This window comes from Talpa occidentalis, unplaced genomic scaffold (assembly GCF_014898055.3).
Source record: "Talpa occidentalis isolate TD23 unplaced genomic scaffold, MPIMG_talOcc4v2.1 talOcc4.3, whole genome shotgun sequence".
NCBI lineage: Eukaryota > Metazoa > Chordata > Mammalia > Eulipotyphla > Talpidae > Talpa > Talpa occidentalis.
In genome coordinates, this window is record NW_023603184.1 from 115314391 (window position 1) to 115440711 (window position 126321).

Below are 126321 nucleotides of genomic sequence, written 5' to 3' on the forward strand. Positions count from 1 at the left end.
TTTTTTTTTTTTTTTTTTTGTGCTTACAAGAACTGGGGTACAGGCCAGAGGTGTAGGGGGTGAGAGGACTCACCAGAGACAGAGTGGGGAACAAAACAGGCAGATGGACTAAAATACCCTGCTAAGGGGAGCAGCGGGCGACAAAGGAGAGGTCCGCTGTGCCATGTGGTAGCCAGGGATCGAACAAACTCATGCTGCAGAAGCCTCAGACAGCCTCACAGTGCTGTGCTTAACACCCTTGCACCACCAGGGAGGCCCTCCTATTCTATCCTTATGGCAAATTATATGTAATGCTTCCAGAATTTGCTCATTTTCTTTATCTGTAGTTTTCTTTCTTTATATCATGAATTCAATTCTGACATGTGTGCTCATAGTATCTAGAGCAGTTCTGATATTTGGAATTTTAAAACTCAGATTATAGATATCCTTTTTTTATAATGATTGATAGTGGGAATAAATATTGGTCAATTTTCTTCTATAGTTTATATACACTCTGGTTATCAGTCATAGGAAATAATTACACTTCTCTGTGTATTCAGATTCACAAGATATAGAATGCAAATCCAAATCTAAAATGTCAGTTCACAAACTAATAGTTTCTTTCAATGATATTTATAAGCAAATAATAAATATACATATTTGAGTAAAAATTAAAAAATTACAAACAAAAACAATATTTGTAAACAATTCTGTCATATCTATTCCTCAACTTATCAAAGAATGCAAAGTTTCATAAATACTGTTCCCTCATAAGAGTTATGTTTTCTGTTTCTAAAATGAGTGCTCATAAAGCAATACTCTATGATCACAATTCTAAAAAAATAATTACTCATGAATTTTTCCAAAAGGGGAGGATGAAAATAAGAAATCTCTTTATTCCAGACTTTTATCCTTACCTCCTAGTTTCACAATAAAGTAAGTCACTGAATAGAATGGTAACAATTTGGTCTAAAATCTCTACTGGTAAATATCTCTCAAAGGATATTCAGCAGTCAGTAGCATTATCTGGTGACCCAAAGACAGCAAATTTAGTTACTTTAATCTAGGCAGGAAAAAAGTGATAAGCTGTTATTATACAAAGATTTAGATTCTATCTAAATTTTTGGAGGAAACCATCCTCCAACAAAGCCCTTTCATCTCATTTATTTTTACCTATTAAATACGATTTCTAGAATAAAGGATGTGACGTGCATGTGGCCAGCTAAAAAGTATAATACACACTGGAGGGATTACTTGCATGTCATGTTTCTTAAAATCTCAAATGGATAACATACATGCTGTTAGAGCAAGTCAATTTTTTTCTTGACTTAGAATTCTGATTTGACATAACTCTGACCTTGCTACATTTCAAAAATTGCTCTTACCAGAAAAGATAAGCTTATATTTCACAAGGAACCAAAAAAATAGCTTCTGCTATCCTGATCCTGTACAACATGAGGCGAGAACTTAGCACAATCTTGCAAGATTTTCCTTTCCACCAGCCAACAAAAGTGCATTCTTTCTCCACAAAATATTTTATTTTGGCTTTTGATAATAAACATAGTACAGGTTTTGATAATAAACACAGTATAGATTTTATACGGTGTTATAAGACTATCCTGGTATTACAATCTCTCAGAAGAGCAGGTAGACATCAAATACAAGAAAAGAAAGTCTTCATGAATAATATAATTCTACAATCTGATTATACAAAAATAAAAAAACAACCAATGTTGAAATACTACCTTTAGGGATTTTTTGAAAAACAAAAATCAAATCTTCATTTTTAATCGTGGTACTTTTATTGCAGCTTCTCCAACTTCTTTTGATATATCTACTCCAAGAGGACATCTGAAACAGCCAGATGAATCATGTTATTCAAATATTTGCTCATAATTTGTCACTAATTCTGCAGACTATTTGCTAAGAATTGTGACAAACTATATATTTAATACATACATAGTGGGACCGCAAACCAAAATATTGGGTAAAGCATGGAGTTTCATAAAGAGATCTAAACTTGGAGATTTTTAAAACCATTTTGAGGTGTAATTGACTCATAAAAAGCTGTACATAGTTAATGTATACAATTCCATGAGTTTGGGGATGGAGATGACTTTTAAAGAAATAGTTCTATTATTCTAAAATATTGTAAATTTAAAATTAAAAAATTTTAATGTAATAGAAAAATAACAAAAGATGCCTTATAATTCTCCACAAAGTTAAAAAGGTAAAGACATTTTTCCACTAACTTAGTCAAACCTGTACCCACTCATACTTTAGAAATTTTCCAAGTTTCCATTGGCTATTCTGAGATCTCAAAAGTCAGCTTGCTTGTTTTCTTTTTTTAAAGATTTATTTATTTATACAAACACTGGGTACAGTCAGAAGCACAGGAGGGTGAGAGAATTCACCAGAGCCAGAGTGGGGAGTAGGGCAGGCAGACTAACAAGGTACACTGCTGAGGGGAGCAGCGGGTGGCAGGAGAGGTCTGCGCGCCATGTGGGACCCTCGCCGGTGGCCAGGGATCGAGCCAGCGCTGCAAAGGCTGTGGGCAGCTTCGCAACCCAGCGCTTAACCGCTGCGCCACCAGGGAGGCCCCCAGCTTGCTTGTTTTCTACCTTACTTTGCCACTGCTGACAGAAATCTTAGATTCTACCTTTTTTCTCTGTTCTTTCTCACTAATTTTAGTATAGGATTTCTGCCTATTTTTCTTTTTAAAGAGTATCGCCCACAGAAAGGCTTCAACTGGACCACAACCTAAAAACAACCTTATCTCCAGCCTCAACACTGCCATAAGAAAGCACCACTGGGATCAGTATATTATACCCAAGACTAGGCATCAACATAGGGATTCCTTATGCCACTACTTACTAAACTCAGTTAATTTAGGATTAGTCTTAATAGACTGCAACTCATGTACTATACAGTTATGGATTATGAAGCTCAGATGTTTTAAAACATCAGATGTAACAATTTACAAAACAGAATTATGTTAGATTATAAAACATGTCCTTTACTGTTTTTAATATTGCAGAATTTACTTAGATCAAAACTTGACAGCAAATTGAAAAACTGTGTTAATCCTGAGAATACAATTTAAGAGAGGAAATAAGGCTAGAAGAAAACAGCTATCTTTTGACTATTTCTCAGCTGTCTGTGGACTATTTCTCAGCTGTCTCATAATCTAGACTCACACCTGAATGCTGCTTGCACAGATGATGTTGACATCACAAAAGTCCAGGTCACAGACTTGGACCACTTGGTCCCAAAAGAGAGAACTTTTCATGCTTACCCATTGTCTGTTTCTAACCTAAAATTTGTCCAACGTTTATAATTTGATACTGTAGGAAAAATATTTTTTATATTGTACCTACCTTCTAAATTCAGGAATGGAATTTTCTTTTAAAGACTTATTTATTATGCACATAAGAGCTGGGGTACAGGCCAGAGATGCGGGGGGTGAGAGGATTCACCAGAGACAGAGTGGGGAACAGAATAGGCAGACTGACTGAAATACACTGCTGAGGGGAGCAGCAGGCAAGTCAGGAGATGTCTGCTGTGCCATGTGGGTTGCTCCCTGGCCCCCTGGGGATTGAACTCACACTGCAGAGGCTATGGATTGTCCCATAGTGTGGTGCTTAACCCTTTGAGCCACCAGGGAGGGCCACAGGAATGGAATTAGTGTAATTTTTTCCAAGTGTCACTAGAAAGTCAATGAAAACCTCATACATAAAAGCAAAATCCAAGTTTGAATTTTATAATGCATCCTGCATAAAGAGAAATAAATGGTACCACATACTTTGGTTCATAGCGAATGCCCTCTGTGTCATGTAAAATGCCCAAGCCAGCACGCAATCTTTCGACACCATTCCTTAAAAAACAACCATTAAAATAAAATAAATAGCTGACCATAAAGGAAGATTTATTATGATGAAATGGTAATTAATATTAACAGTTATGAGTAAAGCACATATAATCTGTGGCTTACCATGCAATCATAATGCCATTGTCTGTGCACAGTCTGGGAGGAGGACACAATAAAGTGCACTGTGTTGCATCTGTTATAATTTCCAGAGCTTTTCGAATATATAAGTTACTTGCAACACCTCCTGATACAACCTGAAAACATTGGGAAGACCAAAATTAATATTATATATGAATCTAAGCTAAGCTGTTAGCTGAACCTGGGGATAATATTAGCATTATATAATAATAAAATATTATATTTTGATAGGTGGGTAATGGGAAAATTATATGTATATATCATAAAAATTTGGAGAAGAAAAAAAATGAACAATTCCAAAGTATAAGCATACAATCACTACTGCCATTTTTGTACATCATCTTTGAACCTTTCTCTAATTACAATATTTCAGACCCTGCAATTTTCACTTATTTTTTTTTTATTTTACTATGTAATTCTTAAAACTATCACATTTAATATTCACGTAACATTCCACCTTGTGGTCTACCATGGTTTAATTATTTTCTTACTTTATAATTTTGAAAAGAATCAAGTTTAAGATACTGATAAACAGGAAATTTTTCAAGGAAGTATATTTAAAAGGATTTCATAAAAGGAAGATACATTTGAAGGAAATCAGCCTATTTTCTAAAAATTGATAGAAGTGACTGTATTTCATTTCTTGTTGTAAGCCCACTTTTAAATTCAGTGAGAAGATATAGCCTTAGGACTTCTTTGCTGCATAGGCTGTACTGATGTCCCATAAAGTTGCCATACCTGTACATGAAAAAGCTGTTAAGTTTTTATTCTGCATAATCTCATATTGTCAGGGCTAGCATACAGCATAAAAATATTTTTACTCTATACTCAGTTAGGCACTCAAAAGTAACATACCATAAAGTGTTAACCACTACTCTAAGATGAGATGACAAAACTTACCAGTACTGCATTACTCTGAGATAACAAGCCTCTCTGCTTGCAAAACAGAACAGCACGATGTGTTCTTTTGGCAATGTGACATGCTGTTGTGTGCTGAACTGCAGCAGCAATGTCTGCAGCTGAAGACAGTATATGTCCCTTCTCAATACCTGTAGAAGTGACCAGGTATTATTAGGCAAACTCCAAAATTACTTACTTGTCAACTTTACTAATTAGAAATATACCTTCCTCTTTTTCCTTTTGTGTTATTATCTTATCAATAACATGTTGAAGTCCAGTAAAAGAGAAATCACAGTTTTTAGCACGTTGCATAGGAGGTCTGAGATCAAAATGCAGTTTATTTCCTTGTTTAGCCAAATGTTCTATGGCCTTCCCACCACTCATGGTGGAGCACTCTGGATGTTTTATTAAAGAAAGTCTTCTTGCTACCTATTTAAAAACAACAGATTTTTTAATGAATCATAAAATTGCAATTTGAAATCAAGATACAAAAGAAATTTTACCAAAATAAGATTGAAAAAAAACCTGAATGACTAAACCATGCTATACTTTTTACAAATGTGGACTATACCCAGTAGTCACTAAATACAGACAACATTGCTTATTCGGACAACCTGGTCAATAGTGACTAATCACTGCCTTGCTATCTACTTTTACTCTTCTACTGGAGAAATAGTATAGGTTTGAAGTTAACAATGACTGCCTAATGATGAACTTGGACAAGAACTATTCTAACCATTTCAGATTGTAACAGCAATGTTTTATACATGGCAATAAGACCTATAAGATTCTAAAACAGAAAACAATCCCCTTGTCAGTACAGTCAGCAATTGTGAGGTTTAATCATAGCATTGTTTGACTTTTAGGTCCTTATGTTAATCTTTATATATCTTCTATTTCACATTTTACAGTTCTTTACACTTTACAAAGTACGCTTACATATATTAAGTTGACCTAACACATAACTGCATCTACAAATTATCTGAGCTTTTATAACCTGATGTAAACCTCTTACTTTTTTGGAACGAGTAAAATGGAATCTTTTTTAAAACTATTATGATCTGGGCCTCCCCGGTGGTGCAGTGGTTGAGCGCTGGGTTGCGAAGCTGCCCGCAGCCTCTGCGGTGCCGGTTAGATCCCTGGCTGCTCCCCGGCCACAGGAGGAGGGTCCCCCATGGCGTGCAGACCTCTCCTGCCACTTGCTGCTCCCCTCAGCAGTGTACTTCTGTCCTTCTGCCTGCTCTGCTCCCTGCTCTGGCTCTGGTGAATTCTCTCACCCTCCCACGCTTCTGACTGTACCCAGTGCTTATATAAATAAATAAATAAATCTTTTAAAAAAAAATTATGTTCTTTTTCTTACTATGAAACAGATACCTTAATTAGAATGTAGAGATTAATTCTTAAATAATTACCTTGTCAAGCATGTCACCTGGTGCTATGTCCAAAGACTTTCCAAGAAGCAGAAAATCTGAAACTCCTCTAACTAATGCCAATAGACAATGACCTCCAGAAATCAAAAGAACTAAAAAGGGAAATTCTACTTTATTGGTCAACCTAATAGTAAGGGCATGAGCCTCCATGTGATGAATGGGAATGAAGGGCTTTTTCAACTGGTTTACCAGCTGTAAGCTAAATGATAACCCCACTCCCAAGCTTAAAGCAAGTCCTGGTTTTATGGTAGTTGCAATTGCTGAGAGTTCACTTGGACAGACTTTACTGGCAGAGAGAGCTTCTTGCACTATTCGTTGAATATTTTCTCTGTGAAGCTGTTGAGCTACTGGAGGAACAATCCCACCTGTTCTGAAAGAAAGAGAGCTTTTTATGTTAAGATTGTAAAAACTGAGGGAAAAAACTCTTATGACTAAAGTCACATTTTCAAAATAATCACTATATAGCTAAAAGTGTTAATAAGTAAATTATTTTCAAATATGTATACCTTATGCTGTAACACACTAAAAGAACAGAATGCAGTGATTAAGGGTGTAGTGGCTTGAGTTTTCAAAACTGTGCACAATAAACTCCTATGGATTTGTTTGAGGATGAATGAAATCACCAAATAATCTTGAGAAGAATTCTACGAAAGCAGTGTTAAAGAAAAGAGAGGATAAAATTGGATTTTAGGATAATTAATTTCTCTGTTGATAGGAAGATTTTTAAAAAGAGGTTCCTGTGAAAGTATTTGTGCAATGGGATTACAACATAAACTGTGTAATTAATCATGGGAATGCAAAGAAAGGGACAGAGTCTTGAAAACTGTAGTAACTAATTGGACATAAAGGGAAGCGAGAACAAGATATCCAAGATGATTCAGATACTTATTTGGAATGACTAGGAGAAAAGAACTACAGAAATATGAAGATAGTTTTATGGAAGATGAGTTTAGTTTTTAAACACACTGCTCTTGAGGTTGTGGCAAGACAGTGGACAGCATACATTCCTGAAATAAAGTGCTCAAAGTTGGTAATTTTGATTTTTGGTCTACATAAGACAAGCAGTGAATGACCATTCCAAATGTCAAGTAAAGAATAAGCAGCAAATTCGTCAGCATATGACCGATATGCTGTATAAGCAGAACAATAAAATATAGGGTCTGCAAAATTCACTTCTATTCCCTCTTCCCACCAAAATCTTTAAACATTTGATATTGCTCGGCAGGAAAACAGAAAGGACTTCAGAACTGAGGTGTGGTAATAGTTACTGTTTGCACCACTTATTTGATATTCACTTTATGCTGCCTTGCACTGTTTACTTTCCTTATAGGTCTCTAAATCACGTCTCAGTGATTAGATTAAGTTTCTTAAAAACAAGAACATACATTTGAGTATTTCATCAAGCCTTATTAACACCTACCACAGTCCCTTTCACATAGTATGTTACCATCAGATGTGTATTTGGTTTCTTGACATTTTATTTCTAATATTCCCCATCATCCTATAAGGCATGTTATCCTTCCCATTTTACCAATGTGAAACTGTATCAGAGAAGATAAGAAACTTGGCTAAAGTCAGAGCTAATACTAACTGCCTAATTTGTGATTCAAATATAGTTTTGATTCCAAAATACCAGGCTTTTTCACTGTTCAGAAGTAAACTGAGGGCTGGAAGGAATATTTGATCTTTGGAATATTTTAATGTATTTTGAGTTAGCTGCCAATTTAAAAATTCTGGAGATATTACAGTAAATATTTGGATTTCCAATTTTTTGAAAATTCTGATACCCAGTAACACATGGCTTAATTATCTGCCGCTATCTTACTTAGTTTGGAGCTGAGTAGTGACCTCATCCAGATATTTTCCACCTTATATCCAGCCCACTTATTTATGTAACCTGTCTGGAGGTCCTCTACAAACATCTGAGTTAATAAATGTTACACCATTGTATGCTTTAATACGACAGTTTATCACTTATTTAGGTACCAACACAAGTTATGTATATGAACATACATAATTTCAAGCTAGAGAGAGGAGGGCTACGTACTCCTAGGACTTCAGCTGAGACCATGAAACATACAGGTGGAGAAAGAGAAAAGGCATTACTGAAGGAAAAACATGGAAAAATATGAGCATGGTTTCTTTTTGGCAACAGGATTGGCTAAGGTTGGGACCCTACTGTGGAGCACCTTAAAAGTCAGGCTGACGGGTTTAATGTTAGAAGATTTTGCATAAAAGAAATCAGTCCCTAAAATTTAATTTTTACACATAACAAATATAAAGGAATTATATCACTTTGCTTTTTCCAAAAAAAGTATAAACTACTAACATAATGTCTACTTACTTTAAGTGAACTTCTGTTTGGGAATGTATTGCTTCTCCCAATACATTTCCAGTTTCATCCACCACAGCAGCTGCTGTATCATCACAACTGGTTTCAATTCCCAATACTAGTCTATGAAGAAATTGTTTTCCAGGATGAAAATTAAAACTTCTTAAAAATTCATAAATTTTTCTTTTTGAGGGTTTGGAAAAAAGTCCTGCTGTCGTATTCAATATTAGCATATTGACTCAACAGATAATTCCTAAAAAAGAATTATAGAAACGAATGTGTCATTTGGAATTGATATTAGCCACAGATGCATTCAATTAAGCTTGGTTTATTTTTTATTGGTTTCATAAGATTATAGTAAGATTAAGTCTGTAAAAGCTCAATTTTTTTAAAGGCGATAGCAACCTGATAACAGAAATAACAGTATGAATGAAAAAAATAATACCCTGTAAGGGAAGGTAAACAAGTAAATAGATAGAAACTACTTTACTAGTACTTTATTTTCACTTTGTTCTTACATATTCATTATTCTTTACAAACATCTACAGTGCAGTAGTTGTATGAATAGTGGTCTGTAGTTTATGAGACATTAAATAAACATTAGACAACACGTGGCTTTTAAAAATTAATAAAAGCAAAATGGAATAGATTATTTACTGGAATCATCTTTCAAAATAAAATTTAATCATTTGTTTCAAAAACAAGCGTTCAAAAAGACAAGATTTAGTCCTCTAGTTCAGTTGTCATAAAGCTCATTTTATCATGCCGCGCCTAAAAAGACTACAACCTATTATCTATTTTATCCATTAATTACAATCTTTTGAATGAAATCCATTTTTGTCACAGGTTGACCAAAACATAGATCTTCCCAAACCCTTTGCCCCAAGACAACAACAGTCCATCACAAAACACCCTAGTATTTTCACATTGCCAAGTATATAATTTCATGTCCCTTGTTCTCTAGAACGACCTAGATGTTTAAGTAGGTCCTTTTCCCCTACCACACTAATGGACTAAATAGGGAAAGACGCGAATACATATCTGACGTTCTATTATTCTACCCGGGCTGCGGGTATCCAGAGATTAAAGACGAGGGATCTGTTGGCAAAGCGCAGCTCGGAAAGACACACCCCCAAGGAATTGCATTTGGAGCCACTAAATACAGGGTACAACGGCTTGCGCGAAGCACTTCTCTGTCGAATCAAGAAGCTCTCAAGTGAACCCAGCGCCAGCACTGGTCTGTCCTCCTAAGGCGCGGAGAGGAAATTGCAACCGCTCTCCCAGACGCGCAAAAACGGCGATGGGAACAGGGGTGAGCAATTTCACCCTCCGTCCTAGTGAACGAAAATTGCCAGTAAGCCTCACCTTTCCCTTGCAAAGACAGTCGACCGCCCTTTCTCGGGCACAAGAAAGTGTGAAACTGGCGCTCGGAAGTGACGTCATCAGTACGGTGCCACCCTCCCGTAGGCAACGTCTGCTGTTACTGCCCTACCAGGCGTCGCTCTGAACGCAGAAAAAAACACAATAAACAAAGACCAGAAAGGACGGGACTGGCGCTCGGAAGTGATGTCATCAACACGGCGCCGTCGTCGAGGTGCCTTGCGTCCGCTGTTACTACCCTGGAGATGAATCACATAGTAAATGTAAAGGCTAAGACTGCCTTGGCCGGAGATGCTGTGTGTGGGCCTGTTCAGTTCTCCCAGATTTGTGATTAACGAGCCCTCTACAAGATGGCGCGGCTAGTGACTGAGTACGTCTCACTACACAGCGTTCTAAACAGCACGCTGTAGCAAAGGATTTTATTGGTTGCCTTTGGCTGGACTTTGGACAGTACTAAGAAAAGGACGGGATAGATTGTCATTCCGAGGAATTATCTCCAAATCTAAAGGTTAGGACCAGAGATACCTAATGTTTTCAGAAACATAGGGTGGAAACTAAGAACGCCCCCAAGGTCTTGAACTTTGTTGCGAGATAACCTAACCGCTTCCGGTCAATCTAAATTTTTACTCCTCTTTTTCATTTGGAGTGAAAGGGGTGGGACTGAGTGTTCTGTGTGTGTGTGTGTGTTTTAAAAAGGCAGTTGTAAATAGTCTTCATACCTTAAGAGATAATACGCTATTTTCGTAATGCAGTATATGCTTTGCTTCCTATGTAGGCAAACTTCATTATTGTAAGTATTCCTTGCACTTCCTTTAGTCTCCCCCCTCTCCTGTCCAGCCCCTCCAACTTTTATTGATATGTGAACTTGTTACCATTTGTTTGAATAGATTTACCCCCAAAAGCTTTCTTCCCCGTTTGGCTTTAAAAGAGCTCCTGATAGGGTTAGGATGCCATTCATGGGCGTTCTCAACAAAATGTGGCATATTGTAACTAAACGTTGATTGGATGTTCCAACTTAATGTAAATATGCTCATTTTGTTTCTGTTATTGCCTGATTTTCCATTTGCAAACTGTAGAGGAAAATTATATCTAGAATAATTTTCACAATACTCATTCTCTAGTTATGCCTCTCCAAATAGAATTTTATTTTTAGTTAGCATATACTTACTGAGTTCTTTCCTTTGTGCTAAAAACTGTTTGGAGTAAAAGGTGAAGTCCCTTTCCAGTCCTCAAGCTAAGTCTTAAAAATAGGCCATTACAATACAGCATTATGGAAATTGAGAGAGGGCTGAGCATTGAGAGGGAAGTTGCTTGGGAAAGGCAAATTGCTTGCCACAGATGCATCTAAGGTCTGGTAAGACCTTGTGATTAATGGGTTTCAACTTCTGCTTCTTTAGAGTCTTGAAATTTGTCACACACTCAAATTGCTAAGGAACTGCTATGTAAAAGTCATTATACCAATGTATTAAGAGAAATGCAATGGAGGTAGAATAGTTACCAAATCCATACATTTCAGATACTCTTCAGAGTTTGGATTCTGCTAAAATAATTTTTCCTTTCTCCTTTTTAAATTTCTTTGCTGGTAAATATCTATTTTAATGCAGAACATTCTTTCATTAATCATAATATTGTTAATCAGGCCTCATGTTTGGAAGATACTTTGCTTTTATTTCACTTGCTAACCCATTATGCTTTGTTTTTTCTTAATGTAGTAAAATATATGTAACAATACTTAGCATTTTAACCCTTTTTAAGTATGTACAGTTCATTAGCATTAAGTACATTCATGTTGTGCAACCATCACTACTATTCATCTGTTTTTCTTCTCCCTCCAGCTGAATATTTGAATCCATTAAACACTAACTCTCAATTTCTCTTTCCCCACCCTCTGGCAAGCCACCAATCTTTGTTTTGACTAATTTGACTAGTCTAGGTATCTTACAGTATCATACAATATTTGTCCCTTAGGGACTGGCTTATTTCACTTACCATTGTATGTCTTCAAGGTTCATCTAATGTAGCACAGGTCAGATTTTCCTTCCTTTTAAAGCTGAATGTGACTTTGTGTATACCACATTCTGTTTATCCTTTCAGATCTGTTGGACAATGTGTTGCTTCTACCTTTTGACTATTATGAATCATGCTGATATGAACAAATATTTTTTCATGTCCCTACTTTCATTTATTTAGGAAATACCCGGAAGTAGCATTGCTTGATCATATGGCAATTGTTTAAATTTTTGAGGCACAGCAACACTCAAGATGATCTTATTTTTCAAATATGGGGTCTATGGGTGTTTTTGGCAAGGGAGGAAGATGATGTATCTCTGTGTTGATCTCATATAGTCCCTTTGATAAGTGCCATGGAATATGGCTTCATAGTTCATAGGAGGGACAAATGTTTCAAAGTAAGATCACTGTGTCAGATGTTCAGGAAGTAAGTGTTATGTTGTTTATTTCCTGGGAGATAACCAATAATCACCTGCTTTCTCTGTTCCTACATAAAAAAATAATAACATGAAGAAATACTGCATTCTTATGCTTGGCAATATGGTCAACATTTTTGAAAATCTGGAAGTTTTGCAGAAAAGCATCAAAATCTTGCAACTACGTAATTGGAAAGTCTGAAAATTTATATATAAAATACCATTATATTTTATATTTAAAAGAGAGTTCTTTTTATAGTGTTAATGTAATTTCTTTAATATGGTTCTTGTATTTGAGAAGAATATTTTTATTAACAGAAGTAGTTATAGTGCAAGGACAGAGTGAAAAGTTTGGCTTATTTGCTAAACATAAAATTATACAGAACTTCAGAGCTCCAGGTTGAGTCACTTCCGTAACTACCACTTGTTTATAAGGGTCAAGAAACAGAATAAATTTACATTACTATGCTGAACATAAAATCCACATGTATTTTTACTAAACTATTTTTTAATTATGAGCTATTTCATATTATCAGTGTGAAGAATTATATTGTCAACTTTGGTCCACACAACACAATTTAAGAGATGAAACCTCAGCCAATACAGTTGGAACTGTGTATTGTAACCCAAAATCCAGAAGACATTATAAAAGATTTTGTAACCCAAAATCCAGGAGACATAATAAAGGAAATATAATAGTTCATGAAAAGATTAAATTTGATCTAGACAAGCCAATAGGCAAAAATTTAACAAGCTGGGGCTTTACAGTTAATATTAGAAACATTAACCATTGGTTTAATAAATACATGGACGTTTCTTCTCATTATCTCACATTCAATACATTAGTTTTGTGAGCTGTACTTGCAAAGTATACCCCTAATCTGACCCCTTCATTATCCTCTAGTCCAAATGTCTCTTAACTGTAGTAGCTTCCCAACTATTCTTCCTGCTTTTTATTCCCTTGTAGTTTATTCTCAGTATTAAGTTTTAGAAACAAATCAGATACCTTTAATTTCCTGCATAAAACTTTCCAATGGCTTTGTCAAGCTTAGAGTAAAATCTGTTCCTTGGTCCATTAAACCCTACGTGATCTGGCCCCCGTGCCTGCTTCTCCTACCCTCATTTGCTACCATTCTCATCTTCCTTTTGTTTTTTACTCCTTTTTAGCCCTAGTGGCTATGTTGTTTTTCTCCAAACATGCCACTCTCCTTTCTGTCCTAGAGCCTTAAACTGGCATTATCCTTTTTGGGAAGTCTTTTTCCCCAAACTTTTTTCTTGCTCCTTTATATTAGTAAGATCTATTTCCAAATGTCACCTAAGTTAGGATCTTCAGGAAAAGAACTTTCTGACCAGGCTCACCTGCATTTATCTCTACATGAAATATATATTTGCTTACACATTTCTTTTTTTTTTAAAAAGATTTATTTACTTATGCATACAAGAGGTGGGGTACAAGAGGTGTGGGGGTAGTGAGAGGATTCACCAGTGACAGAGTGGGGAATAGAACAGGCAGATTGACTGAAACACACTGCTGAGGGGAGCAGCAGGTGAGTCAGGAGAGGTCTGCTGCGCCATGTGGGTAGCTCCCTGGCGGGCGAGCGAACTCATGCTGCAGTGGCTGCGGATTGCTTCATAGGTTGCATCTTAACCCCTTGTACCACCAGGGAGGCCCTGCTTATTCATTTATTTTCTGTTCTTCAACTTGAATGTACCCACCTAAAGGAAAGGATTTGGTTTGTCTTGTTTACAAACTACCTGTAATACCTAAAACAATATCTGTAACAGAGTAGGCCTTCAAATATCTGTTGAATAAATACTTTTAAAACATTTAAAGTTAAAAGTAGGGGAAATGGGCCTCCCTGGTGGCGCAGCGGTTGAGCGCTGGGTTGCGAAGCTGCCTGCAGCCTCTGCAGCGCTGGTTCGATCCCCAGCCACCAGGGAGGGTCCCACATGGCGCACAGACCTCTCCTGCCACCCGCTGCTCCCCTCAGCAGTGTACTTCATTAGTCTGCCTGTTCTGCTCTCCGCTCTGGCTTTGGTGAATTCTCTCACCCTCCCGAGCTTCTGACTGTACCCAGTGCTTGTATAAATAAATAAATCTTTAAAAAAAAAAAAAAGTAGGGGAAAATAGCAGACCTGAATCAGAGGCAAATTTCCATCTCTAAATCTGTATTAAAATATATGTGTGTGTATGTATCTATATCTATCTATCTATCTATATAAAAGCCTTTTGAGGGGCTTCCATGGTGGCACAGGGGTTAAACTCACAGCACTATCCAGCTATTGCCAGCCGATACCCTTAGCCATGGACCTCTCCCATTTCATCCACTGCTCCACTTAGCAGTGTATTTCAGTGGATCTGCCTGTTCTGCTCCCCACTCTGTCTCTGGTGAATCCCCTCACCACCACCCCCAAATCCACCCCCCACCTCTGGCATATACTCCAGTTCTTGTATGCATAAATAAATAAAAAAAATCTTTAAAAAAATAAGCCTTGGCGATAAAGCAAATGAAGAAAAGCAGAGAAAAATTTTAGCCACCTTAGTTTTACAAATTCAGTTGCTTAAAAAAAAACTTGCAAAGTGTTATTTTGATGACTGAATTTAGAGAGCTTTTACAATAAACTTAGACCAAAGAAAAATTTTATTCAAGTATAGATTACTGGTTATTTAAAAATACATGGAAAAGACAAACATACAAAGGTATTATCATACAACTGATTTCTAAATGAATGCTTTTGAAATACAAAACACTGATCAGTACCCCAAAGGTCAGTTTATTGAAACAAGTTGATTTTTAAGTTGGTCTATAACTCTTTTCTCTCAATTTTGTTTACAGACATAACTAGGCTTTTCTGTTTCATCCCATATTAGAACTTTGCTTTTTTGATATGTTTACTTCTCAAAGTAGTATACAGATTATTTCTTGCAATTATTGTCATCAATTATAAGAAGCTTCTTGAAGTAATAAGAATTCCATATGGTTGCTACTTTGGAAATGGTTACCATTTTGAGTTATCTACACTAAGACTCATGTATTGAAAATGGGCAAAATATGGAGGCCGGGAACAAGAATACTAAGAAAAAACAATGTTATCTTTTACTGCAGGTTTGCAAAAAAAGACTTCATTATTTACTTTGGTGTTATTGCTGGAAAAGCAATTTCTGCCAGACCACAGGTTGGCTATATATAGTTGCCCGTTTTATATTTCTTTTTCTATGAATGGCAGACTTTAACAATTATATTGCTCAACCAACTTTTAAAGAGATCTTTAAATTATTATACAATTTAACTGTGAAATAAATTATTTTCTTAATTGGTTTAGTTGCCATGTATCTGTAAAGGCAGAAAAACCCCACTTTGTTCCAAAATTAGAAGGCTAAGAGGCTATTTGTAGTATGCCTATTTTCTATTATCAGTCATAAAGGTAGATTTTCCTCAATTCAGTAACTTACTTAATGTAAAAATGACCTCATCTCTCAACACACAATGTTGAGCCATCAAGCCTAAAAGCACACTCATAAGGTAGGAATTGGCTTGTATAAAACAAGAGGGCATATACCCTCTTATATAACACAAGTGGATATGTATGGTAATACAAAAAAATCTATAATAAACTTGTGAAGAGATGATTTTGGTTTATATGCAAGTCTGCTTAAAGTGACCATGACTTAATGATTGGAAATTTTCTCCTCCTAACATAATATCCATTCAACTATAAGCTAAATTGGTCCTAATATCTTACAAATCTCTTACTTCCTTGGAATTATCTATTACATCCTCACTTTACAGTCATTTAACTTATAAGCTGGGCCTGCCCAGCAAGGATACATATAAAGCCTCGCTTCAGAAATATACTCGATGCATTAAATAGAGGCATCTTTTAGTAAAAATCTGCACTTCAAAACAGCATATGAAGAACTGGCAACTGGTCCTCCAATGTAAATACTTCATTTTCACATTATCATAGTGGTCAGTTTACTAACCACTTCTTCCTTACAGGAAAATCAGTAGTTTGAATATATTTTTGTTCAGTTTTAAAACATCTCAATACTTATTAATTCCAAAGATCCGAACACCATGTAGCTGTGGCATTTTGGGAATTAGCACACTCAGGAGAGAAGCTGTGTTTAGGATGAAGTGAGTTGGATCATATTTCGTATAGAAACTTGCCAGAAAATATCTGTAGAAATAAAAGTTAAGAAAAGATATAATATCTAAAAATGAAATTACTGATAATTTAAAAAATTTAAAATGACTGAATTAGAGAGCTTTTACAATAATCTTACACCAAAGAAAAATTTCATCAAAGTATAGATTACTAGTTATTTAAAAGTACACGTGAAAAGACAAACATAAAAAGAGATTATCATACATCTGATTTTTAAGTGCAATACTTTTGAAATACAAAAAGGCAACTGAAACACATACCTAAAAGCAAAATCATTTTTTTTTTTTTTTTTTTTTTAAAATAGAGGCATGTTTTTTTTATTTATTTATTTGTTTGTTTGTTTTGTTTATACATGCACTGGGTACAGTCAGAAGCGCAGGAGGGTGAGAGAATTCACCAGAGCCAGAGCAGGGAGCAGAGCAGGCAGAAGGACCGAAGTACACCGCTGAGGGGAGCAGCGGGCGGCAGGAGAGGTCTGCGCGCCATGTGGGACCCTCCTCCGGTGGCCAGGGAGCAGCCGGGGATCGAACCGGCGCCGCAGAGGCCGCGGGCAGCTTCGCAACCCAGCGCTCAACCGCTGCGCCACCTGGGAGGCCCCAGCAAAATCATTTTTGAGCACTAAAACAACAGAAAGCGTTTTAGTTTTGGGTTCTAAAATAACTATTTGTGATTTTACAATATATTTAATGGAGGCTTATATGCCTGCTTTGCATTTTTCTGTATATGTTAAATGCGTTTAATAGCACACATTTGCTACTTAGCATCCTTTACACAGGTTTTCAAGCGGGTGTAGTTTTGTATTTATGTATATGTTTCTAAAGATTAAGATCCAAAGTATCCATCTTATTCTCAGAGTTTTGTGACCTATGAAAAGGTTAAGAACCACTGTTCTAAAGAGTTGGAAAACAGTTTTAGTGCAATAGTACAACTTAGTATCTTTGAATGAAAACAAGTACCTAATTGCACTTTAATGTTCTCATTTCCATATTGTAGTTAAACAGGCCTAAAACCAGTTTAGCTGGAAGCTTGAAAGACATGGTTGTAAAATTCTAATTGTTTTGCTATAACTGAATGCATGTGTATATTCAAAGAATCAAACATCAAAGTCTTAACCATCTTTAAGACCATAAATCATTGAGTCAGAATGCCTACCTTTACCCAAGAGTACAACAGAGTGCCCACACATCACTTGGCTACTATAGCAGTATCCTAATATAGAAGACTAAAACATTGGTATCTTATTTGATCTTAACTAAGAAGTTAGTGTGTATATGGATGCTTGTCTAATGAATACTTTTAGAGTGAAAAAGGAATGTATTTTAATAATTTTACCTGTAAGTACTAGCACTAGTTTCTAATAAGTAGAGATAAATATCTTGTATAGTATGATTAAAAAAGAACATCTATTTCCAGGTATGACCAAAGGCATTACAGACAGCTCTATACATTATTTTCAGAACCATCTAGATTGAGAAATATTCTTTCCTATGTCACAAAAAAAATTTTTTTTGAAGGATAAACCATCAATTACTCAATTTATACTTTAAATTCTTCCTGCTTTCATATACTTAAGGACTGGTTTTATATTTCCTTCACTGAACAAAATAGGATGCCATTTGCATTTAGTAAGCTCATTTGATTCCCATCATCACTACAGGTTAATTCATAAACTAGTATGATAGAAATAAAAAGTCTTCTTGGAATGGCTTCTCCTTATACCTTAAGCATGTTTCTCTTAAGTCTTTAGTGAAAACTAATTGTGTATGTAGATTATATATAAATAACTTGACCCTTAAAAACCAAAACAATCCTCTAAGGGTATGTGAAACCCAGGTGGAAATCAGTGGATAGTGTTTATTTACCAAAGGATATACTGGAAAGAAACCTGTATCAGCAGCTACAAGTTTAGGGCTTAATCTGGTCTTTTGACTTTAACTACCTCCAAGATCTGATGTTCGTGCATTTTAGTCTGTTTCTTTTATCTAAAAATCTGGGATAATAGTGCATGTCTCACCTACCTGACCAAAAATGTAAAAGCACTCTGAAAACTATCAATGCTATATAGATCACTTTAATGTTATTTCTTCAGTTATGTAAGGAATTTAATCCAGTATATTTGAAATCATACCTTTGGGTCAAAAGTATATTTTTAGAAATATGGTCGTAGTACACAGGTTGTTGTTGAACTTTTTTGTGCCAGCTATTACTGAAAATTCAGTATGTATCAGGCTTTTACGATATTTTAAAGAGAACATTTTTTTTTTTTTAAATAGAGGCATTTTATTTATTTGTTTGTTTGTTTGTTTGTTTATACATACACTGGGTACAGTCAGAAGCGCGGGAGGGTGAGAGAATTCACCAGAGCCAGAGCGGGGAGCAGAGCAGGCAGAAGGACTGAAGTACACTGCTGAGGGGAGCAGCGGGCGGCAGGAGAGGTCTGCGCGCCATGTGGGACCCTCCTCAGGTGGCCGGGGAGCAGCCCGGGATTGAACCAGTGCTGCAGAGGTCGCAGGCAGCTTTGCAACCCAGTGCTCAACCGCTGCGCCACCGGGGAGGCCCTTTTATGATATTTTATAATACAGTGCTCAAAATTTTATAGATGAGGAAACTGAGGCTCTCAAGGAAATGGCCAAAAGTCAGAGCCAGAAAGTGGTAAAATTAAAATATAAATTTAGGGCTGTTTGAAAAACTATTATTCTTGTTATTATATTTATCTATGTTAAACCATACCAATCATTTGTCTTTTGACATTAATTTTATATGGAGCAACAATTAAAAATTTCCTCAAACTGTTATAAAGAAAACTACTACTTTATGATCAGTTTATTCTTTTCATTTGAAAATACCTTCTCCTAAATGTGTATCAAAAACCTGTCCTCCCTTACATCCCAGTTTAAAGATTATAAATACCTTCAAATGCCTTTCCCGCTTATCCAGACTACACTGATTCTATCATGAATATATTATACACAAGCTGTATGGCATAGAGTATTTGAATAAGATGTGAAACATACATGATTAAGACAAATGTCAAACAATATGCAAGCAACTGTACTGAGTGTGGGAATCAAAGCAATCTGTGTACTTACAAATTCTTTGCAGAAATAAAACAGTTATAACAGAAAAATAATACAAAGTGGCAAAAATGAGGGATATATAACAATATATATAAAAGTTAAAAGCAGAGCATTAACATTGAAGGCTAAGTGCTGAGGCAAATACCTCACTGAAAAGGCAGAATTTGTCTTAAAAAAGGAGCAAGACACAATTAAGAAAGGAGAAGGCATTTCAGGTAGGAGAAATAGTTTGAATAAAGGCATAGAAATATATTAACATTCAGGACATGCTAAAGAGCTTGACTGGATGGGAGTTGGATGGGAATTAAATATTTATATAAAGAAAAAATGAGGTAAGAACCATTTTATGGAAAGCCCTGAACATCGGGTAATGGGAGCAAATTATGATACTAGATACAGGTTAGGTGCTTTATCTCATTTATTACTTAAAGCATGAGATTAAGTTAGATACCATTGATTAGAATTTTACTTATAAGTCAACCAAGCTGAGTGATACAGATCTGTACTACAGTGAAAGCTTAACTTCTATTTCCTCGAAACCATACTCTCTCCCCTAAGGAGTTTGAACACCCAAATGAAGACTAGTCAATGAAATTTTTCTGAGATCATCTAGAGCCTCTCCTGTCAAGCCCGCTGCTCTCCCATATGTGGGTTAGCTCTCTGGCCAGGGATTGAACTCCAGCTACAGCAGTGATAGCCACTAGGGAGGCCCCTAATCTAGAGCCTTTAAGAAGACTAATGTAATAGTGGAATTTAGAATATGATTATGAGTTAAATTTTCTTATAAGCAGCTTGAGGATCAGAACTAGAATATATACATAATATATATTAGAATATATCAATATTTGACTTGTATATCTTAAAATGTCTAGGCATACAGTTGAGCATATAATGTCTCCATATGTATTATCTGAAATGAAAACTGGTTATTACTAGTTATTATTTTGTTAACAATTTTGCTGTGTTTTATATTCTATCTGAGGTAGCTATTTAGTGATAAAAGAGGTTTTCAACAAAATAGTGGTTTTTTTTTAAAGATATATTTATTTATTTATACAAGCACTTGGGGTATAGGCCAGAGGCACGGGAGGGTAAGAGAATCCACCAGAGACAGAGTGGGGAGCAGAACAGGCAGATTTATTGAAATACACTGCTGAGGGGAGCAGTGGGCGAGACAGGAGAGGTCTGCTGTGCCATGTGGGAATCTCCCTGGCCAGCTGGGAATCGAACCGCCCCTGCAGAGGCTGCGGACAGCTTCATAGCACTGTGCTCAACCCACTGCGCCACCAGGGAGGCCCAAAATAGTGTTTTTAATTCAAATTAATTCTAACAAAGGATAATTTTATCCAACTCTCCTTACATCTAAAAATTTCTGCCACTTACAGAATTATTGGAGAAATTGTTAAAAACTTCCGTGAAGATGTGAACTGGACTCCATAGTCCAGTTGTTCCCAATGAGTTAGGAGTCGTGCTTTACCCTGGTCAGGAGTTTCAAATGGTGTTCCTTTTACTGCATGCAAAAATACAAACATACCCTGGAAAATAAGCAAAAGGGTATAAATCAACAGCAAATGCAAAATTAGTCAATATGCATTAAGATAGTACCAGAATGAGTTTTATTTCACTTAACAGCTCAAGTTTTAAACTTTCACATTATTATGAATGGCTAGTCAGTTTCTTCTTAGTAAAGTAAAAGTTTGACCAAAAGTTACCTGTTTTCATCTCTTATTAAATTGCAAATTAATAAATAATAATATAAGGTAGTTTAATATCATTAAAGTTAGATTTTTAACACCTTTCCTATTAGGAAATAGGTTTATCGTTTTCAACTCATATATGAAAATTTTTTTCAGAGGCTTATAATAAATCTGATAATACTTTTAAAATAAAATATACATTGGTAAATAAAAACAAAGTAATAATAAAATCTCTGTATCAAGGGAAAATGGCTTTGAAAACATTTATTATTAAGAGTATCACTCAATAGTTCCTTCAAAGCAACAACGATGGTTTGATATAATACATACAACCAACTCACTTTGCTACTTAAGTCACCATTGGGAGTTCTCCAACCTAACTGCAGGTGACTTTCTTTTTCTCCTTTTCATAACAAACCTATCCTTTTAAGATGTAGAAATAAATAAATAAATAAATCACCACTGTACCTCAATAGTGTTTCTTTTGAAGTTAGTTTTTAAAAAATCAAAGCAAAAAATGTTACTAAAAATCATTCTGATCTGTGATATGCTTAAGTATCTAATAATTTTGTGACAATCAGGAAAAAGACAATGTATACTAGAATTAGTTTCCTTGTGATTACAGTGCCTATTTAGATTGACAGGTAGGACATATTATAGAATTACTGTTTGAGGCACTGGTAACAGAATAAAGTCTTAAGTATTATCATTAGTTTTCCCCACATGAAGTCATGATGTAATGTCATTTTTTTCCCACTTCAACTTTTAATAAATATGTGAGGAAACAGAAATACTGGTGACTTGAAATTTTATGTTATTGTGGTAGGTTAAGAGAGTCCTTCTTTTCAAAGCTTAGTCTACTTCATAGTTAATCCCATTAGGCAATTCAAAAGTTGTCAGGCTACAATAACATCTAAGCTACAGAGGAATGAATTCCTGTTCACTAAAATAAGACAACCCCCTCCCAAGTTTTAAAATAATTCATTCTTCTAGGAGATGATAAGGGAAAACAAAAGATATGCATAAACAACTAGAATGTAGGGCAGAAACTGCTATCAAAGGCACAATCAGAGTACTCAGGAAATGCAGAGGAGGGAAGGGTTTCTTGCTGAGGCAAAAGCCTTTCTTGTGAGCTACCCATTCTTGAAGGTTCAGTTCAAATGACAACTCCTTAGTGAAATACTTCTTGTAATAATTAACCCATCTATATGCGTGTATAAAATTTTATTGAAAAAATTTTTTTACCGTAACACAATATATTATGTTGGAGTTGTTTGCATAATATTTGTTTTCCCATTAGCCTGAAAGCCTCATGAACAAAGGCTGGTATACTGCAAGTACTAGATATTAAGCAAAGATGACATTAAGTCGAGGAATATATTCTGTAAGCACAAGGAAATTATTTTCAGATAGGCTTTAAAGGAGACTATGAAACAGAAATTGTATGTTTTCAAATTCAAAGAAGTATGGGACCCAAAAAAGATTGAGAAACCCTACTTTAGATCATTTATGAGTCAGAATGTAACAATTCTCTTGCCATTTTCTTCAAGACATGTTTTGAAGTGTTTAGAATATAACATACAGTTTATTTTATATATTCTTTTCAGTGAAAATGATGAAAATTCTCATTAATTTTAAAAGCTAGGCTAAGAATTTTCTCTAGGAGTGAACTACAGCTTTGAAAAAGAATAATTACTATAAATTTCTACCATATGGTTCAGAAAGGCAAAGACAGTAATTTTCTACCAGGGATAACAATTATGTCTGTTTTCCCATATTTTAAAGTGTTCAGTATGTATTTCACACTTTTAATTGGCTTAAGGTAGTCTAGCTTCAAAAGAAACAGATTTGGAGTCATGTAATTGCTACATCTATGGCTGGTTAGTTTGGTGTGCTCTAAGTCCGAAGTTTGCTTCCCTACATATTGTCCATTACCTATCCATTCTCCCTGGGAATATATTGTACCTGAAACTTAGCCAACCAACTTAAAAATACAGGAGATGAGTTGTAAAGCGCATTTAATACAAGTGCTGGTGGAGAAGAAAAATTGTATGACAATACAACTTGCGAACATTTAAATAGGTCTTTAGAGATCTAAAAACAAGAGATAAATGGCGAATTATAAAACTGTAATAAATACAAAAAGAATGCAGCATGAGAGTTTTAGAACTTCCCAGAATAGGTGAACCCTAAGTTGAATTTTGCTTGACAATAGGAGTAAGCTAGGTGAGCAGATAGGAGAGAGGTACATTAAAATAGTGTAAGACGTGCCTAAACAAAGTAAAAAAAGGTGAGAGCAAGATGATTTACATTATTGTTAGAGCATAATTTCATGTATGGATATGAACTGAGATATGAATGAGTTCCTTTCTTGTCTCTGCAATGTTACCAACTAGTTTTGTAGGCAACACAAGGAATTTGGGATTTTACTGTGAATGCAAGGGGAACAATTAAAGACTTAAGAGTGTGACCTGCACAGATTTAAAAAAAAATATCACATGTTGGAGTGGAGAAGAGTAGAACAGAGGAACATCAAGAACCATTTGGTGTATTGGAGTAATACACCTGAGGAAAATGAGGGTATGAATTACTGCAATGCTAATGGTGATCACTTTGACAGGCAATAAAAAGTCAGGGTTTTATCTAAATGAATTAGAATATAAAAGGAAAGAAAGTTACCCTAAAACTAAGGTAACCTTATGTCCTCATTCACATGGATGGGCCTAATTTACACCTATTTCTTAGAGTAGTTATTACTAGAGTTCCCCTTATTCTCAAAAATAGCCTCAGTTTAAAAAATGATACATTATATTATTCACTTTACATTTGATATTCAGCTATCTGGTGTGGTTTACTGAGCAGACAGTGGTGTCATTAGACTAAGAAAAAAGAGGAACAGATGGTGGTTGGTAAGGAACAGATCAAGAATAAGACGAATTCAATCAATACTTGTTTAAGGTACAAGGTAGTCTGGTTACATAAAGGTAGACGTCATTATTCTATAGGTAGAAACTAAAAATGTGGAGAGATTCAATAACTTAGGCAGATTAGAACATAAGGGATGAAGAAAACTGCCTTGGAAACAGCATTATTTAAGAGAGGAGAGGAGAAGGAAGACTGTGCAAGAGGAAATAGAAAAGGAAAGATCAGAAATAAATCTAGGAAAAAATGACCCCATGGAAGCCAAAGGAAAAGAGTTTATGAAAGGAATATGATTAGTGTCAAGTATTTCAGAGAAGTCATTATTTAAAAAGTGTCTGCCCTACCAAAGTCTATCACATAAAATGGACTAAATGGACATTTACTTATTTCTACCATCATCATCATTCTCTCCTCATCAACTTTAAATACTCCCAGAAGACAAATTATATTAACTAAAAAATCTTTTTTTCATATATTTTCTACCTTAATGTTCTAAGTTCTTTAATTCTTTAAATAAATATATAATCTGAATTCAATTAAAATTCTTCATTCTATTTTATAGACTGTAAAGACAACAAAAGTCACCATCAGGATTTTTTTTTAAACAGACAATTTCCAGGGCTGCTTAGTAAGATCAATAGAGTCAATCAAACCTCTGAAACTTAGAACTACCATATAATATAGGAGAACAATAACCAACACAAAGAAACTAAGGCATTGTAAGAGCCTGAATTATATAAGATATGATTAAGTTCAAAATTTCTGTACTGAAGCAAGAAAGTAAACAATTTAGAAAGGCTTAGCCAGGATTGAAATAAAAAAGTTCATCAAGTCTCCAATTAACAACAGCAAAATGTAATTAATTCCGAAGCATTTTGGCTAACCAATATATAATAGCAGCTTGCCTTACAATGTCTTGAAATTTTTGCTAAAATGACCTCCTATTTTCTACATTTTATAAAAACAATGGAAAAAATTTTTTTTTAATTTTAAGATTTTTTTAATTCATTTATGCATACAAGAATTGGGGGGTAGGTCAGAGGAGCAAGGGGTGTGTGTGAGAGGATTCACCAGGGATAAGAGTGGGGAGCAGAACAGGTGGATCTACTGAAATACACTGCTGAGGGGAGCAGTGTGGCAAGACAGGAGAGGTCTGCTGCACCCTGTGGGTCAGCAACATGGCCAGAAATTAGTCCCAGCGGCTGGTAATAGCTTGACAGTGCTGAGACTTAAACCCCTTTGCCACTAGGGAGGCCCGAGAAGACAAAAATCTTACTTAGAAAAAAGGTCAAATGTTTACATAAAGTGTAAGAGAAAAAAATACAATTTTATCCCAGATTAGAATTCTTCAAAAGTACATATATATGAACAAAACTGTATACTTTGAATGGGTGAATTTTATATTCTGTGAATCACACCTTGATAACGTTGTTATAAAACAAAGTCATGTGGTTTTCTTCCATGTGCTATGCTTCCTCAAAGTATAAAACTTAAACCTTTAAAAATTATCTTTAAATTACAGACAACATAAAATGTACCATCTTCACCATTTTTAAGTGCATAGTTCAGGGTATTAAGAACGTTGACATTGTTATGCAACTATCACCACAATCCATCTCCAGAGCTCTTGAAAACTAAAACTGTACCCATTAAATAATAACTTCCCATTTCTTCCTCTCCCAGTCCCTGACAACCACTTAACCTTAAATTTTTAAGTGTTTAGTATAAGGTGAAATTCTTACCAGATTATGTATAACATTTGTTAAGGTCCAAGCAACAGGAACACTGAAGAAGGGAATACTCAGTAAGACAATATGAAGCAAGCCAACTCCCAAAGCATATGTCAGCCACATACCCCGGCTGTTCATAACACGGGTATTTGGATTCACCTCACTGTGGGCAACTCCAACATTCATGTTTGCTGTACAGGAAAGCAATAAGATCAATCAATACTGGTATAACTAGAAACTTTACATAGTGCTAACTCTGACATGAGAAAATAAGTGTTACTAGGATTATTTTTTTGCCCAGTTGTTCTGAAATAGAATATACACACCTTCCAAAGTATGCTGCTTGCAGAGGCTGAGGAGTACAGTAAAGAATTCTTAACATCCGACTTTATGGTAAAACAAACAAGAATTATTTTTATGGTTCTCATTGAAAATATAAACAGTAAAATTCCTTTCCTAAAGCTTTGCTTCTAGTATGTTGATTTTCCTAAGTGAAATAATGGGCAGGAAAACCTACACTTTCTTGTATTATGAGAACACAGGAAAAACCCAGGAACTAAACTTACCAGTAGAATACGCTAATATTTAAAAAAACAAAAACAAAAACAAAAACAGAGCTGACCCAGCTAGCCTGTTCTGAGAGCCAGACTCTTACACTTAATAATGCAATGTTGGTTTCATAAAAAGTGGTCAGAGTTCAAATGACTCCTTGAATACTGAACGTGGGAAAAAATTCTGTTGACATATAAGGTGGCAATTTTAGGTGGTTTAAGATTAAGATTTGTTTCACAATACCACGATACAATTAGGTTAAAACAAAGTCGTTCTTTTGTTTATTTTAGTTCTGATCAAATCCCTAAAACTTTAGTTTTTTGTTTTTTTTTTTTTTAATTTTCCCTTTCCCTTCAAAAGAAACACCAAAGGAAGTACCGGTAACAGTTCCTAGTTATTTTAATGATGATGTCTGCTTGGATCTAAGAATCCCTTAAAAGAAAACTGTCCTGAAGAAGAGCTACCATTTGGGTAGAAACCGATCAGAGGGGCTGGGGAGGGCAGAGGTGGGGCGCTCGAGTGTATTTGGAACAGCTCTGATTTTAACATATATAAGCCTTTTCTCTTCAGGATTTGGCGAGAGGATCTTCTCATAACCCCACTTAACAAGTGTTGCTGGTATACAAAGTCTCCTTTTCCCTCCAAAAAAATCTACGGAATACGCATCAAGGTTCGCAGTGATTAAAGTTAGTTTACACTAAGATAAAGCAAAAGTCTCAAATTTACCTGTAAATATTTCTTCTGATGTAAACAGCCACCTTTTATCAAGTTATTTTTCTATGCCACACTATATTTAGAACATGCCGCATCACTCCAGACAGTCGGCCCACATTTCACGGAATGGGGGGAAAAAATTACTCGAATGAGCCTTAAAATTGACATCTGCGCTGGAAGGCAAAGCTGGTGTGGTACAACTGACCTTCCCCAGGTTCAGAACATCTTTCCAAGGAGGACTGGCAAACAACAGCGAAGAGCTTCTCGGGGTGGGCCCTCGCGGACGCCAGGAGGGCGGTAACCCGAACGCACCCCCTTGGGCAGCCACCCCAGCACCCCGAGCCCCCGGCCAATGGAAAGAAGCTCGGCACAAACCACTGCTTCCACCGCCCTCGGCGCGCCCCCCACCTGCCCCTTCCTTCTTGGAGGTGCACATCCAGTCAGTGCCAGCAGCCGACGAGGAGCACTGGGGAGCGAGTCTCGGGGGCACTTGGCCAGCACTGTCAGGCAGGCGCCGCGGACTCAGCCTGCGCCCACACTTCCCCCGCAGGCGGACCGTGGCCCGCCAGCAGATCCCTACCACCGAAGGGCGCAGCTCAGCCCCCGCGGCCGTTCGCGCCCACTCACCCGCCGCCCGGCTCCCGGCGGCCGGCACAGAGCAGGACCCGTGCGGCAGCGACCGCGTCTCCGTCAGCCCGAACGCCAGTGGGGCGCCTCCGGCCGCCCGGCTCGCGGAAGCTTTCGGTGCCGAGCGAGCCGCCGCGGGATTGGCTGAGGTCAGAGCCAATCCCACGTTCCCCCCGCGGGGCGGGACTAAGCGCGGCGCGCCGGGTGCCGCCCCACTGCGCGCGCGCGAGCTGAGGGCGAGTCGCGATTCTGCCCGCTCGGGTCTGGGCTCCCGCGGGACGCCGGCTCTTCCGCTAGTGGATGGATGGTAATTACCTGCCTCGCGCGAACGTGAAGGTAGTGTCGTGTGGCTAACGGGCATAAATTCATGCTATGTTCTCGTAGGCCCCACGGCTCACTGTCCTCTCCACGCGGCCGCGTCGGGCCACAGCTCCGCCCGCCGCCCCGGGCGCCCACCTGAGAGGCGGGAAGCGGGAGCTGCTCGCCCGCCCGCCGGCGCGCACACGTGGGGAGGCGTCTCCGAGCGCCTCGGGGCTGCCCGGCGTCTGCTTTGACCTTCCCTAAACAGATCGTGTTGGTCCTTTGTGGTAGCCCCGTCGCCCCACTTGCTGCTGCTGGGTGCAGGCTTAAGGTTATTTGTCAGGGAGAACCTTTACGCTGGACCCCCGAGAGCGGTCACTCAACCTGTTTCTGAGACTGGCGTCTTGGAATGTGTGTGTTGTAGCATCCAGCCGGTTGGGGCGAGCAAATTCTATTCATTTAACTACGATTTTTACTGGTATCGTTTGAGTTTATCCACACTCTGAAGACGCACAGCTGTATTATTTGCTGAGGAAATGTGGATACCAAAAATGAATATTACTTGAAAACAGAGGAAGAGTCAGTGATTTGGGATCACCTTTGACACCATTGAAATCTCAACTTGGCAGCTCTCAGTTTGTGACTTGTATTGCTTAAGTAACTTTAAATAACATGTTGAAATTGATGTAAGTGTTAGCTATATGTCTGTATATTTTGCATTTCTGTTAGATTATGAAAACAGTTGCGTTAGATTTAATTATGTTCTTTAAATAAATTTCTTTGTGTTCTCCCAAAAGTCTATTAGTTCTCTTCTTTCTGCTTATTTAGGTGCACCGTTGTCCTGAACTGACTTTCCTGGTCATCAGCGATCTTAAGGAGTATTTGATTTTCTTTTCGGCAAATATGGAAGACTGATTCCTTGCCTTCCCAAACCTTCTGTGCTGTGACTTGTAAGCCTGACTTAAACCCACTTTTCAAGAGGCCATTGGTATACAGACAGTATGGTGCTTGTTATGGTCTAGAGGTGACGCCAAAGATATGTGATTAATATAAAATCTTGACCCTCAAAGAACTCTGAGCCAGGAGGAATGACAACCAACAGTTAGTGTAATCTGTGATGAGTTTTGGGTTAGAAATAAGAAAAGGGTGTTATGAGAATATAGAGGAAAGAATGCCTTATCTCTCGAGTTGGAGCAGGAAGGTTGAAACAGAGAAGACAGGCATTCCCTGACCTGATACTTATAAATCTGGAAGGATGGTAAAAAGTTATGGTGGAGAGAGGAAACCTTGTGTGCTAAGGAAGAGACACTGTCACATTAAAGAGACAATTGATAGAGTTTAGCTGACTTGAGCTTTTAAGGAAAGTTTGGACTTTACTTGGTTAGCAGTTGGAAATTATAAAATTTTAAGTAAGGTAGAAATAACATGATGAAATTTAAATTATAGAGAGAAACCTATAGAAGGTTGAAACACAAGACAATATCAGTTTATTATTTAATGCATTAGTTCAGCAGAGCAATATTGAGGGATTTAACAAAGGCAGTAATAGGTATGGAGAGAAGAATACCAATTTGAGAAATATTTAGGTGGTAGGATGGATAAGTAGGACTTGGTGGCAGGATGTAGAGTAGGGAGAATTTCTATGATGACTAAGATTTCTAATTTTGCCTCTTGAGATTAGTTGGATATTCAAGAGTATGGCTTTGTAGTCAAACATGCCAGGGGTATTCAGGTATGTAGTTGTCACTTACTAGTTATGTTATCAAGCTATTCTAGTTATCTCACTTTTAAATTCTATTTATGATAGAGGTTGTTGTGAAGATGTTGTAAGAATGATAGGGTATAATGTATATAAAGTTGTTTATGTAGGCTAATTTCCTATCAAAGAAGAAATATGGTAAGAAAGATAGTCTGCGGTCAGGTTGGAACATGCTAATTTTATCCAAGTCATCTAAAGGATGATATTAAGATGTTAGAAAATAAAGCATGAAAAAAAAAAAAAAAAAAAAAAAAAAAAAAGAAAATAAAGCATGGGAGTCCAGAAAAAATTATGGTTAGCATATAGGTGAGGTAGGGAATGATACTGAGGCCAGTTAATTTAGAGTATATAAAGGGAAGGAGTTAAGACAGTGACTTGCTAGGAAAGAGAATACTCTTAAAGTTCATATTACTATGAGGAAGGTATTGAAAAAATAATTTTTGGTGATCCTTAATATTCATGAAGTGCTTGCCATTAGTGAACCACTCTGCTTGTTCTGTGTGGTTTTCAGAGATAAATAATGTATAATTCCCTGTATTCAAAAGTGATGTGATGTAAACCAAGTGATGTAAACCAAGTCCTTTAGGAATGTAGAGGGAGGAAAGAATTATTCCTGGTTGGATGATCTGAAAGGGCCTTGTTGCAAATGGTCTTAGAACTAGGTCTAGAATGATAGATAGGATTGCATTAGGGCAAAATGAAGGGAGGTGATAAATAGGTTGAGATTGGTGGCAAAGGAATATTGAAGTTTTTGACTGTGGTTACTAACAACAGAAAGAGCAACGTTAAATGGAAGGTATGGAGAGGAAGAAAGGTTCTATTTTACAAATACTTGTTTTGAGGAAACATTGACACTGATTGTTAGAACTGCCTGTCGGGAAGAGAGAGATCACTGATGGAAATAGTTATTTATTATTATGAAACTGAAATTTTGGGGTTTTAAGTAGGTGGGATCGGGGAGTGCCCACGTTGCTGGAAATGTGGAAAGAGAATTAAAAAAAAAAAAAACAAAACAAAACAGGAGGAGATGAAAGAGAGATAGATAGAAAAATCCATGAGAATTAGAGAATGTCATCAGTGACACATTCTTCAGGGGTGTTAATGAACATGAGTCCTGAGAAAAGGATTTAGTTATCTAATAGCATAAACTGGAAAACAGAATCCTGACAGTGGTTGTGTTATAAGCCATTTTGCAAAGAGTTTTAGAAGTAAGTTGTTTCAAGGGAATTGATGACTGCCAAAATAGGTTACTTAGTCAAGTTTGGCTTCATAAAAAAAAGAGGATGCTCATTTGGAAAATAGAATTGAGGGAAGGATTCTTGTTTCTTTTTGTTTTCAAGACGAAAGTGACCGTCAGGCAGGATCTAAGGAACTAGGTAAAAGTGTTAGGTTAGGAAAAGAGAGACATTGACCTGAGTCTGAGGGAAGAGGAATGTGGATAGAGGTGTAGATATTTTTAGAAACCAGAGGACACAAAAAGTAAGATGGAGGAAGTAAGGTATATGTGAAGATAGAGTTCACATTATGGACTGCTTTGATCTCCTTAAACTGGAAGAATGAGGAACCCTAGTATAAAATTAGGGATTTGGAAAACAGGGAAAAGAGAGAAGAGATTTTGGAAAATGGAGTACAGAGAATGAAACAAAGTTGATGAGATTAAGAAGATTGTCCATAGAGTGAAGGCTGAAGTGAGTCTTGCTTGGTCATTGTTTTTCTTAGATCATTAGGATTCTCAAGGTAGAGATAGAAGACTTACTGAACGAAGCTGAACCTGATGCTAGATCACAGGTTAGCCCCTTTGGTGGTAGGGATTAGAAGTTTGTGTAGAGAGCAGGGTGGGGAGTCTTACTCATTTAGACTTGGAAGGAACTCAGCTTAGTCCAAATATTGAGAATCTTCTAGCATCTGTATGTCAAACACTGTAGTAAGTTCTATACATTGCTCTATTTACTTCTTATACAGCCAAATATCATTATTAAGCCCATTTTATAGATTAGATGATTGCATTTTAGAATTTAATTTTAATTCCCTCAACAACATAAAAGTGTAAGAACTAGGATAGAACCAAAAGCAATATGATTTCAGAGCCTGCTCTTATAAATAATACTATGTCCAGTGATGTCCAGTAGTACTATAGTGTAAGCCACATATGTAACTTTAAATTTTGTGGTAGTTATCTTTAAAAAGGTGGGGGGAAAAGTCACAAATGTTTGATAATTTATTATGTTCAAAATATTTTATTCAGTAATCAATATAAAAAATTAGAATTTTATACTGAGTTTGAAATCCAGAGTATCTTAGCACATTTCAGTTTAAAGTATCCACATTTCAAGTTCTCAGTAATCACATGAGACCAGTGGCTACCGTATTGGACAATATAACTCTGTCTCCTTAGACCTAAGGCCAAACCGAAGCTTAGGGAATGCCCAGAGGGCGCCTTTTGCTTGTGACCACACTGATTTGTGTGAACGCTATGACAATAGAGTGGCCTAACTTTCCACTGTTTTCCTGACTTACTGGGAAAGTCTCCTGTCGTTAGGAGCTACAGCAAACCATTGAGAGGTAGTTGTTCACAGCTACTCCCCTTGAAACTCCAAAAACTAAAGCAAATACAGAAATGAACCAGATGGTAATTATTAGAATTAAATAAGAATTCTCAACTTTTCTTTACATAATCTGTGTTCATAGTATTATACATTTTGTACATCCTTATCATTTACAGAGCATCTTATACATGCTTTCTTATTTGAATCTCATAAGAGATCAGTGAAACATTATATATATTTATATAGGCAATGAGTTGATTTTAAATAGGGATTTAAGTGATTTGCTTTCGTTTTGGATACTAAACTTGAACCCAAAACTTTTTTTTGTTTGTTTGTTTGGTTGGTTGGTTTTTGTTCTGGCTTATTTTTCTGTTTTGCCCTGTGCAAGGGAAAAATACAGTGAATTGTCACCAGATAACACCACTCAGAACTCAATATGTTGGTCTCTTATCTGAAATGCAGCCCTTAAAATCCTACATAATTGTTTTAGTAGCTATATTCCAGTTCTTGCTCTTAATTTACATGACTGTGATTGTCTTATGTTGCCCAAGAAAAAATCTAAATGGACACTTTTGTTTTGGGCATTGTTGTTATATATAGATTCCATAGAATTGATTAATCATGTAAACATGTTGCTAGTCATAGTAAATTGAGGAATTACTTTGGTTCCACCACCACTGTTCTTATTTTGGCAGAGATAACCTTGACTCTTTAGAAGAACTGCATGTTATCAAGTTAGTGGGTTTTATTTTCCTGAAATTAGGCATTAAGACAGGTGAATACCCCTCCACTTGCATATTTTATATATGGGATTTGTATGAGTTTTTTGTTTTCTTTTTTTTTTTAAAGTTTGAAACACAGGATTTCAAAGTTAAAGCATTTAGAAGCAGAGATTTCAGATGTATAAGTTGGATCACATATAAAGGACCTTGAATGCCAGAAACTTGAGTATCTTATTTTGTGTTTGGGGACCACATGATTAGGGTGTTTAAGGCAGAATAATATAGAGGATAAATAGCTATCTGATATGTCTGAGGCCTGACTAGTTCAAATTGACAGTAATTCTAGGGGCTGAATGTCCTAACTCCAAAAGTGCTCACTAACAGAAAAAGACATTGTAACTCATCAAAACTAATGGATGACTAATGGTATTTAAGTGAGATTGCTATTAAGCCACATGAATACTGACAGCATCAACATCCCAAGGTGAGACAGTACCACCCAGTCATTCCTAGCCAGGAAGATAATATAGTACACTCATAGCACAGTTACTCTTACTCTTCAGTTTTTACCATAGTGTAATTACCAACTAACTTCTTTATGCCTTAGTTTTATAAAATGGAGGTGATAATGGTATCTGTTTCAAAGAGTATTTGTAAGAAATAAATCACCTAGTACTATATGCTTACAATAGGATTTGACATACAGCGAGACTCAATAAATATGAGCTGCCATTGTCGGTGCTGTCAGTTCTCTTAGGAATATTTAACAATTATTATCATTTTTACAGTTTACATTTTTATCTTCTAGCTATTTTGTTAAAAGCTACAATGAAACAATTGCCTGCAGCAACAGTTCGACTTCTTTCAAGTTCTCAGATAATCACTTCAGTGGTCAGTGTTGTAAAAGAACTTATTGAAAACTCCTTAGATGCTGGTGCCACTAGCATTGAGGTTAAACTGGTGAGTGTCTTTGAGAAACTGAGTAACTACTCAAATAAAGCAAATAAGGGCCAATCAGATTTTTTTTCTTACATTAACTTTCTTTCTGTGTACCAGTAAATTGCTCTTAGGACACTAGACTCTTTGTCTTTAAGAGTAAATTCTAAAACTTAAATTTTAAATAAAATCAACATTTTAGTAACTCTAGAGGAAATTGTAAAAGAAAATCTATTCTTTAGGATGCTTGCCTAAAACATGAATTCAGTATGTCTGTATTTCTATTATTTATTCTTGGTTCATATTTACTTGTTTTATGTATTCTCATTTGTATGTTGTTTTTCTACCTAATGTTATTTCAAAATGGTTTACCTTGTTGCTTCATAGTTTTCATGTTTTCAAATGTAAGTACTACATATTAAATTATTTGAGATAATATGACTTATGGTACTCATTTGGATTTGTTAGGGTTAGTTTGCATATTTACCTCCCCTATTATAAATTACCAACTCGTAGAGGAAAGGTCTATAACTTAGTCATTTTTTATGTCCTCCATAGCTGGCCACATGATGATGAACACATTTGTTTTGAGTGATTGTGGCAGTGCATTTCTCCTAATTATCAGATACTTTCATTATCTGGTATTATGACACTAGAAATAATACTGATACAAATATCTTTGTAGGAAAGATATCTACTCTTTTTATGTGTATTCTTTAGTAGTGGAGTTGACATTGGAATCTGGTCTTTCTGACCCTAAAACCCTTTTAAGATCTTTTTTCTGTGCCACTGGTTCTCACAGCATCTGGGTGCATCAGAATAATTTTAAGAGTTTGTTAAAACAATTACTTGGCAGAATTTACATTTAGCACGTTTCTAGTTGGTACTGAACTACTGTTCTATATAATATCAAACCTTCATTTGTTTTCAAATAGTACACTATAAGCTTTATAAACATAAAAATGACTAAGTTTATAAACGCAAGGAAAAACTTTTTTCTTAGACATTTCATATTGTCAGTTCAGTTTTCTTGGATTGACAATAATTAATAGGATTAAATAATTATATCGACAGATTTCACTCAATCTTCAGTAGGCAAACATATTATTCTTGAAGTTCTCTAGAAGAAAGAAAAAGTTTTTAAAAATAGTGTTACAAGGTTTGCAGAAGCCCTCTTATGAAAGAAAAGCAAACATTTTTATCTGGCTGTGTATTTTAGTTTCATGACATTTATCAGTTTCTGTTTTGTAAAGTTTTAAAACACTGTGTTGCTCTATGTAATGTATAGACCTATTTTTATTATGATGTCATACAATAGTAACTGCCCTGACCAGCAGTGTTTTCACAATCAGATAATTAAATATGTTGTTGTTAAACATTTACATAGATATTTATGTGGTTATTTTTTTGTTTTTGTTTTTGTTTTTGCTCAGATGCCTATAGTTCTTACTTATATTGAAAGATTTGCATTTCTATAATTAATGATTTTTTTTACAATATTGAGCAGGCCAAGCTTTTCCCAGAATGTTAATTTTTTGTTTGAGAGAAAGGTGATGACCTAAATCCTAGATGCTTAACACTATACCTTGTATCTCAGTTTATCTAAAAGTTACTAACATACATTTTTATATAATTATAGGTTATTAAGAAGATGTAATATTTTAAATACTTGTGGAAAAATTTTTTCCCTTTATAGCTTGCATCTATAGCCACACAGAGAAAATTTTGTGAGGAGTATGACAAAAGTTTGTTACCAAATTTAGAATATAGTAGTGTAAATTGTGATCACTATACGAATTTAGTTTTCATTTTTGTTATGTATGCATATTTTTAGTATTTTGTTTGAGAGATTATTTATATACAAAAATATATAATTTAGCATTGTTTTAAGGCAAGTTTAATCAGTTTTAGGCATAAATACCTGTAATACTGAAACAATACAAGGAAACCTTAAAGATCAGACTAACTTCCTTATTTTACAGTTGAATCTGAGTCCAGGGAAAACTAGGGACTTACCCCTTGCACCATAACTAAGAAGTGGTAGAGTTAAGAGTTTAAACTCATTCCTTAATGTTAAGGTTTCATTTAAGAGAAAAATGACAGAATTTGTTTAACTTGTTTTTCTTTGTTTCCAGAAACTATTATCTCTGTGATAATAGTTTATTGTCTTTATATACTAAGAGTATTTTAAATTTTTCTATAGGAGAACTACGGATTTGATAAAATTGAGGTGCGAGACAATGGTAAGGGTATTAAGGCCATTGATGCACCTGTAATGGCGGTGAAGTACTATACCTCAAAAATAAATAGCCATGAAGATCTTCAAAATTTGACAACTTATGGTTTTCGTGGAGAAGCTTTGGGATCAATTTGTTGTGTAGCTGAGGTAAGGTAATTTATATTGACTGGTTTAATGATTTCATAATCACAGAATATTAGAATTAAGAGAAAATGAACCCAGATTTTGTCAGAATGTGGGATTTTTTAATGGTGGTAAAATACACAAGAATTAACCATTTTTAAGTGTATAGTGACGTTAAATACATTCATGTTGTTACGCAGCCATCACCATCATCTAGCTCCTAAAATTTTCATATTTACAAACTGTACACATGAAATAATATATTATCACCATTCTCCTGCCATCTCCCACTCCTCCTTCTCCCCATACTCCTGGTAATTATACCATCTGTCGCTTTGAATTTGACTGTTCTAGGGTACCTCTTATAAACGGAATCATAGAATATTTATCCTTTTGTCTGTGACTGACTTCTCTTAGCATAATATCTTTAAGGTTCATACGTGTTGTGACATGTATCAGAATTTCATTCCTTCCTATGCTGAATAATAATAATTCTTTATAGGTACAAGCCACATTTTGTTTACCCATTCTTCTGTTGATGGACATTTGGGTGGTTTCTACCTTTTGGCTGTTGTAAATAATGCTGCGGTGAGATGTTCCTGCTTTCACTTCTATTGCATTTTTTTGCAGGGTCATATAATAATTCTGTTTATTTTCAATGTTAATATTTGTTAGAGGAAAAAATGGTTTAGTGGCCCATTAAATAAAATTAAACATCTTAACTGTAAACACTTCTCAGTGCCTTTACTAACACACATTGTGAATTATTAAGGGTGGTAGTTTATAGTGGGTTCACTTCCCTACATCTTTCTGATGTAGGGAGTGGCACTTAGGTGGCATTCACTATTTTTCTGTTGTTATATGGAACATGCTCTGGAAATACCACTCTAATATAGTTAGATTGTGCTCTCGAGATATGAATCATCTTGGCCTAAACCGTAGTCAAAGGCAGATTAGATCCTGGAACTTTGCTTTCCTGACTACTGATTAGGTGCTTTTATTGTCTATAAACCCCAGAGTTCAGTGCCTGACCCATTCATATGTGTAATAGCAATTATAATTCGCTGCTTCTGCCCTAGACAATACAATCTAGTTTGAGGTAAAGCCCATCTAGAACCTTGATCTCTTTGTTTCTATGTATCTTAGTTGTGTTTGATCACATGACTGTACTAGTTTCTTTGTGTTGTACTGTTCCTATGTGTGTTTGGTTCTGTTTTACAGTGTGATATTATCTGTGCCAGTGAATGACAAGGCAATTATGAGGATCTCTAATTCTCTAAGTTTGCCCATTGCTTAGGCTTGTAGGCCTTGCTTGGATGAGAATGCTCAGGTACAATAAAATGGTAGGACTTTATACCATATTCTAGGAAAGTGGTGTTAACAAGAGATATTATTCCTATTTCTTCAACTGGTCAATGGACTTAGCTTAGTTTTCTCAGCAGTGTTATATTCTCCAGGTATATTGTGGTCTTCTCTTTGTCCTGTGCATAGAGTGCTGGCATACTATAGATTTTCTCCATTTTTTGTGGGTAGAAGCTCAACTAGAATTTACTTTCTGACTTTGGGGCTCTCTGATGATACCTAAATAAGAATGAAAATTTGTGGGTGGGGGAAGAGATGGAGTTTACAGTGGGAATTTTCTTTTCATTGTCTATATTTTATGTTTTTTTAATTTTTTTATATATTTTTTACATCGTTCTTCATTTTTGTATAAAGACTACTTCTCATCTTGTTTTAGTCCCCGTGAAATTAATTTTTTTTAAGATTTATTTATTTATTTATACAAGAACTGGGGCACAGGCCAGATGCGTGGGAGGGTGAGAGGATTCAACAGAGACAGAGTGGGGAACAGAACAGGCAGACTGACGAAATACACTGCTGAGGGGAGCAGCGGGCGAGACAGAAAAGGTCTGCGTGCCATGTGGGACCCTCGCCAGCCGGCTGGGATCGAACTGGTGCTGCAGAGGCTGCGGAGAGCTTCACAGTGCTGCGCTCTACCGCCTGTGCCACCAGGGGAGGCCCCCCGTGAAATTAATTTTGCTGTGTTGTGGCATAAAGGACTTGGGGCTTTTGTGTGTTAAAATTCAGATGTTTAGGCACCCACTAAAGGAGGAAAGATATGTGTTTCCTTAAGTTCACTTTTTTTAAAATCTGTATAGATTTTGGATGGAGATTTTTTTTCTCTGCTTCCCTTACTGAACACCTGGTTTATTTAAAGTTCACAGAGTTTCCAAGAAGATTTTAGGGAAAAGCAACAGGGCATTAAACAGGGAACAACTGGCATTGACCATCTTTCTCCCTAGAGACTGGGCATCTACAGCCCTTGTATCTTTAGAGTCTGTGTTAAAAATGGCATATGATTTTTTTTTTTTTTATAAATACTTTTTTTTTTTTAATTTATTTATTTATACAAGCACTGGGTACAGTCAGAAGCACGGGAGGGTGAGAGAATTCACCAGAGCCAGAGCGGGGAGCAGAGCAGGCAGAAGGACCGAAGTACACTGCTGAGGGGAGCAGCGGGCGGCAGGAGAGGTCTGCGCACCATGTGGGACCCTCCTCCTGTGGCCGGGAGCAGCCGGGGATCAAACCGGCGCTGCAGAGGCCGCGGGCAGCTTCGCAACCCAGCGCTCAGCCGCTGCGCCACTGCATGTGATTTTTAACAGGGAGCTTCTGAAGCTCTAAGTATTAATATTGTTTAAACTCTCAGTGGCTATTTTAGTAATTATATAATTTGATGGTGTAAGTATTTGATTTTTTTAGCTGTTGCCAAACTTAGAATATAGTTTTTTATCTTCGTTTTGATGGAGTATTGCTAAAATATTTATAATTTGATTTTTTTGTATATTCTATAATATGAATGTTTTAGAACTGAAATTGGTTATTATCAGTCTTGTCTGCTAGGTGGCAGCACTATACTTCATCTTTTAAAATATATTGTTCATAAGGTACGTGATTTATCCAAATCTTCAATGTAGTTAGGTTAATCGTTGTCCAGTTATCTGCATCTTGTTTCTCTATTTGATTACTTAATCTCACTTGCTAAATAAATTTATCGTTTTGGTTTTTGTTTCATTTTTTTGAGCCATTTGAATGCCTTGAGTATAAGTGCTTAAAATAATTTTGCTCTTAAAAATTGCAAAAGGAATAAAAGAAGTATCAAAGTGTCATAGTAATAAAAACCTATAATGTTTAAAAAATTATGTTAGATTTATAGACTGTCAGGTGTTTGTCTTAAAATATGAATAGCATTTTATATTTGGGAAAATCACTGAGAATTAGATGTGGATGCATACATACACACAGCACAATGATTTGTCACATATATATATACTCCAGATCAAGATGCAGATCTTTATAAGCACCCCTGCAGGTTCTCTTATGCCCCCTAACCAATCAGTACTCCTCAAAGGTAATGGCTGTTCTGACCTCTATCAATTAGTACAATTTGTTTTTCACCTTAAATCTAAATGGAATCTTACAGTATGTATTTTGGAATGGTAGATTTTGTTGCTGGTGATTCAGGTTTACTGTGCCTCAAAACCAAAGGAAATATAGAACTGGAAGGGACCCTGATAGTAGTGGATCCTGATTCACTGCCCAGAATCTCTTCTTCAGGACTGAGCACTCATTTTCCCAGCTACCAAGAATATTGGTAACTGAACCTTCCCAGCTAGTTCTACCTCTAAAGGTTGTCATTGCCCAAGTTGAAAGAGCTGCTTTTGAAAGAGCTGCTATTGAAAAGAGCTGCTTTTCCCACATCATATAGGGCAATCTGTATCCAGTGACTAGTTGATGAAGAATTGTGGAAGACCCTATCTGAATTAAGAACATCTCTGTCATGCTGTCTTTTTTCCAAAGTGCCTCCAGGGTGTGAGTGTCTTGTAATGATTGTGGCACAATCACACCTCTCTTTCTACCATATCCCCACTAGTACTCATCTTGGGATTACTCCCTAATAAACTTCCTGCTCACTAGTCTCTGTCTCATTATGCTTAATTGGCATGTTACCCTACAATGTAGGCCTTCTGTGGTTCAGTCTCCTCATATTACTGATGAGGAAACTGAGGTTCTAGGAAGCCAAATGCCAGGTCTCCTTACACTGACATCGAAACACAGTCTAATAATTAGCCAAGTGATGCTTCATTGTCTACTATTTGCAGAGCATTGTGGTAAATCAGTTACCTCAGAGGAACTGTGCACAGTGAAGTAAGTCAATGGAATATGAAAATTGTGACCTAGTTAGGGATACACTGCGTTTCCATGGCAAAGCCAAGATTAAGCTCCAGTTTTATGCCTCCCAATAGTGAGTTTTCCACAGTAGGTCATGCTGCCTTCTTATTAGCATAGTTAGAAAGGTATTTTAAAATACCTCCACATTAAAATTATAAATATATTTAGATCTGCAGTAGTAAGCTCAGTAGATAATCAAGGAGTAGTCAAGTTGAATCATATGTGGGAGAATTCTGTTTAGAATTTCATCAATACAGAAAGTAATTATGTTTATTAAGGTCAATTACATTCAAAAATATTGTTTTTTCAGTTAGACTTAATGAAAGCTTTTGGGGGAGACAAGTTCACTTTTTAAACGTAACGAATATTATTTACTCAGAATTGACATTTCATATATAGAAATTGCATATTTATTTTTAGGATTCCAGTATATTTTGAAACTTTTTGGATTGTGATTGTAGTTACATAATAAAAATGGTGATTTATTTTATCTGCTAGACTAATTGATGCAGATAACTTCAAAGTCATACAGTTGTAAACCATCCCAGTCTTAGTTGATTGATAATAAGTAATTAGGATATAGTTTTGTCACATTATAGTAAGCAGACATTCACCCAAACTCCAACTATTGAATTTATTTTTTGTAGATTACTTTAAAAATATTGATAATTTTAATTAAGAAAAAGTTAAGTAGACTTCCAGCAAAATTGACTGGAGACATTTAGAAAACATTGAATTCCATGGTCTTTATTTAAATATTTTAGAAGAATGATCAATTTTCCTAATTTGTCAGTTATAAAGTGACTTCCAGTCATAGAATTGAAAAGTACCGACATAGAACATTCTTTTTATACCTACTGATTATCCAGTTAATATTTTAAAATGGGATTATTGTTTTCCAGAATTATGTGATGACTGTATTAGTGACTAACACAAATCGACAAATAGGGTTTTCTTTAAAATCTTATCATCAAGCATAACCTCTCTTGAAAAATTTATTGTTTCTTTTAGAGCAATAATTTTGTGATATTTACCATTCTTTACTGTTAAGTTCCTGTTACTAGTCTTACAGACTGGAATGAGCTAGAGATAGAGAAAATATCGTTCATAAAATTTTCTATGAAAACTCTTTGTATAATTATTCCTATTACAAAACATTTAATAAGATTTTATGTCTTTGTTAGGTTTGATGTACATTACATTAAAAATAATCATTTTCCTTCCAAAATGAAACTCATTTAAATTTTTTAAACAGATTTTAAATGGAAACTAGATTATACCTCAATTTTTGGAGGAACAGACAGTTTTACTTTACTTTCTTAAAGTCTGACAAATGCTGAACGAGGAGTCAGAAGCCCATTTCTCATTCCCAAATGTTTGAATAATAGATTTGGCCTAAGTCATAAAACAGGTTAACTTTTCTCAGAGTCATTGTTTTAATCTATAAAGTAAGAATGATGATTTGAGGGGCAAATGATATAATACCTATTAATGTATCTTGAATATTATCCCCTACTATCCAGATGGTATTATTTTCACTCTGGACTTAATGTGAACAGTAGTAAGTAGCTGTACTACAGAGTTGATGATGTCATCATACTTGCTCATTCCTTTGTTGGCAAGCAGTATTTCATCTCAGCTTTCAAAGTTTGTATAAATTCTTCTGCATTTTGGGGACATCCTTTTAAAAATTTAATAGCCATTCTAGGTAGATTCCTTCTAATTTTCACCAAAGGTCTTTATAGCATAAGTTCCTTTTTTTTCTTTTTTTACCCTGTGAAGAATTAGAAGAGTTACCATCTTTCCTCTTTATAACCCTTATGTTTATTGATTCATCTAACCAACATTTTTAAAGTGATTACACTATTTTTGGTGTCATTCTGAACTATCAAATTTATTGTACCTAATTTTGTAATGAAATCATATGAGAACTTTAGGTTTGTTTTTGTTCTGCAACGTTAAACCTCTCTGCATTAAAGGGACCAGAATGAGAAGCGAAGTCTGTTTTGAAAATGGAAGTAGAGTCTCCCTTATTTGTGGTTCACATATTAATAATAAGGGTAAGGGGAAAACCTCTGGCATCATACTGATGGTTCTTATCTCCTCTTCCTATGTCCTTTAAAGCCATTGCGTAGAGCTTTAGTTAGAATAGGCACAGGAATTTTTGAAACAGTTGAAATATCCTGCTTTCCACATGCAAACTTTTATTAAAAGAGGAAAGCTAGGGCCAAGACTTCCCTGTTGCTTTTCTCCCACAGCGATGTTCAGGGAGAAGGTTCTGAAGTCAGAGCGCTTATATTAGTGCATAACTGTGCGCAGGCAGGCAGACATATGTTAAGCCGGAGGAGAAAGACCTATCCATCACTCAGGCAAACTACTATATTTCAGCTGAATTACAAGTACCGTTTTTCTTAGTTTTTAAATTCATATTTCTCTGCCAAAATATTCTTCCAAAAATCTGCCAATAAGCAAACAAAACCAAAACTTTAATGTAGTTATCTTAAAAGAATTTTTTAGAGGATTTGAATGAATTACCAGCCTATATCCTGTCTTTAATTTACTTTTTATCTAAAACATTGAAGAAAATCATACTTACAGAAAGTTTGGATTCTTTTCAGTAATTTTAACTTTGTTAGTACTATAATTTCTTTAAACTAAGAAATTGTACCAGGGAGTCAATTTTTAATAACTGATAGGTAGTTAGTATAACCTCTAGGGTCCTCTAAGGATTTATAAAACATTTCCTTCTAAAATAGACTTGTTTTAAAATTCTTTACATACATTTCTTTGTTTCTTCCCTTGACACCACTAGATCCATTTACTGTCACAGTTCCTCAATGTCTATAGTAAGAAGCACCAGTAATAATTTGTAATATTAAAGATGCTTCTGATAGTGGAGTTACTGCTGCACAGCTAACACATTCTGAACCTGTGCCTGGTCCAAAAAAAGGTTTCCTGTCCAGGACACAGGGTCATATGATGAAATGAACTCTTGAAATACAATTCCCTCCTCTGAGGAACACACTGTATTTCATGAATTTGTGAAACATGCATATGTATGTTATTCTTCACTGTCTTTTACAAAGAATTTCCATCTAAATAAATTTTCATCGTACCCTACACAGCCTAATTTTAAAACATTTAATGTTGGAAAGCAATATTGTGTTCTATTTTTCACTTTGACATAACTATTACATTATGACCAGTAAGATCCTATTTTACTTTTCAGCACTTCACATTATTTCTCTAGGATGGAGTATATTTACTACTCACTAATGTGTTTAAAGGATGAACAAGTTAATACCCATAAAATGCTCTGAAGTAGTTAAAGCAAAAGCCCATGTAACCTTATAAAGTATTAGCATCATCTTCATCTTATCATCACCCTCCCCTTAAAGATGATACTGTAATCATTTATTCAGGACCATCTAGCAAGCCACTGGCAGAGCTAGTACTAGAACTCAGAGTTCCAGGGCTGCCTTTGCTCAGTGACACCAACTTTAGGTCAGGTGGCTGGCTCTTTGGAGAATAGAAATAGAATTCAGTTGACCTTGGCATTTTGGAGAAGTGGTTGGTTAAATGTAGAATTGTTTTTAAAGGGACAATCATGGAATAATTAAATTAGAGACAGGAAAAAAGGTAAATCTCTAGCAATTTCTTTCCTCTTTGATTTGAACAAACAGAGGAAATCACTATTGGACACACAGTAGAGTTGAATGTAGCAGGGAAAATTAAGATTAGTTATTAGGAAAGCTTTTTAAATTACACGACTTTTGAATCATGGATTGTATTTTTGGAGGAAGTAGATCAGTCATGTAAGAGTATTCAGAGAGTCATTCATATATTTGTCTGTTTTAGATACAGATTTTTGGGGGAACTTTTATCACAGAAATAAGAGTTTGAGGCAATGCCCCTAGTAAGGATTTTGTAGACATTGCTCAGATAATAATACCATGAGCTATAGAAAACATATTTATTGTGTGGTGGCTCTGGTGTTTCCTGGCACACAATGTTCTCTAAAGCCACATTGTCTGTAGTAAATCTGCAGGTTGGGATAGCAACAGAACTATCAAAGGTAAATTCGGCTTGACCCAGAGAAGCTGTGGCAGTAGAGATGGATCTTTCTGACTTCTTTGTAAATTATATAGATTTATTTTAAGATAGTTAACTCTTGAGTCCAAGGATGGGTCATCACAGCTCACCAAAATGTGAAGAAGCTCTCCTTTCCTGAATCCTCCCTGCTTTCCTTGCCAGCATCTCCACTCTCCACCTCTGGTATTTCCTGACAGTGACATGGTTTACTGTTGATACACTCTCCTACTAATCTCATGAGGTAGGTAAAACAAAAGCTGAGGGTAAGGATTTCTCAAGAGAGTAGAGACATTCTTAAATTTACATTTCTGTGTAACATCTTAGGAAATATTTTCATGCCAAATAAAATTCTTTTTTGTACTCCCTTTTGTTAAAAATATTTTAATCAATTAAAAATTTATAATTAAATGAGTTCAAAGCACAGTGAAGAAAAAATTGCCTATAAATGTGTATGATCTGTATTTTCTTACTGTTTTGAGCCATTAACTTAAAATACAGAAGTGCAGTTTTATACAGAATATAAAATATTGAGGGAATGATCATTTTACAAAAGGATTATTCACTTTTCCAACCAGTTTATGGCAATAGTCTGTTAAAAAACAGGTTTCCCTAATACAGATAAAGTATTTCATTTTATAGGTATAGTTCATATAATACACATGGCCATTTCAGGCATGCTGATTTATGTGTGAGTGTTTTAAAATAGTTTACTCAAGATGAAGATAAGTAATTTGAAGCACAACAACATAAGCTAGTCTGTTGTTTATTAGTATAACTCTGAAGAATATTGTAAGAGAAGTAATCATAAGAAATTACCAAATAAAACTCTTATCAATCTTAAGTAAATATATGGTAATTATTTTAAATCTAATTTGATAATGAACCTTCTATAATATTTGAAGTCATGAAGTATTTTTTTCATATTCCAGGTTTTTATTACAACAAGGACGGCTGCAGATAATTTTAGCACCCAGTATGCTTTAGATGGCAGTGGCCACATAATTTCTCAAAAACCTTCACATCTTAGTCAAGGTAAGAGAGTAGCTTTGTAGTATTCTTTGCCTTTTTTATCTTAATCATTTAAAAAAAAAAATTACTGCTCCTTACATTTGAATCCTCTGTTTTAGTCTTAGTCCTGATAAAAGCTAGTTAACTTTCAAATAAACAGTCAATCTTCACATTAGCCACCAATCTCTTAAATACTTGAAGTTGTTCTCAAAGAAGAACTGTGTGAAAGACTTTGGACAACAATGTAGATTACTCTTCTATTAAGAACTGTAAGAGCAATTTTTTGGCTACTGTTAAATTACTAATGTCTTATTTAAATATGAAGGATAACATTTTATTGAAATGCCCAAAACATTACTGATTTGGCAATCATGGCAATAAACCATAATATCAAGATGTTATCATTAAATAAATAATTTTAAAATGTTTACTTGTAGAAAACTTCAGATATGCACAAGAGAATATCATTCAGTTTCAACAGCTTTCAACCCATTGAAAATACTGTTTCATTTAATACCCTCACCTACTTCCTTCTTTTCTGTGTTAGGTAAAGCAAATAAATGTATTAATTATTGTTGCTTTTGTAATTTATTTTTTAGTATTTTATACATGTGTAATTTTATTACTTTATAATTGACTCATTTAAGTTCCCCTATTTCTAAAGTTTCTTCCCTTTAGTTTTAAGGTTAAATTGCTAGATTTTTGTTTTTCAATTTAGTTGTCTTTCTTCATTGAAATGTAATTTTTTGGTATCTCAATATTGATATTAAATTCTCTCATTCTTTCATTTTATGGATCTTAAAATTACTGATTACTTTTTGTACAAAAAGAATTAATATTTTGAATTAATAGGAGCTCCTAAAAAACACACTAACACTTTTTCCTCATTAATGAAAATAAACTCAGTCTAGTACTATTTAATTTGATGTACATAATATTGTACATATTTTTTTTTTAAAGATTTATTTATTTATCTATACAAGCACTGGGTACAGTCAGAAGCACAGGAGGGTGAGGAAATTCACCAGAGCCAGAGTGGGAACAGAACAGAACAGGCAGACTGACGAAATACACTGCTGAGGGGAGCAGCGGGCGCGCCAGAAGAGATCTGTCGCTCCATGTGGGACCCTTGCTGGTGGCCGGGAATCGAACCGGCACTGCAAAGGCTGCAGGCAGCTTCGCAGCCCAGCGCTCAACAGCTGCACCACCAGGGGAGGCCCATATTGTACATATTTTAATTAAAAATAATAGATTGTGATTCTTATTTTTTTGTATGTTGAAGGTTAGGACAAATAAAAGTTGGTTTTTAATATAGTTCCTATCCAGAAATGCTTGACTTCAAATCTTTTTTTTTTTTTAATTTTATTTTTATATTCCCCATACAATTGCAACGCCCTGATTTTGACCCCAATCCCTCCTTTCCCCGCCCCTCCCCAAAGTGTGTCTCTGGTTCATAGTTGTTTGTGGATTTTGATTTTTGTCTTCTTATAGTTATTCTTTTTTCTGGTCCCTTATTTAGGTTTTCTAGATTCCTGTTATGAGTGAGACCATCCGGTATTTTTCTTTTTCTTTCTGGCTTATTTCGCTGAGTATGATCCCTTCCAGCTCCACCCATGTTGCTGCAAATTGCATGTGTTTATCTTTTTTAAATGCTGAGTAATATTCCATGGTGTATATGTACCACATCTTCTTGATCCAGTCATCTATTTTTGGGCATTTGGGTTGTTTCCAAAGCTTAGCTATCGTAAATTGTGCTGCTATAAACATAGGGGTGCAGGTGCTCTTTGGAATTAATGTTTCTGTGTCCTTTGGGTAAATACCTAGGAGTGCAATTACTGGATCATATGGAAGCTTTATCTTTAGTAGGTTGAGGAATCTCCACACAGCTTTCCATAGTGGTTGGACCAGTTTGCACTCCCACCAGCAGTGCAGAAGAGTTCCTGTCTCTCCACATCCTCACCAACATTTGTTGTTGCTAGTTTTTTTAATATGTGTCATTCTCACTAGTGTGAAATAGTATCTCATGGTAATTTTGATTTGCATTTCCCTGATTGCAAGTGACGTTGAACATTTTTTCATATGCCTGGTGGCCATTTGTATTTCCTCTTTGGAGAAGTTTCTTTTTAGCTCTTGTGCCCATTTTTTGACTGTATTATTTTCCATGTTTTTGTTGAGTCTCATCAGTTCTTTGTAGATTTTTGTGATCAGCCCTTCAACATTAGTGTTGGGTGCAAAAATTTTCTCCCAGTCCATGGGGTTTCTCTTTGTTTTCGTTATTGTCTCTTTTGCTGTGCAGAAGCTCTTTAATTTGATGTAGTCCCAGCTGTTTATCTTTGCCTTCACTATCACTTCTTTGGATGATGCGTCTGTAAAGATGTCTTTGAGGTGCGTGTCATGTAGTGTTTCGCCTATATTTCCTTCTATATATTTGATGGTTTCAGGTCTTATGTCTAGTTCTTTAATCCATTTTGAGTTGGTTTTTATGCATGGTGTGAGGTAGTAGTCAAGCTTCATTCTTTTGCATGTAGCGACCCAGTTTTCCCAGCACCATTTATTGAACAAACTTTCTTTGCTCCATTGCATATTCTTTGCCCCTCTGTCAAAGATTAGTTGACCATAGATCTGTGGGTTTATTTCTGGATTTTCATTCAGTTCCATTGGTCCATGTATCTGTTCTGGTTTCAATACCATGCAGTTCTGATTATTATGGCTTTGTAGTATAGTTTGAAATCTGGGCGAGTGATGCTTCCATTCCCTTTTTTTTTTTTACAGGAGGGTTTTGGCTATTCAGGGGTTTTGGTAGCTCCATATGAATTTCATCAGTATTTGCTCTGTTTCTTTGAAGAATGACATTGAAATTTTAATTGGAATAGCATTGAATCTGTAGATTGCTTTTGGTAGGATGGCCATTTTGATAGTGACCTCAGATCTTAAGAGCTCAAATTAGGAAACCATTAAGAGAGATTTGAGTGGCTGTTCAGTTGAGAACTTTGAAGTGATCTAGTCACCTTATAAAACTTAAACATTTATTTTCATCTTAGTAGTAGTCTACTCTGAATGGCCAAGGACTTTGCAGCACTCATACTTCTCATGTTTTTCTGTATTCATCTCCATGGGAATCATGACATAGCAATCCTTAAATGTGGAATCTTACTGATCATTGCCCATTTGCTGGTTTTTCTTTTCTTGCTGACGTAAGTCTCCTTTCAGTGAGTGATAGCATGTAGGCATATAAAGGAATTTCTACAGCAGTCAGTGCACCTTATTTTCAACAACATAGTTAGAAGGTCAGTAATTCTAAAACTAGTAATTACCTTTCATTACTCACTTTTTTCTCCTAAAAAAAGTTGATTGGTTGGTAAAACAAAAAATCAAACCATTTGTTTCAGATTGCTCTAAGGGGACATAAAAATCCACAGACACTTTCAAAAGCCCTTTACATGTAGATTGCCTTAGTGCTGATGGTTTTTCAGTGAGTGAATCACAGACTCACATTTCACTACCAGCTGTCATTCAGCTTCCATTTAAATATTTTCTATGTAAGATAAAACTACAGTTCAACCACCCTAATTAATACCTGTGCATTTAAGGTTCTTGTAGATTAATTTCTGCTGTAGTGTGAACATCCTTGCTTAGCAGTTTCTCTTTTTATCATCTGATAGTATAATACCTGTAGATAGTGTAACTATAGGTGCAGGGACAACTTAAAATTATTTTAGGCACTGGAAAATTTGTTACTCCTTTAAAACACATATTTTAAAATGTTTAAAAATAGTTTACTGGAGTTTCCATTTCTGGCTTTTATGGGTGGAGGAAAAAATCTTATGGATTAATTTAACCATTTAAAATGATAGTATGTCGTTTTAAATTACCCTTACCTTCTGTTCACTTCTATTTTAAGATATTTTAAAAATTAAGATGTAAAACTAAGTCTCCAGCTCTTAAATTCTTTTGCCAAGAACTCTGACTTAATTGTTTTAGTCATGTTTTTTTCTGTCATCACTTCTATTCCTTATATCCTCTGTAATCAGTATTAAGCCTTCTAAATTGATTTACCCTCCTAGACATATTTTTTTTAACACCTCCTACTACTCTGCCTTAGGAATTTCTCAGATATCAAAAGTAGTATATCTGAAGTACTCTAGTCAGGGTATTTTCTTTCCCTATCATGTTATTAGAGTAGAGCATCATGTTCTTTTTTCATATTGAGATTGGGACTTTATTCATTAAGTAGCTTAAGAAAGATTTGATATATTCCAGTAGCCACACCTCTTTACATTAAGAATATAAATAGCTGCCTTTATAAATGGCATAACATAGGGTCATATAAAAATATAACAAGGAGCATATTATAGGGTTACAGTTTAACTCTGGTGTTTGTAGATTGTGCTAAAGTTAGCTGAGCAGTTCTCTTGTAAAATATGATAGTATACTAGGGCCGCCTCCCTATTAGCCAAGGTTACTTGGTCTTTTTTTTTTTTTAGGATCTACATTTCATTTGGAATCAACAGAGTTTTCCATTATTAAGTTTTTTTTTAATAATAAATTTTATTTTTATATTCCCCATACAATTGCAGCCCCCCCATTCTGTCCCAATCCCTCCCCTCCCGCCCCTCACCCCCAAAAAGTGTCTCTGGTTCATAGTTTTTTGTTGATTTTGATTTTCACTTTCTTATAGTTATTCATTTTCCTGGTCCCTTATTTAAGTTTTCTAGATTCCTGCTATGAGTGAGACCATCCGGTATTTTTCTTTTTCTTTTTGGCTTATTTTGCTGAGCATGATCCCTTCCAGCGCCATCCATGTTGCTGCAAATTGCATGTGTTTATCTTTTTTGAATGCTGAGTAATATTCCATGGTATATATGTACCACATCTTCTTGATCCAGTCATCTATTTTTGGGCATTTGGGCTGTTTCCAAAGCTTAGCTATTGTAAATAGTGCTGCTATAAACATAGGGGTGCAGATGTTCTTTGGAATGGATGTTTCTGTGTCCTTTGGGTAACGACGTAGGAATGGAATTGCTGGATCATATGGAAGCTCTATGTTTAGTAGGTCCAGAAATCTCCACACAGCTCTCCATAGTGGTTGGACCAGTTTGCAATCCCACCAGCAGTGCAGAAGAGTTCCTTTTTCTCCACACCCTCGCCAACATTTGTTGTTGCTAGTTTTTTTAATATGTGCCATTCTCACTGGTGTGAGATGGTATCTCATGGTAGTTTTGATTTGCATTTCCCTGATTACAAGTGATGTTGAACATTTTTTTCATATGCCTGTTGGCCATTTGAATTTCCTCTTCAGAGAAGTTTCTTTTTAGCTCTTCTGCCCATTTTTTGACTGGGTTATTTTCTTTGTTGTTGCTGAGTCTCATCAGCTCTTTGCAGATTTTTGTGATCAGTCCTTTATCATTAGTGTTGTGTGCAAAAATGTTCTCCCAGTTGGTGGGGTTTCTCTTTGTTTTTGTTATTGTCTCTTTTGCTGTACAGAAGCTCTTTAATTTGATGTAGTCCCAGCTGTTTATCTTTGTCTTCACTATCACTGCTTTGGGTGATGTGTCTGTAAAGATGTCTTTGATGTGCAAATCACGTAGTGTTTCGCCTATATTTCCTTCTATATATTTTATGGTTTCAGGTCTTATGTCTAGTTCTTTAATCCATTTTGAGTTGATTTTTGTGTATGGTGTGAGGTAGTGGTCAAGCTTCATTCTTTTGCATGTAGCGACCCAGTTTTCCCAGCACCATTTATTGAACAAACTTTCTTTGCTCCAATGCATAGTCTTTGCTCCTTTGTCAAAGATTAGTTAACCATAAATCTGTGGGTTTATTTCTGGATTTTCTATTCGATTCCATTGGTCTGTATGTCTGTTCTTGTTTCAATACCATGCAGTTTTGATGATTATGGCTTTGTAGTAGAGTTTGAAGTCTGGAGTGTGATGCCTCCATTCCCTTCTCTTTTTTTCAGGAGAGCTTTGGCTATTCGGGGTTTTTTGTGATTCCATATGAATTTCATCAATAATTGTTCTATTTCTTTGAAGAATGACATTGAAATTTTGATTGGAATAGCATTGAATCTGTCTATTGCTTTTGGTAGGATGGCCATTTTAATAATGTTTATTCTTCCAATCCATGAGCAGGGGATGTCTTTCCATTTCTTTGTGTCTTCTTCTATTTCTTTTAACAGTGTTTTATAGTTTTCTTTGTATAGGTCCTTTACCTCTTTTGTTAGATTTATTCCCAAATATTTGATTTTTTTTGTTTCAATAATAAAAGGGATGGTTTTTTTGATTTCTTCTTCAGATTTATTGTTTGTGTATAGGAAGGCTACTGACTTTTGCGTGTTGATTTTGTATCCTGCCACTTTACTGAACTGATTGATGAGTTGAATTAGTTTTTCTGTGGAGTTTTTGGGGTTCTCTATGTATATTATCATATCATCTGCAAATAGTGATAGTTTGACTTCTTCTTTTCCTATTTGGATTCCTTGGATGTCTTTCTCTTGTCTTATTGCTCTGGCTAGGACTTCCAATATTATATTGAAGAGCAGTGGTGAGAGTGGACATCCTTGTCTTGTTCCAGATCTTAATGGAATTGCTTTCAGCTTTTCACCATTGAGAATGATACTGGCTGTTGGCTTGTCATAGATGGCCTTTATGATGTTGAGGTATGTTCCTTGTATCCCAAGAATTTCAAGGGCTTTTATCATGAATGGGTGTTGCACTTTGTCGAAAGCTTTCTCAGCATCTATTGATATTATCATATGGTTTTTATATTTCATTTTGTTGATGTGTTGGATAACGTTGATTGATTTTCGGATGTTGAACCATCCTTGTGTCCCTGGAATGAATCCTACTTGGTCGTGGTGAATTATCTTATGGATACATTGTTGGATTCTGATAGCTAAAATTTTATTGAGGATTTTTGCATCAGTGTTCATTAGGGGGATTGGCCTGTAATTTTCCTTTTTTGTGTTGTCCTTATTCGGTTTTGGTATTAGTGTAATGTTGGCTTCATAGAACGTGTTTGGTATTGTCCCTTCCTTCTCAATTTTTTGAAAGAGTTTGTGAAGGGTAGGCACTAATTCATCTCTGAATGTTTGGTAGAATTCATTTGGAAATCCATCAGGTCCTGGGCTTTTGTTTTTGGGGAGGTTTTTGATTACCATTTCAATTTCGCTGCTTGTAATTGTTCTGTTTAGGTGTTCTATTTCTTCTTTATCTAGCTTTGGGTGATTGTAGAGTTGTAGGAATTTGTCCATCTCCTCTAGATTGTTGAACTTGTTTCCATACAACTGTTCATAGTAGTTACTGATTATTCTTTTGATTTCTGCTGTGTCTGTTGTGATTTCTCCTCTTTCATTTGTGATCCTGTTTATTTGTGCTTTCTCCCTTTTTTCCTTTGTGAGCCTGGCTAGGGGTTTGTCTATTTATTTTTTCAAAGAACCAGCTCTTGGTTTCATTAATTTTTTGGATTTTTTTTTAGTTTCTATTTCATTTATTTCTGCTTTGGTTTTTTATTATTTCTTTTCTTCTACTGGTTTTGGGGTTTTTTTGTTGTTCTTTTTCTAGATCTTTGAGCTTCGAGATTAGGTTGTTTCTTTGAGTTCTTTCTTGTTTCTTGATGTGAGCTTCTATTGCTATATATTTTCCTCTTATTACTGCTTTTGCTGCATCCCATACATTTAGGATATTGGTCTCCTCCTTGTCGTTCAATTCAAAGAATTTTTTAATTTCTTCTTTGATCTCCTCATTAGTCCAGTGGTCTTCCAGTAGTGTGGTTTTTAATCTCCATGAGGTAGGAAAGTTCCTTGCCTTCTTTTTATGGTTTATTTCTAGTTTGATGCCTTCATGGTCAGAAAAGATGGTTGATATGATTTCAGTCTTGGTGTATCTGTGGATGTTTGTCTTGTGCCCCAGTATGTGATCGATCCTGGAGAATGATCCGTGTGTGCTTGAGAAAAATGTGTACTCTGTTTTTTTGGGGTTTAGTGTTCTATAGATGTCTGTTAAGCCCAAATGCTCTAGGTCCTTATTTAGAGCTTTAGTTTCTTTACTTATTTTTTTGTCTTGTTGATCTATCCATTGTTGATAGTGGTGTGTTGAAGTCTCCCACTATGTATGTGTTTTCTCTGATATCTGTTTTCAGAGATGACAATAGTTGTCTGATATATTTTGGTGCTCCTTCGTTAGGTGAGTATATGTTAATGAGTGTTATTTCTTCTTGAAGTATTGTCCCCTTGATCATAATGTAGTGACCATTGGGGTCTCTTTTTATTTTTTTGAGTTTGAAGTCTGTTTTATCTGATATAAGTATAGCTGTTCCTGCTTTCTTTTTTGGTCCATTTGCTTGTAGGATTGTTTTCCATCCTTTAACTTTGAGACTATTTTTATCTTTTGTAGCTAAATGTGTTTCCTGGAGACAGCAAAAGGTTGGGTTTTGTTTCTTAATCCAGGCTGCAACTCTGTGTCTTTTTATTGAAAAGTTTAGTCCATTTACATTTAGAGTTAATATTGATATGTTAGCATTTGTATTTGCCATTGTGTTTGTCTTTCCTTTGATTTTATTTATTTATTCTTTTAATAACTTTTTTTTTGGCCTTCTTTCGTTGTTATTCGTCCCTCTGAGGTTCTGGCTTTAGGATTCCTTGTAGTATTTTTTGGAGTGGGGGTTTAGTCATAATGAAATTCCAGAGTTTCTGTTTGTCTGGGAAGGTCCTTATTCTTTCTTCATAGAGGAAGGAGAACTTTGCGGGATAGAGTATTCTTGGTTGGCATCTGTTTTCTTGGAGTCTGTTGACTATGTCCCTCCACTCTCTCCTTGCCCATAGTGTTTCTTCAGAGAAGTCTGATGTCAGCCTGATTGGCTTTCCTTTGAATGTTATCTGTTTCTTCCCTCTTGCCAGCTTCATTATCCTGCCGCTTTTCTTCCCTATTAACTTTTTTTTAATGGGAGGTCTTACTCGCAGCGTCTCCTCGCCACTATGTTGCTCCGCCCCTTTCCATTATTAAGTTTTATTCAAACATATAATTGTGATTATTTTGGTAATCCTCAATTTTTTTTTTTTTGGCCACTGAAACAGTAACATCAATATAGATTTGGTCTTTGATGCATAACATATATTAAAATCAACATATATTTTCCTTTTGTAAACACATTTATATTTTGCTCTATTGATTGGTGCTTGCCGTTCTTTCCATCATTTGTCCACAGCTACAGTTAGATGCCAGTCTATTTTTCACAGTCTAGTGGAGAACAGATATAAGTAATTAAGTAATGATAGTAAAAAAATGAAGACACCAACTGATTGGAGGTAGATTAGCAAGTTTTTCAGAAACTTCAAGTTTGAAGATGGTAAGTAAGAAGGAGTAGGAATATAACCTTTCAGTAAGAGAAAAATAATGACTATATTAAATTTCAAGAAAACGTTTTTTGGTATATGGTCATGAGGGGAAAGCTTGCATTTTTGAAACAGTCCATTGAAAATCTGTGGCATGAAGTTTGAATGAACTTTTGTTCAAGAGAACAGTGACTCCTTCCTAGACAAGAAGAAAACTGGTGGCCATTTGCATTCTTGGGAACATTAACTGAGTTTAGAGGAATAGGTAGACAAAGGAGCAAGCCTGCTCTTTGATTTTTTTATACCCTAGGAGAAACCAGCTGAACTTTTAGTAGCTACATGTAAGCTGACATGACAGATTGGAAGATGGGATCCTCAAACATGGTGCTAATTCACCTCATATACCAAATCTTATCAAAACTTCTGCTGAGTAAGCAATGATGAAGAAATTTGGGACTGAACTGGAAAGAGAAAAAAAAGACCTTAAAATCTTAGAGTGCTTAAATTCCCAAATTCTTCCTCAAAGACAGATCTGATTTAATGCTCAAGACATTTGAAACTAGAAGAGAGCTAGAACTAAACACAGGCAACTCAGCTCTAACCACCAGCTAACTGTAATACTACTGAAGAGATAGGCTTTTTACTCTGGCTGCTTTATGACATGGGAAATGAAGTGCCTCCTCTGGGGGGAAATATCTGCTTAGTATCTTTTTTTTTTTTTTTTTTAAATGCTCAGTGTCTGGCAAAAATAAAGAGAGAAATGAAATATGGCACAACAAATGTAATAGTGCCATGGTTGAGAAACGCTACTCTAAATTGATTTTTTGACTTCTAAGTGCATTGTTTCTCAACTGACTATACACATGGGAAGACTGATTTGAATGAACCTGTGACTGGTAGTTTTAAAAGTTCCTTAGTATTTGAAAACATAGACTTAACAGTATATGTTCAGGGCCTCCTCTGGTGGCGCAGTGGTTGAGCGCTGGGCTGCGAAGCTGCCAGCAGCCTCTGCAGCCCCGGTTCCATCCCCGGCCGCTGGCGAGGGTCCCACATGGTGCAACAGACCTCTCCTGCTGCGCCCGCTGCTCCCCTCAGCAGTGTATTTCGTCAGGCTGCCTGTTGTGTTCCCCGCTCGAGCTCTGGTGAATTCTCTCACCCTCCTGCACTTCTGATTGTATCCAGTGCTTATATAAATAAATAAATAAATCTTTAAAAAAAAAATTTAAAAAAAAACAACAGTGCCGCGGACCAGTGCAGTGGTAGACTGGCAAGGCTGTCCCAGGGATGTGAAACTCGTGCAGGATGGTCAAGGATTTGGCGCATAAATGACAGACAGACACACTTCAAGAGTGAAGATCTGAATGTAATTTGCCCAAAATCATTATACACTTTTATACCTTTTTTAACAATGGATGATTTCATACAAGTTAATTCTTTCTCAGCATAAAATGCTTAGTAATGCATAAGACATCTACTTCATTATTCATGTTCATGTGATCGATGTTTCATGGCATGGCACAGTAAACAATCTCAGGGTACTGAATCTACACAATTATTTTTGATTACACAGAACAGTATTCTTTAAGCTAGCTTTTCTTGTTTTGTTTCCCAAAACCACAATTATCAGAAAGCATTAATATTTAACTACTGCTACCTTTTACTTTTAGTGATCACGAGCAATATATTCTCTACGTAAGCATTTTAATTTTTGTGGTGTTGTCTCATGTGAGAAATATTATGATTATTTTAAAACTACTATTGCCACACACTATTTTTTTTTATTATGCATTTCCTGAAACTGATTGCACACATATAAAGAAAAAGTAAAGTAAGTGAAAAAATAGTATAATTATAGACAGGTTGCTAAGTTGTTACTTATTCAGAAACAATGACTATCTGGTTAATGGTTAAACTGCTTTGTGGGTAATTCCATCAGGCTTGTTTGTAGGCTACGCTCTGCAGCAGCCATTTTCTTATGCCAAGGAGGGGTTTTTACTGCGGGCTTAGTGCCTAGATTAGGCTTATAGGCATGTAGGCGTTGTTTGATGTGAACGCCAAAGTTTATCATGATGAAGCCCCTCGGGGACTGCGCCCTGTCTCTTAGGTCTTCAGGAGTCGCAGACATGTGGCTAGCCAGTGCCTTCTCTAGTCTGCCCCTGATCTTACCCGTCATTGACTGTCCAGTCCAGCGCACAGGGGAAGGGGGTCTTATTCACTCAGATGTACTATGTGTTTGAGTGAAAGTCTCCCTCTTTTCCAATAAGGTCATTGGCGTTCAGCGGCAGGGGCTACTGCACAACAATATATGTTCATAAGAAAATATACAGTCCCGGTCACCCTTTTTTTTAACCAAAGCTAATTATTACCGTGATATTTAGGCAGTATAATTGTTATACCTTAATTTCAATTTTGTAGGCAAATTCACAACTTAAAGAATACCTTTTAGATTATTCTATATTTTGAGTATTTGTTATTCAGATGATGAAGAAAATTAGATCAGGCAATTAGCAATTTCACTTCAGAAAATTTCACTTAAGACATTTTGGTGCTATTGCTCTTGATGGTCCTTGTACTACTCAGCTTTCCCCTGGATGTATACGTTCATCCTGAACATTTAGCAGTCGTTGCCTCTAGGGAGAACAGTCACCACTGCACAACAGGGATATTTTGCACTAAGTACTCCAGAGATGCCCAGACTGAGAAGAGGTATGGAGTATCTCATTTGTGCAGATTGGATTCATCACAAGTTTACTAAGTCAAGAAATCCAGATAAAGTGTTTCAGACTTCACCTGAAGATCATGAAAACTATGATCGGGATCCACTGCACCCTCTTAGGCTACTCTGCTATAGAATAAGAAGTACAAAAACACATCCATATGTTGAAAAATTTGTAATAAAGATGCTTGGATTAGAAAAAGCACATACTCCTCAAGTTCATAAGAATATCCCTTCAGTGAATGCATAACTGAAAGTAGTTAAACATTTGATAAGAATGAAGCCCCTTAGTTGCCACAAGGATTTCCAGTGGAGGAGGACATGGCTAATGTGCTTCAAGAGCATTGGGAAATTAGTAATGGGTGGCACCTAAACCCTCTGGGCCACAAGGCTGTTAAATCTTAATGCCAGAGCAGTTTCAGATTAAAAACTGCAAATCACCATGGAATATTACTCAGCATTCAAAAAAGATAAACACATGCATTTTGCAGCAACATGGATGGCGCTGGAAGGAATCATGCCCAGCGAAATAAGCCAGAAAGAAAAAGAAAAATACCGGATGGTCTCACTCATAGCAGGAATCTAGAAAACTTAAATAAGGGACCAGGAAAATGAATAACTATAAGAAAGTGAAAATCATAATCAACAAACAACTATGAACCAGAGACACTCCATGAGGGCTGGGGGGGCTGGGGAGGGGAGGGATTGGGGTCAGAATGGGGGCTTGCAATTGTATGGGGAATATATAAAAATAAAATTTAAAAAAAAGCTGCAAATCATTTTAATTTAAATATAGTGAGAAAATGTTTTCAACAAAGCATTTTAAATAGTAAAAAAAAAATATAGGGAAATATTTATCACATGTGCTGTGTAGCCTTGAACCACTAAAGTGCAGAGTAAGCTTCATCCACAGGTGGTTTGAATACTGATATATTTATTAAGATACCATATTCTGGTAAACCCATGTTTCTCTGCAATGGTAGAAATAAGATTTTTCTTGTTAAGACCACATAGAAGAGCTCAAACTATATAGTTGTATTACAAATAGAAGAGTAGCAGATCAGAACAGTTTGCAAATTCAAAGTTTTTTTGGGTTCTCAGAGTTGGGAGGTGGACTGGTCTTCAGTGATGGAGGGGGGGTAATTACCGATGATATATGGACTTGAAAATCTGTGAAGTTCCTTCCACATCTATACATATGACCTCTTATCTACCAACAGGTACAACTGTAACAGCTTTAAGATTGTTTAAGAATCTACCTGTAAGAAAGCAGTTTTACTCAACTGCTAAAAAATGTAAAGATGAATTAAAAAAGGTCCAAGATCTCCTCATAAGCTATGGTATACTTAAACCTGACTTGAGGATTATGTTTGTACATAACAAGGTAAGCATTATTGTACTTTTATGGTTTTTGATATATAATAAAGGTGTAGTGTGTTTTATTTAAATCAATGAAATATTAAAATCTAAAATTTGTTAACATTTGTTTAGTTTTATCTTTATTATATAAAGGGCATCTGAAATTCATTAATATCCATGTGAAATCTGATTGAACATTTGATTTCTTAATTTCTTGGAGCAGTGATATCACCAACAAACTATTCTATTCAAGAAATATAAAAATCAGTATGACATGTTCTTTTCCTTTAAGGAGTTCACAGTTTAGTAACATTTTCACCTCTAGTCTGTTTCTTCTTTAAAAGAGGTTTTATCCCCCCTTTTTTATTTTGAAAGAAATGTACCTCCTTTTCATTTTTCAAAACAGGGCTAAAGGGATTTTTTTTTTTTTTTTTGGCTGTTGCAGGATGAATTTTAGGGAAAAGAAAGGCTTAGGTATTTTCAGATTATTCTATTTTTTTTTTTTTAATAAAATTCTACATGTGCATCTTGAAATACTTAATGGAAGGAAAGCAGACCCACACAGAAGTATGAAGACCTGATGGGGAGTTAACATCTGTTGAAGCCCTACGCAATGCTGAGACTTAGTGTAGGTACATAAACCATTGAAATCCATAGCAATAACTGAGTGAAGTAGATGTTATATCAGTTTTGTAGTTGTTCTCTGAAAGGAACTCAGAAGTTTAATATTTTGCTCACTATTGCACAGCTAGAAAATTGTTGCAGTGTTCTTTACTTTCTACTTTGTTCTTTACTCATTTTACTGCAACAGTGCATTTGTATAGTTTTTCTCCAATGTTCAGAGCATGTACAGTAACTGAGTAAGCATTATTTCTATCTGAATGTGAAGGTCAGAGTGATCAAAGGAATTATTTCATAGTGTATAGTATGTAATAGTGCTGATGTCATAGTCCTTTATTTTTCTTTCTACTTCATGCATTTTTACTTGTTATTGAGAAGGTTCTGCATAAAACCAAACTGTGGTAGAGCATTATGATCAAAAGCTTAAAAAATAAAAGAGAAAGAAAGATATTTAGAATCATCAGCCACCTGTTCCTCCTGGCATAAAGTTCAACCAAATGATACCTTGAGATCCTTTCCAGCTCTACCATGCTTTGATTTCTTGCAGTTTTGATGGATGGAGACTCATCCTGATATTGTTAATACCAAAGGTCATTTAGTAATTAAAAGTTAAATGTGCTCAAGTTGAGAAAAGATTAAGGGCAGAAGAAGCAATGATCAGGAAGGGAAAGCATATGGGAAATGGAAAATATGAAGGTAGGAATTACATATTTATGACAGAAAAGTTAGTACAACTAACAAGTTTTGAGTAAGAGTATGTAACTAAAGAACAGAACAAGATTATTGCTATTTGTAATAGAAATGAGTGTTTAAAGCCAAATATCAAGATATATCTTCAAGATCATCAGTGTATACATTTTCTTTTTAGAATGGAATGTAATACACTGCATTTTTTTAATTCTTGGAAGGCCCCCATATCTGAACTTATATTGAACAAACACATACTCCTTATAGCTTTCAGTAATTTCAGAAGCTGTCAAATCTAGCAGGGTATGTTGAAAGTGTTATATCGTGAAAGTAATGTAAGATTATTAAATATCTTATAATAAAACTAAGTATTAGTTATGACTACCCGAGGAAATCATGGACTGAATTAAAACAAGCAGTGTACCTTTAAACTTTTTTCTCTTAGTACAAATTATTTCTCTACTTTTTTATTTTTAAACATGCTGTTTAATTGTACTGTTAAATCTCCCAAAATTATGATGGCACATTATCATAAATCTCTTTGACCATTGAGTCCTACTCTGCTGTTAGCCTTTTTCTTTTAACCATGCTTTTATCATTCTTTATGTGCTTTTTTGAAGAACTTTTTTGTCTTTACTTAACATTTAACCATAACTATTGGCATCTTTTCTTTTTGTAGATATTTTTTTCTGCATTAGAAACAATCAAATTGCACATAATATGAGAAGTACTATTGCTATTTTGACATCTTGGATTAGATAGTGTTCCTTCTTTTATGAAGGTTTAACCTGCCAAGACATTCTTTGAATACTGATAATGTTGATGTTCTTGCCAGTATGGTTATGTTAGAAAGAGGTATTTTTCTTCTTTCATCACCATGTTCCTTGAAAGCATATTGAATAATGAGACAGCCAAAGGGAAATAATTTACAAGTGAATTCAGTGAGTTTATTTAAAGTTGATATTATTTGGAGAAATGCTAGAGCCATTTATTGGACAAACACTATAGTTTTCAGCATTAGTTGTGATAACTGAAATCCTTTGAGGTCCTGATGTATATGCTTTCATTTATAAAGTACTTATTTCCCAGAATTAGGTTTTTTTTTTCACCCAATGTGATAATACCTGAAACCAACATAGTTTTCTTAGATTATTTCATATGTACATGAATTATTTGGCAGACTGTTACTTCAGGGCATATGTTAAATGTGTGATTTTAAATAAAGGATAATATTTGTACTTGATACTAACTTGTGATTATCTTACTTTTTCTGAAATATCATGTGTGCTTTTAAAAATTGGTTGGAACTGAATTTTATCTTGATAGAGTCCCACTGCTATTGCAAAAGCTGAATTGGATATCATTGACACAAGAGTGTTTAGTTGTTAGAAAAGAAAGAAAAATATTTTAAGAAATTTCTCCCCCTCCTAACCCATCTGCAGGTCATGTCACTGTAAGCTTCTGGGATCTCTCTCTCTTCTTTTTTTAACATAAAGCACATACTTCTTTTTTATTTTATTTTAAGATTTATTTATTTATGCATACAAGAGCTGGGGTACAGGCCAGAGATGCGGGGTGGGGGGTGGTGAGAGGATCCACCTGAGACAGAGTGGGGAACAGAATAGGCAGACTGAGGGAAATACACTGCTGAGGGGAGCAGCTGGCTAGACACTGGCGATTGAACACTGGTGATTGACACTGGGGATTCAGTCCACCAACTGGGGATTGAACTCGTGCTGCAGAGGCTTCGGATTGCTTCATAGTGCAGTACTTAACCCCTTGCGTCACCGAGGAGGCCTTTATTTATTTGTTTTGTTTGTTCTGTTTACACATGCACTGGGTACAGTCAGAAGCGCGGGAGGGTGAGAGAATTCACCAGAGCCAGAGCGGGGAGCAGAGCAGGCAGAAGGACCGAAGTACACTGCTGAGGGGAGCAGCGGGCGGCAGGAGAGGTCTGCGCACCATGTGGGACCCTCCTCAGGTGGCCGGGGAGCAGCTGGGGATCGAACCGGCGCCGCAGAGGCCACGGGCAGCTTCGTAACCCAGCGCTCAACCGCTGTGCCACCGGGGAGGCCCACGACCCAGGATTGAAATAGTGTGAAAGGGTCATCTCCAGGTTTTTCTCCCATGTCCCAGCTATGGTATGAAGACAATATAGTCAAATAGACCTTCTAATTCAGGACTGTGATTCAAATCTGGCTTTCTTATATAGAAATTATTCTTCCAGTGCCACCTTTTAAAGTTTGGATGGGTTTTATTTTTGCTCTTTTTAAAGAATCATTAGAGGTGTAAATCCCTTCTGATATAGTTTAAGGTTTGCTTGGAACATTATCAGTCATGATTTATTGGTCGGTTGGGTTATTTGGGGATTTTTTGTTGTTTTTTTTTCCTCATAAGCTACTGATAACTAAAAAATTTTAAATAGTTCTCATGTTTTCTTTTTTGTATTGTTTTACTTTCACCTAACTTCTGTTAAGAATTCCATACAAAAGATGAGACACATATATATAAGTAAAATTTTAGTGTAGTTGATTTGATTTTGATATTTATCCATACTGTTAAAGTATGAAGTCTTCTGTCTTCCATCAAGATTTAGTTACTCCTGAAGTTTTTCGTAGCATTTTCTACATATTCCTATTGTGTCATTTTTGTATTGTCGGCAATGACTTGCATTCTATCTCCCCTTCTCAACAGCTTTTTGTGGGATGAAGAACTGCATCTTATTTGTTTCTCTTCCCTATAATTCTCACTTAGTACATAGCAGAATACAAAACAAATTAGGTAGTGCTAAAATCAAAAAACATAAATTTATAAAGCATAATTTTTGACCACTCTGACCGTTTTCACACTCCTCATAATACTAATTCATGAAGCAAAACCATTTTTGAGACATCATCCTTTCATATTTCCTAGTAACCTGTTATATTTTTACAGATTATAGGGTCCCTTGTATACATAGTATACATACTATTCTAGTCTATTTCCTTTGCTGGAATCTATGTAACTGACACGTGTTCATTAGGACTGTATAAAGGTAATATATAAATGACTATGTAAAAGAAATATATAAAGATTTTCTATGAATACAGCAATGTGGGGAAACACTTGACAGTCACCAATATTCACAGTTTAATATATTTCTCTTAATTTAACTAAGTAGAACCATATAATTATTCTTTTACAGGTCCTCTAACCAAATACATTTTATATGCTCGCTTACTCTTTATCCTGATACATTTCTCTATTCCAACACAGTAGACATCTCTTCTGATCAGTAATTACCTGAGTCTTTTACAAAATCTGACTTTTTGAGTGTAGGCCAATAAAAGTTGATCAGATGATTTCTAAGACCCTTTCAACTCTAAAACTTTGATTTTAAGGATGTCTACATACAGCTTTAGCACTTTGATTTCTTTCTTTACAATTTAAATTTCTGTAACTTAGCAGTTCTAATGAAATGATTCATATCAAGTCATAAAATAATAGGAGGTAGAAGCATCCCACATCTTTACAAGTTGAAAGGAACCACTGAAAATCTTTTTTGCCCTGCCTCGAAATTTTTAGTAGAGTGTTTTTGTTCCTACCCCTCCCATTTTACTTTATGAGATCCAAGGATTGGAAGGGATTGCATAATATTGATGTTGATATAGCAACTGAAGTTTAGAACTGAAGTCTAGATCTCTCTTAATTTTTAATGCTGCATTCATTCTCCTTTTCTATGGCTTCTTCACACCTACTAGAAACAGTTTTTGAGTAGGTTCTATGGAATATTATTGTATGGCTTACTCTGTAAGAGCTCACAGTACAAGTGAGGAGGTAAGATGTGAAAGTGTATAAACATTTAAATTAATGAAAAGAATAATGAAAACATTGTTGAATGGTTGTCAAATGATATCTGTAAATGCTATGGGATTTAAGAAAAGGAAAAAATTACTTCAGACTAAAATGGCCGGGCAAGACTTCATGGTGGGTGTCTTTTGATGTGGATCTTTTTGTGGATATTTAACAAATATCTTGATTAGGTTGAAGCTGATGCTGAGATATTCAGTGTGTGAAAATAGGTCTTACCCCCATATAAAATTTCTTACTTGCTCTGAACAGATGAAATCTCATTTACCTTTATCTAGTTTTTTATATTCTTACTATATTTATTCAGTTTCCTGACTTTAGATAACATTTTTACATTGAGGACTACTAAATATTTATCTTCATTCTGTTACTCTCCCCTGATCTCTGACTCAGATCTAGCTACCACCCCAAATCCCAAATCTCTCTTTTCTGTTCATATATTTATCTAGGAGAAGATAGCTGTAAATGCAGATCCAGTTATATTAACTTATAAGATCTGAAGAAGTTAAAACATGACGTTTAAGAAATTCAAATGTGAACTTCTTGGTATACTTGTGCATCCAATTTGCATCAAAAGTTTCGTTGTACTAAACCAATATGGTTAATTTTTATTTCATATTTATATTCCACATTTTATTTCATATTTCATATTCATTTCATGCCTTTACTCAGCTAGCCTTAATGGCACTGCATTTTTTTTAGTTACTTGACCATCACCTCTGTGCTACCTTCTTTTCCCTACTTTCACAAACTGCCTTCACAATTGAGATTTAATAATAAAATACTGAGTATTCTCCTCTAACTTCAAATACTATAGGTCAGTGAAGTTGCAACAGTGGCAAAATATACTTGGCTAACGTCAATCAATTACATGGTGTGAATGTAATAATATATTTTTGATCGAGGTGTTTTTGCACTGTCATCATACTGACAAGAGTCAGATTCTTACTTGGCACATCCAGATGCTCCAACTTTGTGTGACCTAGATAGACAATATATGGGGGTTTGTGCATGTATTTTTAGCTCATGTTAAACTTTCAGCCTAAAGACAAAATATATAATACTTTAGGAAGTGCAGAGAAAAATCTCTTTTAAGAAATAATAGAGGGTTGATGAAATGGTGGGGAAATCAAACTAAACACTTCGTTATAGAAAATATAGTATTTAGAAATTGAGTTTCTTCTAGATCCTTCATTTTTAATTACCAGTTTATTGCTTTATTTTTAGTAATTAAAATTTTTGAAAATGAATCTTAATTGCCTGAATAATAGTGAAGATTTAACTTGCTGGCAGGCCTTTTTATTATTAATTGCTGGACCAATTGTTTTCGCTTATTTTATGTTTTAAAAGAACAAGTTTATTAGGGAAAGAAAAAAGAAAAAAAAAAGAAACACGTGCATAGTCACAGGCAGGCAAGGAGGAGGGCTGCCTCAACTTACCTATTTTAGATGCTCCTGAATTAGATTAACCTCCTTGACCTGATGTCATTATTAGTTAGTGTGAATAATTATCCAGAATTACTAGTAATATTTACTTTTAAATCATGTCCTCCATATTTCACAGTCCTCATGTTTTGCTTTTCTACAATCCATTTCCTCAAGTGATTTTTTTTTACAATTCTGTCTACTAGTTCTTTAATAGTCAGATAGGTCAGATAGTAAAATAGCATTTTTTTTTTTAAGATCTATCCATCTATACACACAAGAACTGGGGTGAAGACCAGAGGTGTGGGGGGTGAGAGGACTCACCAGAGACAGAGTGGGGGACAGAACAGGCAGATTGACTGAAATACATTGCTGAGGGGAGCAGCAGGCAAGCCAGGAGAGGTCTGCTGCACCATGTGGGCAGCTCCCCCACCGGGGATCAAACTCGTGCTGCAGAGGCTGCAGACAGCCTTATAGGTTGTGTTTCAACCCCCTGCGCCACCAGGGAGGCCCTAAAGTAACATCTTTGCCTTGATCAACAGCTAAGATTCATATCTTAGGCATCACCTGAGACATCACTCAGTATAAACTAAATTAACAATGTAATGTTTACATTAGATGTATCACAGGCTATATGGCTGATTTCAGTGCAGAAATTTTAAAACATTAGTTTTTATGGAAATATTTTCTTAACTATTTTATGTATTTATTTTTCTAATATGTATGTGTGTCAGTATCAGATAGCTTGACCTGGGAAAAAGAACTTTTTAGTGAGTAAGTTTTACAGCTCAACTATTTCTTGTTTGTTTTTTTTTAACTGTTCCTTTTTTTATAAATTTTATTTTTTATTTTTGTGTAGAAGAATTAGGGTGTGGGCCAGAGATGTAAGGGGTGAGAGGATTCACCAGAGCCAGAGTGGGGCGCAGAACAGGTGGATCTCAGCACTACTGCAATCCTCAGCAAGGAAGCTAACCCACATTGCACAGCAGACCTCTCCTGTCTCTCTAGCTGCTCCCCTTAGCAGTGTATTTCAGCAACTCCTTCCTCCTATTCCGGTACCTCTGGCCTACACCCCAGTTCTACACAAAAAATAAAGTTAAAAAAAATAAGTAATACCTTACTTGGAGTAACACTTTTTAAAAATACACTCTGACGTGTACACACTGACATGAAGGATTAGAATTAATATTTAATGAAACTTTCACACCATGCTTTGGCCTACATGTTTGCCTACATTATATATTTTCATCTTCTAACAACAGTTGGAGATAAATATTCTAAGTCATCTTGTGGAGAGGAGAAACTGAGGTCAAGGGAAGTTAAATAGGTTGTACATTACCACATAGACAGCTTCTAAAATTTAGAAGGAGGGTTCTTTTAGAGTTTTAGCTCAGTCATCTCTTCTAAATGATAGTGAAAATATAAGCTAGAAACTAATGCTAAATATAAAAATAAATGTTTTAATCACTTGATTTTAGTGAATTTAAATTGTGTTAAAAGTTGTCTTTGTCATTTTGTCCTTAGGCAGTTATTTGGCAGAAAAGTAAAGTATCGGATCATAAGATGGCTCTCATGTCTGTTCTGGGAACTGCAGTGATGGGCAATATGGAATCCTTTCAGTACCACGCTGAAGAGTCTCAGGTATAGAAGTAACAATGTTCTTCAATAATCCCAATTTACCACTGAAACTATTAAACTATTTCCTTTTTAGGGAGTTCGGGTAGCAACAGGTTTTTCTTTTTATCACATATATGTGTGAGGATAAAAAGAAAATGAACATAGAACTTATATATTAAACCGCTTTGCTGTTTTTGTCTTTTGTTGCTTTTAATTTTCAGTAATTGGCCTATATTAATCTTTTTAAATGATTTTCAGCTTAGAATCTCATCTCTTTACATTCCAATATGAAAGAAAAAGAGTTGAACTCTCTTTGTTTTCCCTTTCCCATCTGAAATATATACTCTACCTTCCTTTTCCTGATCTATGAACTTCAAACTGGACTTGAGTCCCTATATTGCTGAATAAAGTCTTTAACACTCCCACTTTTACTTGCCCTTTCCTTTCTCAATCTTGTCAGCTCTACTTTTATGTTATCAAGCTTAATCTATTTTGTTCAAGAGTAAACATTTTTTATGTCTTCCATCTTTTGTTTGAAGATTGATTCTAAATGTTAAAACTTACATGGAGTAGGGCCTCCCTGGTGGCGCAGCGGTTGAGCGCTGGGTTGCGAAACTGCCCGCAGCCTCTGCAGCACCGGTTCGATCCCCGGCTGCTCCCCGGCCACCGGAGGAGGGTCCCACATGGTGCGCAGACCTCTCCTGCCGCCGGCTGCTCCCCTCAGCAGTGTACTTCGTTAGTTGGCCTGCTCTATTCTCCGCTCTGACTCTGGTGAATTCTCTCACCTTCCCGCGCTTCTGACTGTACCCAGTGCTTGTATAAAATAAATAAATAAATCTTTAAAAAAAAAAAACTTACATGGAGTATATATTATTATAACTGAGTAATCTTTGATGCAAACCCAAGTATCATGCTTGAATTACATTTCCTCTCCAAGAATCCATTGTTATGTCTCTGCCATACATAAGAGAATATTTCTTATCAATCTAGTTCAATGGACTAGCCTTTCTTAGTTTCCTTATTCTTGTTCTTATTTTTTTTTTTGGCCTCTGGTTAAATTTGTTTTCTTTTTTTTTTTTTTTTAATTAGATAATAAATTTTATTGTTATATTCCCCATACAATTGCAGCCCCCCCATTCTGACCCCAATCCCTCCCCTCCCGCCCCTGCCCCCCTAAAAGTGTCTCTGGTTCATAGTTTTTTGTTGATTTTGATTTTCACTTTCTTATAGTTATTCATTTTCCTGGTCCCTTATTTAAGTTTTCTAGATTCCTGCTATGAGTGAGACCATCCGGTATTTTTCTTTTTCTTTTTGGCTTATTTCGCTGAGCATGATCCCTTCCAGCGCCATCCATGTTGCTGCAAATTACATGTGTTTATCTTTTTTGAATGCTGAGTAATATTCCATGGTAATATATATGTACCACATCTTCTTGATCCAGTCATCTATTTTTGGGCATTTGGGTTGTTTCCAAAGCTTAGCTATTGTAAACAGTGCTGCTATAAACATAGGGGTGCAGGTGTTCTTTGGAATTGATGTTTCTGTGTCCTTTGGGTAAATACCTAGGAGTGGAATTGCTGGATCATATGGAAGCTCTATGTTTAGTAGGTCCAGAAATCTCCACACAGCTTTCCACAGTGGTTGGACCAGTTCCTTATTCTTGTTCTTAATCTCCTTTCTTATTCTTTCTTATTCAGTTGCTCAGAATTTGTCCTATTTTTCTTTGCTTGGGAGCTTTCCTTTAACTTTATTTTTAAGTTTTACAGGTCTGTCTTTTATTATGCATTTACTTATGCTGAGCACTTAGTGTGAATCCTTTGAGTCTGAAAACTCAGTTGTTTTCAGTTCTGGATTATGTACTTCCATCTATCATCACTTTGAAAATTTCTCCATTGTTTAGTCAAATGCCTTCTTATTTAACCTCCTCTTATTAGTCCCTGTTTTCCCAAGTTTTCCATCTTTTATTTTTCTATAAGCTTTCAGAAATCTGATTTTATCTTTTACTCCTGAAGTTTTCAATTTTACTGGTTTTTCATTGAAATAAATCTTGACTCCCTGAAGATGCTAAATTTTCGTGTCTATTTTAAGTTATCTTTTACTTAGGAGATCAGTTTTGCTTGCATCCTGGTTATTTTCAATTTCCTCTCATTCCCACTGTTTTTGTTTTTGTTTTGTTTTTTTAATGAATAGGAAGTCTAATTGGAAACTCAGTGTTTGTGGCTGTCTTATTGACAGTCAGGCTGTACTTGAATGTTGAGGAATCAAGATTCTGATCCATTTCAGAGTCTGTGGGAACAAGTGCTGTTGTGGGATAGGGTTTACTGTGTATATTGATCCCATACTCATTGCCCCAGTTCTTCTCAGGAAATTTATTTCTTTTTTCTCCCTTCCCTCCTTTCTCTATTTTTTATTTCTAGTGGAAAATTAAATTAATTGAATTGATTCATAATTTTGATTGTCCTTTTTTCTGTTTTATAAAAGAGTCCCTTTGTTATTCTTGTTTGTTTGTTACTTTAAACCTGAAGGCTCTCTGTTCTGGTGGACAGTTGGCTTCTTTGTTCTTTTTCATAATTTGTTGAAGTAATTTTTCTGCTACTAGTTCCCTTCCTGTTCTCTCTGCAGTATTGAGTTATTAATTGTTAACATCTCTCTGCCTGAGGAACAATTCAGACCAGCCTTTGGGCAGCTGATTTTCAGAGCTCCCTTACTAGTTGTTTAGTAGTTTTGACATACCCCATTGCCACCATAAATTGGTTGTATTGACTGACTTAAGGTATTACAGGTGCTGTCTAAATTCCTCTGCAACACCTGTGGCTTCATGGAACTTTGTTGCCTGCACTGGTAACCCAGAATCCTTGTGCCAGAAGATACAGACTTGATATCTGTGGTTTCTTGCTTGTAAGGTTCTAGCTGTCATAGCTTGGTCTGAAGACTAGCAGATTAGCATCACAGAGAAACTTGTTAGAAATAAATAATTTCAGGCCTCATTCCAGATATAACAGTACTGAAAAAGAATCTGCATTTTAACAAAGTCCTCAAGAATATTCTTAGTTATGAGAAGCCCTAATTTAGACCTGGTCAGCTATGATCCCATGTGGATTACATTGTCACAGAATCAGTCCTACCATTGAGAATGTCTTTCTCTGACCTGTATTGCGATATGTATTATTTTATCTGTCTTTAGATTAAAGAGTTAATTTCTAGGCTGCAGGTAATTACAGATATTTGTATTATGTTCATATGGTTATTTTGGCAAGGAGGAATTGGGGAATTTGCACAATGTGTTGCTGAGTAGTTCCAATTCATAGGCTGTCAGAATGATAAACTTTTAAATGTCTCTCTGATGAAGTGATCATTTAACCAGATCCCTTTTCATAAGCGCAAATGACCTAAATGAGTATGTTGCCACCAGCTGTACCCATCACCGCTCTGCATTTTCTAGATTTGTAAAGGAGAGTTGTTCTATATTGGAGTTTCTTTGGCCCCTTCTTATTTCTCACCAAAAACAATCTTAGGTTGTTTGCCAACTGCTACTGCTTGGCCTCTCACTCTGCTTCTATCAATTTGTGAAACTGTCATAACTTCATTTTGTGAAACTTAGGCTTCAGGACTGGATTGTGATGACAGATGGATAGACCATTGGGAACCCTAAGTGTAGAGAATCTTTGTATAGTTCTGTCCATAATGTTGAGGGCCCTTTTCTTTTCTACAGGGATTTCATGAGGGAAAAATCTCCTAATTATGGATTGTGGTTCTACCTCTGCTGTTTCCCATTGAGGTTTTTAGGAGGCTTCTGGCTTTATGGAGTTCCTCAAGGTTTTCTCTTTGTATTTTTTGTTGTTTGTTTGTTTTACCATTTATCTTCTCTTATTTTTTTTAAAGATTTATTTATTAATGCATATAAGAGCTGGGGTACAGGCCAGAGGTGTGGGGGGTGAGAGGATTCACCAGAGACAGGGTGGGGAAAAGAACAGGCACATTGACCAAAGTGCACTGCTGAGGGGAGCAGTGGGTGAGTCAGGAGAGGTCTGCTGCTTCATGTGGGTTGCTCCGTGGCTGTCCGGGAATCGAACTCCTGCTGCAGTGGCTGTGGATTGCTTCGAAGGTTGCGTCTTAACCCTTGTGCCATCAGGGAGGCTCCTATCTTCTCTTATTTTTACTCTACATTATTCCATGCTAAGTTCTAGATGAAGTCAGAATTGCCTGATTTTTATTCTCAAAACTGTATTTTATTTCTAGGATTCAGTATGTATTCATTTTTCTATTCTAAGTTTGATTTATAGCTACTAGTTTTTATTTCTTTATATTCTGGGTACTTTTTTAATATTATTTTTCATTACTTTATTAAAAGCATAGTATACATACTAATTTCAAAGTCCTTTTCATAGTTGCCCTGCCATTTCTACTTTCTTGACAGAAATGATTATTCTTTTATTCTGTGCAATTTATATTCTTTGGAATTTTAATTTGCAAAATCATCTTGAATGCAGGTTTTTTTTTTTTTTTTTAATTGTTTTGTTTTTCCCTTCCCCACCTTCTCCCTCTGCCTACATTGGCAGAAACTACCCCACTCCCAGCCCCAGTTCAGTACCAGGTATTCATATTAGTAGTTCATGCTTTTCATAATGACAAGATTTTACAGACTTATCCTAGCCAGTTTGGCTTAGCTTTGTTCTTGGTTTTGGAATTGTCTGTGCTCTTTCTTGTGACTCTAGTATGCAGCTCCAAACATTGGTCATAGTATTTTTAAACATTTATTTTTGAAGGCAAGGGGTGGGGAGGGCATTTTAGCTGCCCATTTCAAATGGAAAAATTGATTTCGATTCTCGCCTTTGTGTGGGGTGTCTTCTTTCCCCATTTAAAATAAGAATTTAATCTCTAACTGACACAGCTGATTCCTTCCTTCCTTCCTTTTTGAGATACAATTGACATTAATTTCAAATGTACGACATGATTTTATATATGTATGTATTGTGAAATGATTACCACAGTCATCTAGTTAACATTCATTACCACACATAGTTAAAAGTTCTTTTCTGACATAGCTGTTTTCTGATCCTAGAGCACATAAGGCTTTTTTTTTTTTTTTTTTTAAAGATTTATTTATTTATTTATGTATTTATTCATTTATTTATACAAGCACTGGGTACAGTCAGAAGCGCGGGAGGGTGAGAGAATTCACCAGAGTCAGAGCAGGGAGCAGAACAGGCAGAAGGACTGAAGTACACTGCTGAGGGGAGCAGCGGGCGGCAGGAGAGGCCTGCGCACCATGTGGGACCCTCCTCCGGTGGCCGGGGAGCAGCCGGGGATCGAACCGGCGCTGCAGAGGCTGCGGGCAGCTTCACAACCCAGCGCTCAACCGCTGCGCCACCGGGGAGGCCCCACATAAGGCTTTTGATTTTTGCCATCACTCCATGTTGTGTTTGGTATCCGTATTATCTTTTTTTCTCTATTTTTTTTTTTGATGTTGCATTTGTTTATAACACTGTGTTTTTGTTTTTTTTTTTTAATATTAAATTTTATTTTTATATTCCCCCATACAATTGCAAACGCCCCATTCTGACCCCAATCCTTCCCCTCCCGCCCCCCACCCCCAAAAAGTGTCTCTGGTTCATAGTTTTTTTGTTGATTTTGATTTTCACTTTCTTATATTCATTTTCCTGGTCCCTTATTTAAGTTTTCTAGATTCCTGCTATGAGTGAGACCATCCGGTATTTTTCTTTTTCTTTTTGGCTTATTTCGCTGAGCATGATCCCTTCCAGTGCCATCCATGTTGCTGCAAATTGCATGTGTTTATCTTTTTTGAATGCTGAGTAATATTCCATGGTATATATGTACCACATCTTCTTGATCCAGTCATCTATTTTTGGGCATTTGGGTTTATAACACTGTGTTTTTAGCATACAACACTTCTTCAAATGTATGATACCCACCATCAATTAGTAACCCTCCACCACATTTTGTCTTATTTTTAAATTTTTAGGTCTTTTGAAAATTTTGTAAAAATTTATTTTATCTATCAGTATTATGCATGTACAGTTGAGATGGGAGAGAAGGAAATTTCCTAATGAACTATTCCACTGTCCAGACCAGAAGTGCTTAAATTACTACTTTAGAAACATAACTCCACAGTGTTGCAGAGGTCTACTGAAAGAGGAGAAAGACTAATGTTACACCAGGCAGGGTTATTTTAACAGAATCTGGGGGGAAGAGAGGAGATGGGAAATATGGGAGGTTGGGAGGTGACAGAACTCTTATTATGGTAAAGGAATATAAGATGAGCCAGTGGGACAACAGAATGGAAGTATGGAATATTTTATAAAGTTTTGAATGTAATGAGTTCGAGAAAATTTTTGCTACAGCTAGTCGAAGATAGTATTTGGGAGTAAAAGAAATAGCTGTTGACATGTGTATCTTAGCATCTCTGGTGTATATATATGTGAATGACATTAATCAGTAAGAGTAGAGAACAAGGAAAAAAGTACCTGATAATGGAACTCAGGGGACTGTTATCCTTTAGAAGGGGTAAGAAGGGGAGAAACCAGCAAATCAGGCTATGGTATTCTTCAACATAAATAGTAAAACAAAAATCAAAGGTAAAATATAAAATATACTTCTCCTCTGACAGCTCAACTATGAGCTCTTCTCTCTCCTTCCATTCATCTTGTCCGCTATAATCTAGTTTATACCCCACTGACCATCTCCAGTGGACTTTCAGACCTTCTCTGATTTGACTCTGACACCAATGGCAACTCTTTCCTTTGGGAAGCATGAACCTCTTTTAGCCTTCTCTTTTGATCTTTCTGCTTCCTCTCTATCACTATGTTGAAGAATACTTGGGTACAGAATCGTGTAAGGTCCATTTAATGTTTTATTTTGTTGCATTGGTTTGAACACTCACAGGCATTCCTTTTTCATGAACTAGCCTGATCCTCACTTTTTATAGTATTTTGTAGGGCTTTACTGCTTGATTTTATTTTTCCATATAACTGAGAGTTTGTTAGTATCCTAAGAACTATCTCAGTAGCCAATCAAGGTGGTGTGAAAGGAAAACACTAGCAATAATTCCACTTGATTCTTCATTCTATTTTTTATTCTTACCTATTCAAGGCAGTTTTTGTTTTGTTTTGTTTTTGCTGTTATTTTATTTTCTTTTTTTAATCCACAAGACTGATTAGTCTTTTAGAGACTAAACAAACTCTCTCTGATGCTTCAGCAGGTGTTTTAAGAAGAGTCTCATGTTACCTGGTAAATTATGTAACCATTTATAAATACTGTGAGGTTTTACAGTTAATTAAGCAGTATCATTTTGTAATGTATTATCCAGCTTTATTAATTTATTTTTTTAATTGCCACAATTTGGCACTGTGACAGTAATGCACTTAGTGTTCTAAAATTGCTAATGCATTGCCTTAAACACTTATTTCCAAGGGCTGGGATAGTCATAGACATAGGTGGCAATATACAGGCTAAGTTGGTAAGGAGGCTAATGGTTTCAAAGCTTAACTAAAAATAGCACCCCAAGTGAGTCTCTTGCTTTCCTAAACTTAAGGTGAAATTTTACTAGTAGGAGTAGTTAATAACACATCTGTTTCCAGTTGTTTCAGATAAGAGTTTATAGGCCTGTATTTTAAATTTCTTGACCAAGGTTATATAGCTAATGAAACCAGAAGTAGACAAGTTAAATCTTGTTATTGTTGCTTTATTCTATATTCCTAACTGTTCTCTGTATTATCTTTATTGGTTAAATTAGAAGCATTTCCTTGCCCTTATATCCCTTAATCTCTCTTCATTCTGGTCATTTTTTCTGAGATCATTTATTTTTACATCTCCTTAATTTTTACATACTTGCAGAGAAGGAGAGCATATAAATAATTGTTTTCTAGAAAAGTTCTCTAAACAAAAGCACAACACTATAAATCAGTGACAAAGTATGAGATATTTTTTAACTAAGAAATGAAAACCCAGTCATACTTACTTCATAGCCTAAATGAAAACAGCCAGTCCTTTATAGGAAAAGGTAGATAAAGAGAAAAGGACAAAAAACCAGAGAGAAGTCATACAGTGTAAGGACAAAAAATTTTCTTAAAGATGAAGATAGGGCTGAGTAGAGTAGTACTTATGCTGTCATGTCCTGTGATGGTAAAATACATTCACATTCATGACACTTTTATGAATGCCAGTTTTTCCTTAAAAGAGTTGCAAAATAGAATGAGAAGTAGAAACTCCTAGTTTAACATGCATCAGTATTTTTTTTAAGGTTATACTAAAGACATGATTATTAGGAAGTACATGGCTCTTTAGACCTTAAGATAAAGATCCATTTGTTTATTTTTTATACCTTTTTTTTAAAAAAAAGATTTTATTTATTTATTTATACAAGCACTGGATACAGTCAGAAGCGTGGGAGGATGAGCGAATTCACCAGAGCCAGAGCAGAGAGCAGAACAGGCAGACTGACGAAGTGCACTGCTGAGGGGAGCAGCAGGCGGCAGGAGAGGTCTGTTGCGCCATGTGGGACCCTCTTCTGGTGATGGGGGATCGAACCGGCGCTGCAGAGGCTGTGGGCAGCTTCGCAACCCAGTGCTCAACCATTGTGCCACCAGGAAGGCCCTATTTTTTATACCTTTTTTTTGTACCTTTCAGTGTATGTGGCCAGACCTAGAAAAGCACATTTATTGTTGACATTGCATATTAATTTTGTAATTATTACAATTACAGATTTATCTAAGTGGATTTCTTCCAAAATATGACGCAGATCACTCTTTTACAAGTCTTTCAACCCCAGAAAAGAGTTTCATCTTTATAAACAGTCGACCAGTACACCAGAAAGACATTCTAAAGGTAATCTATCTTATATTTTAGAGTATATTTTGGAAAAAAAAACCACTTGGATCAAAAATAGAAATTGACTTTGTCATTTGTCAGCTTGTCAGAAGTACTAATTCTAAGAATTTGCTCTAAAATAAGGGAAAGGGAAGAATGAAATACAGTAATATTCTCTAAACATTGTGCTAAGTACCTTACATATGTTTCATTGACTTTTCACAACAACTCTGTGATGAATTATTATTTTTATTTAAAGTGAGGAAACATATTTTAATGAGTTTTTTAAACTGTATAGTCAGGAGATAACAGAATTTAGATTTTCAAAACTTTCACAACACTGTGATCTTTGTATTATGAAGCCAGCATTAGATTGGATATTTGTACTTTTTTTTTTTTTTTTGAAAAAATTTTTATTAATTAAATTTTTTTTCTTACATCATTGTAGTCCCCAGAATTCTCCCACCACTGTATCACCTGTGAACCATCACCATATTCCCTTGTGTTCATCCTTCCCCTGGTTTGTCCCTACTCCCACCCCCTCCTCAGTTCTATGGTCAGCTTGTTAGTTTTGACTTTTTCTTGACCTTTTGTTTAGTTTCCCTATATTCCACATACAAGTGAGGCCATCCGGTATTTATCTTTCCTTCTGATTAATTACAGCTAACATAATCCCTTCCAGCTTGAATGCCTGTGCTTCCTTAGATTTAAGGTTTCTGGATGGATATTACTCTTTAAATACTTTTTTCTAAATATGCAGCTGCATCCCCTCAGTGTCACAGTTGAATGTGCTCCTTTTGGTGGTATTTTAAGGATGACAATACTGACTGTATTTACATGGTGTTTTTATCTTTTATTCATTACATATCTTCTATAGTTAATCCGACATCATTACAATCTGAAATGCCTAAAGGAATCTACTCGTTTGTATCCCATTTTCTTTTTGAAAATTAATGTTCCTACAGCTGATGTGGATGTAAATTTAACACCAGATAAAAGTCAAGTATTGTTACAGAATAAGGTAACCTTTTTCATATAATTTTTTGCATTTATGCTATTTACAAACTTCTAGAGTCCTAGTCATTTTCATGTATCAAAGGGAGATTTACTTGTTTATATTTTTGGTTTTACTATTTCAAATTCTGTCTTTTTTTCCCCCATAATTTCGCCTAATATTTGTTAACTTGTATTTTTAGGAATCTGTTTTAATTGCTCTTGAAAATCTGATGACGACTTGTTATGGATCACAACCTGGTACAAATTCTAACGAGAATAATAAAACAGATGTTTCCTCAGCTGACATGATTGTTAGTAACATAGCAGAAACAGATGTGCTGTTAAATAAGATGGAATCATCTGGAAATAATTACCCAAATGTTGATACTTCAACCTTTTCTTTCCAAAATGCTATATATAATGATGAATCTGGAAGCAGCACTAATTCTTGTTTAAATAATCAGATAAGGGTTGATGACCATTATGACGATCATTTCAGTCATGAACTTTCTAGCATTGATATGAACACTAAAAATACACTTCAAGAAACCCCAATGGATAATTTATCATGTGAGGAAGTCCAGAAGGACAATAGTGAAACTTGTTTTGTAAGTTCTGTTAAGCATGCCCTATCAGAAAATGTCAATAAAAGCCCTATAGATCAGAGTGGGAAAAATAAGGAAGAACCAGTTCCTGAGAAGTCTTTGGAAATTTGTGCAGATGACTGGAGCAGGGGAAATGTACTTAATTCAGCAGGAGAAAACATTGAACCTGTCAAAATTTTAGTGCCTCAAGAAAGTTCAACAAGTAAAGTAAGTAGTAATAATCATCCTCGTCCAAGCCCTGAGCAAAAAAACCTCAGTGAAGGTTCTTGTAACAAAAAATCGAATGTGGTAGATAATAAATCCGGACAGCTTACCGCTTATGATTTAATTAGCAATCGAGTAATAAAGAAGCCTATGTCAGCAAGTGCCCTTTTTGTTCAAGATCATCGAGCTCAGTTTCTCACAGAAAACTCTAAGAGCACTTTGGAGGATGCAACAGTACAGATTGAAGAACTGTGGAAGACATTGAGTGAAGAGGAAAAACTGAAGTAAGTTTCCAGAGCTAGCATATGACCTGAATGTTCAGATATTTCCATTCTATATGACTCACTGTGTCATAAAAAAAAAACCTTAAAAAGTTATTTATGGAAAAGCAGATTGGAATATGCCTTTTAACTTGGCTAGTAACTTTTCTGGTATCACCTTTTTTGTAAATTTAGAAGTTTTTAGTGTTGTTTTTTATTTTGGTACAAGCCTTAATTGCTTTCTGATTTATTAAGTTTTTAAACATTTTCCATTTTTTTTTAAAGATTTATTTTTATACAAGAGCTGGGGTACAGGCCAGAGGCGCGGGAGGGTGAGAGGATTCACCAAAGACAGAGCGGGGAGCAGAACAGGCAGACGACCAAAATACACTGTTGAGGAGAGCAGCAGCCAGCACAGGACAGGTCTGCTATGCCATGTGCGAATCTCCCTGGCCCTCTGGGATCAACCACACTGCAGAAGCTGTAGACAGCTTCACAGCGCTGAGCTCAACCCACTGCGCCACTGGGGAGACCCTGTTCTTTTTTTTTTTTTTTTTTAAAGATTTATTTATTTATGCATACAAGAACCGGAGTACAGACCAGAGGTGCAGGAAGGTGAGAGGATTCACCAGAGACAGAGCGGGGAACAGAACAGGCAGATCTACTGAAATACACTGCTGAAGGGAGCAGCTGGCCAGGAAGGAGAGGTCTGCTGCGCCATGTGGGTTGCTCCCTGGCTGGCTGGGGATTGAACTCCTGCTACAAAGGCTGCAGATAGCTTCATAGTGCTATTCTTAACCTCTTGCACCACCAGGGAGGCCCAATATTTGCCATTCTTGATAACTTAAAACTACTTTCTTCTATTTCCTTTTTATTTTATGTTCACCTGTGCAGTCTGTCTCTGGTGGATCCTCTCACCCACTGTATCTCTGGCCTGTACCCCAGATCTTGTATGCATAAATAAATAAATCTTTTTTTAAAAAAAAAGTAACTGTCCATATATGTATGATTTTAATTATAGGCCCTCAATTCTATTCCATTGGTCTGTGTTTCTGATTTTGTACCAGTAGCGTATTGTTTGAATACTGCTCTAATAGTATAGTTTGAATTCTGGGAGTGTAATACCTCCATTTTCCATCTTTTCTCTCAGGATCACTTTGACTGCTTGGGGTCTTAAGTGGCTCCATACAAATTTAGAATTATTTCCTTGAAAAATATCCTTGGGACCTCCCCTGGTGGCGCAGTGGTTGAGCGCTGGGTTGCGAGGCTGCCTGCAGCCTCTGCAGCGCCAGTTCGATCCCCGGCCACCAGCGAGGATCCCGCAAAAAAAAAAAAAAAAATCCTTGGGATTTTGATTGCATTGATTTATAAATTACTTTGGGTATATGGGTATTTTAACAGTGTATACTCTTTAAATCTATAAACACAGGATATTTTTCCATTTCTTTGTGTCTTATTTCCTTTAACAATATCTAGTGTTTACTCCCATGTATTTCATCCTATTTGGTGCATTATAAATAGGATTGTTTCCTTAATTTCCCTTTTGTCTAGTTCATTTGCATATAGAAATAGATAGTTGTACATTAATTTTATATCCCTTTTAACCTTTATTATTTCTACTAGTTTTTTGGTGGACTCTAAGATTTTCTGTGATTGTTATCATATCTGAAAAATGATTGTTTTACTACTTCTTTTCCAATTTGGTTTCCTTTTCTTTTTCTTGCCTAATTGCTCTGTCTAAAACTTCCAATGCTATTTTGAACAGTAGCAGTGAGAGTGGACATCCTTGTCTTTTTCCTGATCTTTAGGGGAAACATTTAGTGGTTTTTTTTTTTTAATATTTTATTTTATATATGCTTGCATCATTTTTCATTTTTGCACAATGTATGCATTTTCTTTTTTTTAATTAAACATTTTTTTTAAAGATTTATTTATTTATTTATACAAGCACTGGGTACAGTCAGAAGCGTGGGAGGGTGAGAGGATTTACCAGAGCCAGAGCGGGGAACAGAACAGAACAGGCAGACTGACGAAATACACTGCTGAGGGAGCAGCGGGCGGCAGGAGAAGTCTGCTCGCCATGTGGGACCCTCCCTGGCGGCCGGGGATCAAACCGGTGCTGCAGAGGCTGCAGGCAGCTTTGCAGCCCAGCTCTCAACCGCTGCACCACCAGGGGAGGCCCCAATGTATGTATTTTCATTTTGGTTATATTCCCCATATAATTGCATCCCCCCTTATTTTGACCCTAATCCTTCCTCTCCTCACCCTTACCCTTCCCCTCCCCACTATGTCTCTGGTTTGTAGTTGCTTGTTGATTTTGATTTTTACTTTGTATTAATTAGTATTTTTCCTAGTTCCTTATTTAGGTTTTCTAAATTCCTGCTATGAGTGAGACCATCCGGTATTTTTCTTTTTCTTTCTGACTTATTTCCCTGAGCATGATCCCTTCTAGGTCCATCCATGTTGTCGCAAACTGCATGTGTTTATCTTTTTTGATTGCTGAGTAATATTCTATTGAGAAACACTTAGTTTTTTTATCGAGTATGATGCTAGCTGTGGGTTTGTCCTTTGTGATCTTTATTTTGTTGAGATATGTTCCTTTTTCTAATATATTAAGAGTTTCTGTCATAAATGGTGTTGAATCTCAGCAACAACAAAGAAAATAATCCAGTCAAAAAATGGGCAGAAGAGCTAAAAAGAAACTTCTCTGAAGAGGAAATTCAAATGGCCAACAGACATATGAAAAAATGTTCAACATCACTTGTAATCAGGGAAATGCAAATCAAAACTACCATGAGATACCATCTCACACCAGTGAGAATGGCACATATTAAAAAAACTAGCAACAACAAATGTTGGCGAGGGTGTGGAGAAAAAGGAACTCTTCTGCACTGTTGGTGGGAGTGCAAACTGGTCCAACCACTATGGAGAGCTGTGTGGAGATTTCTGGACCTACTAAACATAGAGCTTCCATATGATCCAGCAATTCCATTCCTAGGTCGTTACCCAAAGGACACAGAAACATCCATTCCAAAGAACATCTGCACCCCTATGTTTATAGCAGCACTATTTACAATAGCTAAGCTTTGGAAACAACCCAAATGCCCAAAAATAGATGACTGGATCAAGAAGATGTGGTACATATATACCATGGAATATTACTCAGCATTCAAAAAAGATAAACACATGCAATTTGCAGCAACATGGATGGCGCTGGAAGGGATCATGCTCAGTGAAATAAGCCAAAAAGAAAAAGAAAAATACCGGATGGTCTCACTCATAGCAGGAATCTAGAAAACTTAAATAAGGGACCAGGAAAATGAATATAAGAAAGTGAAAATCAAAATCAACAAAAAACTATGAACCAGATACACTTTTTGGGGGGTGGGGGGCGGGAAGGGAAGGATTGGGGTCAGAATGGGGCTTTTGCAATTGTATGGGGGAATATAAAAATAAAATTTATTATTTAAAAAAAAAATAAAAAAATAAAAAATAAAAAAAAAATGGTGTTGAATCTTGTGAAATGCTTTCTTCAGTATATTGATATGATCATGTAATTTTTATTTTTCTGAAGATGTTAAGATAAATTGATTTTGTGTATATTAAAACAACCTTGCATCCCTGGAATAAATCCCAATTAGTCATGTGTGATTATCTTAATGTATGACTGGATTCAATTTGCCAAGATCTTATTAAAGGTTTTTACATCTATGTTGATCAGAGATATTGGTCTGTAGTTGTGTGTGTGTGTGTGTGTGTGTGTGTGTTTCTGGGATCAGAGTAATGTTGGCCTCATAGAATGTGTTTGGGATTATACCCCCTGTCCCTCATAATTTTTTTTTTTTTTTTGACTGCTTTCAGAATTTCAGCTTTATCTTTGGTTTTCAGTAGTTTGATTCTAATATCCAATCTGTTACTAAGATTGGGTAATTTTTATCATTTTTCTTAAACTTATAGACCCTTCATTTTTCCATCTCTAATCAGCTCTTAAATCCACCTAGTGAATTTTTCATTTCAAATATTTATTCAGTCCTAGCATTTTCATTTCTATTTTGTTTCTTTTTATAATTTCCAAGTCTGCTGAGATTTCTCCTTCTTTTCTCTCATTTTCATCTTTTTCTTTAAGCTCTTAATTTTTATTAAAAACTTAATTTTTAATGTTGGGTTGTTTTTTGTCAAATTCTAACACTTGGGTCATCTTGAGATTGGTTTCTACTGACCAGTTTTTCTCTTGAGCATGACTCATATTTTCCAGTTTTATTGCTTTAGTGATGGCATTTGACTCTATATTTATTGATTCCTTACTGAAAAATCACCTGAAGCTTGTGTTTTACACTTTGTTAGAGAGATACCTTAAATTTTGCCCTTAGTCCTAGGGCCTCTTCTTAGTTCTTGGCTATAGTTTTTTTCTTACATCTATGAAAAAATTTTGCCTTCCTCCAGTTTTAATTAAAAGTACAAAGTGTTTACTAAGTCATCTTATTATGTGGAATTCAAATTCCAAACTCTTATTTCCCTTTAAATGAGCAGCCACGGAAATCTCTGTTTAGCTCATTTAACTTTTCAAAGGTTGTTTTCCTCCAGCCTCCCACATATGGGGTTTTCTGGAATTTCTCCCTCAATTTCCAGTTGTTTTAGAAGAAGGGAGCTCTGTGTTCTGATGACTTAGGCTTGAAAGAGTCCAGCTTTCAGATTGCTTTCTTGCTATTTTCCCTTAATGGTGGTGACTTCCCTCTGGGTAAAGACTGTATAAATATGAATCTTTCAGTTTCTGCTTCCTTTTGGTTGCTCTGTAGTACTTATTTTAAATCGGTGATTTCTTTATTTTGTTCAGAGTTTATATATATAGTAATATGTACATGGGTTGGTCCAGTACAAACTCCCTCATTATCAGGTCTATGATGACAACTCTTTGTTTTCTATAAAATTTACTTCAGACACTTAATATATTTCTTATTATGACCTCATTAGTTCTATTTTATTTCTATTCATAGATATGAGGAGAGGGCTACTAAAGACTTGGAACGATACAATAAACAAATTAAGAAAGCCATTGAACAGGAGTCACAGATACCATTAAAGGATGGCAGAAAAAAGATAAAACCCACCAGCGCATGGAACTTGGCACAGAAGCACAAGTTGAAAACCTCATTATCTAATCAGTCAAAACTTGATGAACTCTTTCAATCCCAAATTGAAAAGAAAAAGAGCCAAAACATTAAAATAGTTCAGATCCCGTTTTCAATGGAAAACTTAAAAAACAAAATGCGGAAACATAAAGAATTTGACTTAGAAGAGAAGGAGGAATTTCGTTTGATCCATAATCTCAGGTTTCCCGATGGTTGGCTAATCACATCTCAATCAGAGGTAATGTTATTAAACCCATATAGAGTGGAAGAAGCCCTGCTATTTAAAAGACTCCTTGAGAATCATCAGCTTCCTGCAGAGCCACTGGAACAACCAATTATATTAACAGAGAGGTATAGTAAAGTAACTTTTTTACTCTAACAATATTTATTAATCCATATGAGATTAGAAATTGAGGTTAAAAGTTGAATGTTTTTCCTAGTAGGAAAAAGTAGTATTTATTTAAAAAGTAGTATTTATTTTTTAGGTTTACTTCTTAAAACTTGATTTTAATCTTCAGTGGAATTGCTTTTAAATAAGTTTTAGAATATATAGTTTACTTTTGTAGTTATTGAATATCAAGTTCAATTTTCCTTCTGTGCATTCATGACTTCCCTAGAGAAATTTTGAATTAGGTTGCCATAATTCTCCTTTATTAGGCATCCTACTTTAACATTTCAAACAGACAGTAAAATGGAATTATATAGTGAATACCTTTATCAACAAATGTCAAGCTTTTACTACATTTGCTGTCTACTTTTATATATATATATATGTATATGCATATTTTCTTTCCTTTACCTAAAGTATTTGACAGTTTCTATTCCTACATCTTTTACCATATCTGTCTCAAAAATGTCTATTTTTCTACCTACCATGTGTCTTTTTCAGACACATTCATTGGCATTCTTCCCAATTTTCTTAAACTTTTTAATACTTTGTAAATTTTTAATATAATTTGCATTTAAACAAGGCCCAACCATTACATTTCCTTGCCTCTTAAATCTCTTCTGATATCACAGTATTCTTTATTGTCATTGAGTTATTTCATTGACCATTCCATTGTCTTGATTCATCTCTGTGCCTCCTTGAGGTATTGTGTAACTTGTTTTTCCCTCTCCTCAAATGGAAATTAGCTCAGGAAGATAGCATAGATTTAGATTCTACTTTTTGGTAAAACTGCTTTGGTAAAACTTCATGTTTCATCTTATCACTGAGTCAGTTGATGACAGCCTATCTCTACCTTCAAGTTCCCTCACACCCTTTCCATTTAATGTTTTCACCCACTGATGATTGTTGCCTGAACTATTTTTATCATAGATTGTTACATGGGGTATTTCTTTTTGATATCCTACATGAACAAATTATTTTCTGTAAATATGAATACTATTCACATTTCCCTTTTTTATACTTAATGTTTCTTTTGTAGTCTGACATGGGTATAGAGGATCATGTGTACAGCAAAAGATAAAAACCTGTAATTAAATTTTAATAAGAATTTATTCTCTACAAATCATTAGATAACTTTCAGAAATTCTAAGAATAAATCAAGAATCATTTATAAAATATATTAAAGCCTTTGTTTTAAAGATCCTCCACCAGAAGGAAAAAATAGAGCCAGAACACAAGAAGGCATTTGTTAAAGCTGTCTTTTAATTAAACCAACCCTGGTCAGATTAATTAAAATCCAGTGTCTTTCATAGTATTGTCTTAAAATTGATTTAGAAAACTGTCAAAGGAAAAAAATCCTTAGGATGTACTAAAAGAGCTCAAAATCTGGTGGTATACTATTTCTTCTTCCCTTAAAAAGATCAAGGGTTATCTGAAATTTTAACTAAAGGGTATTTGTAAACTTTAAGTTAGACCTCAATAATCTTTTTGTGCTAATAAGTTTTTAAAAATATTTTTTTCCTTGTGATCTTCTGTTACTAAAACACAAATACATGAAACACTATTATTTTGTACCCATGTTAACCTGAAAATAATTTTTTCTTATTTGAATGTGAACAGCAACAGAGCTTAATTGAAAATTGTTTGCACCTTTTTTCTGAAATGGGGCATCCCCATCAATTAATAATGTAAATTTTTTAAAATTGACTCTTGGACAGGGTAACTATAGGTTGCACTCCATATTCTCACCAGAGTTCTAAATCAGATTGCATTTTTTAACTCTGAGTGGAGTAATTTTGATATCTATAAGAATAATAATGGCTGTTGTTATTGAGCACTTAATATTTGATAGAATCTTTGTGAAACTCTTTGCTTTAATCATCTTATCTGCAAAGCTTATGCAAAATAGGTGCTGTCATTATCCATATGTTATATTGGAGGAAACTGTTCTGAAGCACAGGACAGTTAAGTAACTTAACAATGTTTATACACCAACAAATAAGCAGTGGGTCCAAAACTACAATCTAGACAGTAACATTACATTATTAGTTGCTGCACTATATCATCTTCATCATCCCCACTACCAGCTCTGGCTCTCAGACTGATTTTATGAATGTTGCTTAGTTCATACAGAGTACATCTCATATATCGCTGAAGCCTTCCTCTCTATGATATCTGTTCTCATAGCCAAATGGGTCCTCAATCTTATAGCTGTCATGAACAAAGACATTATTTATTTGTTAACATTTTCAAGGGATACAGGGAAAATGAAGAAATAGCAATTCATCATCCTTCATTGGAACATAAAACAGTGCCTTGCATGCTTAAGACAAATATTCATTGAATGAATAGGAAATGGTAACCTTCCACATGTCAACCCCCAAAATACCGTCTCTTAATGATAAGTTATGAATCACCTTGACCAATCCTAAAACCAACATGAAAGGTTAATTTGTGCCATAAGTAATTTTGACTACCTCATAATTTTGTTTAGATCCCTCATGATCCAGAACCATTTTGAATACCACCTTTCACAGACATGCTGCACATACAGTGGACTGAAGGATGCTCTCCCAAATTCCAAAATAGTAAATTATATTAAGTTTCTGGATATATACATAAAAGATATATGCTGATCTTTTCATTGTTGATAAAAGATATATGCTGATCTTTTTATTGTTAAACAGCTTAACAATACCCACAGCCCTCGGACCAACTTGATCTTTTTATAGTTGATGAAACCTTGACTAGCAATTGAAAATTATGTAGAATGGACCACTTGAGTAACATAAGAGTATTATTATGTCTGCTTTAAAGGTACAAAGGGGCATTACTTATAAAGTTTTCATTTGTATTATATGGAGAGAACAGAGCTTTTGATTGCTTATTTAGTTTGTAAATTTGAGATGTCTGCTAGGTCTATTCTTTTTGTACACTATATGCAGTAGGACTTCTACGAAATATAAACAAATATAAAAAATTAAGTTTCTCACAAGGCTGCTTATATCTTTGTATTTTGGTTTCTGGTAATAAAGCTTTTAAAGATCCCTTGGATTAACTTTTTTTCCATGAATCCTCCATTTTATTTTATATATTTAATAAATTAAAGGGCCATCCTTTTTTCCCCCCCAGTCTTTTTAATGGATCTCATTATTTAGAGATTTTATATAAAATGACATCAGATGACCAAAGATACAGTGGATCAACTTACCTTTCCGATCCTCGTCTTACAGCAAATGGTTTCAAGATAAAATTGATACCAGGTATGATTATGTGTTTTAATATTTTGTGACTTGGAGAAATAAGTCTTGTTGCAAGAATTGAGGTTACAAAATTTAAAGCTATCATGGTATATTTTTGTCTCACATAAAATAAAATGTCAGCTGTATAAAAAGTAGTATTTCAAGGAAGGTCACCTTTGCCTGAAACAAGCAAGTTGTTGGCATCTGTTTCAGTCCATTTCTTGCATTTTCATCTTCTTAAATAATCAAGTAAACTCATAGTCATTTTTTGCCATCATTTGTTACAGTATTCTAACTGTCTGTGTAACTAAATTATTAAATATTCCTTCATATAGTGAAACACAAATATGTTGAATACTGTAATACCCCAACACAATGCACATATTCTTTCCTTTTAAGAAGCATTTACTTGTTTTGCTGATTAGACTTCTAATAACAATATTATATCTGGAGAATGAATGCTCTGATTCCATTGCTTTGCTATGATAACATTATTTACTTAGTATAGAAATTCACTGGGTAGGGAGAAAAACAGAAAATCCATCTGACTAAGAAAACTTTGATTTTCCTGGCTAGCCCTTCTCTGTTTTCTCATAGTTTCCATGCTTAACTGCCCTCTGCTGTAGCTTCCTAGATAGATCTTGTTTTATTACTTTCCCTTCATCTGGAATCAAGGTACACACAGGCACTAGGAAGAATAATTCCAATGCCCTCCCTCTTGCCTACCCCTAAACGTGTCATGAACAATGTGCAAAAGCTTATTAAGTTCAACCAAAAGTGTTGAAGATATCTAAAAGAATATTTTATTGACAAATGAAAAGAAGCTAAAACAATGTACAAAACCATCAAATTAGATAAATACAGAAAATTATTTGTTGTTTCAAATTTTAATTAATTTTCCTGACTTTTGCAGTTTTAAGGATACCTTCCCTAAACTTCTTACCTCTTTCCTCAATCACAATATTTATATTTGGAGTGAATTAGAGTTCAAATTCCAATTCTTTCATTTAAAAACAGCGTGTTCTTGGAAAAATCATATGTCCTCAATATTTCTTAATCAGTTACAAATAGCAATCATTAAATAATTATGTACATGGCACTCTCCAAAGTATTAAATGTATTAATTTATTTAATGCTAATAGTCCTATGAATAGTTTTTAGGACTGTTCCCCATTTTACAAATGGGAAAAAAATCAAGACAGATGAGTTTTCTTAAGGGTACATTGAACCAAGACTAGAACCCATACAATATGTCTCAAAACCTAGCTCTTAAGTAAGTGGTTGTATTGTTTCCCTATTAAAATTGAGATATTTACTTAATAGTATAATTGTGCATGTTTTAAACAAGGCACTTATATGAAATCAATTGGAATAGTACTTAATAATAGGTGTTCAAATATTCTCTTTTCTTTCCTTCTTCCAGCCTCCCATTTGACCTGAACTGACTTGTCCTAGAAATCATTGTCCCTTAGGACCCCAGTTATCTTTTTAATGTATTTGAAGTGTGAAGCAAGTGTTGTATATGTATGTGTACAAAGATACTTTTTTCTTGACTTAATCTGTTATTCTAATTAGCTATGTAGCATTTGTGTCAGGTGCCATTTGTCCATGGAAAATGTTACAGCAATTTTTTTTTTTTTCACTTTGGTAACTATCCTGTCTGTTCCCAGAACATGTTTATTTTTGAGGTCCCCAGTGAGTTTCTGTCTAACAGATGCTTTCAACTCTTAGTTTATGGATCATGTTTTTTAAATCCTGTTGAATGCCAGGTACTTTTCATGGGACCAAAGATATAAAAATGAATAAAAATATCACCTGCAAACTAATTTTGATTGTGATTAACTTTATTTATATTATTATCAGAATTATTTTTCTTGTCAATTTAATAGATCAAGTTAAACTTTTCTATTTTCCTTCATTAATTTTTATACTTTTTTTAAAGAGAGTTGTTTTTTTTTTAAGATTTATTTATTTATGCATACAAGAGCAGAGGTACAGACCAGAGATGTGAGGGATGAGAGGATTCACCAGAGACAGAGTGGGGAACAGAACAGGCAGACTGACTGAAAATACACTGCTGAGGGGAGCAGCGGGCAACACAGGAGAGGTCTGCTGCCCCATGCAAGTTTCTCCCTGGCTGGCTGGGGATTGAACTCATTCTGCAGAGGCTTCAGATTGCTTCATAGTGCGGTGCTTAACCCCTTGCACCACCAGGCAGGCCCTAAAGATAGTGTTGATGTATTGGACTAGTTTGGGGTCAACAGTGCCAGTTGTCACAAAGCATCTTTGGAAAAAAATAAAGGCCTTTAAAAGAGGAAGAGCAGGGGCATCCCCTGGTGGCACAGTGATTGAGCGCTGGGTTGCGAAGCTGCGCGCCGCACCTGCAGCACTGATTCGATCCCCGGCCACAGGCCAGGGTCCCACATGGTGCGCAGACCTCTCCTGCTGTCCACTGCTCCCTTCAGCAGTGTACCTCGGTCCTTCTGCCTGTTCTTCTCCCCACTCTGGCTCTGGTGAATTCTCTCGCCCTCCTGCGCTTCTCACTGTACCCAGTGCTTGTATGAATAAATAAATAAATCTTTAAAAAACAAAAAAAAAAAGAGGACGAGTACATCTGACTTCGAGGAAAAAGATTTAAATGTGACCCTAAGCACTTTGTTTGCTAATGGGGATAGCTTTCTGTTCTGTAGCGTTAAGAATTTTGTATTTTAGGAAGTGAACATTTGTTACAGACTCATTTCAAATATTTTCCCTTAAAATTGGGAAGCGTTTTACAGAACTTTTTGGGAATTCCTTGAAAGTTTATTGTTACATAGTTCTAAATGTCTGTATTAAATTTTCCGTATCTGAATTTTGCAGACACAGGGATTAAAAATACTTTTTACCCATATCTACAAGTAATTCTGTGAAATGTCTATAATTTCCTGGGACAAATTAGTCAGTATTAGACTTTTTTAATACAATCATACTGTAAAAGATATAGAGCCAGCAATAGTAAAATATCTCTTCTACTGATATTTTTGTAAATTTTCATATCTGTATATATGTAAGGTAAGAACTCTAGAATATTCTGCTACTTTTTTAAACCCTGTGTCAAGACCCATTTTGCTCAAACACCCTTGGTTGCTTAAACGTTCATTCTGTTTCCCTTCATTAAACTTCGTGTTTTATCCCTAATGTTTATATGTCTTCTTATATTATTCTCTTATAGTTTTCTGGTAAAAATATTGGTATGCCTGTTCTGCATCATTATAGCTTCCTTCTAGTCAAGGAGTCAGTCGAAACTAGGAAAAGGTTAGGGACAGAGTCATTGACATCTCGGGATCTTAATCCCTTCAAACTCCTTTTTTTTTTTTACTCATCCATTAAGGGTACTACTTCTCCAGAATTGGACTGTCTTCTTTCATTTCTTCTAGGTAATACAGCATGGACTTTGATATAAGAACACTATTAAACAGACATAGCTAAAATATCTCTGCTATTTTCCAAAGTCATAAAATGATTCTAAAGCCAGATGCGATCCTTTATGCTGTTATGGCATGCCAGCGTGTAGCTACTTTTTAGTTTTATTTTAATCATTAAATTATTTAAAATAGTTGGAATAACTTGTCGATCTTAAACATTGTCCTGGTAAAATACTTCAAAACTAACATTATTCCTCAAATTGTTAATCTATTAATTAATTACTTGCTATGGTGCTATGGTAGCTATAGAAAGCAATATATTACTTGCTATGGCTCATTTTATATTATAATAAGCTATCAAATCAGTACTTTGTAAACCTTCAACTTGCACAGTGTTTATGTCAATTAGATCTAAATAGAGCTGGAAAAGTGTTACTCTATGAATATTTTTTAATTTTTAAGTCAAAATAGTTACATCCTTTAAGTTGATGTTAAGTCAGTAGGGTGATTTGAACAGCAACAGTTGTTAAAACACTTAAACCTGTTTTATTCTAATAAATATCATGGGACTCAATTTTCTCTCCAAAGTAAGAAATGTTCTAAACAAATGTAGAAAACAGAACAGCAATAATGAAGATTAAATTAAATGATATAAAGTACATGTGGTGTCTATGAGCACTTATGATTTAATATGAATGTACAATCCTACAGGAAATTATTTGTTCTCCAACCAAGGAACAAAACTGTCCCCACTATATTAAATTCTAATGAGTGTTCTCTAAATGTTTTAACAGTGGTCTTGTTCTTAATAGACATTTTCTGGAATACAATTTAAACTATATATGTGATTTTCTTTTTTCTTTCAGGAGTTTCCATTGCTGAAAACTACTTGGAAATAGAAGGACTGGCTAATTGCCTCCCATTCTACGGAGTAACAGATTTAAAAGAAATCCTTAATGCTATATTAAACAAAAATGCAAAGGAAGTTTATGAATGTAGACCTCGAAAAGTGATAAGTTATTTAGAGGTATGCATTATTAGATTAAGTTGCTTAGTTAGGTTTTAAGATACTTGTTTCTTAAAACAGAAAATGGTTTTAAGATGGTAGTTTTAGTAAGGTTTATTTGTTTGCAAGAAGGAAACGCTATTAAGAAAACTCCATTAAAGTTTTACGTCATAGGTTGTGGTAATGTCTATTATAAATCCTTACTTTAACATAATTTGTTGAGTAAATATTGAGAAAGAGCTTTATGAATTAGAAGTTTCATAGTGCTCTCTTTTTTAGAAGGGATTCAAAATACTCACTGAACCTTTATACCAACTACTTTGTCTAAAGAAGTGTTGTATGATTTTAAATACGAATCTCTTCAACAGCAAAAGAGTAGGGAAAATAGGAAAGATTATTGAATAAAGGGAAATTTTGGTTTTCTATTAATATCTACTGTAATAAGAAATTAACTAGGTTAAAAAAACAAATTCAAAGGTAATAAATGGTGAGGGAAGAATATAAACTTTTAAATGTCCAAGTAAATGGCAGTGGTGGGAAAATAGCGGGGATTATCTCTAAGTTTAGGGTTCTAGCTATTCCTCAGAGTTGACTGGCATTATTTTATAAACAATGGAAAAGGAAGTATACTTAGGAATAATATTTGAATTTAAAGTCTTTGAAGTATATTTTTAAAAAAATTTAAAAACTAGCTTTGCTACTACTATTTTACCCCCAAAGTCTCAATATTTCCTATCTCAGACCAAATTTCTGACATTGTCCTTGATTCTGCATCCCTCAAAACCAAATAAATAAAACCATAAGCAAATCTTGACTCTACCTCCAGCTCATGCCAGCTATCACCCTTCTCAAAAATTTACCAGAACTGCAGTGATTGCCTGCAATACTCACTGCCTCTCTTTTTGATCTGCCTCAAACAATTCTTCATATAGCAACTACACTGATAGTTATAAAATGTGAAATAAATGTCAGATTCTTGCTTTAAAATCCTTTGGTTACTTGCCTGTATATTTAGATTGGCACCCGAATTGCTCAAACTGTCCTAAAGGGTTATCTGGCCCCTGCTTAACACCCTTTCTTGTTCCTGTCTTTCCTTTAGTAACTCTTCTGCATATACACTATTCAATTCTGTTCCCTCTGCTTGAAATGATTTTCTTTCCCCATGATCTTTGCATCATAGTTCCTTAAGTAAATTAAAATTTAAATGTCACTTCAAGGTAGTGACAGTCATCAACTGTTATCTAGTTTAATCCTGTGCATTTTTTACTCCCTGAAATTTTGTCTTTTTTCCTCTTTTCTGTACCACAAGGTATATTTTACAAGAGCAAAGATCTGGTTTGTTTTGACACAATGACTACCATATGGTTGGTATTTAAAAATGTTTCTAAGTCAATGAGTAATAAAAGAATGTAATTAATTTTTCTTTGTTCCTTCTTGCCAGGAGTAACATGTTTTCTACTTCAGGGTATATCAATAAAATGAATGGCTATCTCTTCACAGGGAGAAGCAGTGCGTCTATCTAGACAGTTACCCATGTATTTATCAAAAGAGGATATCCAAGACATTATCTGCAGAATGAAGTGCCAATTTGGAAATGAAATTAAAGGATGTGTTCATGGCCGTCCGTTTTTTCATCATTTAACCCATCTTCCAGAAGCTCCATGAGTAAATGTTTAAGAAAATTAGTATTGAAATTAAATTGTCATAAAATAATATGGGTCACCTTTTCAGTCATCTTTGTACTATCGTGTTAAATGGTTATTTTGTAAGTAAGAATCACTGGCTTGTTTGTATATTGAAAAAAATTCCCAAAATAGAAAGCTTAAATAAATATAGACGATTAATTTTATATTTAAGAAACAACCTTTACAACAGTTACTGGTTGAAAACTCCAAAATAGGAAATACCTAATGTTATTGGATGGTTGACTTACTAGGTGCTATAAACTGAATTGCATATCCCAATTTCATAAGTTGGAGCCCTAACCTTCAATGCAGTGTTATTTATACATGGGTCCTTTGGGCAGGTAATTGGGTTTAGACGAAGTCACAAGAGTACTACCATCATTGTGGGATTAGTGCCCTTATAAGAAGAGTCACTTGAGAGTTTTCCTTCTGTTTCTCTCCTCCCCCACCACTCTCATGTGAGGACGGAGAAGGTGACCTTCTAAAATCCAGGAAGAACACTCACACCAGAAATCAAAGATGCTGGCTGGCATCTTGATCTTGAACTTCTAGCTTCCAGAACAGTGAGAAAATAAATGTTGTTTAAATCACTAGTCTATAGTATATTATTATGGCAATCTGAGCTTACAAACTGGGTCAGTCCTGTGCAGGGAGAAATCACACAGACTCGCTGGCATATCTGACAGAAGTTGTCAGTTTTACTTAAAATAGGATAGACAGTGGGAAAAAAAGAGAACATGAATTTCAGAGGAAGAAGGGGCATAGCTTTGAGAATTCTTGCTCTTACCTCAGTTTGGGGGGAAATAGCTTATAAATTGCTATCCTTTATATGGAAATTGGACTTTGGGGTAAAAACTTGTAAGAGAACATGGAAGAATCTAGATTTTTTTTTTAAGATTTATTTATTTATACAAGCTTTGGGCACAGTCAGAAGCGCGGGAGGATGAGAGAAATCACCAGAGCCAGAGCGGAGAGTGGAACAGGCAGAGTGACGAAATACACTGCTGAGGGGAGCAGCGGGCAGCAGGAGAGGTCTGTGCGCCCTCTGGGACCCTCACCCGGCGGCCAGGGATCGAACTGGCGCTGCAGAGGCTGCGGGCAGCTTCGCAACCCAGCGCTCAACCGCTGCGCCACAGAGGAGGCCCCTGAATCTAGATTTTTTTAAAAACAAAATTTAGGTGAAGATTACCAGATCTGGTTTCAAAAACCAGATGCCACTATACATCTAAATGCTTAATGTGCAAAAAATTGAAACTTGATTTTAATGAATAAATATGATGTATAAAGTAAGATGTTTTGTATTGAATACAGTTCTCCACAATCACACCATCTCTCATAATTTTCAAGGAGAATTTTAAAATTCTTAAGATTCTTGTGTTAAGTAGTACAAATTTTGATACCATGAAGATCCATGCATAGCTGGGCCATTTCTGCTAACTTTGTAGTGTTTCCCATAACCCAATACAATCTTTCCCTTCCTATTATACTTTGAAAATGTGGGTCCCATTCCTGTTCTCTTTGATTTACTAGGTAAGTTGTAGAAATAAGCTCAGAGATATAGAAGATGATGAAATATAAATTTTCTAGCTGGTATAGTCTATTGTTATGAGATCCTACAATGGCCTCTTAAGTGAATAAACTTACTTTGTGTCTTCATTTCTGCTTGAATTATGCCCAAGCCGGTTGGTAATAATGACTTCAGGTATTTACCACGTGTTTAGTAGAAAACACCATGTACTTACCTTGTATAAACTAATCCCAGTTACTGTTCTTAATCATTACTGTATTCCCAACTCTCAGAAATAGACTCCAGAAAACATTAGGATCATCTTAAGTATTTGGGAGAAAAAGAAAGTTAAAACATTGCCTGACGCCACTGTAACAAATGCTTCTGTAAAAGTGGACCAGCTTTGGGATACAACATTTTTCAACACTCTGCGATGGCAGTGGGAGGGAGAAGAGCTCAGTGGTTCCTGGTTGCTGGAGGAGGCCACACAAGTCCCGCTTCTGAGGGCGTTGCTCAGCCACCCTCCTCCCTCTCCCACAATGCCTTGCAGCAGCTGTAGTCACACCACCCACCGGACAAAATGGCTGAAGTGGGTGGTGGTGACGGTGAAGCCCTGGTTCCCAGGATGGAGGTAACAGGCCACTGCATGCTGGGGGGGGTGAGCGCTAGGTATAAAGCGCAAAGCCAGGAAATGAGAGGGAAAGCAAAGTGTCAGTCCGAATTGCCGATTATTTGCCTTACTAGGTTGGGGCTTAACTGGGGAGTGTGTGGGGTCTCAACGTGTGAATCCCCTAAAATGCTGTTGAAACCTAAGTCCTTGCTTAGGATTCCAGCCTCTACCATAGCACAGGAGACACAAAATTGCGCAGAAATGAGGCTGCAGATCCCATTTTGAGAGACCTTTTGTCTTGCGTGGTCCAACAATGCCAAGATTTCAGATACTTAACCTCAAAAATGTTAGACCCCAATTTAAATGGACAGATGGTTGCAGTTATTTTCATTGATTATTTGATTCCTTTTTCTATCCACATTTTGTGGCTCATTTTGTGGAAGTTGCAGTGATCCCACTGCAACCTACATGTCTTAACAGAAAATGTGAATATGATCTCTTTTTGTCCGGCTCCCAAATGTTGTGCCATCAACTTAAAAGCAAAAGTTGCCATGATATTAAAATAGTAATGATTTTAAAATATTTAAATGAATTAGACTTTATCTTGGAATTGGAGATGTCTGGATTGTTTCTGGCAAGCCAGCATTCATGGATTTACTGCTGCTAAAAAGGATGTTGAAGGTGAGCTAATTCAACCAATTTTACAGATGAGGAAATAGAATCCAGGGTAGTTAATGATTTGCCTAAGTGCATACATCTTTATCTAGTGCTCTTCTAATTCTGCTTCAAATGTTGCTCCCACTTAAATGTTAACTTTCAATCTTCAGTATCTTCTTTTTTTCCAATGATGTGATACTAGCAACACAGCATTTGACACTATTAGTGTCTGGAAAGTGGTTTTATACTTGAGTATTTTCTATCACCTTCCTTTCTTCTTTAGGTTGCAGTAACTTTGGTTTACAACACTGCATCTATTTAAAGATTATAGCTTCACACCTCGATAAATACACCATACCACTCACACCACCAAAGGCTGGTTACCACCATCAAAATGACCCCCTTTATCTGGTCCATCACCCTCCCAAAACCCCACTCCCATTTCTCCCTTCCCTTCTGTTAGCAGCAAATGGTTCTGTGGTGTTTGTACATTTGCTTTATCTTCTGCATGTAAGTAAAATCACAGTATCTGTCTTTAACTGACTTTGTTTAGCATTACCCCCTTCAGTTCCCATACTGTCACAAGTGGCAAGATTTCAAAAAAAAAAAATTTGTAGCTGAGTAGTATTCCATTGTGTATACATACCATATCTTCCTAATCCACTCATTATTAGGATGTCTCCATAACTTATTGATCATTCTAACAGGTGTGAGATACCGCCATTGTGGTTTTCTGTTTAAGTTTCAGATATTTATTAATCAGTGTAAACAGTAACACAATACCCCAACATGATTTTGGCATTTAGAGGAATAAAACTTCCTGGCTAGGTGGGAAATTATGTGAATGACTTCATTTTAAGCGACTTTATAGTGAAATATTACATTTAGACCTGTTGATCGTCTTTCTTTAGTTTACATTCAATGGGTAGAACTTATATAGATCATTGGGATTCAGTTTGTTCCAGGGTTCTGGGTTATTTTTTTTTGTTTGTTTTGTTTTTTTTTTTTTTAAAGATTTATTTATTTTATACATAAAATATAGAACTGGGGTACAGGCCAGACACACGGGAGGGTGAGAGGATTCACAGAGACAGAGTGGGGAACAGAACAGGCAGACTGATGAAATATACTGCTGAGGGGAGCAGCGGGTAAGACAGGAGAGGTCTGCCGCGCCTTGTGGGACCCTTGCTGGCCAGCAGGGATCAAACCGGCACTACAGAGGCTGCGAACAGCTTCACAGCGCGGCACTCAACTGCCTGCGCCACAAGGGGAGGCCCAGGGTTCTGGGTTATTCTCTCTGTTCCAACTGACATCTGGATTGAACAAAGCCAGAAGGATGACATATAGCAATGCCCCATATCTCCTGTTCAAATAAATTTGAAGAGGGAGATCAAGCTAGCATGCTTTGTGGCTTGACTGAGGATCTGATGGAGCATGGTTGTGGGACCAGCCTTGGACAGGGAAGGAGAGGAGAACAAATCTACAAGGCCCAGGAATAAGTCTCTCTCATTTTGGTTTTGACTTGTATTTACCTGATAATAAGTGATGGATGAGCGTTTTTTTAATGTGTCTATTTGCCTGCTGTATGCCTTTTTTTGGAGAAGTGTCTATTTTGTTCTTGTGCCCATTTTTTAAATTGGTTTGCTTTTTGTTATATGAGTTTATTTTAAATCTTGTGTATTAGCCTTTTGTCATATGCATGAATATCATTAAGTATTTTCTCCCTTTCAGTAGAGTGTCTTTGTTTTAGTGATAGTTTCTTTCATTGTGCAGAAACTTTTTAGCTTGATATAGTCCTGTTTGTGTTTGCTTTTGTTTCTCTTGCCATTGTAGACAAATCTACAAAGATATCTCTAAAGCCAATGTCATGGAGTGTTTTGCCTAAACTTTCTTCTATGTATTTTAAGGTTTCAAAGCCTTGTTCAAGTCTTTAATACATTTTGTGTTAATTTTTGTATAGGATATGAGATAGTGGCCCAGTTTCATTCTTTTGCAAGTAGCTATCTACTTTTCTCAACACCATTTTTGTTGAAGAGACTCTTTTCTCCAGTTTGTACTCTTGGCACCTTTATCATAAACTAGCTGTCCATATCAGATTAATTTTGTGATATACACTTTGTGATATATACTTTAATTTTTTGATATACACTTTTGCTGTACTGAATTGTTTCTATTTTTTTAAATGGAATCTTCATGGTTTTCTATGTATATTAGCATGTCATCTGCAAATATTAATAGTTTTACTTCTTTCCTAATTTGGATTCCTTTTGTATCTTTCTCTTGCCTAATTGCTACACCTGGGACTTCTGTTACTATGTTGAACAGTAGTGAAAGTGGATGTCTTTGTCTTATACCAAACCTTACAAGAAAAGTTTTCAATTTTTCAAAATTAACAATGTTGTTAACTGTGAGTTTGTTATATATAACCTGTATTATGGTGAGGTATGTTCTATATGTCCCCATTTTTTAGAGTTTTTGTCATAAAAGCATGCTGAATCTTATCAAGTGCTCTCTCAGCATCTATTGATATGATCATATTTTTATCTTTTCTTTTGTTGATGAGGTCAGTTACATTGAGTGATTGTTGGATGTTGAACCATTCTTACATCCCTGAAATAAATCCCACTTGGTCATGGTGTATTATCCTTTTACTGCAGTGTTGAATCCAGTTTGCTAAAATTTTATTAAGTATTTTTGCCTCTCTGTTCATCAGGGATATTGATCTGCATTTTTTTTTTTTTTTTACAACTTACTATGTGTCTTGATGCAGGTGTCATTGCATTTAAATAACCAGGTGTTCTTTTACCTTCATGAATTTAAATATTTAGTTTCTTTCCCAGATGTCGGAAGTTTTCCTCTATTATTTCTTTGAGTAAGACCTCTGTCCCCTTCTCTCTGCTAGGATAGTCATCACTTATGTTGCCTTCCTAATGGAGTTGGATAGTTCTCCAAGAACTTACTCATGTTTCCCTGTCGTATTTTTTCTTTCTTCTTCTGTGTCCTTTGTACATTGTTATCTTCAGGGCCATTAATTCATTTGATCTGGTCTGATTTCAGAATTTTTTCATCTCTTTTGATCTTTTTATATCTTGCAACTCCCTTATTTTTTATTTAAAACTTCACTTTCTATTTTGTGTTCCTTGATTATATTTCTCATGACATTTGCTTTTTTCCGAATTTTGTTGTATGTCTTAGCTTTTCAGAGTTCCATTGTATCACTTTGATTTATTTTTTGCATTTTCTTCCATTTGTTTTATTCTTTATCAAGACAGTGTTGAATTCTCTATTGGGAAGATGCAATTTTCCATATCTGAAAGATATGGAATCCTAGAGAATTGTTCCCTCTTATTCCCTGAAGCCTCAAGTTGCCATTTTTGTGTTTGTTTCTTTGACCATTTTGCTGCTTTAGATCTTAGACATTTAAACTTATTCTTTCTTCCCATCTGGTGTCACTGTGGTTTTTATATGATTTGGGATGTTGGGCTTTTGTGGGCCTTCATAGGTCTGAGACCTGATCTAGAAGCTGCTGAGTCAGGGAATAGAGAAGGATCTCGGAGGAGGTAAGCTCTGTTGTCGGTGCTCTGGAGTGGGACAGAGCTTGTGTTTGTGGCACCATCTATAGCCCTCTTCTCTCTGGAGTTCTAGACCTAGAGTTCCAAGGCTATGCTGTCTCTGAGTGTTCTCAGTGAACCTTACAAGGTCACTACCAGTCCCTCAGGTGGGGAGGGGGAGTGCTGCTCAGCACAACATCCTTGTTCCTTTCCCTGAGGACCTGGCCTCTGGGAGCACCCCAGCTCCCCTGCATGTATTTTCCTCAGTCAAGAGTGTGTGCTTCTGCAGGGTTCAGCCCTCCCTAGGGCCATTGGCTGAGTGGCAGCACCAGCATAGTTTGCAATGCAGCCTCCCACCCTCTACCACTACCTCCAGGTATCTCTTTCCACCCATTTCTTGTTCACTGAAGCTTGAATTTTCTATGTGTCCCTTCAGGCACAGTCTGCCTGATTTTACTGTTCAAGAGGTAGTCTAGTTTAGCCCCAACCAACAGGATTCTGCATGTAGTACTCTACCGATTAACATAGGTGATTCTTTGGGGGCCAAAGCAAGGAAACTCTGATGCCATTACTTACCATATTGTTATTGATCATATTTAAAAGCCCATTTTTTTTCCATAGGGTATTTTAAACTAATTAGGGGAAAAGGTAGATTTCTTCCACCCTAATCAAACTGCTCTTAAAATCACTATAACAGACTCTCCCATTGCCACTATAATTATATATTCTTTTTTTTTTTTTTTTTTGCCTATTCACTGACACTTACTGAGTGTCACACTCAGTACTGAACACAGACTTCTCTCTAAAGGAGATAAACTGTTAAAATGTATAAGTGTTAATGAGGAATATGTGCTATGAAAACATAGAGGGCCAATCCTCTCCCAACTTTGAGAAATCTGTGGAAGAAATTAGTGAACCAAATCTTAAGATTGACAAGGACTTATTTAGGAGATGAAAGATATGAAGGGCTTTTTAGACAAGGGAACAAGCACATATCAGGGCATTGCTCAGTGCAAGAAATCGTGCATCACTAGAACTTGACGTATAATAAATGGAGATTGAGTAAGAATGATAGGTAGTATCTTGGTCACAAAGCATTTTGCAGGCCTCTAGGGTTTTAAGAAATTTTTCCTAAAGACTGGAAGACCATTTAGTTTTTTAAGGTGGGAAATACACAGTTTCAGAAAAATTTAGCCAAGGTAAAAGTAAAGTATGTTAGCAGGCTACTCTAGAATTTAGGCAACATGGATGCAAACAAAGAGAGAAAGCATCTGTGATAGTAAGTAGAGAAAGTCTAGTTGACAGTTATTGAGGCCCCATAATCTTGCAGGGGTTTTCACTTTAGATTCTCTGGGATGATGCTATAATGGAATTAAAGTGGAAAAGAAGTCACCCCATTTTGTCTAAATTTATAGTTCTCATAGATGACTGGAAGAATGGAGGGTCATTTACCTTTCCTTTCTACACTAAATATGCAGTATGATATCGAATCTTTTTGAGTTCCTTACAGACTAGGAAAACCGTTATCTTTTTAAATTATGTCAGGTGTTTAAATTTTAATTTAGGCTTGTATCTGGGGTCTTTGGAGACCAAATTAAAGTTTCTAGTTGTTTCCAAGTTTTACTTATAAATGATTTAAATATCCAAGCACAATTTTCTTTTTTTTAACATCCTTGTTTATTTTTTCACGGTATAGTATTTTACCCCTCAGGTGTCATCACCATAGTTTTCCCACAAATGCAATTATTTAGGTAATGTTTATGTCCATCTGCTTAACAAGGCAAAGTAATGGATAGAAAATTTCAAATTATTTTTAATGATGAACTTGAGTTTTAAGAACTTTTTCATAAAGATTTTAATTATGTTTTATAATTTAGGTCATAGAAATAAATGATGAGTTAAGAAGAAACAGGCAAGAAATTATAAATGGATTGAACATGTTTTGGGAAGAAAATGGTATGTTTTCAAAGGTTAATTTCCTATTTCTTTTAAAAGGACACTTGTTTTTAAAATGATTTCATTTTATCTAAAGACATTGGTAAACTTCAGTCAGTTAATTGGCAAGATAATGATGTTAATTTGCCCAAAAGTATATTTTTAAGTAGTAATTTGCTAATAATAGTGTAAGTTTTTCCCATTGTGTCTTTACATGTGTATAGCTTACTGTACGAGAGATACTTATCTACCACTCACTCATTTTTTAGTACTTTGTGCTAATTATTAATCCCACTTCCTGGACACCCTTTAGCTGGACAAAGTTTCCATTTTTTGTTTTTTTTAAAGATTTTATTTATATATACAAGCATTGGGGTACAGGCCAGAGGCATGGGAGGGTGAGAGAATCCACCAGAGACAGAGCAGGGAGCAGAACAGGCAGACTGACTGAAATACACTGCTGAGGGGAGTAGCGGGCGAGACAGGAGAGGTCTGCTGCTCCATGTGGGACCCTTCCTGGCCGGCTGGGATCGAACCTGCACTGCAGAGGCTGCGGACAGCTCCACGGCGCTGTGCTCAACCCACTGCGCCACTGGGGAGGTCCAAGTCTCCGTTTTTTGTTTTCGAAAACAATGAAGTAACTCCTGTACTCTAACATATTTAGTATACTTAGTATTACTCATGAGGTATAATGACTTTTTATGTACAGTTTTACATCTGTTTGTCACCTACCATCATGCCTAACCTAGAAGGCAATCTGTAATTTTGAATGATGGCATTTCAGCACTCTCACCCTTCACTTCTAAATCTGCAAGCAGTGACAAACTAATACTGAAGTTACTCCTATCTATAGGCGAGTCATGGAAATAAAGGAAAATTTGAAGAAAATTTGGAAGCATATTTTGAGGGCTCTTGAATATTAGGCTAAGTAATTTCAACTTTGATAATAGGAGCTGGACACTTTTGAACAGGAAAATAACATAACCATAACTGTTCATTAAGATTATTATTTGTAAAACCATGTTGAAAATGAATTAGAATGAATACAAGTGGGGGGGGGTGTTCACTTGAAAAAAAAAAGCATATTTCCAAAATTCCATTTAGGTTATATCTAAGTACCTTAATTATGTCATGTTCTTTGTACTTATTCAACATAGAAGAAGAAGATGTTTCTTTAGAAGAACCTGAAGAAGAATTTGATATTCTTGAGGTATAAAAGTATATTATTTCTAAACTTAAATTCAGTGAAAGTTAAAATTTTTAGAAATTAATATTCCATTTTTTAGTTTTAATATATACCAGTAAAATGTGTTAATGATGTTGGAGGATGACAAAAATTATTCTTGAGAATGTTGCATTTACCAAGAAAATACTATAAGTTTAATTTTGTCTTGGATTTTTATTACAAATGTTCTGATATTTTACTGGAGTGGGAGGAGTATATTTTGTTATCCATCCTCATAGGATGGATAAGTTGTAAGTTCCTTGTACTTAGTGCTGCCCCTTTACTTTCTCCCACACTCAATTTGAGCCTAAATATTCCAGATAACCTCATTTGTTCTCTCTTTCCCAACCACCAATTATTCCTGCCCTTCCCTTAATTTGGTTGATTTTGGCTAAGTGTTTAAAGAAAAGGAATTAGACTGAAAGGCATTGATATCAGTGTGAATGATGTAAGGATGCATCTGTCATAAAGGAGGGTAAAGTGTAATGTGAATCACTAGGATATTTGGATTTTAAAATGATCAGTTGTCCTGAATTAGTCTCTAAGTGATTGAATTTTAGGCAATTTGGGATACATAATCCTTGAAAAAACTGCCTACTCTCACGTACATGTTAAGACTGGTCTGAATATTACATTTTTCTTTTCCCCAAGGAAAAAGAAACAGAAAATACGAGTGAAGATGGAAGTTCAAAAGAAGCACATGATAAGTCAGAGAGATGAATTTCTTTTAAATTTATAACTTTTATTCAGATATAAGACAAATACTTTCTATATAAGAATCAATAATACACTATAATGAAAGACTCTAGGCCTTGGTGTTGGACAACTTCAGGGTTGAAGTTATTATGGACTACTTAACTTTTGTGTTACTGTGTTGTTATACATTATTTAACTTCTTTGTACTTCTTCTATATTTAAAGAGGGCGGTATTTTCAGAGTTTTGTGAAGACTAAGTATGAAAGGAAATACAAAGCAACTTGTATAATACCCAGGACATAATAGATATTCAGTGAACATTAGTTTACATTCCTTACCTTTTTTCACCTAAAGAACAAAAGTATTTGAAAAATGCTTAGTCCATCACTATGAGCCTAAGTATATACCATTTTTTAGTAAGTTATCCATAATGACAGTATCTTAGGAGTCAGGTGTCATCTTAATGATTAGATACCACTGGTTTGATACTGCGAATTTACAGTTAACTTTCTATTTAGCTAATGAAAACAAAGCCTATATCTAGTTTAAATTTAGTTTATATTTTCTCTGATGTTTTTCTTAGACTATGGATATTTTTGGTTTGATTATTTACAATTCTTTAAAAAAACAAATAGAATTTTGAAAGTCCAACTCAAGCAACTCTGGAAAATTGAACTTCTTTATCCTTTTCTTCTTAAATTCTTCTCTTACTCAAAGCTCCATTGTAGAAACAGATTGCATCAACTCTCAGTGACATAAAGTATCTTTCTACGGTATATCTGAAACTGACTTCAAGTTTTATATATTTTCTGGGACAAATAAGCAGTTGATGAAAGCTTTTAGTCCAGTTTCTCTTTGTTTTGAATAAGCATCGTCTATTTTTCAGCAAATAAGCGGGTAACAATTGAAGAATGTGAATGTGATTATTACCCCAGAGATTTTTTTTTATTTTTTTTAAATAATAAATTTTATTTTTATATTCCCCATACAATTGCAACCCCCCCATTCTGACCCCAATCCCTCCCCTCCCGCCCCTCACCCCTCAAAAAGTGTCTCTGGTTCATAGTTTTTTGTTGATTTTGATTTTCGCTTTCTTATAGTTATTCATTTTTCTGGTCCCTTATTTAAGTTTTCTAGATTCCTGCTATGAGTGAGACCATCCGGTATTTTTCTTTTTCTTTTTGGCTTTTTTTGCTGAGCATGATCCCTTCCAGCGCCATCCATGTTGCTGCAAATTGCATGTGTTTATCTTTTTTGAATGCTGAGTAATATTCCATGGTATATATGTACCACATCTTCTTAATCCAGTCATCTATTTTTGGGCATTTGGGCTGTTTCCAAAGCTTAGCTATTGTAAATAGTGCTGCTATAAACACCACTGTGTTTATCCACACCACTGTGGAGAGGTGTGTGGAGATTTCTGGACCTACTAAACATAGAGCTTCCATATGATCCAGCAATTCCACTCCTAGGTATTTACCCAAAGGACACAGAAACATCAATTCCAAACAACACCTGCACCCCTATTAGACTGAAAGGCATTGATATCAGTGTGAATGATGTAAGGATGCATCTGTCATAAAGGAGGGTAAAGTCTCTCTGACTTATCATGTGCTTCTTTTGAACTTCCATCTTCACTCGTATTTTCTGTTTCTTTTTCCTTGGGGAAAAGAAAAATGTAATATTCAGACCAGTCTTAACATGTACGTGAGAGTAGGCAGTTTTTTCAAGGATTATGTATCCCAAATTGCCTAAAATTCAATCACTTAGAGACTAATTCAGGACAACTGATCATTTTAAAATCCAAATATCCTAGTGATTCACATTACACTTTACCCTCCTTTATGACAGATGCATCCTTACATCATTCACACTGATATCAATGCCTTTCAGTCTAATAGGGGTGCAGGTGTTGTTTGGAATTGATGTTTCTGTGTCCTTTGGGTAAATACCTAGGAGTGGAATTGCTGGATCATATGGAAGCTCTATGTTTAGTAGGTCCAGAAATCTCCACACACCTCTCCACAGTGGTTGGACCAGTTTGCACTCCCACCAACAGTGCAGAAGAGTTCCTTTTTCTCCACACCCTCGCCAACACTTTTTGTTGCTAGTTTTTTTAATATGTGCCATTCTCACTGGTGTGAGATGGTATCTCATGGTAGTTTTGATTTGCATTTCCCTGATTACAAGTGATGTTGAACATTTTTTCATATGCCTGTTGGCCATTTGCATTTCCTCTTCAGAGAAGTTTCTTTTTAGCTCTTCTGCCCATTTTTTGACGGGATTATTTTCTTTGTTGTTGTTGAGTCTCATCAGCTCTTTGCAGATTTTTGTGATCAGTCCTTTATCATTAGTGTTGGGTGCAAAAATGTTCTCCCAGTTGGTGGGGTTTCTCTTTGTTTTTGTTATTGTCTCTTTTGCTGTACAGAAGCTCTTTAATTTGATGTAGTCCCAGCTGTTCATCTTTGCCTTCACTATCACTGCTTTGGGTGATGTGTCTGTAAAGATGTCTTTGATGTGCAAATCACGTAGTGTTTCGCCTATATTTCCTTCTATATATTTTATGGTTTCAGGTCTTATGTCTAGTTCTTTAATCCATTTTGAGTTGATTTTTGTGTATGGTGTGAGGTAGTGGTCAAGCTTCATTCTTTTGCATGTAGCGACCCAGTTTTCCCAGCACCATTTATTGAACAAACTTTCTTTGCTCCAATGCATATTCTTTGCTCCTTTGTCAAAGATTAGTTGACCATAAATCTGTGGGTTTATTTCTGGATTTTCTATTCAATTTCATTGGTCTGTGTGTCTGTTCTTGTTCCAATACCATGCAGTTTTGATGATTATGGCTTTGTAGTATAGTTTGAAGTCTGGGAGTGTGATGCCTCCATTCCCTTCTTTTTTTTTCAGGAGAGCTTTGGCTATTCGTACCCCAGAGATTTTTTCAAATCCTCTGTAGAATTTGAAATTGAATGAAATAGGAAAGTGAGAGTGAGACTAAAGCTACTGAATGATTTGGGGGTAATAGTCTAATAACTAATGTTTATTCAGAACAAACTATTTAGAAATGCAATCCTAAGCAACTTTTTCTTATATGTATAAGCACTGTATATATAGCATATAAACAAGTGTTTTATATGTATACACACACACTTATAAACTCATTAGGAGAACTAAGCTTGCCTGAATTGTAAGTATAGCTTATAGCTCAATGCAATGAAAATGATACCTGGTTAATAAAAAGAGGGGCAACCCCACAAATATATTTTCCCATATAATTCCATCTTTTTTCTCATATATACATTATATATCTAGTATGTTTTTTTCAATTTGTTTGTGCCTACATGATTCTTTAATCACATTTTCTTTCAGTCTTGTGTATGTGCTTTTACTATCCATGCCTCTGTATGTATATAAATATGTATATGTGTATATTGATATGACATATATATTGATTGAATAATAATGAATATATATACATATATTCAGTCAAACCACTTTCCCAAGTGAGGAATATAGGAGCCATTTTAACATACCGCTGATTGTCTTGTCAGTTGTACTTCCTAAAAGATCCTGCGTCTCTTTCTTCTTCTTGAACTAGGGCTTTAGTTCAAGCCCTAGTCACCTTTGACCTCGGCCATTTTGAAAGACCTTCTTTAGTTCTACCCACTTCTTGTCTGTGTTGCATGTTGCTACAAAAGAATCTAAATGCAGATCTAACCAACACAGCTTGTCTTATCAATCACTTCATAGTCTGGCCTCAATATTTCTCCTCAGTATCATTTCTAATCATGTTTTTCTCTTCTACCCTGAACTTTGTCATGCTAAATTGCTTGAAGTTTCTAAAATACACTTTTTTTTTTCTTTTTGCTATTTTATACATTCCTCTTTTAGAAAATCTATCTCCAGTTTCCTGTTACCTAATCCTTACAGTTTTATCCCATCTCAGTCTAGGGCTATCGTCAAACTTTTACTTATTCTATGAGTATGAGATTCAAAATTAAATGCTAATTCTAGAGTTAATTTTTTTTGCATATTTTTTAAGCATTTTATTTTTATGTTAAGTCTCTCCATTTTTTATTTTTTATATTTTTATATTATTTTTTACATCATTGTTCATTTTTAAACAATATTTGCTTCCCCCCCACCCCCTCAGGTGTAGTCCCCATAGTTTCCTTCACCAGAGCACCCATGCACCATCACCTCAGTCCCCTGTGGGACAGAGGAGCTCAGAGAGTTAATTCTTGATCACCCTGAGCAAATTGAGCACCCTCTCCTTAATGTGTTTCCATCGAATTTGTGCATATTTTACCATCCATGACATAGCCTTTATTTTCATGTTTTATACTTGTTTATATATAGTTGCTCTCTGTGAATGCTTATCTTTCCTCCTTTTATACATGACCTTATTTGTTACACTATATAAAATATATAGATTTCTAAGTATACCAATATCATTTATTATGTATCATATAACATTATGGTGTATAAGATATAAAGGAACTCTACATGTCTCACTTCTCCACTAGCTTTTGAAGGGCAAAGCCATTTTTTTTGTTTGTATCTTTATATTCCTTACAACATCATAGTATATTGGGATCACTAAAAGAAATCAGACTTAGTCATTTGACAGATATTTGTTTAGAACTTTTATGTACCAGGAGAGTTCTAGATACTGACAAAATATCAGAAACAAAGTACACCAAAGTCCAGGCCTTATATTCTATACTTATGCTTATAAATATGTAGTATAAACTTATTAAGCCTGCTTCTTCTAATACAGAAACTATCTATTCATGAAGCAGTTTGTTTTCTTTTTTCTGAGGTCATTTAGTTAAATTTATCTAAATATTAATCTGAATTATTACATTCTAAATGTTAATATAAATTAATGCTATTATGTTTCATTTTTTATAGTGTAAGAGCACCTCAAAAAGTGTCTCTCAGGAGTGTCTCATCAATGACAGATGACGAGGTTTGGATTGATTTAAGAAATTTGTGAACTTTTATGGACAAAACTTTTATTTTCTGTGATTCAGTTGGATGTCTTTTTGTTTGACTGATAGTTTCTTTTGCTATTCCGAAGCTCTGTAGTTTGATATAGTCAAATTTACTTGTATTCTCTTTTTGCTGTTGAAGGCAATCTACAAAGACATTACTGAAATCTGTCTTGGAGATTTGTCTATGTTTTTTCTATGTATTGTATGATTAGGTCTTTAATCCATTTTGAGTTAATTTTTGTGTATGGCATGAGCCATTTTAACAATGTTAATTCTTTCAATCCATGAGTAAGAAATATCTTTCCATTTCATTGTGATTCTTCTATTTCTGTTAACAATGTCTTACAGTTTCATTATATAGGTCCTTCACCGCCTATGTTAAGTTTCACAGGCATTTCATTCTTTTTGGTGTGATTGTAAAAGGCATTTTCTTGATTTTTTTCTTTTCTAACTCATTGGTAGTATATAAGAATGCAACTGATATTTATAAATTCATTTTGTAACCTGCCACTTTGCTGAACTGATTGTTTGAATTAGTTTTTAGTGGAGTCTTTAAGTTCTTCTACTTAATATTATGTCATCTGCAAACAGTAATAGTTTTACTTCTTATTTCCTAATTTGGATTCCTTTATGTCTTTCTCTTGCCTAATTACTATAATTAGGACTTCTAATGTTGTGTTGAACAGTAGTGGTGAAAGTGGATGTCCTTGTCTTATACCATATGTAAGAGGAAAAATTTTCAGCTTTTCACCATTAAGAATGTTGTTAACTGTGGGTTTGTCATATATAGCCTATATTATGTTGAGGTTTGTGCCATCTGTCCCCATTTTTTTGAGGGTTTTTATCATAAATGCATGTTGAGTCTTATCAAATGCTTTCTCGGCATCAACTAATATGGTCATATAATTTCTATCTTTCCTTTTGTTGATGTGGTAAGTTACATTGAACAATTGTTGGATGTTGAACCATTCTTGTATCCCTAGAATAAATCCCACTTCATCATGGTGTGTGATCATTTTTATTGCATTATTGGATTCAGTTTGCTAAAATTTTGTAGGGAATTTTGCATCTATGTTCATCAGGGATATTAATCTGTAGTTTTCTTTTTTGTGGTATCTTTGTCTTATTTTGGTATTAGAGTAATGTTGGCCTCATAAAACATGTGAAAGTATTCCCTCTTTCTCAATTTTTTTTGAGAGTTTGAGAAGAGTAGGTATCAGTTCACCTTTGAGGACTTTGTCGAACTCACTTGTTAAACCTCTGATCCTAGACATTTGTTTTTGAGAAACTTTTGATTACTGTTTGAATTTCCTTGCTTTTAATTGATCTGTTCAGGTTTTCTATTTTTTTCCTGATTAAGACTCTGTTGGTTGCAAATTTCTAAGAATTTGTCCACCTTATCTAGATTATTCAGTTTATTAGCATACAAATATTCCTAGACAAGACAGAATTTTTTTTTTAAATGGAAAAACTTAACTAAATTGTCACCGAAACCCTATTTCTGTCCTTTTAGATTTTTTCTGTGTGCATATTTATTATAGTAATATACTAATGAATATTATACTGTATATAATATAGTATACTACATATAATATATTATACTATAATGTAATATATAACAAAGAGTATTAAACATGAAATATTTTATTTATTCTTACATTTCCAGAGACTTAATATGAGAATTAAGAAGTTTGGTATAATCACAAATGGAGAATTCAGAAAATCACCAGGAAATTCTTGGTAATTCCTGCCTTTCTAATTTGAAGTCTTTATCTTATTTTTTTATGATTTATTTATTTATTTATGCATAGAAGACCTGGGGTATAGGCCAGAGGTGCAGGGCGTGAAAGTATTCACCAGAGACAGAGTGGGGAGCAGAACAGGTGCATTTACTGAAATGTACTGTTAAGGGGAGCAGCGGCAGTGACAGGAGACATCTGCTGCACCATTTGTAGTTTAGCTCCCTGGCCAGGGATGGAACTGAGCCCGCAACAGTGATAGCATGATAGTGCTGAGACTTAAACCCTATGCCACCAGGGAGGCCCCTATTTTATCTTAAATGCAAAATCTAAATATTTTCTGTTACTTCTATACTTAGCAATTTCTCATAAAGCTCTTTTTAATTTTTTTCTTAAAGCTTTGGATTCAATGTGTCAAATGGTATGTATTCAAAGTATTACATGAATGCTTATAATATGCTGTCAGAGTAAACATGTATAGGACATAAACACTAAACATAATAAGTCTCAAAATTATCTTTATTTGGTCAGCCATGTTCAAAACTACAAGTGAAAAACCCATACTGAATGGAGGTTCCTCAGTCTACTAAAAATGAAGCTACCATATGACCCAGCAATTCCACTCCTAGGAATCTACCCAAAGGATACAAAAACATTGACTCAAAGGAATACCTGTGCCCCTGTGTTTATTGCAGCCTTATTTATAATAGATAAAACCTGGAAACAACCCAAATGCCCAAAAATAAAAGACTGAAACAGGAAGATATGGTATATATACATAATGGAATGCTATTCAAAAATCGAAAAAGATAAACCAATGCCATTCACAGCAACATGGATGGAGCTAAAAGGAATTATGCTCTGTGAGATAAGTCAGAAGGAAAAAGAAAAATATCGGGTGAATTGGTGAAGGAAATTCTATGGGAACTATACTTGTTTAAACATTGTTTAAAAATGAACAATGTTTTATATATATTTTTGTTGTTTTATATACATATATAGTTTAAAGTGAACAAACATTGTTTAAAAATGAACAATTTGTTTTATATATATATATATATATATATAAAATAATTCCCTAGACATGAAGAAAAAAAAACCCATCCTGCAGTTTTCAAATGTGTTTCTTTTTTTTTTTCCTTTTAATGACTAAATTTTTTTGTTTGAATTTAACCAATAGGAAATATGAGTAATAGGAAGGTTGCAAATTTTGCTATACTACTTGGCAGAATATATGTTTTTTCCCTTTCATTGTTCAAGTACATTAAGTAAAAGTGATTGTTTATTAGTGATCGTCAGGATATGGCTAAACTTTAGAGAAAGAAACTGCCTGGAACTCGAGGATAAGGAAGGAAGGCAATAGTGTGGATTAACAGAATAGGTTATTGAGAGATGTTCTGAAATAAGTTTGAGCATCTCAGTATAAGAAAATCAAAGTATTTCAAATATCAGAAAAATGGAGGAAACATTTATAAATGGGTGTAAAAATTGACCAAGAATGTTTATAAGTACACATTCTACTTAACTGTTTTCCTTGAAAGATATAAAAAATTTAAATACTGAATATGTTATTAGGTTTAATTTTAATTAAGTACAAGATTTTAGGTTGATAAAATTAATATAGGATAATATGAAAAATAATGACTGTGTATTTAACTTATATTAAACACCTTAGTAAATGCAATTCCTAATCACTATGCTTATATAGCTACATTATTTTTAAAATACTTCACAATATTTTATAGTCATAATGATGCTTCTTTAAAAGCAAGCCAGGAGCTTAAAAAGATATTTTCATCATTTAAGGAAGATTGAATTTTTCATTCATTTGTGTAAGTATATTATTATACTTTTAGTTCTTTGAGAATCAGTAACTAACATGCTTCTTATATGTAAATATTCAATTTCAACAAAGATGTTTTTGAAAATTGACCCATATGGCAGGGAAGATATGGTAGATATACAGAATGGAATAATTAATACTCAACTGTAAAATAAAGATAAAATCCTGTTATTAGCAACAGTATGGATGGTCTTGGACAATATTATACATAGTGAATTAGCCAAAGACAAACTCCATATGATTTCACTTATAGAAAAGAACAGATGAATTAAGTAAAACTTACAGTCTATAAGACCAATAATTAATTACCAGAAGTGAAAGAAGGAGGGGTGTAAATCTATAAAAGGGACAGTTGCATGGTGAAGGACAGAATTGGACTTTTAGTGATGAATTTAATGTAGTATATACACATGTTGATTTTTAGTGATATGCATGTGAAACGTATAAAATGTTAAATGCAATGTTGGTTCAAGAAAAAAAAATCAGAATCCAGTCAGATTTATGCATTGCTTTTGGCTGTTGTTCTTGTCTCACTTCATATTGAATAGTTGTCTCACTTTTTATTTATTTATTTATTTGTTTGTTTGTTTTCAAAGATTTATTTATTTATGCATATAAGAGCTGGGGTGCAGGCCAGAAATGAGGGGAGGGTGAAAGGATTCACCAGAGACAGAGTAGGGAACAGAACAGGCAGATTGACTGAAATACACTGCTGAGGGAAGCAGCGGATGAGTCAGGAGAGGTCTGCTGCGCCATGTAGGTTGCTCCCTGGATGGCCAGGGATTGAACTCCTTCTGCAGAGGCTGTGGATTGCTTCATAGTGCGGTGCTTAATCCCTTGTGCCACCAGGGAGGCCCCTCACTTTTTATTTTTAATGGCATTATCCCTTTAAAGAGACCAAGAAAGTTGTCTTGAGCAAGAAATCACATTCTGGATTTGTCTGATATAGTCTCTTGTTTTTGTTTTGTTTTGTCTTGTTTTTTACTTGTTCTATGTTTGGATACTCAGTGTAAAGATATGTATTTCTAAACTCAAACAAATTGACTAGATTCCGGGTAAACCTTTTTAACAAGAATATTTCATAGATGATACTGAGTGTTTCATTTTATATAATAATGTAAGGACTTTTGGGCCTCCCCGGTGGTGCAGCAGGTTGAGAGCAGCGCTGTGAAGCTGTTCACAGCCTCTACAGTGCGGGTTCGATTCCCTGGCCAGCCAGGGAGATTCCCACATGGAGTGACCAACCTCTCCTATCACTGCCCGCTGCTCCCCTTAACAGTGTATTTCAGTCGTCTGCCTGTTCTGCTCCCCACTCTGTCTCTGTTGAATCCTCTCACTCTCCCACGCCTCTGGCCAGCACCCCAGCTCTTATATAAAAATAAATGAATTTTTTTTTAAAGATTTATTTATACAAGCACTGGGTATAGTCAGAAGCGCGGGAGGGTGAGAGAATCCACCACAGCCAGAGCGGGGAACAGAACAGGCAGACTGATGAAATACACTGCTGAGGGGAGCAGCGGGCATGGCAGGAGAGGTCTGACGCGGCATGTGGGATCCTCGCCAGTGGCTGGGGATCAAACTGGCACTGCAGAGGCTGCGGGCATCTTCTCAGCCCAGCACTCCACCACTGCGCCACCAGGGGAGGCCCCCAAAACAAATGAATCTTAAAAAAAAAAATGTAAGGACTTTCTGTCAGGTTCCACTATCTGTGATACTAAATTGGCCCTTTTAGTTAAGGGTGATTACTTGATCTCTCCATTGTAAAGATATACTTTCCTTTGTGATTAGCAAAGATTATGTGAGAAGGTTTGTTGGTACTGTGCACATATTCATAAATCTGTTTTTTACATTGGGCATTACAGAATAATTTTCAAATTCTATTGTTTTATGTTTTATAGCTTTTTTTTGGTCTTTCTTGAAAGAAAAATGGACATCATGCTATTTTCTTATTTTGTGCTCTTTGTTTAGCAAGATTTGTGTGTATGTCCCTCTATTAATGCTTTTTTGTTGGAAATAATAAAATTTATTTTCTCTTTCAGTTCCACTGGTTTTGAGCAATAGATTATATTTCTGATTTTTATTTGGTGGTTGTTGTGTTTTGTGGTTTTGTTTGTTTGTTTTCAATGACTACTCATATGTTTAAAATATATTTGTGACTATAAATTTTTAAAGGAAGATTATTCAGCATCTCTCATCCCCCCCGAATAAGACAAATTTAACTTTATCTACAGAACCCCAAAGCAATTTCCCATTATATCTAGAAGTTGTTTCAATATTTTAGCAAAAAACAGTAATGTTATGTTTTTTGCTATATATTAACCAACATTTTATCAGTTTCTCTCTGTTCCATTGTTTCTAACAGCTATCTTTTTTATTTCTGAATTCTCTTTCCTCATTTTTTAAATTTGATTATCTTGATTCAGACTTTAATCTGACAAAATAAACAGGCAACAGTAGCAAATACAGAAGGTGGTGGGACCAAGTAATAATTTAGTTTCAATAAATAAGACAATGAATAATGTAGGAGCATGGGAAAAAAATTCCCCAGTCCCTCTGGGTTCTTTTGGGCTGCTCAAACAAAATAGTATCAGATAAATTAGGAGGAAAAAAGAATAAATTTAATTATGTGTATATGGACAATTTACATGACTATAAATTCTAGGTTAAATGAGAGTGAGTGAAATCTTTCATTCCTGAGCTAATTAATGGATTAGGGTCCTAGTGTGTCAAGGAAAGAGGAGGGGTCTCACATAAGGGGAGAGGGTGAAAGATATGACAATGCCAGATGCTCTAGATGTTTGCCCTGCCACAAGATAGGTTTCTCCAATGAAAAGTTATTTCTGGAGGTGACCCTAAATCTGGGTAATCTTCATTCCTTAAGATAATGGTAACAGTTTTGCTTGAAGCCTACAGGGTTGACCTTAGCTCCACATGCCATAGTGACACGTATTGGAAAAAGTCTGCTTTGGACATTTTAGGGAGGCTTATCCTTCAATAACATGAGATGAAGCAGATATCAATGGAATGAAATAGGTGACTCAGAAATTTAACCTGTAAGAAAGAGAAGCAAATGCTATAAATCACTAGAGAAATAATGGATTATTCAGAACATGGTCAGGCATTATATTATTAATTTGGACAAGAAAAATTTAGGACCCTATTTCATGATACATTTCACAGTAAGAGGTGTGTTAAATTTTATACATAAAATGTCACACTGGATCAAAACCAATAGAAACCAAATTTTACGATCTCTTTTTAAATAAAGAGATATTTGTTTAAATGAACAATTGATATATGTGTACCTTTAAAAACAAAATATGACTATGAAGATGTTTTTGATAGCATGAAGCCTTACAGATTAAAGTATTTATGAATTGCAGGTATTTATCGCAGTTAGAGGTAATATTTTCAAAGCAAGCATGACAATTAGCTGTTCTGCGAAGTCAAAATTCTTTTCGAGTAACTAACATGCTGTATAAAATGTGTTAAAAAATGATCATTAAATACATTTTCAAAGAGCCTAGGAAGTTTCCTCTTTTGTATGGTGATTATATATTGTAGATTTTTTTGAATAGTTGTGATTTACATCTGACCTCCTAGCATAATTATTAATAATGCCCCTTGCCTTATTCTCACAAATTACCATTTTTGCCAGTAAATCACATGGTTACCTTATGTATGAAATTTGGAAAATAACAATCTAGAGATGATTTAAAAATTACAAACAAACCATGTCATGAGTTATTTATGGAACTTGGCATATAGTAGAGGCTCAATAACAGTAGCTATCCTGAGGAACATCTTAGATTGATTGTGTAAATACTGATTTTCCCCCCAGTTTTTAAATTTTACCTCATCAATCTGACAGTATTTTAATATTTGATTTCCAAATTATTTTTTATTCTTAGACAAAGAAGTCAGCACTGACATGGTAAGCTGTAATATTTCTGTGCAAGAAATCTGGCTTGATATTAATGTTTCTTACTATATTTTCTATGTACCTTAAACCCTTTATGAATTAACTACTAATTTCAATAATGATAATTATATTAATTTTGTTCTTATAATTGGATAACATGTTTTTCAAATGTAAAAATGGTTTTTGTAACAGTCAAATATCTAGAAAAAAAGTTTTGGTTTAGTTCTGCTTGGGATTTACTTTCAATGTATTATACTGAAATTGGACATATTCTGAATTTGGCTTCATGATCCAATTTTATTAACTCAAAAATTTATCATTTGAAATGGATTAGGCAGACACTTACCTTTGAATTATGAAGTTTTGCTAAATTAATATGCAAATGAAAAAACATATCTTAAATAACTTTAGCACAAACATTGAAAGTGCTATCTGCATAAAACCATGTTAGTTTATAAATATAGGAAAATCTGGTTCAGGAGGTTGTGAACAGGGTTAACCATAATAGTTGTAGCCTTATATTAATACTGATTTGATTTATTTCCTTATTGTAGTTTTCTGTTTTGGCTTTATAGTATCACGTGTGTCTTGATTCATTTTATTGTTACACTTATGTGAATATTATACTGAAAGTGAATCTGGACACCACAACAGAATTTAAACCAACAACTCTGTGCTGAACCACATGTTCCTAGTTAATTATGCTATTACAAGAATTTGGAGTGTATGTAGAGGTGACCACCCCATCCCACATATACCTCTCTCTCCCTCTCCTCTTGGCACCCAGAATAATGCATTGATGCTCTTCCAGTTTGTATAAACATGTCATATATAACTTTGTCATATGTGAGTTTTGTATTTTTCATTGTTTTTTTTCCAAACCTGCACCCATAGAACAACTTTTTTTTAAAGATTTATTTATTTATGCATACAAGAATGGGGTGCAGGCCAGATGTGCAAGTGGTGAGAGGATTCACCAGAGACAGAGTGGGGAATAGAACAGGCAGATTGACTGAAATACATTGCTGAGGGGAGCAGTGGGTGAGTCAAGAGAGGTCTGCTGCTCCATGTGGGTTGCTCCCTGGCCAGGGATGGAACTCTTGCTGCAGTGGCTGCCATTTGCTTCATAGATTGCATCTTACTTAACCCCTTGTGCCACCAGGGAGGCCCCATAGAAAAGCTTTTGAAAAATCCTTTTTGATTTTTCATAGGTCACATTTTGAAATATCCTGATACTATGTACTTAATAAAATTTCAGTCTTTAAACTTCACTTATTTATTACTTAAAACAGAGTTTTCTTTGCATGAATATACTTTAGTAATTTATTGTGTTTATGGTCGTCTTGCTTCATTTGATTGTGCAAATTGAAGCACAATCAGATTTCCTGTACTATTCATCAGTATTTAAAACTGAAAAAGCCATGTATTTAAGATCTCGATGAAAACAAGGACATAACTTTTTATCTTTGGAGTGTAAAGCAAGGTGATATTTAACATATATAACTTTTTAGGAGTTGCTTATAAATACTATTTTATAATTTACTACTTTAAATTGAGATTACACATTATCTAACATAAACCATAGCTCAGTATTTCTTCTTTAAGCACTGTTCACATCTCAAGTGAAGGAGAGTCAGAATCCATTCTATGGATTTAAACTAAGTATCTAGTATACCTTTCCTAAATAAATTTCCCATTTATTACTCTTTATGGATTTGCACATTGGTGCAAACTTTTATTTGAATCTTTGAAAACTATCTTTTTTTAATTATAAATTTTATTTTTATATTCCCCATACAATTGCAACCCCCTTATGAATCTTTGAAAACTAAAGGAAGTCTGAGAAGACAAATTTTACTCCACCTGAAGAAATGCTTCATACTAGATAGTGGAAAGAAAGCAGGTTATTTAAATTTATTAATATCAGAATTTACCAGCTGGATAACCACATTGTAGTTGTAGGATTAACAATCAATACTTTTGAACTTTTAAATAATTTTTACAGTACAAATAAAACTGAACTCTGCTGCTCTTAACTTATTAAAACCCATTTGAACATATGGTTATAATTATGTATTTGTTAATCATTTTGGAGGAAATAGTGAAATTGCATTAAGATTATTTAATTATGAATGAAAATTTGAAGATTTATTGATCCCTTACTGTCCTAAAATTTTTCAAGCCACAGCTTTAACTTGACTTGTTAGGTAGACTCTCTTAAAGAGCCTTATGCCAGTATCTCACAATTCTGACCTTTAGGTATAGACAGTTACTGACTTGAATTCTTTCTTTGTGATTTTTTCTACTTTATAATAGTAGAGAGTGATATGCATCCAGCAGAAAACACAGTATGATATTCTCTCATGGTGGTGGGTGCTGGCAGCAAGCCATAGCTCCCAGCTTGTCACCAATGGGTAAAGAACTATGGCTCCAGAGTGTTAGTGGTGACCTGGTCGCTATATCATCCCCATCATCCACAATTTTAGTTCAGCAAATATTCTCCAGATCGCAATCTACAGATTCAATGCTATTCCAATTAAAATTTCAATGTCATTCTTCAAAGAAATAGAAAAAATATTGATGAAATTCATATGGAGCCACCAAAAACCCTGAATAGCCAAAACCCTCCTGAAATAAAAAAGAAGGGAATGGAGGCATCACTTGCCCAGATTTCAAACTATACTACAAAGCCATAATAATCAAAACTGCATTGTATTGGAACCAGAACAGATATATGGACCAATGGAATGGAATAGAAAACCCTGAAATAAACCCACAGATCTATGGTCAACTAATCTTTGACAAAGGAGCAAAGATTATGCACTGGAGCAAAGAAAGTTTGTTCAATAAATGGTGCTGGGAAAACTGGGTCATTACATGCAAAGGAATGAAGCTTGACTATTACCTCACACCATGTACAAAAACCAGCTCAAAATGGATTAAAGAACTAGACATAAGACCTGAAACCATCAAATATATAGAAGGAAATATAGGCGAAACACTGCATGACATGCATCTCGAAGACATCTTTACAGACACATCACCCAAAGCAGTGATAGTGAAGGCAAAGATAAACAGCTGGGACTACATCAAATTAAAGAGCTTCTGCACAGCAAAAGAGACAATAACCAGGGCCTCCCCGGTGGCGCAGTGGTTGAGCGCTGGGTTGCAAAGCTGCCCGCAGCCTCTGCAGCGCCAGTTCTATCCCCGGCTGCTCACCGGCCACAGGAGGAGGGTCCCACATGGCATGCAGAACTCTCCTGCCGCCCACTGCTCCCCTCAGCAGTGTATTTCGGTTCTTCTGCCTGCTCTGCTCCCCGCTCTGGCTCTGGTGAATCCTCTCACCCTCCCACACTTCTGACTGTACCCAGTGCTTGTATAAATAAATAAAATAAATAAAAATAAATCTTTAAAAAAAAATAACCAAAACAGAGAAACCCCACCGACTGGGAGAAAATTTTTGCACCCAACACTAATGATAAAGGACTGATCACAAAAATCTACAAAGAGCTGATGAGACTTAACAAAAACAAGGAAAATAATCCAGTCAAAAAATGGTCACAAGAGCTAAAAAAATTTCTCCAAAGAGGAAATACAAATGGCCACCAGGCATATGAATAAATGTTCAACGTCATTTGCAATGAGGGAAATGCAAATCAAAACTACAATGAGATACCATCTCGCACCAGTGAGAATGGCACATATTAAAAAAACTAGCAACAACAAATGTTGGCGAGGATGTGGAGAGAAAGGAACTCTCCTGCACTGCTGGTGGGAGTGCAAACTGGTCCAACCATTAAGGAAAGCTGTGTGGAGATTAGTCAACCTACTAAAGATAGAGCTTCCGTATGATCCAGCAATTCCACTCCTAGGTTTTTTACCCAAAGGACACAGAAACATTAATTCCAAAGAGCACCTGCACCCCTATGTTTATAGCAGCACAATTTACGCTAGCTAAGCTTTGGAAACAACCCAAATGCCCAAAAATAGATGACTGAATCAAGAAGATGTGGTACATATACACAATGGAATATTACTCAGCATTCAAAAAAAGATAAACACATGCAATTTGCAGCAACATGGATGGAGCTGGAAGGGATCATGCTCAGCGAAATAAGTCAGAAAGAAAAAGAAAAATACCGGATGGTCTCTCTCATAACAGGAATCTAGAAAACCTCTATAAGGGATCAGGAAAAAGAATAACTATAAGAAAGAAAAAAATCAAAATCAACAACTATGAACCAGAGAAACACTTTGGGGAGGGGCGAGAAAAGGAGGGGTTGGGGTTAAAATCAGGGGGGGGTGCAATTGTATGGGGAATATAAAAAAAATAAAAAATAAAAAAATTAAAAATGGTGAGAACCAATACAACCATTCTGCTTTTCACATTCAGTACAGTGTTTAATAAATTGCATTAGAAGGGGGGCGGAGCAACATGGCAGCGAGGAGACGCTGCGAGTAAGATCTCCCATTAAAAAAAGTTAATAGGGAGGAAAAGCGGCAGGTCCCAGTGAGAACTGGGACACGGAAGATAAACGGGTGACTCCAGCAAACTGCCCGAAGAAAAAAGTGGCCATAAAAGAGGACCAGAAGGGAGGAAAGCGCAGAACCCTGCTCCCCTCCCCCGCCCACAGAGGCGGCACTCTCCGACCCGCAGAGAGGAGGAAAACAACAAACTAAAACGACCAACAAGAACAAACTACGCAGCAAGCGGGACTGTGAGTGGAAAGGAACTATCTCAGCCACCACACCCCGTGAACGGGAGCTGTGGAGAATTCTGCAGGATTCGCCGCTGCGGAGGTGAGCTCCAGGTGCCATTAAAGAGAGACCCCGCCCCCGGGGAGGAGACCAGCATCTGCACACAGCCCCGGCTGCCCGGTAAGCTTGCGCGGAAAAGCGGCGCGCTGGAAAAGCAGGCGCGGACCGGGATCAGGATTGCGCGGAAAAGCGGCGTGCTGGAAAACCAAGTGCGGATCGGAATCGGGATCGCGCGTGGAAAAGCAGTGCAGTTGAAAAGCAAACGCAGATCCAGATCCCAGCTGCCCAGATCCCTGCACCTGTGACCTAGGCTTGCGGGGAGACGCGCGGAGACCCTCACTGAGTGAGCAAGAACCAGGCGCCCAGGCACGGGAGCGGGATTCAAAAGGCGCCATTCCCGCGCCACTGAACTGGGCTACAGCCTGAGGCCTGGAACTGAGGGCTTTGGAACTGAGACCCGGGGCACGAAATTAGGGGCGTGGGTTCCCCACGACGGTGGGGCACAAGGCAGACACAGCACCCCAAAGCCGTTGAGGTTTACCCTACCATTCCCGCTCTATTCCCTGTCCCACGGGGTGGAAAATCAGCTCCCCAAGGGCTCCAGGAGAGATCTCTGGCGCCACCTAGTGACTTGAAGCCAGCAGAGGCGCCAGAGGAGCCAGTGGCCAGCTGGGGAGTTAGCCCACACCGGGCCCCTTCCGACCAGTAGTCTGAGCCCACAGGGGGAGCGAGCACCCATAGCCGGGGCAGACCAGGTGCGCAGAAGAGTGTGCCTGAGACCGGACGTGCAGGGAGTGTGTCCCACATCACCATTTTAGAACAGGGACATTTCTTCAGTAAAGACTACCTGCAGAAGACTTCCTCAGGAACCAGAGGTGAGCGGGAGAAGTTCGCCGACGCCAGACCCCCTCTGGCCTGCAGTCCAAGCCCAGAGGGGGAGCAGGAACACACCGCCGGGGCAGACCAGGCGCACAGGGGAGTGTGTCCCCACATCGGCATTTTAGAACAGGGACCTTTCTCCAGTAAAGACTGCTTGAAACTGACAGATGACTCCTGGAGGAACCAGAGGAGAGCAGAGAAGCTCACCCAAGATGCCGGCCAGTCCCAACTACACAGTGTCCCAACGCATACGGCAAATTAGAAAACAGACAGTAGGGAGGAGAAGAACCACATGCAACCTAGCAACTCCCCAGGGAAAAAGCACACCACAAAAAGAAAACCAGCCCCCAGATTGCAACGACAGTAACTTGGAAGAACTTCTGAGCCTTCCAGAAAGAGAATTTAAAATTGCCGTGATTAAAAAACTGACAGAAGTCATAAAGGAAAACAATGATAAGGGAAAAATAATCAACGATCAGAAGAATGCAATTGAGTCCCTAAAGAGGGAAAACAATGGTCAGAAGAATGAAATTGAGTCCCTAAAGAGGGAAGTAAAAGAAATGCAGGAGATCAAAGAATTAATGGAAGAACTAAAGAATTCTGGGAAAAGCAATGAAAGCACAATAGATGAAATGGAAGAACGAATAAGTACTCTTGAAGACACAGAAATAAAAAGAACCAAAACAGAAAAGGAAAGAGAAGTACGAAGGAAAAAGAATGAAGAAAGACTTCGGGAACTATCTGACTCCATGAGGAAAGGAAATATAAGAGTTATAGGAATACCAGAAGGAGAGGAGAGAGATGTAGGAACAGAGAAAATATTCAAAGAGATAATTGAAGAGAACTTCCCAAATGTGAAGAAGGAGCTGAAAATTGATATACAAGAAGCAAGAAGAACACCAAACTTCCACGACGAAAGGAAAAATACAGCAAGACACAGAATAGTAAAGCTCCCAAGAATCCGGAACAAGGAAAAAATAATGAAGCTGGCAAGAGGGAAGAAACAGATAACATTCAAAGGAAAGCCAATCAGGCTGACATCAGACTTCTCCGAAGAAACACTATGGGCAAGGAGAGAGTGGAGGGACATAGTCAACAGACTCCAAGAAAACAGATGCCAACCAAGAATTCTCTATCCCGCAAAGCTCTCCTTCCTCTTTGAAGAAAGAATATGGACCTTCCCAGACAAACAGAAACTCCGGAATTTCATTACAACTAAACCCCCACTCCAAAAAATACTACAAGGAGTCGTAAAGCCAGAACCTCAGAGGGACGAATAACAATGAAAGAAGGCCAAAAAAAAAAAAAAAGTTATTAAAACAATAAATAAATAAAATCAAAGGAAAGACAAACACAATGGCAAATACAGATGCTAACATATCAATATTAACTCTAAATGTAAATGGACTAAACTCTTCAATAAAAAGACACAGAGTTGCAGCCTGGATTAAGAAACAAAACCCAACCTTTTGCTGTCTCCAGGAAACACATTTAGCTACAAAAGATAAAAATAGGCTCAAAGTTAAAGGATGGAAAACAATCCTACAAGCAAATGGACCAAAAAAGAAAGCAGGAACAGCTATACTTATATCAGATAAAACAGATTTCAAACTCAAAAAGATAAAAAGAGACCCCAATGGTCACTACATTATGATCAAGGGGACAATACTTCAAGAAGAAATAACACTCATTAACATATACTCACCAAACGAAGGAGCACCAAAATATATCAGACAACTGTTGTCCTCTCTGAAAACAGACATCAGAGAAAACACATACGTAGTGGGAGACTTCAACACACCACTATCAACAATGGATAGATCAACAAGACAAAAAATAAGTAAAGAAACCAAAGCTCTAAATAAGGACCTAGAGCAATTGGGCTTAACAGACATCTATAGAACACTAAACCCCAAAAAAACAGAGTACACATTTTTCTCAAGTGCACACGGATCATTCTCCAGGATCGATCACATACTGGGGCACAAGACAAACATCAACAGATACACCAAGATTGAAATCATATCAACTATCTTTTCTGACCATGAAGGCATCAAACTAGAAATAAACCATAAAAAGAAGGCAAGGAACTTTCCTACCTCATGGAAATTAAAAACCACACTACTGGAAGACCACTGGACTAATGAGGAGATCAAAGAAGAAATTAAAAATTCTTTGAATTGAACGACAAGGAGGACACCAATATCCTAAATGTATGGGATGCAGCAAAAGCAGTAATAAGAGGAAAATATATAGCAATAGAAGCTCACATCAAGAAACAAGAAAGAACTCAAAGAAACAACCTAATCTCGAAGCTCGAAGATCTAGAAAAAGAACAACAAAAAAACCCCAAAACCAGTAGAAGAAAAGAAATAATAAAAACAAAAGCAGAAATAAATGAAATTGAAACTAAAAAAACAATCCAAAAGATCAATGAAACCAAGAGCTGGTTCTTCGAAAAAATAAATAAAATAGATAAACCCCTAGCCAGACTCACAAGGGCAAAAAGGGAGAAAGCACAAATAAATAGGATAATAAATGAAAGAGGAGAAATCACAACGGACACAGCAGAAATCAAAAGAATAATTAATAACTACTATGAACAGTTATATGGAAACAAGTTTAACAATCTAGAGGAGATGGACAAATTCCTACAACTCTACAATCACCCAAAGCTAGATAAAGAAGAAATAGAACACCTAAACAGACCAATTACAAGCAGCGAAATTGAAATGGTAATCAAAAACCTCCCCAAAAACAAAAGCCCAGGACCTGATGGATTTACAAATGAATTCTACCAAACATTCAGAGACGAATTAGTGCCTATCCTTCACAAACTCTTCCAAAAAATTGAGAAGGAAGGGACAATACCAAACACGTTCTATGAAGCCAACATTACACTAATACCAAAACCGAACAAGGACAACACAAAAAAGGAAAACTACAGGCCAATCTCCCTAATGAACACTGATGCAAAAATCCTCAATAAAATTTTAGCTATCAGAATCCAACAATGTATCCATAAGATAATTCATCACGACCAAGTAGGATTCATTCCAGGGACACAAGGATGGTTTAACATCCGAAAATCAATCAACGTTATCCAACACATCAACAAAAAGAAATATAAAAACCATATGATAATATCAATAGATGCTGAGAAAGCTTTCGACAAAGTGCAACACCCATTCATGATAAAAGCCCTTGAAATTCTTGGGATACAAGGAACATACCTCAACATCATAAAGGCCATCTATGACAAGCCAACAGCCAGTATCATTCTCAATGGTGAAAAGCTGAAAGCAATTCCATTAAGATCTGGAACAAGACAAGGATGTCCACTCTCACCACTGCTTTTCAATATAATACTGGAAGTCCTAGCCAGAGCAATAAGACAAGAGAAAGACATCCAAGGAATCCAAATAGGAAAAGAAGAAGTCAAACTATCACTATTTGCAGATGATATGATAATATACATAGAGAACCCCAAAAAGTCCACAGAAAAACTAATTCAACTCATCAATCAATTCAGTAAAGTGGCAGGATACAAAATCAACACGCAAAAGTCAGTAGCCTTCCTATACACAAACAATAAATCTGAAGAAGAAGAAATCAAAAAAACCATCCCTTTTTTTATTGAAACAAAAAAAATCAAATATTTGGGAATAAATCTAACAAAAGAGGTAAAGGACCTATACAAAGAAAACTATAAAACACTGTTAAAAGAAATAGAAGAAGACACAAAGAAATGGAAAGACATCCCCTGCTCATGAATTGGAAGAATAAACATTATTAAAATGGCCTTCCTTCCAAAAGCAATATACAGATTCAATGCTATTCCAATCAAAATTTCAATGTCATTCTTCAAAGAAATAGAACAATTATTGATGAAATTCATATGGAATCACAAAAAAACCCCGAATAGCCAAAGCTCTCCTGAAAAAAAAAAGAAGGGAATGGAGTCATCACACTCCCAGACTTCAAACTCTACTACAAAGCCATAATCATCAAAACTGCATGGTATTGGAACAAGAACAGACATACAGACCAATGGAATCGAATAGAAAATCCAGAAATAAACCCACAGATTTATGGTCAACTAATTTTGACAAAGGAGCAAAGACTATGCATTGGAGCAAAGAAAGTTTGTTCAATAAATGGTGCTGGGAAAACTGGGTCGCTACATGCAAAAGAATGAAGCTTGACCACTACCTCACACCATACACAAAAATCAACTCAAAATGGATTAAAGAACTAGACATAAGACCTGAAACCAAAAATATATAGAAGGAAATATAGGCGTAACACTACGTGATTTGCACATCAAAGACATCTTTACAGACATATCACCCAAAGCAGTGATAGTGAAGGCAAAGATAAACAGCTGGGACTACATCAAATTAAAGAGCTTCTGCACAGCAAAAGAGACAATAACAAAAACAAAGAGAAACCCCACCAACTGGGAGAACATTTTTGCACCCAACACTAATGATAAAGGGCTGATCACAAAAATCTGCAAAGAGCTGATGAGACTCAACAACAACAAAGAAAATAATCCAGTCAAAAAATGGGCAGGAGAGCTAAAAAGAAACTTCTCTGAAGAGGAAATGCAAATGGCCAACAGGCATATGAAAAAATGTTCAACATCACTTGTCATCAGGGAAATGCAAATCAAAACTACCATGAGATACCATCTTACACCAGTGAGAATGGCACATATTAAAAAAAACTAGCAACAACAAATGTTGGCGAGGGTGTG

General features: G+C 35.7%; 3 protein-coding genes across 11 annotated transcripts; 1 reads left to right on the plus strand and 2 right to left on the minus strand.

Moving 5' to 3' along the window:
• Window positions 1-1105: 1105 nt before the first annotated feature.
• OSGEPL1 (O-sialoglycoprotein endopeptidase like 1) lies at window positions 1106-10356 on the minus strand. The gene is made up of 8 exons (XM_037523700.2): window positions 10013-10356; window positions 8660-8900; window positions 6298-6685; window positions 5110-5314; window positions 4886-5034; window positions 3971-4101; window positions 3782-3853; window positions 1106-1830 (listed from the first exon to the last, which is right to left on the minus strand). The coding sequence occupies exons 2-8, from the start codon at window positions 8878-8880 to the stop codon at window positions 1752-1754; spliced, it is 1245 nt and encodes a 414-aa protein (XP_037379597.1). The 5' UTR covers window positions 8881-8900; window positions 10013-10356; the 3' UTR covers window positions 1106-1751.
• PMS1 (PMS1 homolog 1, mismatch repair system component) lies at window positions 10206-101469 on the plus strand. Of its 5 annotated transcripts, XM_037523695.2 has the most exons (15): window positions 28177-28278; window positions 29071-29192; window positions 34078-34229; window positions 36409-36591; window positions 45819-45921; window positions 59165-59328; window positions 67409-67525; window positions 76223-76345; window positions 77205-77348; window positions 77524-78416; window positions 83387-83872; window positions 87042-87172; window positions 91422-91582; window positions 93062-93226; window positions 101449-101469. In XM_037523695.2, exons 3-14 carry the CDS (start codon window positions 34098-34100, stop codon window positions 93224-93226), a joined length of 2802 nt encoding a protein of 933 aa, XP_037379592.1. In that variant the 5' UTR covers window positions 28177-28278; window positions 29071-29192; window positions 34078-34097; the 3' UTR covers window positions 101449-101469. The 5 variants fall into 5 exon arrangements, with proteins under 5 accessions (XP_037379595.1, XP_037379592.1, XP_037379593.1 ...); XM_037523696.2 differs by lacking the exon at window positions 101449-101469 and having other exon boundaries at window positions 28177-28249; window positions 93062-95324; XM_037523697.2 differs by lacking the exons at window positions 28177-28278; window positions 101449-101469 and adding an exon at window positions 28457-28928 and having other exon boundaries at window positions 93062-95324.
• Window positions 16044-28349, minus strand: ORMDL1 (ORMDL sphingolipid biosynthesis regulator 1). 5 transcript variants are annotated; one of them, XM_054699936.1, is made up of 5 exons: window positions 27943-28015; window positions 26376-26401; window positions 26062-26240; window positions 21084-21235; window positions 16044-16635 (listed from the first exon to the last, which is right to left on the minus strand). In XM_054699936.1, exons 3-5 carry the CDS (start codon window positions 26233-26235, stop codon window positions 16500-16502), a joined length of 462 nt encoding a protein of 153 aa, XP_054555911.1. In that variant the 5' UTR covers window positions 26236-26240; window positions 26376-26401; window positions 27943-28015; the 3' UTR covers window positions 16044-16499. The 5 variants fall into 5 exon arrangements, with proteins under 5 accessions (XP_054555911.1, XP_054555909.1, XP_037379600.1 ...); XM_054699934.1 differs by lacking the exons at window positions 26376-26401; window positions 27943-28015 and adding an exon at window positions 28258-28341; XM_037523703.1 differs by lacking the exon at window positions 26376-26401.
• Window positions 101470-126321: the final 24852 nt, after the last annotated feature.

Coding starts and splice junctions, on each gene's coding strand:
- ORMDL1 (XM_054699934.1), bottom strand. CDS start 28,303: ATGCCCGTTAGCCACACGACACTACCTTCACGTTCGCGCGAGGCAG. Junction 26,241..28,257: donor TTCACGTTCGCGCGAGGCAG/GTAATTACCATC, acceptor TTTCCTGTACAG/CAAACATGAATGTTGGAGTT. Junction 21,236..26,061: donor CAAATGTTATACATAATCTG/GTAAGAATTTCA, acceptor CTTATTTTCCAG/GGTATGTTTGTATTTTTGCA.
- PMS1 (XM_037523698.2), top strand. CDS start 34,098: ATGAAACAATTGCCTGCAGCAACAGTTCGACTTCTTTCAAGTTCTCAG. Junction 87,173..91,421: donor CAAGATAAAATTGATACCAG/GTATGATTATGT, acceptor TTTTTCTTTCAG/GAGTTTCCATTGCTGAAAAC. Junction 91,583..93,061: donor AAGTGATAAGTTATTTAGAG/GTATGCATTATT, acceptor ATCTCTTCACAG/GGAGAAGCAGTGCGTCTATC.
- OSGEPL1 (XM_037523700.2), bottom strand. CDS start 8,880: ATGCTAATATTGAATACGACAGCAGGACTTTTTTCCAAACCCTCAAAA. Junction 6,686..8,659: donor CAAACAGAAGTTCACTTAAA/GTAAGTAGACAT, acceptor TCTTTCTTTCAG/AACAGGTGGGATTGTTCCTC. Junction 5,315..6,297: donor CAGGTGACATGCTTGACAAG/GTAATTATTTAA, acceptor GTTTTTAAATAG/GTAGCAAGAAGACTTTCTTT.